A 136,171-nucleotide genomic window follows, 5' to 3' on the forward strand; every position below is an offset into this window, starting at 1 on the left:
GAAAGTGGGACAAGGAATGAGGTGCTGGCAAGAACCTGGCAGCAGAACAAAGCCTGATCCTGCTGCCATGGAGCTCAGCCACACTGTCTGTCCCCATCAGAGCCAGGTGCCAGGTGCTGTACGGAGTTTGGAGCTCACCAAGGGGAGACTTCCTCACATTCCCTCACCTCAATGTGCCAAACCAGGCAGGTGTAGCCCTTCTGCCTCAATTCAAACTCCCTCTTTGGAAATATCCATCCATATTTTTACAACCCTGAGAGAAATAAGCCAATTTCCCAGGAAATGAGCTCAAAATCCAGGCAGATCTGAAGTTTTAAGGTGCTAAAATTTCACACAGATTCAAAGCTTTAAGGGCTTTTCTTCTCTGAAGGGTGCAGTCTGCTTCCTGCATGGTGCCTTGGCAGTCCCATCTCCTAGGCAGGGTCCTGCTTGGACCCCATGTCCTTGGAGAGAGGATAAAGCCTTTCCTGCTGAATCCCAGCTGGCTCCTGCACAGCTCCTCTCCCTCTGGAGGAGGGAGGCTCTCAGTGTCGGGCTGGGAAATCACATGCTCGATGGCTTCAACATGAGGTAATTGTTTCTGGAAGAGACCTGGGCGCTGGTTGGGTTTGCTGGTTTGTCAGGCACACACGGATGTGGGGCAGTGACATGAGTGACCAGGACCAGCCCAGCCTCCCCCGGGCACTGCTGGGTGCAAATATCCAAATTCTCATTTGCAACATCAATAATTCCTGCAGAAATGGCTGAGAGGGGCTGGTGGGTGCAGTGCCACTGGAGGACCCCCATGGGGGTCAGAGGAACCTTTGAGTTCCCCTGTGCATTTGTGCCCAGACCAGGAGCTACCTACCATGGGGGCAGCAGCAGTGCAGGGGCAGCAGCCACAGGGAGTGGCTTCAGTTCCAGAAGGTTCTGCTGGGGAGTCCTTGCTCTGATGCCAGTTGCTGCCAAGGTGCTTTGCCAGATGATCTTTGATGTACCCCATTAATGGGTCTGATTCAAGCTGCCTCATTAATGAGCATTTTAATGTCAAAGAACATGAACGAGGGCACAGTCCCCGTCCATCTCTGCCCACAGCTCCCAGGGTATTGGATGGATTTGTCCTCACCTGCTTGAGATGTGACACGGGGCAGCATGTCCAGGACAGTCACCTGCCATCCTTCACCTCTCCCTGGCCCAGAGCCAGAGCCATTGCAGTGTCCAGAAATTCAATATCCAGCCACCAAATGAACCTGCAGTAGCTGAATTAGCCCTGCCAGCTCCAGCTGACCTGTGGTTAAGAGCTGGGGTGGACACAATCTCAGAAGCTTGGCAGATTTTCCAGCACCATCCTGCCCAAATCTTCCTTAAGGATCACAGAATCATAGAAACATTTCAGTTGGAAAAGCCCTCTAAGATTGAGTCCAACTATTCCCCCAGCACTGCCAAGCCCACCACCAACCCATGCCCCCATATGCCACATTCACACACCTTTAAGTCACTCCAGGCATGGTGACTCTGCCCCTGCCCTGGGCAGGCTGTACCAGGGCTGGACAACTTTTCCATGATTAAATTTTCCCTAACATCCAACCTGATCCTTCCCTGGCACAACTTGAGGCTGTTTCTTTTCATCCTGTCCCTTTTTCCCTGGGAGCAGAGCCTGACCCTCCTCCACGGCTGTCTCCTCCTGTCAGGAGTTGTGCAGAGCCAGAAGGGCCTCCCTGAGCCTCCTTTTCTCCAGGCTGAGCCCCCCCCAGCTCCTTCCCCAGCTCCATTCCTTTCTCTGGAATTCTTTCCCAGGAAGGTGAACCCTCTACAGTTCTTTGAGGAAAACTCCAGGTATCCTTTGGACAAGTCCTTGTGCCACGTGCAGGTTGGAATGGTCACAGCACAGGTGATTCAAGGGTCAGGCTCCCAGACCAGCTCATGAATCGAACACCTCCTGGTGGGTGATGCTGCAGGAAGGTGGGAAGAGGATCCATCCCAATGGCTGCAGCTGTTTGCAGGTATTTGCTGGACCCCTCACTCTTAACTGGACAAATACAGAGCTGGTAACAGAGATGCTGTTCCCAGTGCCCAGGAGCTGAGGGCTCAGTCCTAAAAATGGTATCACTGGCAAAAGTGATCTTTGAATTTTTGAAAATCCCCTGTGCAGCTTTGATGAAACAGGCAGCGAAATTTTGCATCCTGCTGAAGGAACATGGGACAATGCATGTGGCTCCAGGTGACACAGCCCTATCCAGGCTCCTTTCCCAGCTGTCTGTGAATGCCTCTGGAAGGGGGGGAGGAGAATGAGTGTCCTGTGAGCAGGAGAGGATGAAAGATTCTCCTCAGACTTGTTTGTCTTAAGAAAGACATTGATTTGTTATTTTTTTAGAAGTGATTTTTAAAGTGCGCATTTACATTAAAAAAGAAGAACCTTTTCCTTAACCTCACAAGGTAGGAACTGCTTCTATCTGGTACGAGTGTCTGCTCTTATCTATGACAATTCTTTGATCTGTTAAGACATGTCTGAGCCCAGTGTACAGAGAAGAGAATCAGGTCCCCGTCTAAACTTGGCAAAGCAGCAGCTTTTCCCCGTGATGTTGCAAGAGCATCTTGGGATCCCGTTGATGAATGAGCTCTTTTTGTGTCTGGCGTTACATGAGCCAAAGCGGAGAGTTCGCCTCTGAGTCAAACCAGTGACAGTGTAACACGACACGGGCGGGGAGGGGACACAACCGGGAGCTTATCCTGCGCTTCAATTCCATGTTGTGGCAGGAACCTTTTATTTTAATGCAGAAATTACTGTGGGAGATGGTCAAGCTGAGACAGACACTTAATTTTGTTGGAGTTAAAGTGGATTCAATGAGCCTTTCCTGCTTCTTGTGCCAGCCTGGATTTGCCTCCTTCCTCCTCCTGGCTGTTGGCACTGGTGTTTCTGTTGTTAAAATAAATGTGCTCTAACATCAGAATCTCCTCTGGAGAACACAATCGAGTCACTGCTTAACCTTTTCTTAGTTATGCTCAGTCTAGAATCACAGGATGGTTTGGCTGGAAGGGACCTTAAAGATCATCTTGTTCCCACTCCCCACCATGGGCAGTGACACCTTCCACTCCTGCCTTGAGCAATTCCAGGGATCCAGGGGCAGCCACAGTTGCTCTGGGCACCCTGTGCCAGGGCCTCCCACTAATTTCATCCCAATATCCCATCTACCCTGACAGTGGGAAGCCATTCTCCCTTGTCCTGTCAATCCAGGCCCTTGACCAAAGGCCCTCTCCAGCTCTCCTGGAGGCTCTTTAAGCACTGGAAGGGGCTCTAAGGTCTCCCGGGAGCCTCCTCATCTCCAGGCTGAACACCCCCAGCTTTGCCAGCCTGGATCCACACCTGAAGACTTCACATTTGTAATAGTCTGAGCTGACTCTTTCCTCCATTTATTAAGTTACCAACAATTCAGGCAACCTCCTGATGACAGATGGAAATATTTTTCTGACCAAGAACTCCCTGGGGAGGGGAGGAGTGTCTAACCAGCAGGACATGGGTTTAGGACAGCAGAAGCCCTGTGGGGATGGGCTGGTTTAGCCCTGGAGCCAATGCTGTGTCCTCTGCAGAGTGTGACTTTGCTTGTCTGGAGACCCAGCAGATTCACCACGGGGGTCCTTGCTGTGTTTTTCCAGCCCATTACTGTTTTGTTGCTCTTGCTACTGAGTTCGTCGGGTGAGCAGCACAGCCTGTGAACACAAACACCTCAGCTTTGCAAAGCTGGGAACAGAGGGAAAGGTGAGACTTCACCTGAGAGTGCTGTGGGAAATACACAGCTGTACTCTGGGTAAAGCCGAGCTGGGCTGCACTGGAATTTTGGGCTGGAATAGTGCAGCTTTAAGCCATTAGGGGCATGGAAATGGGTGACTTTTATGGTCCTTTCCAAGCCAAACCATTCTGTGATTCCGTGATTCCCCACAGGCACACGGGGCCCTGAGCTTTCCCTGGAAGCAGGACAGATCATGGAATCACCTCTCTGCTGCACACACTGCTCCCACCACCAGCTCTCATCCCAGGGTGCTCCAAGCCCTGTCCAACCTGGCCTTGGACACTGTCAGGGATGGAGCAGCCACAGCTTGTCTTAGATTGCAAGATGTGGCTGGGGGTGTGTATTCCATTGCCATCTGTTAGAAGTGGGGCAGTTATCTTCTGTTAATTGGGCCACCGGTTAAAACCAGGTGGGGCAGTTTTCTTTATCTCTTCCAGAACCAATCTCTCCAGGAGATCTCCAATGAGTGTCCCTGCATGGCTGAGAAAATTCCATCATCCCATGGGGAGAGGCTGTGCCCAGGGCAGGAGCCAAGCATTCCTACCTGGATACAATCTGACCTTGGGAACACCACAGCAGCCTTTGCCCACTGCATTCCCAGAGGAGCAGCTTTCTGCCCCACTGCATTCCCAGAGGAGCAGCTTTCTTCCCCACTGCATTCCCAGAGGAGCAGCTTTCTTCCCCACTGCATCCCCAGAGGAGCAGCTTTCTGCCCCACTGCATTCCCAGAGGAGCAGCTTTCTTCCCCCCTGCATTCCCAGAGGAAGCCCAGGCCCATCTCCGCCAGCCCTGGAGCTTCAGAGGAAAACTCCACCCTTGTGCAGGATCCCTGCTCCAGCAGAAGCACAGCTGGCACTGCAGGAGGGCTGAGCCACCATGGCATGGGACTGCTGCCACCTCCCTGACCCACAGGCTGCCAGGGCCTGCTCTGACTCTGGCAGTGTTTGTTTTCTTTTTTTGTACTATTGCATTTTTATTTTTAATTTTCCTAGTAAAGAACTGTTATTCCTATTCCCATATCTTTGCCCGAGAGCCCCTTGATTTCAAAAGTGTATTAATTTGGAGGGAGGGGGTTTACATTTTCCATTTCAAGGGAGGCTCCTGCCTTCCTTAGCACACACCTGTCTGTTCAAACCAAGACACAGCTTCTCTGGGCAACCTGTGCCAGTGCTGCAGGAGCCCAGCTGTGGGGCTGCGGGAGCCCGGTGTAGGCAGCCAGTCCAAGAGGAGCAATCACAGGGAGGTGGCTCCGTGTCGCCTTTGCCACTTAGCTGAATGTCCTCTTTATCTCCCTATGGATCCCACCTCCAGGTGGAATCCGCATTTAAAGGCTCTGTTATTTTGACCAGATTATTACATAATTCCCTTTAAAGCATCACAAGCATTTTGTGTTGGATTAATATCAAATGTCTGATGGAATTTTTAGTCCATTTCCATTTTTACATATATTTTACAGTCTAGTTTAATTTCATTAGAAATTCCAGTCTCTGATTTATCTTAATAAACTTCTGTAGCCAAGGCTGAACCAGCTGCTATTGCTGGAGAACTGCTGCTTTAGGGGTCTGTGTAAAACTGGCTTTGTGACGTGCCCCTGCTCCATCCTGGGCTCTGGCTGACCAGGCTTCTGCTGAATTGTTCCTACCAGGATTTACTGTCACAGCAGCTGAAGGTGCCTCACAGGCCCTGCATTTCTCAGCCCAGATAATGCTGCCTGTGAGCTCTCAGGCTCTTTGGTAAAGGGACGTTTTTGGTGTTAGAAAAGCAAAGATAGTCCAGGTGTTAGGTTTTGCAACCTAATATTAAATGTGGTTCTCCTGCCTTCAGCCCTGATGGATCTGTCTGTGGCTATCTCCCCAGTGACCCCACATCTTGCTCTCAAACCTGGTGAAGGAAATTGTTCTCCTTTTTAGGCTCCAGGAGAAGGAATGGCTTCTTGTAGGCTCCTGCAGATGGGATTACTTTGGACATGCTGCCCGTGTTCCATGACCATCTCTGGGCCTCTGGATGTATTTCTATCTCTCTTCACACATGACAGCAGGAATGAGGACCACGCCAAGCTAGGCTCCTTCCACCAAGATCATCCTTCTCCTGGGAAGTTAAAAATTAATCATAAAGAGGGAGTTAAAGCTCTGAGGTTTGTGAGGGATTTCTGTCTATAGGCAGGGGGATCACTGGGAAATAAAGGGAGGGATGGATGGTGGATGGACGGTGAATGGATGATGGATAGACCTACGACTTTAACAGCAGGAGATCAACAGAGCTGAGGGAGAGAGCATCACGGGAGGTGTCACTGAACTAAGGAGCTGTGTAGGAAGTTGGGGACATCAGGAGAGAAACAGGATACCCAGAGTCAACACTGACTAATCACTGGAGCTGGAATGTCTCTATCAGGACTGTAGTTGGGCGGAAGGGAAAAGCCTTTGCTTTTCTGTTTTTCTGTTTCTCATTAGCCCTTCCCACCACAGATGAAAAACAGGAGAAAATTTGTGAGTACTTCCAACATTATCTCATATTTCCAATCAGAGAAAGTTAGTGACTGGCATTAGAACTGTAAACAGTGCCAGTGAGGTCCCAGGTGGTGGCAGAGGTGTTGAGGCAGCCTGGAGTGGGACAGGAACCTGGGAACGGGATGTAGCAGCCAGGTAAAGAAATCTGCTCGGGGGATACCGAGCATGGCAGTTCCACGTCCCTTCGGCAGCTCCGGGAGCGGCTCGGAGGAGGTGGGGACATGGGAACATGGAGCTGTGCCGACCTCCTCGCAAGGCAGGGGATGAGCACCGGGCAGAACCGGCGGAGAAGTGCCTCACACAGGCAGCAGCTGCTGGGGTTCAGCTGAGGCATTCATCTGAATGCCTGTAAGAGCAAAGAGCTGCTCGGCTGCTCGGGATTTCAGACTGCTCAGGCCAGAGGCTGGGATGAAAGGAGATATTCCAGAAGGGAAAACTGCTCAACAGCCGCCGACAGCTGAGCCCCCGCAGGGCTGCCCGTGCCGGCGCTCTCGGGATTTCCTCTGCTCTTGTTCCACTCCGCTGGGTCCGTGCCCGGCGCAGGGAGCGTGTCCTGCTGCCCACCCTGTGTGAGGGCTCGGAGCCTCCCAGCCTAGCAGGAGGTTGAGCAGGGATTCCAGGAAGCTGGGGCAGGTTTTCCCGACACGGTGAGAGGCTATGCACAAGCAGGGGACCCCGCACACCTGGCAGACAGGGAACTCAGGATGTTGCACAAGAAGATCCCACATTCTGGCACTGGACAGCGACTGCAGAGCTGAAATGCCTGGAGCTGTGTGGGCTCCGTCCCACGCTGTTTGTCCATCTGAGATTCGTTCCAAGGCCCACATCTGCAGTGCTGGGAGAGCAGAGGGGTTCCCAAAGCCTTGTCCTGAAGCCAGCCCTGCTGCTTCACCACAGTGTGAGCAGGGGATGAGGGCTGAGCTCAGCCTGACCAGGAAGGGACCAGCAGTGAGAGGGACGGTGGGCTCTGGTCACGGTGCCTAAAGCCCCAGCCCAGGGCAGCCCCTCTGCCCTGCCCACAGACACAGCCGGGTCTGACACCCAGGTCACCCCACACTGCCCAAAGCCGCCTCCCTCAGCCCCTGTGCTGGGGCTTTGCTCCAGGTAACACCAGCCCTGCACACCTATCCCTGGGATCCTGTAAACCACGGAATCCCAGAATGGTTTAGGTGGGAAGGAACCTAAAACACCACCCAGTCCCATGCCCTGCCATGGCAGGGACACCTTCCACTGTCCCAGGTGGCTCTAAGCCCCACCCAACCTGGCCTTGGACACTTCCAGGGGTCCAGGAGCAGCCACAGCTTCTCTGGGCAACCTTGGCCAGGGCCTGCCCACCCTCACAGGGAGCAATTCCATCCCAATATGCCATCTATCCTTGCCCTCTGGCTGTGGGAAGCCATTCCCCCTTGTCCTGTCCCTCTATCCCTTGTCCTAAGTCCCTGTCTAACTCTCCTGGAGCCCCTTTAGGCACTGGAAGGGGCTCTGAGGTCTCTCTGGAGCCCTCTCCTCTTCATGCTGAACACAGCTCTCTCTGTCTGTCCTCACAGGAGAGGTGTTCCAGCCCTTGGCTTCATTGTCCAGCAAGAATCAGTCCCAGTATGATGACAAAGTCTTGTCTAAGATGCAGGAGCACAGATGTGATGTTGTCCACCTTCCTGCCCTCCCTCTGGACTAAGGAAGGAGAGAAATGGACATGAAAATTGTATTTTATTAATACATTGTGTCATTATTGGTCATATGTAATTATATAAATTGTCATATTTGGACATATATATGAATGACCATTTATATATATAAATGACCATTTATTCATATATTATAGCTCTCTGGAAGGTTGGATAGGGCTTGCAGCAACATGGGATAGTGGGAGGTGTCTCTGCCCATGGCAGGGGGGTGGAATGAGATGGTTTTTAAAGTCCCTTCCAACACAAACCATTCCATGGCTCTATGATTTACAAAGTACTGCAATTTGGGGAAGAGGAGACTTTGAAACCCAAGTAAGCCACTCAATTTGTGTCCTCATCCTGTGGCCTTTAAAAATTGCTAACTGGATTAATTCTTGCAATCAAACCTGCCTGTACCCAGCCTGCCAGTGAGTGCCGTGTTCTGCTGTGGAAGGAACAAACCAGATGTAGGGAATAAACCCAGTGCTGTCCAACACGAGAGCCCTGCAAAGCTGGGAGGCTGCAGCCAGGTAAGGATCAGTCTCTTCTCCTAGGTAACAAGTGATGGGACAAGAGGAACGGCCTCAGGTTGTACCAGGGGAGGTTTAGGTTGGATATTAGGGAAAAGCTATTCCCAGAAAGGGTTGTCTAGCCTTGGAAAAGCCTGCCCAGGACATGTGGCTGTGGCACTTCATGCCATGCTTTAGTGGTGACCATGGTGGTGGTGCGGGGTTGATGGTTGGACTTGATGATCCTAAGGCTTCTTCTGACATGAATCATTCTGTGATTTTGTGAAGTGCTGACATAACCCTGCAGTGGAAGCTCAGTCACAAGCTTGCTCAGCTGAAACATAAAGCCAAATTCCTTTTTCCAGGTGTCTTGCTTGTAACAAGCCATGGGTTATTTTGGAATGACCTGCACACACCTCAGCTTGGAATCCCAGCAAGCCAGGGTGGCCTTTGGACCCTGCCTGGCACTTCTCAGCTCAGCTGCGTGTGACATTTAACAGCAAACTTTTTATCTGCTCATAGTGAAACCACAGTGGGATGTGACCAGAGCAGCTATCTAGGGACAAAGTCCTCTTTGTACACAGAGAAAACCTGCAGGGAATGCCAGCACTGGCCCCTCCTGCTGCTGAAATACTCCATGGAGTATGAAAACTCCATAAATACTGTGCACAGGCATCTCCATTGACTTCCCATCCCAGATCTCTACACATCAGCAAAGATGAAGTCCCTTGGGATGCTGGTCAGAAAATCCAGCACACTTTTCCCTCCCAAAAGGACGTATGCATAGATCAAAGTGCTAATGAGTAAAGGCTGTACTTGGAACATGTTTCTGACAAATGGGTACAAAGAGTTAAATTAGAACCAGCTCCCTGGGAAGAAAGTACTGCCCATTTTGGATTAAGAGTCATTAGTTAAAAAAAGAGTATTCAATCAAATAGAAATATCAACTTCTCAGCTTCTCACAATTCATTAACCTGATCTCTACAAACTATATATTAACAATTCCTTTTCAAAAAGCAGTATTTGAATTTTTAATTTACTGCTTAATGATCAGAACTGGGGTTTAAAGAGAAATCCACCACATGCCTATTGTAATATTCTGACAAAGATTTGGGGCTTATTCTCTAATACACTCCTAAGTATCTGACGTGAGTGACATCTGTTTCTGGTGCAATCTCCCAGAAAAGTGATTTTTAGGGAGCTGAGTTTGGAAAGCCATTAAGAAATCATCACAGCCAGACAAATCCTGTAATCTACAAGAAAAAGAACACTCAAATTTCCTTAAACTGAGCACCCACGACCCAATATCAGAGCTACTTTTTTTCAGCTTTGTCTTCCCAGTGCTCATTTCCTCTTTGATAAAGGCAGGGCCAGTAGCTCTGCAGCAGAATCTGATCAAGACTCAGCTCCACGTAAGTCGGTCAGAGGAGCACTGAAATCCCCAGCTGAGGTCACAGCAGAGAGGGAAAATTGATGTTTACTTGATCCTCCTGCCCATAAATGAGCAGCCACGAGGAGCTCTGGCTCTTCTCCCTGTGCCCACTGCTGCTCCCGACAGGACACGCAGCAGGAGAGCCCTGCCTGCCGTGTGTTTCCTGGCGATAGCCCCGCACTGAGACCCGAAAGCAGAACTTGCTCAGAAACACAAGCTGCTGGATCGTGTTTTGGCAAAGACAAGAGGAAGCTGTGCAGCAGCGTATTCCCTGCAGGGCCAATCTCTGATTAATTGGAACTGCTTGGCATTTAGAAGAGCTGATGAAAAACTTCGGGAAGCCATTGAGGCATTTTCACTGGCACAAGCACTTTGGGAGGGGTCACATCTATGTCATGGAACTGAGATTAGAATCGGAATCAAACCCATTCTACAAAGACCTGAATTTGTTTGTTTCCATATCCCCCAACCCAGGGAGATGAAAGCAGCTCATTTCCAATGCTAGGATTCATTTCTCTTATAGAGCCATGAATATCCCAAGACATTCTCTCAGAGAATCATGGAATATCCCGAGTTGGAAGGGACCCCCAAGGATCATCCAGTCCAACCCCTGGCCCTCCACACACACTCCAGCAATTCCACCCTGTGCATCCCTGGGAGCGTTGTCCAAACACTCCTGGAGCTCTGGCAGCCTTGGGGCTGTGCCCGTTTTCTGAGGAGCCTGGGCAGTGCCCAGCACCCTCTGGGGGGAAGAGGTTTCTCCTGATCTCAACCCTTCACATTAACCCTCTCTGCAAAGTCTTTTAAGCAGCAAACACTCACATGCCAACATCACACACTTTTAAAACCTTGGGCTGCATTACCTGCAGAGGAGCAGCAGCAGCACTGGGCTGCTCTGATAATCGTGCTCTTGACTTGCCCTGACACACACCTTGCTTGAGGTGAGGTTATGCAAGGGGATAAGATGACCCACTCATTTTAAAATCTACCCATCTAGGTGACTTCAGCTCTTTCTCAATAGGAAAGATACAAACATTACAAACCTACGCCCATTTAGACATATGTATACAGAGAGAGAGGATATTTATATATTTCTATAGTATATTTATGAAACATCAGCACCCCAGCACTTCAGTCAGTGCACCCGACAGAGACAGAGCCTAATGGCTGAATTTCTAGTTTATGTCTTTATTCTATCTATCAATCCATCTGTCTATCTATCTGTCTATCTATCCATCTGTCTATCTATCTGTCTATCTATCTATCCGTCTGTCTATCTATCTATCTATCTATCTATCTATCTCATATATGACCTTTAAGGTCCCTTCCAAGCCAAACCATTCTCTGATTCTATTATAAGGAAGAAATTGTTCCCTGTGGGAAGGGCCTGGCACAGGATGCCCAGAGAAGCTGTGGCTGCCCCTGGATCCCTGGAAGTGTCCAAGGCAAGGCTGGAGAAGGCCTGGAGCACCCTGGGATAGTGGAAGGTGTCCCTGTCCATGGCAAGGGGTGGGAGTGGATGGGCTTTCCATCTCATTTTGGGTCTCCATGCCAGACTATTCCATGACTGTGATTTATATACACAATAGGTAAAGAACAAGAGAGAGGTATTTACCATTTGTTTTATATGGAAATGAAACCAAGGAACTAAGAAATTTGTCAAGGATCATAAATCAGTTGCAGAATCGGAAATTAAAGCAAACTAACTTAAGTACTTCTTTGGTTTGGACAGGAAGGTGCTCCGAGATCAGTTGATAAGAGTGGAATAAAGAACTAATATTCCTAAAAAAAAATCTTCACTCTGTGGTGTCCAAACAGCTGGAAGAAGTGCGTTTTTCTAGTCTAACTGCAGTAACTCTGTGTGCAATTCCCCTTCTGTTTCCTTTCCAGCAGGCCACAGCAGCTTGCAGGCTGCAGCACAAGTCTGTCCCACAAACCCCTTACCTTGTGTTCACTCAAGGGTTAAGGAGTTTGCAAGTTACAAAGCCTGTTGTGTCTCGTGTGGGAGTAAATGTCATATCCCACTGCACAGGGTATTTATAGCACAGCACTATTTGGGAAGTGAAACTTTTGAATGGTGAAGTTTTCAAGCAGTTGCTTCAGGATGAATTTCTGAAGAACGGAACAGCCGAGAGCCCATTTGTCTCTCTGGCTCAAGGTGGCTCCAAAAGTCACAGTGAGAGTAGCAGGGTCTGAGTGGAACCACCTCGGGTCTGAGAGTTCCAGTGTCCAGTCACACGGAGGGTTTGTGCAGCTGGCACACCAATCCCATGTCCCCACCGGAGGACGGAGCACTGCTCTGTCATCATCAGCACAGTACCTGCTGGAGGAGCTCTTCTCATGGATCAGGTACCCAATGTTCCCTGTGAGGGTCACCCTCCACACAGGTTCTCCAGTGTAGCTGCCATGGCCAGACACCAAACTCCAACACAACCTGAAGGAGGGGAGGCCTTGACCCAGGAACAGAGACTCTGGGAATTCCAGCACATAAGGCATGGTGGGCCCCACCCTCCTGTGCTCCAAGCTCAGCACCACCCATGAGGGCTGGACCTCAGCTTCTGGGAGAGGGATTAAGACAAGACAGCATGGACTGGAGTGGCAGGGGGGCAAAGTGGTCAGAATTCTCCTCGGTTAAAATGGTGACATGTCACTGGGATTGGTGGGATGATGCTGGAGATGGGCCAAGGTGGAATGAGCTGTCCTCATCTCTGGATCCAGACTGAAGCTGCCAAAGCCCTGCCTAGTTTAAGTCCTTGTATTGTAACTTGCTGCTCTTGGCTCACACACGCACAATGAACACCAAACGTGCAGTAACAGATCAGGGGCTCCCAGCTAAGAGCTTTTCCTGACCAGTGGTCCCAGAGTGGATCACCATAATGAATGAACACAGGAACAAAAGGTTTCTGTGAGGCCAAGGGTGCTCTCTGAACTGTAACTGCAATCACAGAAGTAGGTCTTGACACTACTGGGTCACCCAAAATGAGAACACTGCATATTTCGCAGCAATTATTAATGCAGCTATTTGTGCTAACTCTTCAAACCAAGTGCAGATACGCCCTGTGCTGTTTCCATAAACAGGAGCACAGCTGTATTTGCATTCTCTCCATGTGTGCTGGTGCTCAGAGCTACTTGTGGGTTTGATTGCCACAACAGAAACCTGAGCCGGCCGTAGGAGCCCCTGGAACCAGGACGGAGGGGCAGAGCAGAGCCGGGCCAGCGCCGCTGCCGCTCCGGTGGGTGGGACAGGCGGTGTTCTCACCCTGCTCCAAGCACTGCTGGGGCTGCAGAGGTGTCGGGAGCTCCGGGTGATCAGGACGTGCTCCTGCTGCTCCCAGCTGAAGGGCTCTTCCCATCTCTGAGCTGTACCAGTGCCGCGACCGTGGCTCGCTGACTGCAGCGTCATTGTTACACCAGTCAAACTTCATTCGTGCCTTCAAGGCATTCTTTACAGCTCCAAGAGTGACAAACTTCTCTGCCAGTAACACTGAGACCACTGATTCATTTCACACAATTTAACCACAAGAGAAAAGCAGTGTTCTGGATTTCAGTGTTGAACCTGGGCTTGTGACAAGCTTTTCTCAGTCTTGTCCCCCCGCTTCCTTCCCACATCCCCAACAACTACAGAACATAACTCCAATGGAAAGTGTGGCTTGTTCAAACCCACAGCATGGGTATTAAGGTGCTTTATATTTTGTCTAAAGCTTTGTTTGCTCTTCCTTCCACTGTGATAAAAATATCAAGGTCAGAAATACCCCTAAATGCAACACCACAATCACCTCAACTACTCTGGCAAAAATAACCTCAGACTTTTAAAGGCAAATTATGTCAAATGTTGTGACCACCTATTATCACAACTCCTGCCTCACTTCAATGTTTCTTTCAGCTTGAATCAGGAAGAAATGCTCCCCTGGGTGGGAGGTGAGGCCCTGGCACAAGGTGCCCAGAGAAGCTTTGGCTGGCCCTGGATCTTTGGAAGAGTCCAAGGCCAGGTTGGACGAGGCTTGGAGCACCCTGGGATAGTGGAAGGTGTCCCTGCCCATGGCAGAGGAACTTTCAGGTCCCTTCCCACCCAAACCAGTCTGACTCTATAAGGATGATTCTTTACTCAGGGATGTTGGAGGTTGTGTGGCTCCGAGGCTCTGTGACTCTAACACGTTCTGCCCAAACATGAGAGCACACAGAACATGAACCCAAAATTCAACTCTCTCCATACACCCAACCCAGAGCTGCTCCAGGGAGGACTGAAAACCACCTTCATCTACTGGCTCTCTCCCTGGAGGGCTGAGCTGATGAGAGCAACCTCACTCCCCATATCTTCCATGCACACTTTAACCAATTCCACAAGTCCTGGAGTAACCTGCAGAAAATCCTGCAGAAAATTGACTACAACACATGAGGTATGACAGTGACCTACTGTGATGGGTTCTTTTAACTCAGGGCTCATACCCAGAGTTAAATGGGCAACGGGACTGTTCTGCAACACAGCCTAGAACCATACAATCATTCAGGTTGGAAACAACCTCTAAGATCATTGAGTGCAACCAATGCTCAATCATCAACTGACACAGTAGAATCCTCCTATGAAAGAGCTGTTGGAAGTTAAAATTTCTGTCCAAACTGTGCAAAGCGTTTGAGCAAGAGGCCCGTGTGCAGAGCCAGTGTATGCTGCAGGTGAAGGATGTGGGATCTTGCTCCTGCCCATTCCAAGGCTGCTCCAAGCACCATCCCTGTGGTTCTCACACAGACTCTGCCGGAGCCGTGAATCATTCTCTGCTGGTGTGCCACACGAGGAGTCCAAATCCAGAAGGAATAAGCACTGGATTAAATTCCTCCCTGGGAGGGTGGGCAGGCCCTGGCACAGGTGCCCAGAGCAGCTGTGGTGCCCCTGGATCCCTGGCAGTGCCCAAGGCCAGGCTGGACAGGGCTGGGAGCACCTGGGACAGTGGAAGGTGTCCCTGCCATGGCAGGGGTGGCACTGGATGGGCTTTAGCGTCCCTTCCAATCAAATCCAATCCATGTTTCTATGGTTCTCTAAAGTTCATCAGCTCCCCTTCCTGAAAGCTCTGAAACTACCTCTGATCTATTTCCCATGGCTCTCCCACCTCTCTGAGTCAAGAACCAAGTCACCCACACCCACCCCTTCCTTTAGTGTCAAAGCAAAACATAACCGTACTTGGGCAAGTATAACCCGAATAATAAAGTGTCGTTTACAGGGGACATCAGAGTTAAGTTACCATAAACTTAGACCACTTGAAATGCTCCTCACAGCACCTCCTACTCCCCACCGCCGGGAGGAGCGCCGGCATGGGGGGACACACACCTGCAGCCCTTCCCTTGCCATTTCACCAGGAAAGGGCGACGGAGTCTTAGACAAGAAAGAAAAAAAAAATCAGCAGAATGTCTCAGCTTCCGGAGGCAAGAGCAATGTAATGAGCGAGTCTCTGGAGCGGCTGCTGACAGGGAAAACGCGCTACTGCGGCACCGATGTACTTCCGAGGGGGCTCCGAGGTGGCCTCAACACGCCTGTCGGCCCCTGCCCGAAGGAACCGAGGGACGCGGCAGCGCCCGGGACCGGCCAGAGCCACAGCCAACATGGCGGGGCACCGTGAGGGGACCGGCGGCCGCGCCCGGCCCCGCCCCCCGCGGCCCAACGCGCATGCGCGGCGCGGCGCCGCCTGCAGCACTCGTGGGGCGGGGCCTATTTGGCAGAAAGCCCCGCCCACTTCTGGGAAACCCAGCGGGCCGGGGCCGCGCCGGGGGGCGGAGGAGGGGCAAAGACCGCGCGGTGATTGGGCGCGGTGGGAGGAGGGGTGGGGCCATGCGGCGAGACGCGGCGATGATTGGCTGTGCGGAGACAGGGGGCGGGGCCGTGGCTGGGTGCCGCCTGTCAGTGAGCGGGAGCTGGCGAAGAGGCCTGAGGGGCCGCGCCGGGCTGTGCCGGGCGAGCTGGGCAGAATCGGACCGGGCTGGACCGGGCTGAGCCGCGCCGAGCCGAGCCGAGCCGAGCCGGAGCGGTAGGTGCGGTACCGGCCACCGCCGCGGAGACGGGATCTGGGCCCGGGGTGCGGCGTTCGGTCTGGGAGCCGCGGGGTGCATCTGCCCGGTAGGGCCTGGCGGAGCTTCCGCGGCTGCCGGCGGGAGCAGCGTGTGAGGAGCCCCGGCCCAGCCGGGGGATCCGAGCGGTGGTGGGCTCTCCGGGCCCCGCCGCAGCCGCTCCCTTCGCAGCGCCGTGTGTGGGTGTTCGGAGCGTGGATGTCACTGCTGCCCCCGTCTCGAGTCTGCGGCTCCCGGTGCCCGGGGCAGCCCGGCTTTCTGATCTCCTGGTGCCCCCCAGTCCCCTGGGCTCCCGGTGCCCGGGGCAGCCCGGCTTTCTGATCTCCTGGTGCCCCCCAGTCCCCTGGGCTCCCGGTGCCCCGGGCTCCCGGTGCAGGGACTTCGGTGATCCCTGGCCCTGGAGCGGGGAAAGGAGGCAGGGATGAGCTCAGCTCATCACAACACAGCCGAGCCAGACCTTAATTCACCTGATCCATCCTGTCCTTTTCACTCCCAGCGTCTCTTTGACACAACTACATGCCTAAGTCTTTTTTATTTTCTTTTTTTCTTTTTTTTTTTTTCTGGCAAAAGGTTAATATGTTTCTTTGCTGATTAATAAGTTGCTGCTGTGGTTGATCTCAGATGCTTCCTGTCAGCTTTAACTGGTTCCATTAGAAACATGTGTTGAGTGCTCTGCACATGTACGACACAGCAGTCTGAAACCAGCACCTATAAACAAAGACTGAAATTCTTTTTCGACTGGCTTTCTAAACGCTTTTATGAGTAATAATTCACGCTTCTGTGCTGTGACATTAGTGATAAGAATAGTTGAATTGAGTGTGTCTGTAGTGAGCTGCTTTATTGCATTTTACCTCAGTTGAAATCTGTTACTGGCACGGCCACCGGATTCCTTGGGAATGAGTCACTTGCTATTAACTATTAAATTTTAACTGTATTAAGAGACTGAATCTTGTAGAGTGCTGTGAAGGAGCATAACAAACAAACATAACTGAAAACCTGAAGGGTTTGTGGGACCTGATCCAACATCACTGGAGTTAATGAACTTGAAGTTAATGAGTCTGTCCTGAGTCTTCTTTCCGTGTTAAATGGGACAGGGTAGAGCTGAGCTGTTGTAGCAGTGATGAGGTACTGAATTAATATTATAATTGCCAAGAGGATGAAGGCAAAGTGACCATAAATCAGCCTTCCTTCCGTGACTTTTGAACTTTGCTGGCAAATGTCAAATGCGTTGGTGGAGATAGAGGGATCGAGGCCTGGAGGACAGAAAGATTTCCTGGTTCTGAGATGAGCAGCTGGCTGGGAGTAAAAGAGCCCTGAGCTAGGAAGGGGTCTGGAGATGCTGGGAGAGGGAGATGAGGATGCAGCATGGAGGGACAGACACGTGGGAATTGCATCTGTAGGAGAGTGGGCTTTGCTGATCATGGTTTAGTGACATCAGGACCCTGAAGAAGATGGACCATGTCTTGCCTAAAGGCAGTTCTGTTCCACAGTTCGTGTGGGAGTTTGTCTCGTGAGAGTCTGCTCAGGCTGCACAATTAGAAATCATCCCTATCAGTTCATATTTTGATTTTATAGTCACAACTGAATTGACAGGACCAATCATAAATTATGATAATGTAGAACTGCTTCTATCTGTACTAAATTTAACTGAACTTTTGGGTTGGTTTTGCCAGTAAGGCATCCTAGCCTTACTGCTTCCCCATAGATTTACATGGATTTTATAAATATGAATGAAATGTAAAGCTGCAAAGCAGTGTAAAGTAACAACTGGTGACAGCCTGGCTCCACCTGCTTGTGCAGAATTGATTTTCAGGTGTGTCTGTGGTGGCTGGTGGAAGTTGTCCCTTTAGGTGCTTTAGTGTATCATTTTGTTATAGTTTAGGAAATGACTTCAGGAGTGGGTTGTCAAAGCCATGATGTTGTTAAGTGGTCTGAGAGCTGTGTGAGAACAGCTGGGAAGCAAATCCTTATCAGGCTGAAGTTTGTTCTGATTATTTCTGTTCTCCTTGTTTACAAAGGGGTTGGGAAAAACTAGCCATTCTTCGAGTGAATGGGCTTGTGGCAGTGTTGGTAAACTCTAGCAAGTGGTGGTGTTCATATCTTTGTTCAGCAACATGAAAAGAATTGTTCGGGGGTGAGCTGTGCTTGGGCTGTCCTCGAGGAAATGAGGATAAAGGTGTGTTTGGGTGCTTTTAGAAATCTGCTGATAATTAAGCCCAGTCAAATATTTCCCTGCAGATTTTGTAACCAAACTATTGCAATATCTTAATGCCTGGCAACTAAAAAAACCAGCTGAGGCTCATTATCCTGATGTTTACAGTAAGCAACACCAGTGGCTGAAACAGGATTTGGGAGTATTTACTATCAAACCACTTTAAAGAACATGTTTACACACTGGCTATCGTTTGTAATGTGACGTGCTCCTACATAGGGCTGATAGTGCAGTGCTTCAAACAGGGAGTTTGTGGTGCTGTGGGGAGAAGGTTTCTGGCTTTCTCTGGTGCTTCTCAGGTGAATCTGTGGATCCACACAGAGGGACCAGAGGCGATTGTGCAGGAGCCCCTGGAATGGCCAGATGGGTCACAGTGGTTATCGAAGGGGAGGTGAAGGCTGAGAGCTCCCTGGAATAGCAACTGCTGCTCTGACTCACCAGGATTTTAATCAGTCAGGCATTCTATTTATTTTCACTTTGGAGCTCTTAGATACACAAGGGGAGTCTTTTTTTTTTTTTCCTTTTTTTCCCCTTAGACATGTTCACTTAAAGCAGCATTAAGTGTGTTTGAGGTCGGGGGGCTGCTGAGTGCTAAACTGTTTTTTTTAAGTCCCTTCTGACACAAACTGAAACTTGTCCTGCTGACAGCTCTGAGCAGTTTAAATCTCCACCCAGGCCTGGACTACAGTAACAGGCCTTAAACTGCCACAGCCAAAACCGGAACTGTCTGAATTTCAGTTCCATCTGAAATGTGTGCAGGCAGGGGAGCCCATGGGTGGCATCTAGGCAGAGAGGAGCCAGGGATGGAGGGCAGTGGTGCCCGGGCTCTGAAGGGCATGTACAAATAATTATGGAATGGTTTGGGTTGGAAGGGACCTTACAGTTCATCCACTTTCACCCCCTGCCATGGACAGGGACACCTTCCACTATCCCAGGTTGCTCCAAGCCCTGTCCAACCTGGCCTTCAATCCTTTACATATAGTTAGTTAGTTAGTTATTTTTATATATCTAAAGTATGTATCTAAAATTCGTATGTATGCATACATGCCTTTGGCCCCAAACCAGATTTTTAATCTGATCCATTCATGTAACAAGTATAACTTTTTTTTTCCTTTGGAAGAACCTGCTCCTTGACAAGGTTTGGTGGATTTGCACAAGGATTTTGAGGTAATAACGTGTGTTGGTTCTTTTGGCTACAGACTTGGCACTTTCTGCCATACTCACTGACAGCTGTTAGGACTGGAAGGTCCCGAAAAGGTGTGTGGTGTTCTTCTCAGTTGACATTCCCTGCTTGAGTGATGCAGAAATTCCTGGCTCTTCCCAGCTGTTGCTTTGTTGTGGTGGTCAGCAGAGCAACATGGCTAAAAATGCTCCTTGTGTTTGATCAAACCAGCGGCAGCTGCAAAGGTTACCTGAGTTAGTGCTCTGTGCTTAGAGCCCCTCTCCATAAGGAAGTGGGAAACCTCACTGAGACGACATAATTTTTTATCTTCTTCTTTCCTTTCAAACTGAATATCAGTGTGAAACTGCTGCTGAATGGGTACACTCAGATGAGGAGAAATCTCCATTCTGTGAAGCTGACTTAGGAAGTCTTACATATATTTTAAAGCTCTTTCCCAAGTCTTTTTTGACCAAATGTAGGGGCTGATTCACAAAGCATTAACTGAAGTTCTCCCAAAAGCCATTGTCCATGGGGATTGGAACCAGGCACACCAGGCAGGATCCCATATTGTGGTGTGCTGTGGAGTGATGCAGTGCTGGAAAGGTGTTTGCATGGCTCTTGTCCAGCTCTGAGTTTCTCTCACAACTTCATGACACACAGAAATGCTTTTTTAAGGTCCCTGCTCCAAACATCTTCCAGCTGAGATGGAAGAGCTGAAGAGGAACTTGTTTAGAGAAGGAGGGAGGAGGTTTTAAAGGAGCAGTAAGCACGTGGTTATCTCTTACATTAATAATGTTTGAGTTTCTCATTAGTTCTGACTCCCTTTGAGTCTCAGGTGACTTTATCCGGTATTTTAGTTTCTCCCACACGTTAGCTGAGGGAGGAGCTGCCATCAGAGCGGTTCCTTCACAGCACAACTGAGACTGTTTGGCTTTCATTCTGTAAAACATACTTTCTGTTTTACAGCAGTGGGAACTAACATTAGCTAACCCAAGGTGAGTAAACTCTTAGTGAAGATAAGGAGCAAACAGGCTTTAAGCTGCTATCAAAGGCCCGTTGTGGGTTAGGAGTGCAGTATCCTCTCTTATCTCCTGCATCATTACCTGACTTCCCCTTTCTGCCTTGAAAATAACGAGCCCATCACATGTCCTCAGAAGGAAGAAAGTCCAGGGTATGGAAATCAAGAATTACAGCTGTATCTAAGTGAGCTGGCTGAGGGAGAGCAGAAGCAGTCCTGGGTAGGACACAGGCACGCTGCAGCTCAGGAACATGAAGCTCCTGGTGCTGTTTGTCTGTGCCCTGTGTCTGTACAGGAAGCTGTGCTCATCCTGGAGCTCAGAAACAGGCAGGGGAACCGCAGCTCCAGAGTGTCTCACGTGGGTAAATCCTGCTCTTAGTGGGCTTCCTGTGGGTCCTCAGGTACCCATTTGCTGCTGCCCAGGCTCCCTTTTGTCTGGAGCTCCCTGAGAAGGGCTGTGGGGTGGGTCTGGGCAGAGGCTGAGTGCCTGCGTCTGAATTCATGGGACTCAGGAGCTCTTTGCACCTCTCTTAGCCCCCTTCCACGTGCACAGAGATGAGTCAGGCCTGTTCAGTTCTGAATCACAGAATCACTGAGGTTGGAAAAGACCTCCAAGGTCATTCAGTGCAGCCTTCAACCAAATCCCACTGTGCCCACTAAGCCATATCATGAAGTGCCATGTCTCCATGGTTTTTGAACGCCTCCAGGGATGGAGGCTCCACCAATGCCCTGGCAGCCCATTCCAATGCCTGACAACCTTTCAGTGAAGAAATTTTCCCAATATCCAACTTGAACCTCTCCTGACACAACTTGAGGCCATTTCCCCGTGTCCTGTCTCTTGTTTTCTGGGAGCAGAGCCCAACCCTCAATTGGCTTCAACCTCCTGTCAGGGAGCTGTAGAGGGCAATAAAAGTCTCCCCTGAGCCTCCTTTTTCTCCAGGCAGAAGTTACACTTCAAAAACTATTTAAAAGTTCTGCTTGCTTATTTTTAATCACAGCTTCTGCCCAACCATGCTTTGCTGTACGCACCATAAAAATACTTGGCATTTGACTTTTCCAAGGACTGAAAATTGTGCAGCAACAGTTAAACCAGGCTGGGCGTGCAGATTCTGGTCCTGCACAGCCCCACAGACCTGAGTCACACATTAAACTGCCTGAGCTCTGCCCGGGTCGAGGCTGTTGCTCACAATTGCTGCCTCGGTCTCTTTGAGTCTGCAAGTGAGGTAGAGCTTTGTTGACTTTAGTCTCAGTTATGTTTCCTTGTTATTCTTTGCCATTTTAGAGGGCGACAAGGACTTGCAGTTTTGTTTCTCCCCTCTCTCTGTTCTCCTTCGACTCAGTCAAGGAGGTACTTGTAGAATTATGTATTTTTTGGCGATGGGGATTGGTTTGCCCTGAAGGACCTTGAAGGTGAGGGGAGGGCAAGGAGAGACAGAGTTAATGCAAGTCAGGAGAGAGTGAGGATAAAAATAACCCTGAACTTGTCAGTTTGGTCACTGGTGGCTGGGTTAGTCATCTGGCAGCTCTGCTCCTGCTGCTACAAGGGATTATTTTACAGCACTGAGAGCTGACATAATTTCTGTAGAGGAGAGGGAGCTGGATGGCCGTAATGAGTGGGATACTGTCATCAGCACTTCTTTTGCACAGCAGCTGTTCTCTGTTTGGCCGCTGAATGTGGTCATTGTTGACTTTCCTTGTATACCTGCCAGGTTGTTAGGTGACTCACAGCACCAAGGTCCATGCACTTGGCTCCCAAATGCCTCCCCTTTTCCTTGGTGGTCCTTCAAGCATGGAGCACCCACTCATTTTGTCATTTTCCTGAGTCATCTCTGTTGCCAGGAGCCTGTTGGAGTAAATTCCTGTTGCCCCAGGCAGCTGCTCAAGGTGGGGAAAAAAGGTAATCAAAAAGGAAAGGAAAAGGAAAAAAAAATAAAAATAAGAAAGATTTGTGTAGATTGAAGCTGATGAGCCTCAAGGTGTGCTCCTGTAATGGTGCTGATTTCTGTTTTCCTGGCCTCTGTTAAAATGTCCCTCCTTGTCCTAACCTGGGTTTTGCTGCTTAACACCTGTATACATTGCCCAAAGTTTCTGAACTTCCATGGGTTGTTTAAGGGTGGAAATGTTCATTTTAAGGTTTTACACTTGTGCTGTGGGAGGACTGGCACAAGGAAGGGGTCTCTGCACTTAAGCAGCAACAGAGCACATTCTGGTTTGTAAGGAAACAACTGCTTTAACTTCTCCAGAATCCAAGGTGAGGGGATCAGGGGCTACACCAAAGTTGTATTCCCCAGGGGCTCGTGCTGTAGGGAGCTCCTCACTCTCCACATTGCAGATTTTCACCTGTGGGTATCCCCATCCTGCCCCTCAGTGCTATGCTTTCAAGCTGGTTTATGCTTCTACCTTTCCATCCCCAGCTCTCTTCCACCTTCCCCTGTGCTGCCAATTGGCCAAGGTTTGGCCTGTGCTGGGACTTGTTTGGAGCTCCATTTGTGTTCCTGGTCAGCTCACAGTCTGTGCTGATCCCCTCCTCAGGCAAAGGGGTCTGTTCCAGCACCATGACTGTCCTTTATCCCACACCAACTTCCATGGATCCTGCACTCTGTAAGAGCTCCACTTCTGAGGGGCTTGAGCAAGGACTGCAGAGGTTGTTGGTGATGCAGAGGAAGGAGGGGAGTGAGGGAGGATCTGTGGATGGGCAGCTTGGCTGTCTAGCCTGGCTTCATTGAGGGAGAAGGAAGAATGGCTTTGAGGATGACTGAGCACAGGGAAAAAGGGAATTAGCTGGATTTATGGCCATTCATGTGGTGTAAGAGCACAGTGTCATTCCTCCCAGGTGCACTCTGGGAGAACTTTCATGTCTTCCCTTTTTCCCTTTTTTTGGGGATGAATATTCTTCCTGTTTAGTGATATGGGAGTTCCTTCTTCTCCTTGGTTTCACTGTTTATATTTAAGTTAAGGGAATATACCAAGAATTCAATTTCTCCGAAACTTGTGTGGTTGCATTATTTTCAGTCATGAGAATGTTGAATATTCAGATCTTCAGTGGTCCAAGTCAGAAATGGAGGACTGGTACTCCAGGGTTCTCTTCTCCAGCTCAGAACATGGTCAGGACCTTGATTTGAATTATTTATTAATCTGATACCTTCAGGAGCCTCCTGTTTCTCATGAACTTGAAGCTGCTTCTGTCTGTGAAGGATTTGACAAGTGTTTTGTTTTTCTGTTCTTGCTCAGTGTCTCCCTGAAGCTGGGAAATGGCCGTGATGGGAATTGCATGCCAAGGAGCTCCTGATCCAGCCGTCAAGCACAAAAAGGAGCTCACGGCTGCCGAGGGGCTGAAGGAGACAGTGAGTGAAAAGCAGAGCAGTGTTTGCAAAGTAGAAGATTCAAAGAAGGTCATCTTTCACAGTCAGTGGAAAATCCTGAATGATGTAATCACCAGAGGAACAGCAAAAGAAGAAACAGAAGGAGGCTGTGCATCAATTTCTATTATTGCCCAAGCAGAATGTGAGTAGCAGGGCGGGCTGCGCTTCATTGAGAAAATGGAATGTGTAAAGAGGGATGAGATTTCACTCCCTCGGCGCTCCTGGAGAGCTGAGGCCACATCTATTTGTAATCCCAAGTGGGGTGGAGCTGATGACACATCCCAGACTCTATTTAGGAAGCTCATGAAATCTCCTAATAATGTGGCAGCATCCACTGAATAAAGCATAAGTAACAGACCAGCATGAGGCCCGTGCACCTCGACCAGATCTGTGTCCTGTGGGGCACCTGTTCTTAGCTGACTTCTGAAAGGTGTTTAAAAGAGGGGATAAAGAGGAGGAAACCAAAGTAAGGCTGTCATCTGGGAAAGAGCTGGGGGATCAGGAGATAGCTGGGAAGCCTCTTTTTGTGGGGGAGGAAGAATGTAGTGTGGGTGGTGTGACATGACTGTGCAGTGGTTGTCTGGATCACTCATTTAGCACAGTGGTAGAGCTGTTTAAGTCCAGTTGTTACTACCAGAGACTTTGCCTGGTTTAAAACAAGTGATGATCCTTGTTTTTTTCACACAGGTGAAAACAGTCAGGAGTTCAGCCCCACTTTATCAGAGAGATCTTTTATTGCCCACAGTAAACGTTACAGGTGAGAGACCTCTTAATACAAACACCCCTCTTCACTGCTTTTTTCTGACTTGTCCTTGTTCCAAATCACCCTGGCTCTCTGCACTTAAAATATTTTTTCCAAAAGCACTCCTGTTGGAATTAGCTCTTCAGTCTGAGGCCTGGTAAGAATGTGTCTTTCCCAAAACATCTTCCTATCAGGAAAAAATACAAGTTTAGGCACAAACCACTTGACACACTCTTGCATTATTGGCAATGCCTGCGGATTTACTGCCCTTGTAGCCTTCTGGCTGTTTCTGGGTGGTCAAATTTGTTTTGAAACTACTGATTTTTTTTTTAAGGTTCATAGGCTTGAAGTAGAAGGATCCAAGGAGAAATTTTCAGTCTTTTTTAACTGAACTGTGTTGATGTTTTGAAACTGTTACACCATCTGCTGAAAAGCTGTGTGAAACCTGGGCTGCTGCTAGAAGGAGTCCTCAGAAAAGGGAACAGCTTAATTTCTTGGAAGGACAAAGGGGGATGAGAGAACCTTTGCTTAATGACAGCATCAACAACAGAAGCTGTGAACACAGAGAAGCTGGAAGTGGTAAAAGGGACAGTGACACTTGTGATGGACAAGTGGAGGCCTGGGAATTGCTTTTCTGGGGTCACCTAGGAGTGAGCTGCTTGTTCTTCATGAAGAATATCTTCCTGTTGGAGCACATGCTGGAGCTTTCTTACACGCTGGAGCCCTGTCAGGCAGCCCCAGCACCCTGAAATGGGTGATGGGGTACAGAATTAGGTGCTGCCTGTTTCCTGGGGGCTTCAGACACCTTGTGGGATGTGTGCTTTCACACTGCCCAGTGGCTTTATGATGTGGTCCCATGGGCCATCTGAAGAAGTGCAAAGTGACCCATTTCTGAGGGGTTTTATGTGGGATCTGGGGTTTTCTGGGATGCACACCAGCTGTGTATTCAAGCTCAAAGCACTGTGCTGATGCCATCAGCCAGAACTCTACTTATGGCATCTTTTAGCACTAAAACACCAGGAAAAGATGGAGAGAGTGGCTGTGCCCTGCATCACTGATCAGGAAAGGCAGAGAAATGTATCAGAACTGTTCCAAGTCAATGGAACAATTGCTTCATTTGAAGATCAAAAATCTTGTTTTCTCTTAGAGCTTAATTTTAAAAAATCTAACTGCTGTGATTGGTATTGAATCACAGAATGGTTTGAGTTGAAAGGAGACCATCTCTTTCTGACCCTGAGTAACTGAAGGCAAATATCCCTCTTGAGAGTTCATCTCTTTGTGCAAACCCCAGCTGGAGTGTTGTATATATCTGTAGGCATTCTCAGAAATCATCTTGTAGTATTGGGCTTTACAAGCCAACACATTTTGGCTTTTTGAAGCTGTTTTATTTGAGTGCTTAGTCATCCCTCTTCTCTGTGCAAAGCTCTTTTCCTTCAAATTAGAGCAGGCATTGATATTATGAAAACATGTATTAATTTTAATAATTTTTAAAATAGACTGCATTTATCCATCATCTCTGTGTTCACTAGAAATCAACCACAAACTGTCTCAGAGCAGCCTGAAGACATGGAGTGCTTTCCCCTCTTCTTTGCTATGTTCAAAAAAGAGACATAAAAGAAAGCTGGAGAGGGACTTGGACAAAGGAGCTGGAGGGACAGGACAAGAGGAATGGCTTCCCCCTGCCAGAGGACAGGGTTAGGTGGGATACTGGGAAGGAATTGTTCCTTGTGAGGGTGGGCAGGCCCTGGCACAGGGTGCCCAGAGCAGCTGTGGTGCCCCTGGATCCCTGGCAGTGCCCAAGGCCAGGTTGGATGGGGCTTGGAGCAACCTGGGCTAGTGGAAGGTGTCCCTGCCATGGCAGGGGTGGCACTGGATGGGCTTTAAGATCCCTTCCAACCCAAACCATTCTGTGACTGTACATTCCAGTCTTGTTCTTCCAGAATTTGTAAACCCTGGGTCACTTTAATGTTTTGCTTCCCCCACACCCCACCATTTCTTTTATACAATGCCAGAGCCTGGACCTTGAACTTGCCCCTACTAGGAGGCAAGAAGTTGTGCTTTAGTTCTCTGTTGAGTTAGCAGAGTTGCTACTTTTCTTTCTGTGGGTTGGAGGTGCCATGTGAGCTGTGCTTGCACTGTCCCATCTCAGAGCCCTCTGTGTTCTGCTCTCCAGCAGCCGCTCGGACAGTCTCGATCACATCCCCAACAATGTGGCCCATGCCACGGAGGGCAGGATGGCACCCTCCTGGAGAGGGAGGCACCGGGGCAGGGCCAAGAAGAAAAGGCACAAGAAAAGATCCAAGCTGAAAGGACAACCTGTGGCTGCTGGCAGGAGAAGTCCAAGAACTCCAGAACAGGAGAGCTGCACCCCAATTCCTGTTCAGGTGAGAATCTTCAGCCTTCCTTTTGTACTGTCCCTGCAAACTCCTAACAGCTCTTGGGTGAATTTTGGTGTCTATACTGAGGTTCCTGCTCAGCTGTTTGGTTTTGTTTTCTAGGAGGATGAATCCCACCAAAGTACTCTTTACAGAAACAGTTTTTGGGTTCCTGAATTTAACAAGGACTTGGGCTATGATCCACTGTCTTTTGAGAAGCCTGCCCATGCCCCCTTGTCCATGGGCAAACTCCATTCCCCAAGGAGCCAGTACAAAACTGAACTGCACAAGCTGATCAGCCCTATTCAGTGTCTTAATCATGTTTGGAGACAGAGGGACACTGTTCCCCAGCCTGAGACTCTCCATCCATTTCCCTACAACATCCTTCCCCCCCATTTCCCACATGTGGACAATCCTCTCCATGCCATGAAGCAGAATGCTCTGGACACATACTTCCATGGTGACCTCAGCTATCAAGACAGTCACTTATCTGGCCTGAACTTAGAATATAATTTCACCAAATGCATCAAACAGTCTGTGCAAACCAGTTCAGACAAGCTTTCTGTGGAAGAATATTTGGTAGATGCCTTGAAGGGGAGCGTGAGTTTTGGTGAACCACAAAATTTAGCCAGTCTGGCCAAGACATGGAGAGGAGGTGGGCTGGAGCTGAAGGAACAGTTCCATGAAGCGAGTGAAAATGAAGGCGTGCTGCTGAACGAGGTGATCTGAGCCACACGCGGGGGTGTGGGAGGCAGAGTTTCTCCTGGGCTTTGGGGGAGGGATAATCTGCATCCGTGTGCTTGCTTCTAAAACCGTGATTTCTGAATGGTTCTGGATCTGGTTGAAGCTGCCAGATAACAATGCAGAGTTGTTTTCTGCAGGAACTAAAGCCCTGCTGTCTCAGGCTGCTGGCTCCGTGCTGTGCTCAGTCACCTGACATGCATGCCTGTCTCTGAGCAGTGGTTCTGTGCTTAGTCAGTCTTCAACCATGTCCTCTGTTTGCTGGGGGAGAGCCCAATCCGTTCAGCCAGGCTGCAATATTTATTGGCTCTGGATGAGCTGGAGTGTGACAGAAACCAGGGCTGGGTAGAAGGGGAGGTGCAGGAGGCCAGTCTGTGCCTCTGCTGGGACCAGCAGCTCCTGCAGTGTCCCTTGCAGCATCCCACAGGGCCTGGGCACAGAAATGCATTTGAATCCTAGGGACATGATTCACTTCTTTTGAATTCAGTTCTCTCTCAACACCCTAAAGTCCTCCTGGAGGACTTCCCTGGGGTCAGTGTGACCCTGTCAGTATGGTCTGTGGAGTTCAAGGTGTCCCTTACCTGCTTGAATGTGTTCCCACTGACACCTAAGGCACAGTCTCCATCTACTGACTGCAGAAAAGCTTTCACACAGTGTCTGCATTTAATCATGGGAATCTGGGTTATTTGTAGGATTCAGCTCTATATTTATGTCCTGCATGAGAAGGGAGGAACACAGAGCTCCAAAGCCATCCAAATCCTGGTGGCCTTTCTTTACAACAGTGGGGTGCACTCAGATCCAGCAGAGCCCACAGAAATCAAGTAGGTTGATCCTGTATGGTTTCATCCCAAGCCTGTGACAGGAGTAATCTTGTACTGAGATTTCTAGAGAGGTGCTGTGGTATCTGTCCTTGTGCTGCTTCTGAGATTGTTGATCTCTGTGCAGCTCAACATTTAAGTGTCTCTTTCCTTGCTTCATCTCGTTTTCTGTTTGGACTTCCAGAAGCTGAAGCCAGTGGATTATGAGTACCGAGAAGAGGTTCACTGGACCAAGTGCCATGGTTCCTTGGGCATTGGCTCCTTTGGGGAAGTGTACAAGATAGAGGACAAGCAGACAGGATTTCAGTGTGCTGCCAAGAAGGTAATTCTGCATGAGAAAAGGACACAGGGCAGCACATGGAGAGAAAGCTCTTGCCATGTTCTCTTTAGGACTTTGTTGTACAGTCACAGTGAAGTGCTGCTGTTGTGTCCAAGGAAAAACTTCAGGGGGGTGGCAGACAGAGAAGCAGGTGGAGGACCTGTATGTGCACAGGGGCCAAGCTTAGCAGCCAGAAATAAGCTCATTTGGCTTTAAAGTGTGCTGAAAATGATCCTGGGTGCTGAGGCAAGAGTAGAGATTTCTGAGTGATTATGAGTGACTGCAGGGGAGCAACAGCTGCGTGGGTTGCCTGTTATCTGACTATTCTTATCTGAAACCATGTCTGGTGTAAGTGGTTACATGGCAGGTATTTATTCCCCTGTTGAAAAAGGAATGAAGTAGGAAAAACCCAGGGCAGTCAGTAGGCTCTGAAAACAGAGCTTTCATCTCCTCAGTGTCAGCTGCAATGCTGGCACATTGTTCTGAGGTGATGCTGTCCCAGATGCAGCAAAGGATGTGTGTTTTTCCAGAAGCTGGCACTATAATCTATTGTACTCCAGGATATGCCATTGTCACATGATGTAGGAAGGGTGTGGAATCTAACTTGGATCAGGGCATTGATTTGTGGGCTGCTGTGGGGGCCTCAGCGATGCAGACAGAGGGATAATGCAAGGAGATGAGGAAAATGTAAACTATTTTCTATTTTATTTGAACTTACACTTGAGTAGTTTCATCACCCCTGTGAACTGATGTTTCTCACATTACTTCACTAGAAAATTTCGTGTGGGAAGTGTTTGCCTTGAGTACCAAAATATTATGTGCAAAAAGAACTGTATCTTTCATTTTTCAGTTTAAAATGTTCATCTTTTACACTGGGGCCAGCTTGCTGTGCTCCCTGTGGAAAGATGTAAGAGGAAGACAGGCCAGTGTGTGTAGTTATTTAACCATTGAGTTGTTAGCTATAGAAGCAAACATCTCTCAAGCATGTAGAAAATTAATTCCTGTTCTGCATCCTCACAGTTCAGGTGTGAAATCTTGTGGTGACACAACCAGCCTGTTTCCTGTCAGTGTGTAGCTATTTAAATGTATTATCCATTTGGCAAATCCACAGTCTTGGGAGAAATAGCTGTTCCTTGTGGGGTGCATTTTCAGGAAGGAAGATGGTTGTGCTGAAAAGGGAAACATGAAAGTAGGAGAAGCCGAAGTCTTTCAAAATGTCATTTGCCCCCCAGTTACTGAAGGATAAATGATGCTTCTTTATATCAGAAATGCATCTTCTTAGACCACACTCTGAAAGCAGAGAGTACTAACATGCAAATTGGGCACTTCTCTATGCTCTATTTAATTTTCCATGAGTAACTGTCTCCAGTTCCTGCTGCCTCCCTGTGACAGGAGGGCACTACATCACCTTTCACCAGACTTGGTGCTGGAAGCACCTGCTCTCCAAATTCTTGAGATGAAAGAAAACCAGCTATAGCTGGATTGCTGACAGAGAAGAAACATGATGCATCTTTTTCCCACCAGAATCTTCATGACTCATGTTTTCCTTCTGGACTTCAGCAAATTCTTGTTTTATTTAGTTTGGCTGAACTTAGCGAATAAAGTTTAACCATTTGCAGGATGAGCACCACCCAACAAGGTGATCATACAGATCACTGCTTGTGGACATATTTTGTATTCCCTCCTGTTTTGGCAGAGTTGAATTTTTGCCAAGTTTTGCACTATCCCCAGGGCTTTTTCCCCTCTCTTTCATAAAAGCAGAATGTTCAGTTGTCAAAATTATCTTTTTACTGAGACAGAAATTGCCTTGCTCCTGAAGGGTACCTGTCCTCAGCTGTAATCTGGAGTTACTGCAAGCTGGCATTTCTTGTGGTGAATTTTCACTTCCCTTAGACATTGAGGGTTTATCATCCCGAGTGTTCCCACTTCTTGCTGCACTCCCCGAGTTCTATTCGGGAAGGTCACAAAATTAAGTTTGGAAAAGACCTCCAAGACCATCAAGCCCAATTAACCCATCTCTGCTGTCACACAGCCACCAGAGAGGGACAGTTGTGTGAGGATCCATCCCAGGATTTGCTCAGTGCCTCCCTGTTCCCGTAGGTGCAGGTGGAACACTTCCGTGCCGAGGAGCTGACGACGTGCGCGGCCGTGACGAGCCCCAGCGTGGTGCCCCTGTACGGCGCCGTCAAGGAGGGTCCCTGGGTCACCATCTTCATGAAGCTGATGGAGGGTGAGCAGGGGACAGCACCATGGAAGCACCGCTGGCACTGTGCAGTGCACATTGACCTCCTCTTCCTCCTGCCCCAATATGAATCTGTTAGTTCCTCAGTGCATCCAGAATATTCCTGGTGTGAATTCCCGAGTGGGTTGAGATGGGTGTGTGTAATCCCTGCAGTGGGCTTGCTGTGGGAGGAATAATTCCCTGTCCTGCCTCACTCCAGTTCAAGGTGTCTCTTTTTCACAGTACGACACAGCTGGGGCTGGTTTGTGCTTCCTCCTGGCTTGCAGGACACCAGTGGGGCGCATTGCCCTGGCTGTCTAAGCAAACCTTGATGATTCCATTGCCTGGTGCTCCTTTTCTGGCCAGAACCTTGGAAAACAGGCTGTGAACAACGAGCTGGTGGTCATTAACACCTAGAAATGCCTGTTCTGATCACAGAGCTCCAAAGCAGCACTGTTAAACTGACACTAAGCAAAAAACCATATGAACAAGGCCTGTTTTTGTGGGCAGCAAAAACTCTGGGAATAAACAAAAGGAACAGAGCCATGTGTGGAAGATAAGTGCTGTCAGACCTGGAAAATCTCATTTTTTCAATGGAAACAACCAGGAATGCTAATGATGCTGGGGAGAATTTAAAGATAAGATAACATGAACTCCCTGCATTCCCTCCTAGGTGGCTCATTAGGGCAGCTCATTAAACAGAGTGGCTGCCTGCCAGAGGACAGAGCCCTCAGCTACCTGGGCCAGGTGTTAGAGGGTCTGGAGTATCTTCATGCTCAAAACATTCTCCATGGAGATGTCAAAGGTAGGAAAGTGTTTGAAGTACCTTGTTCTTCCCTTTTCTTTGAAGAAGCAAACTGCTTGGAGATTAAAGTATGGGTTTACTTACTAAAGTTATGGGATCTACTTACTAGATTTTCAGATCCATGTTTGAAATTAGAGTTTTCCTTGGTTCTAGAGTGATGGGAATATCATATTTGTCACCTCTTCTTGTCACCCCATGGGTCTGCCAAGCTGCTGGCCCACCACTGGGCTACTAGAATCTCCAGGGCTGGTAATTGGTAGTTTATAAGAGATAATTACAGCTCTGTGCTTGCTTAAGCCAGTGACAGGAGAAATAAATCCTTTGGGCTTAAAAAAACTGTAGTTCTGTGTGCTTTTGACTGTTTTTCCCATCTCCTGATCCAGAGGAGACTAATGGAACCCTTCTCGTTGGCAGCGGAGAACGTGCTGCTGTCGGACGATGGGAGCAGGGCCCTCCTGTGTGACTTTGGCCACTCTGCTCACCTGCACCCAGACGGGCTGGGAAAGTGCTTGGTCACAGGTGAGGCTTTGCTACTGCTCTTCTGAGGAATTGCCCTTCTGACTCATTCTCTCTCATGACCATTTACATGTGGCTGATTTGCAAGCAGCTTCTCAGGGTGTCTCATTTATTGGTATTACTGTGAGGCATCCCACTGACAGCCAAAACGACCTGAAATTTGGGGGGTGATGGTCCTTATCTCCCAGGCTAGAAGGGATTTTGTAAGATTATGTCAGCATGTTGCATTCCGTGTTTTGTCCCTGCAAGAAACCACACTGAAACTTTAAAATCCTACTCAGACTTGTTGTGTAACCTCACTAAATAGTGGGGAAGAGTCCTGACCTCCACTGAAGAAAATTCCTTTTTTTTCACAATTAAACTTAACCATGCTTCTTCATGCAGCTGTTGAAAGAAAAAGGTACGTTTTCTAAAGTCAAGCTCATGTTTTGCCTCCCAGATTTGCTTGAAAGGGAAGTTTAATCCCTATTTTGTGTATAAGGGATGGGTCTGAGAGGGAGCAGCTTCTGAGAGCACACAATGCTGCCTTTTGGGTTAAGGTGAAGACCTTCCACTATGGAGAAAAGCTGAGAGAGCTCAGATTCTTCAGTCTGGAGAAGAGAAGGTTCAGAGGAGACCTCAGAGCTCCTTCCAATGCCTAAAGGGGTTCCAAGAGAGCTGGAGAGGGACTTGGGACAATGGCCTATAAGGGCAGGGCAAGGAGGAATGACTCCCCACTGCCAGAGGGCAGGGTCAGATGGGATATTGGGATAAATTGTTCCTTGTTGAGGGTGGGGAGGCCCTGGCACAGGGTGCCCAGAGCAGCTGTGGCTGCCCCTGAATCCCTGGCAGTGCCCAAGGCCAGGTTGGACGGGGCTTGGAGCAAGCTGGGACAGTGGAAGGTGTCCCTGCCTATGGCAGGGGGTGGGACTGGATAACTTTAAGGTCACTTCCTACCCAAACCACTCCATCCTATGAAGCTGAAATGTCTCTCCCTTCAGCTGAAAAGAGAGGGATTCTGCCTTAGGCCTCCTGCCAGTGGCACTGGAGCAGTTCTCTTGCCTGCACGCAGTGAGTTTTCTCCTGGATGGTTTTAGGGAACTACGTGCCTGGCACAGAGACCCACATGGCCCCGGAGGTGGTGATGGGGAAGCGCTGTGACTCCAAGGTGGACGTGTGGAGCAGCTGCTGTATGATGCTGCACATGCTCAACGGCTGCCACCCCTGGACCCAGTACTACAACCACCCTCTCTGCCTGAAGGTGAGTGACCCATCCTCTCTGCAGGTGAGCTGCCAGAGCTTGTTATTGCTGGCCAGGGAGCATTCACCTCGGGGTGGATGGCTAGGAGCCAGCTGGGCATCTGACAGGATACCAGCCTTGCTTTGGGAGCTGAGCATTCCCTGTGCTTGCTCTGCTTGGGCTGCTCTTCCGTACCCTGCTCATGACTTGGGTGTGACTTTTGAGCCGTTCAGCTGCAATAAAATTACTGTTCAGGTCTCACTTAATGCTTTCATTTCAGTTGGAAATGGTGTTGGGGTGGGAAGAACCTTCCTGAAATCACATTAAGCCTCTGGTCTAATCTCTTTCACTTCCTGTTTGTTACACAGATCGCTAAAGAGCCGCCTCCTCTGAGGGAAATTCCACCTTCCTGCAACCCTCTCACTGCTGAGATTATTAAGCTGGGGCTGGAGAAGGAGCCTCTGCAGAGGGCATCTGCATCAGAACTCAAAACTAAGACCAGTGTGGCACTTGAGGAAGGTAGAAATGTCCTGATGTAACTGGTGTAGCTGAACCTTCGTATTTCCACTGGGAGAGTTGCTGGTGCTGTTCCTTTTGGAAGGGCCAGTCTGTTTTATTGTCCAGAATATCAGTTTCACAGCATTGATGCACACTTTGGGTTGATGGCTTCTGCCTGCAGCCGAGTGTTTGTCACCCAAACAAATGAAAATTTCCTGTGTGCTGTCACATGCTCTTCTTCCTTCTCTGCTGAAGGAGGTGAGCTCTCTGTGGGTTTGTTCAGGTGCTGTGCCTGGGCTCCTGAAGCATCAGCTGCACCTGGAGAGCCTGGTGTGCTGCACAACTGCAGCCAGAGGTTTATTGCATCCTTAGCTGTAACTCATACTTGTGGTTCAGTCTTGCCCCTGACACATCACTGATTTATTTCAACTTAATCCTGCTGAGTGGTTCTGTAATACAGCGAGAATTTGTGGAGGCGATCTGGTTTTATCTTTTGAAGAAGCTGGGCATTTTACACCAAATACACTTTAAAAATTCTTACAGCAGAGGGAAACTTTTACATATTTTATTGCTTTATTTGATAATGTTTGTATCCTTTTTTTTGTTTTGTTTTGTTTTTGTAGTGGGAGGTGTGAGAAGCCCCTGGAAAGGTGAATACAGAGAGCCCAGACATTTATCTTTGAACAAAGAAAACAGTGCACAGAGTGCACAGACATCCCTGTCCCCCACAGTGAGCCCAGTTTCTGAGATTGGTTCTGACCCCAAACTGTCAGTCAAAGCTTCCTGTGCCAGCCCAGTCCTACCACCTCCATCTCTGGAGCAAACAGAGGAGGTTGAGGGACCCCACTGGAACGAGGGCAAGGAGTTACCGGAGACCTGTGATCCCCCACCTCTCTCCTCGACTCCTCTGCCCCTGAAGAGCTGCAGCCACGTGGAAAGAACCACAACCATCTCAGAGCAAGAACTTCAGCAGCTGGAAATTGGTGAGCACTAGGCTTGGGGAGGAATTCAGCCTTTTTTCTTGAGAGCAGGATAAAAGTACAGCTGCTTTCTCTTGGCTTGTTGACAGTTATTTTTGGGTTTTCAGCTTGGATGTCATTTTGCTCATAGTTCCTTTCTCGTTACACAAATTGCTCAACCTTCCTTCAAACTACCCAAACTAATAGTTCTTAACCAATTAAATGTGCCACAAAGGGAGTGAACAGAATTTCCTTCCTCCTGAACAGGGGGGAACCTTCTGAGAGAGGTGCTGGAACCTTTTAGAAAACAGCCTGTCTCAGACTTGTGCTTGTTTGCACTGTGTAAACAGTGTCAGAATTCCAACTTCATCTGCAATTTTAGGTTCAAACTTTTTTTTTTTTTAATTGAGGCAAGCCAGGTTAAAAATAAAGGAATAGCAGATGTCAAACAAAGCAGTGCAGTTAAAATCAGCCTGCAACTGTTTAGCGCTGGGTTTTGGAAAACCTACAGCCATCAGCCAAGGAATTTGGTTGCAACAGCAATCCAGAGTTTGAAAACCAGCAGTGAATTCAGTGTGAAAATCAGTGATTTGTGCAGTTCCATTGCACCAGAATAACTCTACATTTCACTTTTTTTTCTTCCATATTTTCTAGTCTTTTTGAGTGAATTGAAAGAAATTAGGAAGAGAGTGGTTTGAATTGTAAATGTGTCAGAAAACTGAGGAATTTTAGAGGTTGCTGATGGGCAGCTTCTTTCTTAAATGGCTTTGGGTGTCAACAGCATTGTAAGAGCTAGTTGTATAGGGGATATCGGGATATTATCAGGAATATTTGCAGTACTTGTAAGTATTTGTATCCAGATAAGGGAGTACAAACCTCCAGATACTTGTGAGAGCTGAGTACATTAGTTTGACCTTTCCCTGATAATGTGTATGGATCTAAAGTGACATCTCACAGGAGACATAATGGGCAGGAACTGGTAAATTTAGGGTGCTATTTTGCATATTGTTGCACAATCCATCTCCTCTTGGCTCAGTTTCCCTGTGTCACAGTGCTGGCTGTGGCCTCTGCATGGCAGAGTTGTGTGTTGGGCTTTGCTGGCACCAATATGAATGTTCATTAAATATTGCTGAAGAAACTTTGGGTATAAAATGCAGAGCTGTGATTAGAGCAGGGAGGCATGGAGGGAAACACTGGAAATGTCTCCCTGAAACACTGGAAATGTCTCCCTTCTCTTCCTTTTTGCTGCAGAACTGTTTCTGAACAGCCTTTCCCAGCCTTACTCTCTGGAGGAACAAGAGCAAATGCTTTCATGCCTCAGCATTGACAGCCCCTTTGTGTCAGATGCCAGTGAGAAGGTGAGTGGGGATGGGTGGGGGGTGGCTGGCTGGCCCCTCGGCAAAACTGGAAGCTGTGACCAATGAAAATCTGGAATTTCTCACTTGCTGCTGCTTTCTGACACCCAGTTTGCTGGGGAGCACCTTGGGAAGAAAACTTTGCTCATGCCCAGTTGGGCGTTGAGGGTTGTAGCTGTGCTTTGGTTCCCTGTCCAGCATGGATCCTTTCCTCCAGAGGCTCTCCTGTGCTGTATCCTCACCAGAAGATTCAAGTGTGTGGATACAGAAAAATCTCAGGAGCCTCAACCCTGTCCGTGCAGGAGAAGGGAGCTGGGCAAACAGTGATGGAAGTAGGAGCTGCACCAAGCAGCTGTGCAGGGTCTTCTTCCTGGCCATGGCCACCAGTGAGAGGTTTAGGGAAAGACCAGGAGAGTAGGACAGGAAAACAGAGACCCAAATATTGGATATTCACTCCCAACCTATGGATCTATTCTCCATGAACTTATTTTAACCCATTGAAAGTAATGAATACATAGTCCTAGTTACTTACCAATTTCAATTAGATTGGTGTGCTCTCCCTGGTGTTCCTAAGGTAGGGAATACCAGTGAGGAACCCTGAATAGGCCGTGTTGGACCAGGGAAGGACAAAAGCCCTTCAATCACAGTTTTCAAAGACATTGAGTCCCCAGTTGGTGCATCCTGACATCTGCAGGAGTCAGTTCTGATTGGGAGCAGCTTTGTGTCCTATTTTTGTCTCTCTTCTCAGTCTTCCAGTGCTTTTTGAGGAGGACTGCGGGAGTTCTGCACAGCTCAGCTGTTGACACACACAGTGTGCAGTGTAGGATCTGACTCTGCTTGGTTTTTCCCTCTAACACCTACACCATACCTTTAACTTGGCTTTTGACTGGTTCAGACCTCTGTGCTGATGTCAGATTGACTGGGACAATACAGACCCTTCCCAACAGAGCAGCTGCATAGGTTCTGTGGTTGGTTTTATACAGTTAATTGTTTTTCCTGTGTGTTTCTAATGTCAGTAAATGACAAATATTTTAACTCATGCTTAATTCTCCTGCCAGTCAGTACAACCCCTCTTTTCTCACCCAACTTTTCAGCTCATTCTTAATTTAATGATTGAGGATATCTGATAATGTCTGCACACTGTTGCATTGCTATCCATTCCCTTTCCCAGATGGCACATAAATGTTGACTAAGGCCCAGCCTTAAATCCCTGTGGATTTTCACCTTTTTCCTCCTGATCTTATTTTAATGCTCATCTCCTGCCAGCTCATTTTCTTTCAGAACCTTAGACAAATTTGTTCTGCTTATTCCTGCAGTACTCCATGAAGGCTTCTCACAGCTTGAGGGACACCATGAGCTCTGGGATCCATTCCTGGAACAGCCAGGCAGACGGGCAGAGCTGCAGCTGGAACAACCTGCTGAGCCGCAGCCGGCACACGGACACCCCCAGCTACTTCAACGGTGGGTCTGCATTCCCATAGCAGGGAGACGTGGCCAGCAGTCCCTTTCTCACTGTCTGGATGGGCTGGATGTGGAGTTTTTGAACTCCTTTTGTCCTTCAGTTGCTGTGCCAGCACAGACCTCCCCTAAAGGAGAGCCAGTCTGCCCCAGTCGCAGATGGGTCCGTACAGTAAAATCCAGGGAAGATTCTGAACACACAGAGCCTGTGTGCCCTGCTTCATGCAGCTTCTATGTGCAAGGAATGTTTTATAACCACGAACATCTACCCAGAATTTTGAGGGCATATTGTGCAAATTAAGACATCACTTCAGATGCTTTTTGCTAAATGCAGCTCTGCTCTGAGTCATTCCTGTCTGCAGCAAGCTCCTGCTCAGCAAAAGACCTACATAAATTAAATCCTTAATGACAAAAATTAGTCTTTCCCCGTGTGTGTGCCTTGTCAGTCAGTTTTGCTGTGGACTGTGAGGTCCTTGTGGCTCAGCAGAAGTTAAAGAACCTCTTGTGCATTCCAGGAGTGAAAATCCAGATCCAGTTGCTAAGTGGAGAAAATTTGCACATCAGGGATTTCCACAGGACAAAGGTGGGAGACATTGCCACGGGGATAAGCAGCCAGGTGAGACACAGACTGGAGTACAGTGCATCATTTGAGGAATGATTTCTTCCCTGCTACAGCCTCATAACCCCTGAATGCCAGAGAGACCCAGGAGTGGTTCAGGAGTCCTTAGGACACCTTTAGAAGCAGAACCTCAGTGCTGCTGTTGTGAGTGTGGTACCAGAGGATGTCTTCTGAATCAGAGACTCATTAAAGTTGGAAAAGACCTCCAAGATCATCAAGTCCAACCTTTGACCAAATCCCACCAGGCCTACTAAACCATATTTCCAAGTGCCACATCTACTCAATTTCTGAACCTTTTCAGGGATGGTGATTCCACCACTGCCCTGAGCAGCCTGTTCCAATGCTTATCCACTCTTGCGGTGAAAAAATTTTCCCTAATATCCAGTCTAAACTTAGTACAAAACCTGAATTGTAAGCCAGTGCCAATTTTCAGAGTGAGCACAGGGTTGTATATCTTAGAATATAGATATTGTATGCTGTAGCTTAAAAAAATCTTTCTCCTCCATTATAATCTCTTTCCCCTCTCCTTGAAGAATCACTGTATAGCTTTTCCATCATGAGCAGTAGCATCAGCTCAGGGAAATGAATTGTGTTTGGCTGGGGTGCTTCCAGCTTGTTCTCTTGGAGATGTTGACACACTCCTGTGAACCTCACTGTGGGCTGCTTTGGCTGTTCCTGAAAGAAACTCTGCAGTGTCTGTGGGACTGTGACTCATCTGTGTAAAATGGGATCTGAAAGATCTCAGTGTAAAAGAGGATCATCTCTAAAAGATGTTGCACCAGCCCAGAAAATGTTCCAGTGGTGCTAGTTCTCTCTAGACTCTGTTCTTGTGGACATCACAAAACAAAATACCTGGAGAGGAGCTCAGGTGCCCAAACATGGGCAGCTCAGGACCCCCAGCCATGGCCTAGAGCTTGGGGAAGCACTTTGGCAGCAGGGTGGGCACTGCCTAGACCAGTTCTGAGGTGTTTCCTTATGAGAGGAGTTCAGGGTGTTCCTGCCAAGCACAAGCCCCTCCCTGGGAGCTGTTCTTGTCTTGGGAAGCCAGGTGTGATGGAGGGGTGTGATGTTCTGGAGGAGACTGGAAGTGCCACTGAGCTCTGTGTGTTCTGCTCCCCAGATCCCCGTGCCTGCCTTCAGCCTGGTGACCAAGGAGGGGCAGCCTGTGCACTACAACATGGAGGTGCCCGACTCTGGCATCGAGCTGCAGTGCACCCTGGCCCCCGACTGCAGCGTCAGCTGGGCCTGGCGCGTCAAGCACGGCCAGCTGGAGAACAGGCCCTGAGCCCTGCCTGCTTTGGAGGTTTGCACCTTGTGCAAAGAAGGAATTGCAAAAGCTTCTGACCTCCCCTGCCATGGAGCACCAAATGCAGTGCTGGTGTTTGTGCTGCAGCAGGATCACAGCTCACTGCCCTTGGGCCTCACTTCTGTTGGCTGTTCTGATCCACTTCCAAGACATGTCCTGAGCTTAGACGTTCCCCAGGACAGTGGGAATTGTTTTGGGTGTGTTAGAGCTTGAGAATGGTAGGTGGAAGTTCCTCGCTTTTCAGAGGAAGGAGGTCCTGCTTTTCAGGAGAGCAGGGCCATCGGGTGAGAACTCTTGCTCTTGCTCCAAGGTGAGGTCGGTCGCTGCTGGGCTTGCCCAGAGGAGGATGTTGGGTGCCCTCAGCGTGGCTGGGGTTGGTTGTGCTGCGGCGAGCTGGCTGACTTCTTTCCAGCTGGAGGAAAAAACATTTCTGTAGGCTCTGGGGAGCATCATCTCCACCTCAAGCCTTTTGCATGGGGAGAATCCACAGTAGTCACTGGCTGGCTCTTGGTTTCACCTCCCACCCTTCCCCGTAGTTGCTTCCTTCTTGAATCAGAAAAGAAGTTTGTTCCCAGAAAGAGCTTTGCTTGCAGCTCCCACCTGCGGGTCTCAGAGGAGCTGGTGCTCTCTCTGGTGTCCCTGGCAGGCAGGGCAGGAGAACAGTACAGAATTCCACGGTGGGAGAGTGGAGGGGTTGTTTGTCCATCCTGTGCCCACCTCTGATGTGGGACTTCAGGTGCACTGTCCCATCCTTGGAGGAATAAGGGACATCAGCTCTTTCAGCTGTGACAGGGCTGAATTTTATTGCTGAGTTTATAAAAATCTCCCTCCCAGCTCCCAGTCCAGCCCAGTGCCCTAGTTCTGTGAGCTCAGCCTGGCCTCACAAGGCTTCCCACTCCTCCCCTCACTTCAGACTGGGTTCACTGAGTGGGATGGGCAGCTGGGCCTGGAATGCCTTAAGCTTTAAACTGTTTTTTTTTTTTACTGATTTGTGAATGTTAGAAACATACTGAAACCTCAAAGGTCAAGTTCAGGTGGGCGGGTGTCGTTCGCCCCTCTCCATCGCAGAACAGATCCCGAGGAGGTGTGAGCTCCGAGTGTGCTTGCTCCGGGCTGCTCGCAGGCCTGGCACACCTGGAAATCACAGTCCCTCCCTGTGGCTCTCCCAGAGCTCTGAGGCTGCATCTGAGCAGGGGCTCTGCACCCAGCCTGGGCAGAGAAGCAGCTCCCAAAAGCCAAGGTGGGCTCTGCCAGATCCACGCTGGTCTGGGAGACACAGTGGGGCAGCAATGCTGGCAGTCTTCCCAAGGGAAGTTCACTTAGAAAATAGCTGGGAAAAGCTGAACTCTGAGCCTCCCTTTTTGAGGAGCAGCCCTCCTTAAAGAATGAATGCTCTTTGCCTTTGGTCTCCCAGAACATGGGCTGGTTTTGCTCCACCAGACATCCCTGATCAGAAAACTCAAGATGAGATGTAATAAAAAGTGGAACTCATGAAGAAAAATGAAACCTGTCACCACTTTGGGTATAGCTTTTATAGCACTTTTTGTTCTAAAGCACTTAATGCATTGTCCAAAATAGGCACCTAATTATATCTACTATGCCACATTCAGAGTCTTTTTAGTAAATAATTAACACATTATGCACATGTCTTCCAGGAGGGAGTGGGGAAAGGGGGAGGATTGCTCGGTTTCTTTTTTCAGTTGCCATAAACTACTAAGAGTTTAAGCTCTGGAGCAGGAAGGATCAAAGTGCCTCTTCCAGGGCTCGCAGGAGCTCCCAGCACAGGTTCAGTGCATGCCTGGCTCCTTTCCTGAGCTTCCTCTAAGGGGACAGGAGGAAAACTGTTGGTTGTTTCTGTGAGTGTGTGGTGATGTGTCAATCCCAAAGAATCATGGGTTCCATCCCAAAGGCTGCACCTTGTGCCTCTGTTGCCTGGGGGATGCTCCCATGTCCTGGTATCTAGTTCCATGCCTAGGCATTTGGACTGAGCCCTGGAGCAGCAGGACTATCTGCAGGACTCCTGGGCTCTGCATCTGCAGCATTAACCTGAACTCAGGCCACCTGCACAAGGGCAGGGAACTCTCCTGGACCTGGGATGTCCTTGCAGGGCCCATGGAGATGTCCATGTTCCCCAGGCCCATGAAGGTGTCTGTGTTTCCCAGGCCCATGGAGATCCTCAGGCCCATGGAGATGTCTGTGTTCCCCAGGCCCAGGAAGGTGTCTGTGTTCCCAGGCCCATGGAGATGTCTGTGTTCCCCAGGCCCAGGAAGGTGTCTGTGTTTCCCAGGCCCATGGAGATCCCCAGGCCCATGGAGATGTCTGTGTTCCCCAGGCCCAGGAAGGTGTCTGTGTTCTCCAGGCCCATGAAGGTGTCTGTGTTCCCCAGGCCCATGGAGATTCCCAGGCCCATGGAGATGTCCGTGTTCCCCAGGCCCATGGAGATGTCTGTGTTCCCCAGGCCCATGGAGATCCCCAGGCCCATGGAGATGTCCGTGTTCCCCAGGCCCATGGAGATTCCCAGGCCCATGGAGATGTCCATGTTCCCCAGGCCCATGGAGATCCCCGGGCCCATGGAGATGTCTGTGTTCCCCAGTACCCTTATAGCAGCATTAGCCAGGATTCACCCTCTTTGTTTTGTCCAAAGCCTTCAGTCCTGTTTTGCTGCCACCACAAGTGCCCAAGTGAGGCTGCAGGTTCCCAGCCCACAAAGCTTGGCCGTGTCACTGCTCCCAGGGTGGGATGTGCTGTCACAGTCCCTGCCTGGGGACAGACACCTCGGCAGCCCCACAAACCACTGGTGCCTTCCCAGTCCCTGACCTGGGGTTCTCCTCTGGGACGATCTCCAGGCTGTGCTGCCAGCCAGCCTGAGCTCTCCCTGGCTCTCCTGCTGCCAGGACAGTTTCCTCTTCCCTTGGCTTGTCACTTTGCTGTGACAGGCACAAACAACCTGGCTTCCAGATGAAGGCAATACTGACAGCAGAAAGTCGGGAAAGATTTGCATTATCCTTGTTCAAATTTGGCTGGAACTGTCAGGTTTCATAATGAGTGTTTAGGACAGAACCCCAGCTCAGGGTAGGAGTGATAAACACAGATGGCTCTTGTCGTGCAGCTCCTTCCGGAAGTCTGGAAAAATCACTGGTGGTGAGGCGAGGTGGAGCTGAGGATCTCTTTGGGATGGGCAGTGGGGGAAGGTGCTGGAACAAGGAGCTTGTATGGAATGAATGACACTTTAAAAAACTGTGATTTCTTGAAGTTAACGTTTTTGACCTGCATTTTCACAGGGAAAAAAAAAATAAAGCTAAAAAAAATTATTGTGTTTGTTGTCGTTGCTGGTGGTTTGATGTGTTGTCCCAGAGAACAAGATGGTGATGCTGGTTAAGACATTTTCCAGGAAGAGGAGCCTGGTCTGATTAAACTCTGCTATATAGTAATTACCCTTGGGTTTGGGAGATGCAGGAGAGGTCAGGGAGGAGGCTTGGGCACTGCCACTGCCCAGGCTCTCCAGGGAATGGTCCCAGCTCCGGGGCTGCCAGAGCTCCAGGAGTGTTTGGACAGCGCTGCCCGGGATGCACAGGGTGGGATTGTTGGGGTGTCTGGGCAGGGCAGGGGTTGGACTGGATGAGCATTGGTGGTCCCTTCCAGCCTAGGGTGTTCTAGGATTCTGTGATTTCTGGGGCTGAAGAGGCAGCACTGACTTTGATGGATCTAAGCCCAGGCTTTGGTGAATAGTCTCCTTCCCAGCAGACATCCCCTGTCCTCCCTCTGTCCCACTGTAGGGGATTTGCTGCCCTGTGAGCTGCTCAGTCTTGCCTTGGGAGGCGCAGGGGTGAGGCAGGCAGAGCTCTGGGGATCTCCCCACACCTCCCAGTGCTGCAGCCCCTCTGCTGCTGCTGCAGGAGCTGAATCCTTCCAGTAAACGAGCCCAGCGGGCTGGGGGGGGCTGTGGTCAGGCTGCTGAGTGAGAACAGTTGTCCTGAAAGACATTTTTTGTGCTGCCATGCACCCACATGTCTGTGCTGTGAACAGACCTCAGAGCTGTTGTCCTCAAAAAAAAAGGTGGGTGGTTTGTTGCTAGAATTCCAGACCGGATTGTGTCGGAAGGGACCCTAAAGATTATCTCGTTCCATCCTCTCACCTCCCATTATCCCAGGGTGCGCCAAGACCCGTCCAACCCGGCCTTGGACATTTCCAGGGATGGGGCAGCCACAGCCACTCCATTTTTCCATCCCTCCCTTCATCTTCCCCCCTTCCTCCCTCCTTCCCTCTCTTCCTTCCTCCCTGCATCCTTCCCTTCCCTCACTCCATCTTTCCTTCCTTTTCTCCCTCCCTTCATGACAGAATCGCTCCCCCATGCAAACCCTTCTCCCAGACAAGTCCTTTATCCTCTGAGACATTTTATTACCAGTTCTGCTTTAGATTAAACAAGCCTTCAGTATATAAAAATAATGTATACAAATGAGCAGTTAATGGTTTACATTTCTAGCTTAAAGGCATTTATAAGTTACACATTCATTTCCCATCGCTCCCCGGACACGGAGCCGGCGCTGAAGCAGCTTAAATACAGCAGGGAAGCAGCGGCTGCTCTGGCTAAAGCTGGGACCAGCGAGAAAGGACGGAGGAGGGACGGGAGGAGGGAGGAGCGTCCTCGCCTCGGGACGAGCGGGGGCCGTTTGGTGGAGTAAATGCACCGAGAGGTTCAACTGCGGCGCTGCGGGCTCGGGCTTACTCAGCAGCAGCGGGGCAGGGGAGGGAGCGACGGTCGGGTCCAGTCCGGTACCGAGAGGCTCGTACGGCTCCGGGGCCTCTCCTGCCTGGCGGCAGCAGGGACCCCGCAGCCTTTGGGACCGCGGGGCTGCGGGGCTGGGGGCTGCCGGCATCTCCTGCGTGTCCCACCCAAGAAAACGGGGAGCCCCGCAGGGCTGACAGTCCCGCTTTATCCCAGAGGCTCCAGCCCCGACAGAGCAGGTGGATGCCGGGGATGCAGGTGGGCGGAGGTGCCACCACCTCGCAGAAACTTGTCCCTGCTGCTGATTGTCGCAGCTACGGAGCCTCCCCTGCGGCGAAGAACAGCCCAGCGCTGCTCGCCACAGCCTTGGGGACACCCTGTGTGGGGGTGTTCCAATCCCTGCTGCCGCAGCACAGAGAAATTTGAAGGAAGACTTATAAAATCATGTAAAATAGCACCGCTGCCAGCCCCTGGCTCCGGGAGGTGCCCGGGGTGGGAGCTTTGCAGCAGCTCCTTGCTGGCTCTGCAGCGCAGGAGAACGCGGGTCTCGGGGGCTCTGCGGGCCGGGGGAGATGTGCGGGGGAGATGAGCGGGGAGCGCTGTGTCCCTGGCTGACACCTCCTCCCCTCCCGCAGCGGCAGTCAAAGGCACCAGCAAGCTGAGGGTGGGACACACCGGTGCGCAGGGCTGGCCCCGCGGCCGGCGTGAGAGGGAGCAGCGCCGGGGTAGGGACGGGACAGCCCCTCTTTTCCTTCCAGGACAAGCTGGGGCCCTTTCTGTGCTTCCCCATCCCCGACCGTAGCCAGGAGGGCCCCCCAGCCCTGCCAGCCTGGGGAAAGGAGCTCAGGGACATGGCCAAGCAAGCGCCGGGGGTGCCTGTGCCCGGCCCAGGCAGGCGAGGCGGAGCCGGCACATTAAGCGGCTGGAGCAGCTCGGAGCGGGCATTGTCCCTCCACCCCGCCGAGCCCCGGGCTGAGGGACTGCCATCCTGCGGTCCCATCTGCGTCCGGAGGATGGTCCTGCCCCGCTCCTGGAGCTGCAGGGACGGCGCCGCTCACAGCGCGATGTCCGGCGTCGCCTGCAGGCTCTGCCCCGCCGCCCGTTTCTTGGCGCTGCCGCGGGCCTTGTCCCCCCGCCGGTACGGGTTGTTCCGCAGATCTGCACCGGGGGAAGTGCAGGGGCCGGATGAGCTTCACCGCCCACCCGGCATGGCCGGGGTCCCGCACCCATCACGTACACAAGGAATGGTTTGTGTTGGAGGGACCTTAAAGCCCACCCCTGCCACGGCAGGGACACCTCCCACTCCCCCATGGAGCTCCACGCCCCGTCCAGCCTGGCCTTGGACATTCCAGGGATCCAGGGGCAGCCACAGCTGCTCTGGGCACCCTGTGCCAGGGTTCACCCTCACAGGAATGAGTTTTTCTCTGAACCTTCAACCTAAAACACTCCTTCGTTCATTTAAAACCCTTGCCCCTTGTCCTGTCTCTCTGCCCGGGAGTTGCCCCTCTGGGTGTGAGGACACCCAGGACAAGCCAAGGACCGACGGGAGGAGCAGCAGCTACGAACAATCAGCCCGTGCGACCCCGACCGCCGGCTCTGGGAGCCCAGCACCGCATCGGGGGCTGATCCCGGGTACCCCGGGCTTGGGTTCAGCGTGGCACAAATCCGGCCACACACCTGGAGAAATCCCGGCGGGGAGGGGGGAAACCCGGCAGCCCCCGCCCACCTGCGCCGGCCCCGCTGCCCCACGTTACCTACAGAGGACTCTCCTCGTTGAAGCTCACGTCGCAGAAGAGCCGGGACGAGCGTTTGCCCGTCCGGGCCGTGAAAGGAACAGTTTTGAGAGCTGAGCAGAGGGATCCAGAGACAGCGAGGAGGAGCAGGAGGAGGAGAGAGGAGGAAGAAGCAGAAAAGGAGGAAGAGATATGAGACAGGGGAGGGAGCACTCGGTAGCTTTGCCGTGTGGGATGTGAAGGTGCTTGCAGATAGGTTTGGTCCCCGTGGCAGGGCTTGGTGACCGCCCAGCTCCTGTGACAGCCCCTGCAGCCCCAGGACTGGATCTGTGATGTGGGGACACCTGGCTGCTCACCTGAAATCATCTCTCACCTGAAATTATATCCTCAATGGCCCCATCTTTGCCTTCGTAGATGAGAGGCTCCTTCACCATCTGCTTCTTCTTCAGCTCAGCAATCATGTCCATCTGCTGCCTCCTGGCCTTCTGGACAGGCAGCTGGGAGGGGACAGGGCGCTTGAGTGCTGTGATCACACCCCAGAGGAGATGGGGTGCCCTCCCCTTCATCTCCCACCCAGCTCTCCCTCCCCAGGACCTGTTTAGTCCTTCCCCACCACTCAGCCCACCCAGGGCTGGGGCTGGGACCCCACCAGGACACGGATATGGGGGCACCTTCACCTCGGGCTGCTGCTCGCTGCCAGGGGAGCCGGATTCTGCCTCTTTGGCTGCGGCCTCTTGTTTCTTCCACAGCTCGATGTCCTGCTCTGCTTTCTTAGGAGAGGGGCAGGAAGAGTGTGCTGAGCCAGGGGAATCCAGGACTGCAGCCCCCTTCCTTCTTCGCATCACAGCCCCCAGCTCACCCCAACCCAGTTTCAAAATCTCTGACCATCCCAAGGGCATTCCTGAGCCCCAGCCTTGCCTGTGACTTCTGCTGATTGCTCCAAAGTGGAGTCAGGTGCCCCAGATCTCCTCCCAGACCTCAGAAACAGAGGACCCCATGCCCCCTCCTACCTTATAGGCTTTGATGAAGCGCATGAACATGGGGAAGAAGGTGGTGGGGGGACTGGTCTTGGGGTTCTCCCCAAAATACTCCACAGCTGACTCATACGCTTCCTGTGGGCAGAGACACCTGATCCAGGGGCTGGGCAGTGGTGCCCACTGCCCACCACCTCCTTCCAACCTCTCCCACCTCCCCATCCTGCCCCGTTCCCTTCTGCCTGTCCCACTGGAGCCACATCCCAAGCAGGAGCCTCTCCCACGTGGCAGAGGGTACCCCAGGGTGTCCCCACGCAGGGGACTGCCCCCATGACCCCACTCCACCCCAGCACCCACCTTGGCGGTTTTGCTGTCAGCCTGCAGCTTCTCCATCACCTCAGAGTTGACCTTGAGGAAGTCCTTGAGCACGGGGCTGTCGTCCTGTCTCATGAACTCCCTGCGGGTCAGCTCCATGCCCTGCTGCAGGCTTCGCACGTCTTGCAGGACACCATCCAGGGACACTGCAGGAGGCGAGCAGTGCAGGGTCAGGGTAGGCTCGGGGTGCCAGGGGCTGCCTTGACCCTCAGCCCAGGGCCCGTGGGCACTACCTGTGCCTGCCTTGTCAAGGAAGTGCAGCTCGGTGTGGAAGCCAGTGAGCTCCGGGTACTTCTCCATGATCACCCGCACCAGGTAGTGCAGCAGCGTCTGCTTGCGGTCTGTCGACTTCATCTCCAGGAGCTGGGGCAGGGCAGAGTCACCCCGACCTGCAGCCACCACCCCCTCACACCCTGCCTCTGGTGCCCCTTTGTCCATGTGGCTGGGTCTGTATACATCCCTCCGCTCCCACAGCTGGATTTGCATCCCTCTATCCCCCAGCCAGGCCTGCACCCCTCCATTCCCATGGCTAATTCCCATCTTTCTCTATCCCCATGGCTGGGTCTGCATCGCCCTGTCCCTACATGTGTGACCTTCCTCCCTCCATCCCTGCAGCCGGTTCCCATCTTCTTTCATTCCATCTTCCTTCATCAAGGTCCTTGAATCCTTTAACCTCTCCATATCAGGTCTCCATCCTTCCGACCATTCCTGTGTATCTCCATCCCTTTGCCTTCTCCCCTCGCCTCCTCCATCCCAACACGCAGCGTCTTCATCCTTCTGTCCCTACAGCTAAACCTCATGTCCCTCCATCCCTACTGCTGGTCCTTGCACCCCTCTATCCCCACAGCAGGTTCCTGTGTCCTTCCATGGTCCCTCTGTCCCTGTCCCCAGGGCTGGTCCCTGGCAGTGGCAGTGCCCCCATCGCCCCCACACCAGGGAACCCGCACCGACCCTACCGCATCAAGGCTCTGCAGCCGGAAGCCGTAGGCAGCGCCACGCTTGCTGCTGTTCATGTAGTTCCCGAAGGCCAGCACAATCTGCGGGGACACCACGGCTTGGGGACACAGGGCCAGGAGGGCACAGCGCCCGCAGACACTCTGTGTGCACCCATCGGGGCCACCTCCCCACAAAGCCCTCACCTCGAGGATGTGGCGCAGTTTGCTGGAGGACTTGAGGGACATGGAGGCGGCGATGATGGCGTTGAGTTGCTGTGGGAGGGAGGGAAGGGTGTGAGTGTCGCCGCAGGAGCCGCCCCCGCGCAGCCCCCTCTCCGCCCGTCCCCAGCACACACCGGCATCAGCAGCTGGGCCGTGTCGCCGAAGCTGCCCAGGAAGATCATGACGTTCATGCGCTCGGCCAGGCGCGGGATCTTGCTGAAGCGCATCATGAACTGGTCCTCGTCCGACAGCTCCTCCGGCGGCTGCTGGTCCCGCTCAAACTTCCCAATCAGGGTCCGCTCGTACTCGGTGGGCAGGAAGCGCAGCAGCAGCTCCAGGAAGTCGAGGCTCAGGGTTTGCTGGTCGTACCTGCGGGGAGGGGACACCCCTGGCACTGTCAGGCCCTGCCGCAGGTGCCCCTGTCACCCTCGGCTGGTTCCATCACCCCTCCATCCCCCACAGCTGGTTCCTGCACCACTCCATCTTTCTGTATCCGGACCCTGCATCTCTCTGTCTCTCCATATGGATCCCTCCATCTCTGTCTTTGGTCCCCTCATCCCTTCTTTTCATATCTGGTTCCTGCATCTCTCCATCCCCACAGATGGTGCCTGCATCCTTATACCTCTCCACACCTGATCCCTCCACCTCTGATCCTTCCATCCCTCCATCTCTCCCCATACCAATCCCTGCATCCCATCACATCCTCCACCATCCCAACCCCTTGGTCCTGCTGGGCTGTGCCTGACCTTCTCCCACCCTTGCCCAGCCCAGGGGGAGCACTCACGTCTCGATGGCCGTGCAGATGTCCTGGATGCTGCGGCCGCCCTTGCGCAGGGTGATGGCCAAGTTCTTGGCCCGGTTGGACTCCATGAGGGTCACCTTGCTGGGCGCCTTCTGCGTGGCCTTGGCCTTGAGGGCACTGATGTCCAGGGCGGGGCCCTGCGCCTTGGTCTTGAACTGCTCCTCAAAGTCACTCATGTCCAGCTCCTGCGGGGACACAGGGCTGTGGACACGGCAGGGAGGTGGCACTGGACATCTGGGGTGAGGACGGGGCCAGAGGACCAGGATAAGGGTGAGGAGCAAAGATCAAGATGAAGCAAGGGGATGGGGATGGAACAAGGGGACAAGTACAGGGACAGGCAAGGGGACAGGGAGGGGTAAGGAGGGGGTGAGGGGACCAGAGGATGGAGGTGAGGAAGAAGAAATGGACAGGATGCGAAGGTGCACATGGAGCAAAGGGACAAGGAGAGGAGAAGCACGCCTGATCCCGTGTCCCTCTCCATGGTGCTAAGGACTTTTCCTGACCTCCAGCTCCTCCTGCAGCCCTGGACACCACGGGTGGGTGCAGGGTGGGCACGAGGCAACCTCAGCATGGCCCGGGGCACTGAGCCCCCCTGTGCCCGGCCCCCTGCCCCTGTGCTCACCTGCAGCACCTTCTCATCGTTGAGCTCGGTGAAGACGGTGCCGTCGATCTGGCTCGGCTTCAGGGCCACCCAGTTGAAGACGGGCATGCGGAACTTGGTCTGGATTGGCTTCTTCACCTTCACTGCAGGGTCACAGGGAGGGGGGGCACGTCTCAGGGTGGGGGGGTCCCAAACCCGCCCCAGGGTGCCCCCAAACCCCTCCTGGGGAACATCCCCACTGTCCCTGGGCCACACTCACCTGAGCCGTTGGCAGTGGGGGGGGCACCCGGCCCGGCTGGGGGCTCCCCAGCGAGGGGTGGGAGTGGTGGAGGGGGAGGCACGGGGCCCTCTGGCCCCCCCGGGAGCGGCGGGGGGGGTGGTGGCATTGGGGCACCCGGGAGTGGGGGAGCAGGGGGGGGGGCGGTGCCTGCAGGCAGAGGGGGTGCGGGGGGTGGGGGAGGGATGGGCTCAGCCCCCGGCAGAGGTGGGGGGGGTGGAGGGGGTGGGGGCGGGGGGGCAGCAGGTGCTGGTGGGGGAGGTGGGGCTGGAGCCAGAGCCGGAGCATCTGCAAGGGAAAGAAGATGTGGGTGAGATGGTGACACAGCAGGGCACGGTGCCACCGCCACCCTCCCTCTGCCACCGCATTACCCTGAGTGCCCGGGCACATCCCCACACCCCCGCCTCAGTTTCTGTGCCCGGAGACTCGCTGCCACCCCTCCTTGGTGCCAGGTGCCCCCGCCGGGAAGGGGACATCCCCTCGCACCCACGGTACCTGTGCAGGTGGCGGTGGTGTCGGTGGTGTCGGTGGTGGCAGTGGCCTCCCCAGAAACCACGGGGGTTGCGGGGGTTTCTATGACAACGGGGACAATTTCGATGGCGACGTCTCCGTCGGGCCCACGCAGTATCTGCACCAGCCCCTTCTCCTCGAGCTCCGCCAGCCGCCGCTCCAGCGCCAGCCGGTAGCACTCCTGGGGCTGCGGGGACGGCGGGCTGGGCGGCCGCGGGGGGCTCAGCTGCTCCTGGAGAGGTGACAACCCCCGGCAGGTCACTGGCGTCCCTCTGCGCCCCTAGGAGCCCGGTCCCTGAGCCCCAGCCTTCCCTCAGCACCCCGGCACCCCCGGCTCACCCGCAGCGCCTCCAGCTCCCGCCGCGCCTGGCTCAGCTGCTTCTCCAGCTCCGCTATCTTGGCCATGGAGTCGTTCTCCGCATCCTGCAGCTTCTCTGTCAACTGTGGGGGACGAGGCGCCGCCGCTCAGCCCCGTCCTCATCCCTCCCTCGGGGCTTGCGTCAGCGGCTCTGCCCACGCGCCCACGGCCCACCTGGCTGACGTGCTCCTGCAGCTCCTCCATGTGCTCCAGCACCGCCGTCTTGGTCTCCGAGTCCTCCAGCATGGCCCCCACGTCGAAGACATTGTCCAGGTAGGCTTGGATCTGCACCTGCAGCTTGTCGCTCTCAGTGAGGCGCAGAGTCTGCTGAGGGACAGCCGGTGTCACCGTCGGTGCCAACAGCACCCCTGGCACCCCCACCTTGGGATCACCCACTCCCACCCTTGGGATCACTCACCTCCAGGTACTGGTCCAGCCCCAGGTGGGTGAACTCGTACTGCAGGAACACGCGGAAGTTCATGTTCTCCACTGAGTGCACCACGATGTTGATGAACTGCATGCAGGCCACCTGTGCAGACACGGCTCAGCACAGGGCCAGGGTGGCTCGTGGGGATGTTGCCCCAGGGGCTGCATGGGGGGTTGGTGGCCCTCGGGGACATAGTGGCCCTGGGAAGTGCATGGGGGCTTACACAGTCCTGGGGACATGGTAGCCTGGGGACAGCACAGTGGCTTGGGGACGTGATGGCCTGGGGACAGTTTGGTGGCTCAGCATGCTCTGGGATGTGATAGCCTGGGGACAGTTTGGTGGCTTAGAAGTCCATGGGGACATGATGCCATGAGCACAGTAGAGTGGCTTAGAAGCCTTTGGGGACAGCAGAAGAGCCCTTGGCACATGGCAGTCCTTGGGACATGCCAGCCCCAGGACAGCACGGTGGCTCAGCAGCCCCTGAGGACATGGTGGCCTGGGGAACAGTTTTGTAGTTCAGCATCCCTTGGGACATGATACCATAGGGACAGTGTAGTGGCTTAGGAGCTCTTGGGGCATAATGGCCTGGGGACAGTGCAGCAGCCTTGGTGACATGACGCCCTGGGGACAGCAGAGCATGGGCCCCAGCAGCCACTCACCATGAAGTCAATGTTGGTGTCCTCGTTTCGGAAATACTCCATCAGCTTCTCGAAGCGGTTCTTCTCCCCGCAGACCTGGGGGGGAGCAGGGGGCTGAAGGCCAGGGAGGACATGGCCAAGGGACACCCAGGAGGGTGACAGGACAGGAGGTATCTATCGGTGACACTATCCCAACTCTGACTGGTGCTGCCAGGCACCCAGCCCAGCTGGGACATGGCCCTGGGAACACGTGGTGGCATGGGGACATCAAGCCCAGTGACCGGAACATCCCCAAATAAGCCAGAGATTTGAGGGTGGTGCAGGGCTCTGCCACACCCAGGGAAACCGAGGCACAAACCCAGCTGGAGCACAGATGTTCATGTGCGGACTGTGTGTCCCTGCTGGGGACTCACCTCCTTGAAGTTGTCAAAGGCAGCCAGGATGATGTCGTGGCCACCTCGGACCAGGCAGACAGCGGCCAGCAGCTCCAGCACCAGAGCCTTGGTCCTGCAGAGACACGCGGAGTGAGGGGGCTGGGGCCGTGGGGTGGGCGAGGGGACGGGGGTGACAAGGGACAACAGGGGGCAGGGCAGCTCCTACCTGGCGTTCTTGTTGTTGAGGCTCAGGGTGATCTCGTTGACACAGGCTGGGTGGTTCATCACCAGGCTGAAGCCAGACTGGGGAGGGGAAAGGAGCATTCATGGGGTCGTGTGTCCCCCTGGAGACACTCAAGGACCGTGGGACACCCCCATGTCACGTCCCCTCCAGGCAGGAGGTTGAGTGAGGACATCTCAGAGCCAGGGGATGCAGACCCAGTTCCACCCCGGAGCTGCCACCGCGGACGCGGGGGATCCCGGGGAGCCCCAGGCGGATCCCCGCGGCTGCCGCCCACTCCCACCTGGTAGTTCATGATGGCGCGGAGGCACATGATGCACACATGGACATCGTCCTTCTGGCTGACGAGCCGCGAGTTGCGCAGCGTCTTCCTGCTGTGCGAGGAGTTCAGCCTGGGCGGGGAGAGCGCGGCTGAGCGGGGCCCGGGGAAGCCGCGGGCGCAGCGTAAAGCGGGGACGGGACAGCGCAAGGGGGTGGCAGCGGGGGCGGGGGGACACCGGGGCACCGGGCGGCTGCACCCCACGGGACAAACCCTCGTGTCCGTGCCCATCTAGAAGCCCTGGGACTGGGGGGGGGATGTGGGGTGGGATGGGTTTTGGGGCCCCCTCGTGCACACGGGTGGTCTCGGAGGCTCACCGGGGCGGGCAGGAGCTGCCGGGTGACCTGGGGGCACTGTCCCCATCGCTGCCCGGGGCACCGCAGGGGACGCTGGGGTGGACGTGGCGGAGGAGGGTGTGGATGTGCTGGTTCGAGAGGCAGCAGCTGGAGGCGCGTTAGAGCCTGCAGGACAGGAGGGAGAAACAGGGCTCCCGCGACGCCTCGGGGACACCCGGGGACAAGGGATGGGACCCCCTGCGGGTGCCACGTCCCTCCTGACCTGTCCCTGGGGCTGGGAGGGACACCCCGGCTCCTCCAGAGCTTCTGGCAGGCGGCGAGGGACCCCCGCGGTCCCCGGGGTGCCACGTTACAGCTCGTGGGGTGACCGCGGTGGGGTGTCCCTGGGACCCCCCCGCCCACCGGGGATGCCGCGCAGGCCCTGTCCCCAATACCGGTGACCAGCAGCGGGGTCCCGTGGGGTGTCCCCGTCCCGCCAGTGCCCCGTCACCTACCGTCAGCGCGTCCCCGGCAGCGTGCAAGAGAAGAGCGGGGTTAGACGGGGCTGCGGGCGAGCGGCGCCAAGCGAGAGCCACCAGCCACCAGGACCGGCTTGGGGGGACACAGGCCCGTCCCTCCGCCCGGGTTTAAACCAGGGGGCTGCGGTTTGCTCCCCCAAAATCTCCAACACCCCCAATTTTTGTCTGTTCCTGGGGTTTAACCAGAGCACCCGAGCACGGTCGCAGTGCCGGGATGGGGACACGGCTGCAGCCCAGTCCCAGGCAGGGCTCAGCCCCTGGGGGCACACGGGGGGATGTGGCTTTGTCCCCACCCTCCAACCACCAATGGGCGCCCATTTTTAGGAGCGGGCCTGCGTCTCCCTGCCAAGCCCCTCTCCAAGCGCGGTGCGGCCGGGGGTGCAGCGAGGCGAGAGCGGGGGACACGGCACAGGGACACGGGGACAGCTGGGGACGGGACCACACGTTACCTTACAGTGAGGGGCCGCGGTTTGGAGGAGCCCTGCGGGGGGGACGAGGAGGTGCTTCTGTTCAGGTCCTCCAGCGACCGCTCCTTGCCCTTGTCAGAGCCGGGGCTGTTCTCTGCGCTCTCCATGTCATACCTGGTGGCCCGTGGGGACATGGGGACGGGTGAGATGTGGCACCCCAATGCGGGCAGATGCCCCTCAGGGATGTTGGGGATGTTCTGCTCAGCCCCAGCCATGGAGCACCGCCCTGATGACAAGGGAGGGCACCCCCAGGGACCGCCTCAGCCCTGCCGAGCCCCAGGGGCGGCTGATCCCAGCCTTGGGGACAGGGGACCCGGTGGGGACGTACGCGACAGAGCACTGGGCAAAGGCGAGGTACTCCAGCAGCACGTCCAGCCCCTTGTTCTCCTCGTTGAGGAACTCCTGGACCCAGCTGGAGGGTGCAGAGTGTTAGTGGGCTCTGCCAACCCCCACATCCTCTCTCCCCCTGTGCCCAGACACTCAGCAGAGCCACCCCCAGGTCAGAGGTCCCCAGCAAGGGTGGAACACGCTGGGGACATGAGGTGACACCATGAGCTGGCATTTCTCTGAGGCCAGGTGAGTGCCACAGTGAAACTGATATATGGGGGACACAGCCCAAGGGCTCTCCTGTCACCACTGCCACCGCTACCACGACAGGACAGCCTGGCCCTGGGGACCGTAGGCACCCACCACCCCACAAGGGGTCAGGACAGCCAGTGTGGGGCAGGGTCCCTCCTGGCACCCTGGGGTACCAGAGAGTCATAATGGGGTTCAGAACCCCCAGCACCCCCAGCTGCCTCAGCACCCTCAGCCTCCCACCAGAGCCCTCCTAAGGGGGCAGGATGAGGCCACAGCCTCCACATCCTGCTGTCACCCTCCAGCCAGAGCCAGCAGCACGTCCACCCCCATCCCAGAGACAGTGGCAGTGGCTGGGTGACAATGCCACCCCCACCCTTACCCGATGTAGTTGGTCCTCAGGGAGATCTCCAGCTCCCGGAGCACCTGCGTCGACTCCTGCACTCGCCTCTTGAACTGTGGGACGGGGACAGCCATTGGCACCGTCCCTGTGCCCAGCCTGGGATGGGGACCAGGGGACTGGGGTGCAACAGGGACGCCTCACCTTCCTGCTGACACCACCCGTGTCCAAGTAGCTCCTCAGCTTCTGGATGTAGGCGGACGGAGGGTTCTTCACCTGGAAACGCTCCTAGGAGCCCCAGAGAGAGGCTGAAACTGGGCCAGCTGCTGTGGCACGGGGACCTGCCACTGTCCCCACAGCAGCCACAGTGTCCCTGTTCCCACCCCAACTGCATCAATGCTTAATGAGGTTAATGAGGTGCTGTGTCAGTAACGAGATGGATGTCAGTGCTTGGTACAGCCAGACTGATGCCCAAACCATGCCACAAGTGGCACCTGGGGACAGGGACAGCACTGGGGACGCTGTGAGCTTGGACCTCACCTGGTCACAGATCAGCTCCCACTTCTTCTCGTTGTCGTACTGGTTAAGCAGCTTCATCTTGTCCGGGGGCAGGTTCATGGAATTCTGTGGGTGAAGGGTGTCAGCGCTGGGGGTCACCCCAAAAACACCCCTGGGATGCAGCACCCCCTACTCAGTGAGCACTGGGAGTCCTTGCTCAGCAGTGGGGGATGGGGACACTGGTGGGAGAATGGGGACAGTGATGGAAAAATGGGCACAGGGGTGGGAGGATGGGATCATGGTGGAAAAGTGAAAGAAGCAGCATTCTCAGGATGGGGACACTGGTGGGATGATGGGGACAGCCCTGGGAGGTTGGGAACACCACTATTCCCAGGATGTGAGCATCCCATGGACCCATCAGTAATGTCCCCACCTGAAGGGACGGGTGGGCAGCGAGTGCTGGTGGGGGACAGGAGGAAGAACTGGACACATCCACCCATGTCATGAGTGCACCACGTGCCCAGCCTCAGCCAGCCCCATCCCAGCAGGGCCACACGGGGTGAGGGACGGGGACACGACTGGTGACAACTGAGGGACCCGGGAGCCTGAGCTGTGCTTGAGGGGTCACCCCTGAGTCCCCACCACCGCAGGTGTGTGACGAGCCCATCTGGAGAAGTCAGTGTTTATTAAGAGACAATGCTGCCAGGGCCTGGCACATCCCTCCGTGCCACCATTGCACAGCCCCAGCCCCCACGGCCACCGCAGGACGTGACGTGGTTTCCGCTCTCGGCACCGGGCGCTGCCGAAACCACCCCCGCCATGAGCGAGACGCAGCTCCTGTCCCTGGGCTGCTCTGCTGAGGGACACCACGGGGTGGCCTTCATGGGACACCCACCATGGCCTGGGCCAGGTGCAGCTCAGCTCGGCTCACAGGTGATTTTTTTGCTGAAAGACCCAATTTTTGGTGCTCCAGCTCCACTGGAGAGCACCTGCAGGCTGGCACGATGGCATGTGGTGCAATGCACAGCCCCAGGCCACCCCTAAATCACAGTCTTGGGGTTCCCTGAGGAGGAGGATGGGGACGCGGGGCGCATGCCATGCTGGAACAACCACATCCTTGGAGGAAGGCATCTCCCAGGGCTTTGGTTGCCCACAGAAGAGCAGGCCCAAGGGGAAAGGTCCCACTGTGGTGGGCAGGAACCAAAACCTCTCCACCTCCTCCAGGGAGGACCTGTCAAGCTGCTTTCACAAGAATCCAAAACCAGGAGCAGTGGGTGGGGAGGAGCTGGGTTGGGCTGGGGCTGGCTGGCACGAAGAGCTGGGCAGGGGGACAGTCAGGCTGCAGGGTCAGAGATGGCCTCGCTGTGAGGCCACTGGAGCTGCTGGCTGGGTTCTGGAACGGGCAAGGTGACAGCAGCACCTGTCTGTCACCATTGCTGGTCCCGAGCTGCCATCCTTGGGATGGATGAGGATCAGACCAAGGGACAGCGCTGTGCCAAGAGGAACCACACACCCAGACACCCCGCCCAGGGCTCAGTCACACCCGTGGCACCCTCTGTGGGACACTGTTGGGTGCCCTTGGCAGAGAGGGGATGGTGGCACTGCCACACGGACCAGCTTTAAGCCATCACACGTGGGACCTGGACCAAGCAGGACCCTGCACTGGTGGTGGGACAGGACCCAGCACGAGGGTGGGGCAGGGCTGTCCCCACGGAGGTGGCTCTGCCCCGAGCCCCGCGGTCCCTCCCTTGCGGGCAGGATGTGGCACAGGTCGGGTACAAACTGGGTGGTGGCTGCTTGCCGGGTGGGCTTGTGGTGCCGGGGAGGAAGCGGCTCCGCTGAGGAGCCTCAGCCGGCAGCACAAAGAAACCGGTTCTCATTTCCTGCCCGGGAGGGGGGACCGCTGCTGTGGGAGGTGGGGCAGGGCGGCAGGTGTGGGGCAGAGTGGGTGATGTGGGACTGGGCGGATAATGTGGTGCAGGGCAGCAGCCAAGGACCCCACAGGTGTCAGGGGAAGACTTGGTCCTCCTCCTTTGGGGACAAGGATGGAGGAGCCACAGCAACTTGTCCACAGCAGCCACATCCCACCTGCCGTGATCCAGCACCCAGCTCCCTCCTCCCGCCCCTGCCCGGGGCTTCCCAGCCGCCTCACAGCCCACCACGCCACTGAGTGGGTGCCACCAAATGTCCCCCAACAACCCTGCTGTGACACAAAGTGCCACAGAGCTTGCAGGGCCAGCCCAGCCATGCCCAGCACCAGGATGAGCCTGGCTGGGACCCAGCACCAGCTGTGGGTTGAGCCAGGTTTTGCCCTACACTCAAACCAAGGCCAGGGGAGGTGAAGAAGCACCAACATCATTTTCTGGTACAAAACAACCTTTTGCTGTCATGGCTGGCAGGGACAGAGCTATTTTGGGTGTCAGGCACCTCTTTGTGTTCCACACGTGAGCGGGCAGCGCCGAGCGGAGCCGGGCTGAGCCGAGCTCTGCACCAAAGCTGGCACAGAATGTTCCGGCATCCTCCGGGGAAGTGTTTGTGCTGCAAACCCCGGCAGGCTGAGCGTGAACCGGGCTGAACCCTGGCAGCGCCGTTTCTGGGGCACGGGGGATGTGCAGGCACAGAGAGGGGATGGAAAGTCTTGGCAGCACATGGGACGGGACGAGATCCCAGCCCAGCGCCAGGCACAAAATCCTGCCACAGGGGAGGGCACAGGGCAGGGAACTGCCCCAGATGGCGGCTCAGGGGCTCTCCCCAGCTGCAGGAAGGGCCAACATCGCCAGGTGCCCAGGTGCCCAACAGACTGTGCCACTCCTGGGATGCTCCATCCTTCATGGCCTCAGAGCACCCCTGAGATGGTTTGGGACATGCCCAGTCCTGAACTGGAGTGTCCCCTCCAGTGCCCCCGACTGCCACTGGGCTTGTTCTCCTGCCTCTTCCCAGGGCTCAGTGCAAGGCACAGAGCAGGACCAGGCCCACCCAGGGCTCCCTGACCTCCCTCATGCAGCAAAGTGGGCTGGGGGACACTGCCAGAACCAGTTCACCCCATCAGGGATCCAGCCAGACCCAAACCCTCCCAGTGTCAGGCAGGGACGGCCGGTGCAGGAGGAGATGTGTCCCCAGGGTGGCCGGAGGGGTGGCGGCAGCGGGCTGGGCTGGGCTGGGCTGAGCTGGGCTGAGCTGGGCTGGGCTGAGCTGAGCTGAGCTGGGCTGAGCTGAGCTGGGCTGGGCTGGGCTGGGCTGGGCTGAGCTGGGCTGAGCTGAGCTGGGCTGGGCTGGGCTGGGCTGGGCTGAGCTGGGCTGGGCTGGGCTGGGCTGGGCTGGGCTGGGCTGAGCTGAGCTGGGCTGGGCTGGGCTGAGCTGGGCTGGGCTGAGCTGGGCTGGGCTGGGCTGGGCTGGGTGGCCGCTACCGCCTGCGGCTCCAGCTCTATTTTAAGAACAAGCAGAAGCTGCTGTAGCAGCAGCCGAAGAGAGGAGCCTGATCCCGCCAGCGTGTCTTCATCCCTGCTGGGTGCCTGCCTGCCCACCCTGCACTGGGATGTCCTCCTGGTTCTCCCAGGGCTGGATCCAGCAGCACAGGGGGGCTCCTGCACCAGGACATTCTCCAGGCCCTGATCCAGCAGCTGGTGGCTCACAGGCAACTCCCACCCAGGACACAGGTCCCCCCTGGGGACACCCTGGTGCAGCCCCACATCCCCCAGGCAGCCTTGGCCACCGTGCTGGAGCCAGGCTGGAGCTGGATCCAGCAGGAAGCTGAGGACCAGCTTTGTTTCCTGGTTGAGCCGAGGCTGACACTGTGACCAGGGCTTGCTGGTGACCCATCCTGCTGCTGGGGCCAACAGCACATCTGCAAACATCTGCAAACATCTGCAAACATCTGCAACGGTGACGTTGGCCTTGCATTCCCCAGCTCCTGCGAGAAGAGGCAGCAAAGCCCCACCAGGCAAAGCTCCCAGCTGGAGCAGCCCCCATCCCAGCCAGCCACTGCTTGATTTTGACTGCACCACACCTCAACTCACAATTCCATTTATATGTTCCCGATTAATGCCTCTTGACAAGCAAAGGGGAGAAAATCCTGATTGCTTCGAGCAGGAATATCTGGGCACCCCTATCCCAGCAGCCAAGATTCTCTTCCTCTGCTCCATCCCAAAAATCCACCTCATCATGTCCCAAACTACTTGGCACGGGACAACCCTTCCATTGCTCTGCCAAAGCGGCATCTGCCACAGTGCCCCAGCTGGGAAGAAGCCAATTTTTGAGAATGAAGTTTTGGGAAACTAAATTCCTATTTCTTGGCACAGAATGGGTGTATCCCCTTCCTGGCAGCAATTTGGATCCCCATGGCTCTTCCCTGGGTTTCTCTGCCAAGGCTTTGCACCACCAGCTCTCCCAGTTTGGGATGTCCAGCCCAAGACTGATTTGTACTGAGCTCTGATGGCATCACTGCAACCATGGCAACATGTGAGGTCTGGATCGTGTCCCACCAGGAGATTCCCAGCTCATCACCACCTGCTCCATCACTGAGCTCAGGAGGTAGAAAAGTTGAAGCCGGAGTCAGGGAATGTGTTTGTGGTGGGTGAGGGCAGAGGGACCCCTTGTCCCCATCCCCCCCCGGGGTTCTGCTGCCCCCACAGCCACGAGAATGGGGAAGGGACAGTGAAAGGAGGAAGCAGAATTGGGACGGCCGCTTTCACAAGACACCCGCTTCCCGTCAGGGCATGTCCAGCCCCCTGGGTGCCCCTTGTCCTGGAAAAGGGCTTTCCCTCGGGATGAAGGCAGAGAAGATGGTGTTGAGGGCCTGGAGCAGCGCTTTCCCCTTTTCTGATCATTTTTTTGGTTTAGGATTTCCAAACTGCTGGGCTCAGCCCAGCTGAAAGCGCCGCTTCCTGGGGCCTCACAGCGGAAACACCCCAAGTCTCTTCCTGCCACCGCTGCTGCGACAGACGGAGCCATCAGAGGCACCGCCACCCCCCCAGCCACCTGCCACCCCGGGTGTCCCACGGCAATCCCCTCCCTGGGAGTCCCGCGGGGGTCCCGCCAAGCAGCGCCCCTCACCATCATCCCCCTGCAGCTGCGGCTGCGATGCTCATCCCCAAATAATCCCATAAACTCCACGAGATAAAAAAGCTCCCAAGGAATTTGTGCTCGGGGCTGGGATGAGGCACCCTGCCGAGCAGATCCCGGCAGGTCCAACCGAGCGGATCCCGGTGTGCCGGCATCGTGGAAGCTGCGCCCGGCACGGGATCGGCAAAACGGCTCCATCTCCTGCCAGGGGCTCGGGGGATTAAAGCAGCAATTCTTTTTTTCTCGGAGCGTTTTTGGGGAGGGCACGGGTAGGGGCTGGAGCGGGTGGCGCGGTGGCGGGACCCGGCCCTCCTGGCGCGAAGGTCACGGCCGGCCCGCCCCGCTCAAGGACGGAGGGAGCGAGCGGGAGCCGCTCTCCCGCAGCTCCGAGCGGCTCCCGGAGCTGCCATCCATCCCACGGGAACGCGGCTCCGGCATCGCCCGCTGCCCAGCGGCGGGAGGCCGGCAGCGGTGCCGGGGGCTTCCCCTGCTCCGGGGAGGAGGAAGAGGAGGAAGAGGAGGTGAGCGAAGCATCGCCATCCGCAGCACCGGCTGCTTGCGGCGCGCTCCGGCCCTGCCGCCGATCCCGCCATGGCGGAGCCTGCCCGGGGTCCGGGACTCGGGGTCACCCCAAGAATTTGGGGATCGAATCCCCACCAAGGTGAGAGCGATGAGGGGAGGGGAGCGGCTGGGGGTCATCCCGGGGCAGGGCTGAGCGTCCCCGGGGAAACGCGGTGAGAGCAGGGCAGTCACCATTATTAATAAGAATATCAATTAAATAATAAATCAAAGAATTAATAGAACGACGGAATAGTAACAATACTATCATTATAATGACGATAATGGTGGTAACGCTGCTAACGATGCTGATGCCGGTAGGGATGCTGAGAGACCCCCCCAGCGGTTCCCCCTGTCCCCCCCGTTATGTGCGGACCCCCCTGTCCGGCCCGGCCCCGCTCACCAGGACGCGGCCGAAGCGCTCCTCCAGCTCGGCGGCGCCGGGCATGGGCTGCCGGGGGGGCGGCGGGCCGGCGGCGGCAGGGGGGGGCCCGGGCTGCGGGCGGTGGTCGCGGGGCTCCCGCGGGGCCGCGCCCCCCTCCAGCCCCCCGGCCGCGTTGCCCATGGCGGGCGCTGCGGGGCGGCCCCGGCTCCGAGCCGAGCTTCGTCCTCGCCCGTCCCCGCCGCCGCTCGCCGGCGTTTGCAACTTCTGCGGGGCGTTATCGCGCTATAAGCGCTCAGCCCGCCCCCGGCCCCCGCCCCGGCCGCAGCCAGAGCCGGCCCCGGCACCTGCTCGGCTGCGGCGAGGGAGCGGAGCGGAGCGGCGCTGCCCCGCCGGGGCTTACTGCAGCCCATTGGCTTTATTTTATCTTTCATTCCATTCCATTCCATTCCATTCCATTCCATTCCATTCCATTCCATTCCATTTCATTTCATTCCATTCCATTCCATTCCATTCCATTCCATTCCATTCCATTCCATTCCATTCCATTTCATTTCATTTCATTCCATTCCATTCTATTATTTTATTTCATTTTATTTCATTTTTTATTTCATTTCATTTCATTTTATTTTATTTCATTTCATTTCATTTCATGTTATTCTTTGTTTTTACTTTATTTTAGACTTACTTGTTATATTATATTAAATAAAATTTAATAGTAACTGTAATCAATAGTAATTTATATGATATTAACGTTTTAATTTTATTTTTATTTTATTTTATTTATTTTTTAAAATATTATTCTTAAGTTCTTTATTTTGTTATTTTACTTTATTTTACTTTATTTTTATTCTTGCTTTCCCTTTATTTTATCCTGCCTTATTTATTTAATTTAATTTTATTCTTATTTTTCAACTTACTTTCATTTTATTTATTTATTCATTCAATTATTGCTTTAATTTTTATGTTCTATGCATGTATTATTTCATTAGCTTTTATTTAGCTATTTTATTTCAGTCTTATTTAATTCTTTTATTTATTTTATTTGAAAATGTCCATTTATATTTTTATTTAGGCTTTTTGTTTGACTTCCCTTTTATCTTACAGTAATTCATTACTGGTCTATATAATTTATTTTTATTTAATTTTAGAATTTCATTATATTTAATTTCTTTCTTGTTTTATTTACGCTTTGATTTTTGGGCCAAAGCCCAACAGTTTGGGATGCTCCTGCCCCGACACAGGCCGGGGCTCATGGGGACAGGGACAGAGCTGGGCTGGCACCCACGGTGACCCCCAGCTGTCCCAGAGGGGTCACAGTGCCCCCGCCCCGGCAGAGCACCCTGGGCACAGGGATGGGGTGTGGCAGCGGATTCACCCCAGGGACACGCGGCACATCCCGGGATCCTGCTCTGAGCCCTGCCAGGGCAGCAGGGCATGGCACGGAGCAGGTCTGCGGAGATCCGGTGCGGTTCAGTGACAGACGCTGAGATTCGGGGAGCTCCACCAACATTTGGTGAGATTCGGTGAGATTCACCTAGATTTGATGACATCTGGTGTGATTCACCAAGATTTGGTGAAATTTGGTGAGCTTCACCAAGATTTGGTGAGATTTGGTGAGATTCACCAAGATTTAGTGAAATTTGGTTATATTTACCAAAATTTGATGGGATTTGGTGAGCTTCACCAAAATTTGGTGAGATTCGGTGAGCTTCACCTAGATTTGATGACATTTGGTGTGATTCACCAAGATTTGGGGAAATTTGGTGAGCTTCACCAAAATTTGGTGAGATTTGGTGAGATTCACCAAGATTTAGTGAAATTTGGTTATATTTACCAAAATTTGATGGGATTTGGTGAGCTTCACCAAAATTTGGTGAGATTTGGTGAGCTTCACCAAAATTTGGTGAGATTTTATGAGCTTCACCAAAAATTGGTGAGATTTGGTGAGATTCACCAAAATTTGGTGAGATTTGTTGAGCTTCACCAAAATTTGTTGAGATTCATCAACATTTGATGAGATTTGGTGAGATTCGCCAAAATTTGGTGAGATTTGGTTAGATTCACCAAAATTTGGTGACATTTTATGAGCTTCACCAAAAATTGGTGAGATTTGGTGAGATTCACCATGATTTGGTGAGATTTGGTGAGGTTTAGTGCTATTCAGTGAGATTCACCAAGGCTGGGTGAGACTCGGTGGGATTCACCGAGTTCGGGTGAAATTTGCTGAACCCTAGGATTCGAGGAGAGGGATGGGGACGGATCCAGAGGGGATCCCGGCAGCCCCGGGAGGCGCCGTGGTCCCAACCTCGTGCCCAGCCCCAGGCCACATCCGCACCTCCGGCCCGGCAGGTCCTGCCAGGTGTCGCCAGCTGTCGCCTGGTGTCACCCGCGGCACCGCAGGGACCGGGCGAACGCGCCGGGCCTGTTCTGCCAACCTCCCCCACCCTCTGCAAACCCCAAATTCCGGGCAGGGGACGCGCCAGGACAGCAGGCACCCATTCCCTTGTTTCCATCCCATCGTCCCTGGGGATTTGGGAGCTGGGAGAGGACTCATGGACAGCTCAGCAGCACCAAAATTGGGGTCACCCATATTTGGGGTCGTTCTGATATTCCAAGGCTGAATTCTGCAGCCAAAATCTCCGCCGTTAAATAGTTCAGCTTCTCATCCAATGTTTTACATTTCGTTTCCGGATGCAGGATTTTAAGGGAAGGCATTGCAGTCCTCTGTGGGCACAGGGACATCCTGATGCGGTCCCAGAGGTGTGTCCGGGGAGAATATTGTCCCCTGGACCGTGTGTGCTCCTCCAGGGCTTCTGTCCCACACTGGGAACAGCCTCTGCTGTGGGACAGGGCACTGTGGGGACTCCAGGGTCTGGGACCTCCATGAGCACCTTGCTGCATGCCGGGATCATGGAATCATGGAATGGTTTGGTTTGGAATGGGCCTTAACCAGCACCCAGTGCCACCCCTGCCACGGGCAGGGACATCTTGCACCAGCCCAGGCTGCTCCAAGCCCTGTCCTTGGACACTTCCAGGCTTTGGGAGCATCCAGGCAACACCTTCCTGACCTCGGCTGGGAAAGGCTGCGGGGACCTGGGGCCGCTGAGGCTCTGGAGCCCCAGCAGGAGCTGGGCCAGGCCAACAGTACCATCTCCTGGCCGCGGGGAGAGGGCTGGGAACGCCGCGTGTGACACGGCCGGCTGACGGAGCTCCAGCGTCCTTGGCAGGGGCAGGTGTTCTGAGAGGGGTTTGGATCCTGCTGATTCCCACCGGCATGGAACCGAGCTGGAAACAGGGAGCCAGGCTGGGTTTTGGGCTGCTGGAGGTGTTTGGTGAAGCTGGGACAGGGCAGTTCTTGCACAAGTGGCAGCAGGAGGATGAGCTGGGGGAGCACCCTGCCCACTCCTCATCCCAGACCTGGGCACTGGGATGTCTCTGGAGGTGGGAAACCACCCAGACTGCCCGTGGGTGGTGGGGGGACTTCACTGCTGTTCTCCAGGGTGATGGTTCTTGAGCTCCTGTGACCTCAAAGAGCCTCCTGACCCCTCAGAACCTGGCTGGGTCCTTTGGGAAGCAAGGACCCTCCCCTGGGTGTCCTCTTCACCCGAGGAGCTTTGCTGGGAGGCGAGTGCATCCCAGCTCAGGTGCTCCTGATGTTCCTTCAGCACACTCAGCTTTTCCTCCATCGAGCCACCCTCACCTCTGCCTGTCCATGTGGACAAGGATGTGGTCCCTTGCACCACATCCTTGTCACCACCCTCGTTCTCCCGTGTCTTCCCTCCTTTCACTGCTTTCCTGGGGTTTGAGGGTGCTTACCTGACAACTCCAATTAGCCCAGGGATGGTCACTTCCTGTGGTAAAAGTCCATAAAAAAACATTCTAGAAATGACACATTCAAAAATCATCTTCAGTATGTGCCCAGGGTTACATTTATTACATTAAAGGTGATTCCAGACACTTACGTTTGTTTTCTTAATTAATTTCACTTCCCTGGAAAACACAGGCAGGGATGGATTTTTTTTCCCCCTGAATTTGCATGTCCACAAAAAAAAAAAAAAAAAAACCAAAACTATTTCTTCATGTTATAGCTACCCAGGCAATATTCCCTCATCCAAACAAGCGTTCCCAGGTTTAGACTGCGCAGCCCGAGGATATCTGATCCCCTGGCACTGAAGGAGAAAGCTCCAGAAACTTGAGGGTGTTTGGACAGCTGACCCCGCCTCATGTTCATCAAAGAGCTAGACCTGGGGGTACCTGAAATACCTGAGATAAGACACCTGAGATAAGGTGGGAACCACTTCTCAAGATTCCTCAGATGACATCGCTCATCCTTTCTACCCCCATGGAGTATCCCTGCGGATCTGAGGACATTCTCTGGGGTTGTGTGGCTGAAGTGAAGGTCAGCCCAAGAGTCTGTCTTGATGGAAGGACAAGATCTTAATTCCTTTGCCTCTGAGATCCTGAGATTAGAATTCTATTTTCAGCACTGCTGAATTTCTTGGTGGCTGTAATGAGTTCCAGGTATAATTCACTCTCCATTCCTTCCTGAATTACAGACTTTAATGTGTTAAGCCATGGCAAGCAGCAGAAGGAACATGTGTCTTCTGTCAGTAAACAAGCTTCTTCTGTAGGTAAATCAGATTTTTACAGTACAAATATAGGTTAAGAGAGAAAAAGTTCATGCCTAGAGTCCTGGGACTTGGTTTTTCAGGGCTACGAGGAGTTTGGAAAACAGAGGAAGATAAACATTGTTCCCAACTAGAAATATTTTGGTAATGTCACATGGTAAATAGCTCATCAAGGGGATTGATTATACGCAACTTGGTGTTTGCTTATCATCTGCAGCTTGAGCACATTCAGTGCATTCCCCAGGGATGGGTTTGGAATCTGTGTAACGAGGAAAACACGGAATAGATAGCGGGTAAACACCGGGATGTGATGTGTGGAAAAGGGGCTCCTCAGCCTCCCTCTGCTACTCTGGCATGGGAAATGCTGTGGGCAGAATGTGGAATATTTTTATTTGTTTCTAAGGAGTTTCTTCTCCCACTAGGAGCAGGGAATCCACAGCTCCTGCTGAAAACAGGGGAGGAAGAGGAAGCAGGTGAGTTCTGTCAGGATGTCTCTCACAGCTGCTGGACCCTGCGAGGGGTCATGGAGTCATTCAGGTTGGAAAAGCCCTCTGAGATGAAGCCCAGCCATTCCCCAGCACTGCCAAGGCCACCACTGACCCATGTCCCCAAGTGCCACATCCACACAGCTTTTAAATGCCTCCACTGCCCTGGGCAGCTCTGTTGGGGCTGGAGAACCCTTTGGGGGAAGAAATTTTCCCTAATATCCAATCTAAACCTCCCCAGGCCCAGCCTGAGGCCGTTCCCTCTCCTCCTGTCCCCGCTCCCTGGCAGCAGAGCCTGACCCCCCCGGCTGTCCCCTCCTGTCAGGAGCTGTGCAGAGCCACCAGGGCCCCCTGAGCCTCCTTTTCTCCAGGGAACATTGGGCATTTCCACAAGGCCCCCCCTTTGCCAGCAGCAGGTCCATAGACAAGTTTCCAAATAAAGTTCCTTCTTAAATTTCATCCTCCATTTGAAACAAGAGATAAGAGCACCAAGCCCCGGGCAGGTGACAATCTGCCAGCCCCCAGTGCCCTCCAGCTTCCCGTGGTCAGATGGAGCCATCAGCCGTGGCATTATTAACAGGAACAGGCTTTTGCCACAGAAATTCAAGTCAGGCCTGGGTGCTGATAAAGCCCTGGCAGCTGGAGAGTCTGTCCCACAGCAAGGGGACAGGGAGATGACACATCCCTCCCCAGGAGCCCAAGAGAAGAGCAGAGAACAGCCACAGTGCCCCCAGCCAAGGGCTTCAGGCACTCGAGCTGCTCTACCGTCTCTGGAGGCTGCAGGATGCCAAATCCTGCCTGGATCCTCCTGCTGTGATGGCCACCAGCTTCCAGAAGGTTCAGCAAACTGTCCCAGGCAGATTTGTCACCACTGCTCCAGCAGCAGCTCCCAGGCTTGCTGTCCCTTTCAGCTGTGGCCAAGTGGCTCCCAGGCAGAGCTCTCGGTGTCCCCCCATGTGGGGGGATTGGGCTCTGTTTGATAAAAAGAGCAGCTTCCTCCTGGCCCTGCTCCAGGCAGAGGAGGAAGGGTTGAAGCCGGGCACTGTTTGGCACAGCTGGACCCTGGCACTGGGCACGGCACAGCTGCTCCACCCAGGGCAGCTCCAGGAGGCCTCTGGCGTGAGCAGGTGCTGGAGCAGAGCGGTGCCCAGCCCCGATTAGCAGGAGGAGGGTTTGCATGGAATCACGCCGTGGTTAGTGCTGGAAGGAGCCTCTGGAGGGCACCTGGTCCCCATCTCTGCTCCAGCAGGGGCCCCAGGACCGTGCCTAGAGAGATTTTTAATATCTGCAAGGATGAAGAGCACACAACCTCCCTGAGCAACCTATGCCAGCACTCCATCAGCAGTAAAAAAAGTGTTTTCCTGAGGTTCAGATGGTGTTTCAGGTGGTGCCCATGGGCTTTGGGCGCTGCTGAGAAGAGCCTGGTTTCATCCTCCCTCCGGGTAGTGATGTCAGCTGATGAGATACCTCTGAGCCTTCTCACCCCTAAAAAATCCCATCACTCCCAGCCATTCCTCGTGGGTGAGGAACTCCAGTGTTTCCCTCATCCTTTATCAAACTGTCCCCTGTGTGTCCATGCCACCGGGGTAGTGGGGCCCCCAGGGCTCGGCACGGTCCTGCAGGGGTGGCCTCACTGACTTTGGGCATGATCCCTCCCTCCTCCTGCAGCCCAGGGTCCCAGTCACCACCTTTTACCAAGGGCACACTGATGGTCAATGGTCACCCCAGTGCCCAGCAGGACGCCCAGCCCAATCTCTGTCCCAGCTGGGTGTCCCTCACCACGTGCCGGGGCTTGTTCCTCCCCAGGGCTCCCAAACACCAAGTTCCACCTCCTTGGGCCAAGGCTGGAGGTCCCACGGCAGTTTCCAGCCCCACCAGTACCAGAGTTGGCCCAGAAATGGACAGAGCAGAGGCCTCGAGGCTGGTCCTGGCCCATGTGAGCTCAGGACATGATGACAAGGAAGGAATAATTCCTTCCTCTGTTAAGGAAGAAATTCCATTCTGAGCAAGGAATACTCCTGGCTGCTGTGCCCATCACTCAAGGCTGGTGGCCCAGGTGGGCAAGAGCCTGATGCCAGCTCCCAAAGGGTGGGCACAGCTTGAGCAGCTCTTTCCTACCTGGCCCAGTGAGTCTGGGGGAAGCAGGACCAGCACAGGGAGTGCAGAGATGGTCAGTGCTTTATTGGTGGCAGGTGCCTGGCAGGGACAGCAGCACAGGGACACCAGGGACCCCAGAGCTCACCCACAGCGGGGTCTGGTTCTGCCCCAGGTTGGCCAGGTCACGGTGGGAGCTGCTGGAGGGGGCACCATCCCCATCTCTAGGTGGTCCAGGATGGGGGTGCCAGGGTCACGCTGTCACTGCCCTGAGGCTGCAAAGCTCCCACCATCCTCCTCCTCCTCCCCGTGTGTCAGCAGCTCCGAGGGGTTGGCACCTCGTTGGGGCAGAGCTCTGGAGGGCTGTTCCTTCTCCAGGCTGCAGCCCAGGCCTGCAGGAGATGGGCAGAGGGAATGGTGAGGAGCTGGCTGGATCCAGCCTCTCCCCTGTGCTGGAGGCACCCGTGGGGATCAGCTCTGGGTCACACAGGGCAGGTGAGACTGTCCAGGGCTGCATCAGAGACCACCCCACAGGGATGAGGATGGAGAGAACCTTGGGCCCTGGAGCAGAAGAGGCACTGTGGGGCCATGCCTGCGTGTTTAGGGACACCCAGGGTGGAGCAAAAAGAGGAGGAGGCTGCCCAGGAGCACAGGGTGGAGATGGCAAAGCAGAGAGAATGGGCTGGGGGGTCATGGGGAACAGTGCCTCGGGGGCCATCACCTTCCTCATGCTGAGCCTCTGATGCCTTCGCCTCCAAGCTCTGGGACAGAAGGGTCAGCCTCTTGAGGGCCAGCAGGGCTTTCCCTGTTTTCTGGAGGGAAGAGAACGGGCACTGAGCCCTTCAGCCAGAGGCATCCCCCTGTCCCCATCATCCCACCAGGTACCTGCCACTTCCGCCGCGCCAGGAACTGCCTGATCCTCTCCTTGGACAGCACCTTGGGGCTGCTGGGCTGGGGGTGCTGCAGCCAGGGGTGCAGCAGAGCCCCCGCGCTGGGGAGCCGCCGGCTGCAGCACGCAGAGGGGGTCATGGGGGGCTCCTCCACCCTCACACCCTCATCTGGAGTGTCCCCTCCACCAAAGGCAGAGCTTTCCCCCTCCCACCCCCTCAGCACTCCAAAACCCAGCCCAGCTCCAGCTGAGCAGCCCACAGCTGCCCCCAGGCCCTACCAGGGCTGCTTCTGCAGCAGTTGGCTGATGAAGTCCTTGGCTTGCTGGGAGATCTCCAAGAAGGTCTCCTCCTCAAAGTCCCACTGGGCAGCTGTGACGTTGCTCAGGGTCTCCATGTCGGTGTCCCCCTGGAAGGGCGACTCCCCACTCAGCCTGAAGAGGTGACCCCGGGGCATCAGTGAGAGCTCAGCCCCCTCCAGCCCAGCCTGCCCAGCCCAGGAGGGCACTCACAGGATGTAGCAGATGACACCAACACTCCACATGTCTGTGGAGAAGCTCACGGGCTCAAAGGCGACCACTTCTGGAGCCATGAATTCGGGGGTGCCGTGCAACACTTTCACGGGGGTGTCTGGAGCTGCAGAGAGGATGCAGGAGGCCAGTTGGGATCTCCCTGGGGCAGGTGGCCAGCTGGGGTGGCCCTGGGGCAGAGGACACACCAACACAGCCCAGCTGGAGGAGCCCCTGCGCCCAGGTGGAGCTGCCACCCTCCAAGGCTGATTGCAGGTCTTGGTGCTCTCCTAGAGCCCCTCTGTGTGCCAAACACCCACGGGCACAGGGGTCCCGGGGGTCTTCACCTCAGCAGCAGGACTGGGGACACACAGCTTTGCCCAGAGTATCGGGTGGCTGTCGGGAAGGGCCCAGGCAGGAGGACACCAAGCTGCTGTGCCAGGCCAGATCCTGTCCCTGTGACAGTGCCAGTCCCTGCCCTGGACCCCCAGGAGCCCCTGCGTGCTCACCCAGCTTCCGTGCCAAGCCGAAGTCAATGATCTTGATCCAGTGGCTGCCGGGGCTGACGCAGACGATGTTCTCGGGCTTGAGGTCGAGGTGGACGATGGCCTGGCCGTGCATGAACTGCAGCCCCTCCAGGATCTGCCGCACGTACTGGGCACTGCTGGGCTCCGTGTGCTCGAAGTCATCGTCCACAATGCGCTCAAAGAGCTCCCCACCTGCCATGCTGGGGACAACGAGCTGCTGGGGACGCTTTGGGGCCTCACCAGCCCCGAGGAGGGGAAGCCCCAGCAGAGAACTCAGACTCAGCTCTCTGGGAGCACCTCTTCACCCTTATCTCCAGGAGCTGTGGGTACCCCGTCCATCCCACACCAGCACCCCATGGCACAGGGACCCCTCCCCACCTGCCACTGTGGGGACAACAAGGTGCTGGGGACCCTCCACACTGGTGACAACAAGCTGCTGGGACCTCTTTGGGATCTACCAGCCCTGAGGAGGGGAAGCCCCAGCAGAGAACACAGACTCAGCACTCCAGGAGGATCTCACCACTCGTAACTCCAGAGTCCCCAGGTTCCCCATCCATCCATCCATCCCACAGCACAGGGACCCCTCCCACCTTCAGTGCTCCCCCTGGCAGAGCCCAGCACTGCCCCACACCTCCAAGCCTGACTGCCCCCCACTCACTACTCCATCACCATCACCAGCTCGGCGGGGCCCTGGAAGGCGTCGAGGCACTGCACGAGGCGTGGGTGATGCAGGAGGTTCATCAGCTCCACCTCGGCCCGCGCCGCCTGCTTCTCCTTCGCTGTGCGTGTCCGGAAGTATTTCCCAGCCCGGATTTTGCCCGTGGCCTTTTCCTGCAGCCTGTACACAGTCCCGAATTTCCCCCTGGGACAGAGGAGGATGAGGGATGGAGGAGCCACCACCACCCACCCGCAATCCCACCAGGGCTGCGCATGGACAGCCAGGGGCCATCCCCAGGGGTGGGGACACAGGGCCCTCACTCACTCCCCCAGCTTCTCCAGCTGTGTGTACACATTCGAAACCTTGTCCTGGCTGTTGATGACCACGTCACGGTGTTCAAAGGCCTCCTCAGCTCCTGGGGGATGGATTAAGGTGGGCCATGCAGAGATCCCCCCTGCTCTGGGGACCAGGGGCCTGTCTTCCCCTCCAGTGCTAATTTCTGTGTCCCCCCTGCTCCGTCAGGGCCCAACCACCCTCCCCACACAGTGTGGATGGCACCTGGGGTGAGCATGGGGACAGGAGCTCCTGGGGCAGCCCAGCACCCTGGAAGTCAGGTTTGGGCTGAAAGGTGCTTTTAGGATCAAAAATCCAAGAGAAACGGGGCCAGGATGGGATGGAGATTGGTGCTGATAGGGGGGATGGACTGGGGTCACACCACTGCGGGGGACCCCTGTGCCTCCCTGGGGACAGACACAGGGCTCTGCTGTACCTCCTGCCTGGGACATGGTGGTGCCACCGGCTCCTCACAGGGTGCTGGCACAGTCAGGACAGGCGCTGGCTGTGTCCCCCAGGCTGGGACAGGGCTGCTGGGGCAGGCCGTGTCTCTGCTCCAGCTGCCCCCTGGGGCTCTGCACCTTCTCCCTGCCACAGGAGACCACTGGCTTCACTCCACCAGCACCCACACTCCCCATCCCCCCGACAGACCCAGAAGGACCAAGCCAGATTTTAAAGCGAGGCCCCTTGTTGGACGGGGACAATCCCTTCCCAGGAGCACCTTAGGCTCCAAGCCGATGTTTTTCCCATGCACTGTCTTACATCAACCAGGAAATCCCCAGGAAAACCGCACTTGTAGGGCAAAGGAGCTGTTTCCTTACACATCTCCTCCTCACTCTCTCCCCAGAAGGGTTGGGAGGAGAGACAATGACACTCACGGGTGTCAGGCAACAGCACCCAAACCCCAACCCGGGAGCCACAGCACTGACCTGTCACCGTCCAGTCCCTCCTGCTCCAGGCCACCTGCGGGTCGCTGACCGCTCCCAGTCACTGCAGAGCCACTGGGCAACTGGGGAGGGAGGGAAGGGGTGATGCTGGAGGTTGAGGACAACTGGAACCACACACATGGGGATGTCTCGGGGTACAGCTGGGAGCATCCCTCCCACTCCGGCGCTGGGAAGAGCCCGGGCTGTCCCCTCCCTTTCCTTCCCAGCAGAGCGCTTCCGGACTTGGGGGATAAACAACCCCCACCACCCACGGGCTGTCCCCAGACCATGCCCCAACGCCCCCTCTGGCACCGCGCAGGGCCACGGGTCTGCAACACGGGGCTCAGGCAGAGGAACCCCAGGGTAGGGGGCTGCAGAGACCCGACACACCTCATTACACGGCAGAGACTACACAGCCCTGCTGTGCCCTCCCTGCCCCGATGCAGAACTGGGGCCTCTCACAGGTTAAATCCGCAGCTGACCCAGCCCCGGCCAACCCCCGCCTCCGTCCCACCCATGGGTGGGTTCGTGCAGAGGGGTTGAGCACCCACAGCTGCCCCCCCGTCCCTGCTCCACCTGCGGCCAATATCCCAGCGGAGCCATCGCTCTCCCCAGTACAAGCCCAGGGCTTCGGCTTCCCGGGAGAGCTCAGCCCCGGCTTCAGGGAAGCGGGGGTGAAGGTGAATGGGGAGCTGCAAATCTACTCCGGGCCCCCAAAGCAGGTGGTTTGGAGGAAAAATGTGTATCCCAGCTTTTATCCCCCAAAAGCCGGAGCGTGCAGCAGCTCTGGCGCCCAGTGCTGCCGTTTGCCCTGATTTAAAGTTGCAAAAAAACCCCGTGATTTCCTCCCGGAGCTGACTCCAGACCCGGGGATCAGGCAGCGGCACCGCACAGGGACAGGAAATCCCTGGGGAGCCGGGTGGCACAGCAGCTGGGGCAGAGGGGGTGTCACCCGGGGTTACCTGCTGTCCGCAGCCCGGTCTCGGGGAGCTTTGGGGCGATGCCAGCGCCTCCAGACGCGTCCCAGTGCCGCTCCCAGGCTCGGCTCAAAGTCCACGGTCTCCGGCAGGGAGCAGGGGACAAATGTCCCCGGGGCAATGGCGGGGTCACCACGGCCTCGCTGTGCCTTTGTCACCGCGACCTTGCCAGCGGCGGGGCAGAGCTGTGCCCGGGGGTCCCCCCCGCTCCCGGGGCCGAGGGATGTGCGGATGCTCCGGGCTCGGCGGTGCCGCCAGCGCTCGGCTCGACCCCGCTGGGATATCGACTGCGGGGACACGACAGGACACGGGGGTGGCCGGGCTGGGGACAGGCAGCTGGAGCGCGGCTGGGTGCATCCCGGCGATGGACTCGCTGCAGCTGCGGGCCGTGAGCCGCCCGGCCGCTCTCGGGGCAGGGTGAGGCCGGGCGGGCGGCGCTGGGCAGCTCCCGGCGCACCGGGACCGGGGACAGCCCCGGAACGCCAGGGATCCCGGCAGCCGCTTGATGTCAGTGTTGGCCTGACGCTGGTCCCGACGGCAGCGGAGAAAGGAGCAGAAGAAAGATTTGGGGTCTGGGGGATCTGTGGAGGGCTGGCAGCAGCCGCGTCCCTGCGGATGGAGCACCTGGAGGTGAATCCCTCGGTAGCCGCATTCCCTGTGGATGGAGCATCGCTTCCATGAGGGATCAGCAGCAGGGAAAGCTGGCTCTGGGGCAGGGATCGACAGCAGATCAATCCATCCTTTGGGGCTGTCTCGGTACCGACAGCACTCCATTTACCGGCCACTGGCCCGGCCCTGTCCCACACTTTGCCTTCGGATTTGGGAAGGTGACCCATCCGAAATGTCCAGCGACGCCTTACTCACCACCTCTCCTCGTGCCTTAAAAAAATAATTAATCTAATTAATTAATCATTAGTAGTCACACCCAGGCAGTCATTCCAGCTTTGGGAAGCAAGGTGTCCCCATCTGCCCAGCGAATCCTCTGGCACGGCCGGGATGGGATTCCCAGGTGACTCCCCCAACCCCAAACCCACGGGGTGCCCACCTGACCCCCCCAGTTCACCCTGACCGCCCGTGGAGCCCCCCTTCCCCTTTGGGCTGAGTCAGGACCCTCTGTGCAGATTCGGCTGCCTCTGCTTTTCTGTGGGTCCTACAATAAACGGTGTCACCGCAGGGCTCAGCTGAGGACCTTGGTGCCGAGTGACAGCACGGGGGACAGGGTCACATCACTGGCTGCTGGGTCTGTCTGTCTTTGATCCCCTTGTGCTGAGAGAAGGGCTCGAAGACCTCAGGGGACACGGCCCCTGCTCCCTGTTATCCCAGGGGCACGGCCCCTGTTCCCATCACCCAGGGGGGACACGGTCCCTGCTCCCCATTTCCCCGGGACGGAAGGCTCAGCATATGTGCCAGACGTGTGTGGGGACCTGGGTGACATGGGGACACGGAGGGCACTGTGGCCTTGGGGGGCACAGGGAACACAGGGGCACACGGAGAACATGAGCACAGGGGACACCATGGGCATGGGGACACAGGAGGGTACTCCGGGGACCTGGGGGGACCAGGGGAACGGGAAGGGGACACTGGGAAGGCAGGGGAACGGGAAGGGGACATGGAAGCCACAAGGGCCCACAGGGCCCAGAGAGGCCATGGAACAGATGGAAGGATGCGGGGGACATGCGGGGGACAAGGGGACATCGCAGGAACACGAGGACACAGAGGACATGGGGGCACACGGGGGCACTCCGGAGACAGAGGGACACCAGCAGGGACACCAGGACAGAGGGACATGGAAGCACAGGGGCCTGGGAAGGTCTGGGGCCACCTGGGGGACACGGAGGCACAGAGAGGGACACGGGAGGGGTGAGGGGGACATGGGGGGGACATGGGGGACATGGGGGGACATGGGGGACATGGGGGACATGGAGGGGGACATGGAGGGACATGGGGGGGACATGGGGGACATGGGGGGGACATGGAGGGACATGGGGGACATGAGGGGGACATGGGGGGGACATGGGGGGACATGGGGGACATGGGGGGACATGGGGGACAGGGGGGGGGACATGGGGGGGACATGGGGGGACATGGGGGGGACATGGAGGGACATGAGGGGGGACATGGAGGGACATGGGGGGGACATAGGGGGGGACATGGGGGGGACATGGGGGGGGACATGAGGGGACATGGGGGACATTGGGGGGGACATGGAGGGACATGGGGGGGACATGGGGGACATGGGGGACATGGAGGGGACATGGGGGGACATGGGGGGTCATGGGGGGGACATGGGGGACATGGAGGGGACATGGAGGGGACATGGGGGACATGGGGGACATGAGGGGGACATGAGGGGGACATGGGGGGACATGAGGGGGACATGGGGGGGACATGGAGGGGACATGGGGGACATGGGGGGACATGGGGGGGACATGGGGGGACATGGAGGGACATGGAGGGACATGGGGGGGACATGGGGGGGACATGGGGGGACATGGAGGGGACATGGAGGGGACATGGGGGGGACATGGGGGACATGGGGGGACATGGGGGGGACATGGGGGGACATAGGGGACATGGGGGGGACATGGGGGACATGGGGGACATGGGGGGGGACATGGGGGGACATGGAGGGGACATGGAGGGGACATGGGGGGGACATGGGGGACATGGGGGACATGGGGGGGACATGGGGGGACATAGGGGACATGGGGGGGGACATGGGGGACATGGGGGACATGAGGGGGACATGAGGGGACATGGGGGGGACATGAGGGGGACATGGGGGGGACATGGAGGGGACATGGGGGACATGGGGGGGACATGGGGGGGACATGGGGGGACATGGAGGGACATGGAGGGACATGGGGGGGGACATGGAGGGGACATGGGGGGGACATGGGGGACATGGGGGACATGGGGGGGACATGGGGGGACATAGGGGACATGGGGGGGACATGGGGGACATGGGGGACATGGGGGGGACATGGGGGGACATAGGGGACATGGGGGGACATGGGGGGACATGGGGGACATGGGGGGACATGAGGGGACATGAGGGGACATGGGGGGACATGAGGGGACATGGGGGGACATGGGGGGGACATGGGGGGGGACATGGGGGGACATGGGGGGGACATGAGGGGGACATGGGGGGGGACATGGGGGACATGGGGGGGACATGGGGGGGACATGGAGGGGACATGGGGACATGGAGGGGACATGAGGGGACATGAGGGGGACATGGGGGGACATGGGGGACATGGGGGGGACATGGGGTGACATGGGGGACATGGGGGGACATGGGGGACATGGGGACATGGAGGGACATGAGGGACAGGGGACATGGGGGGGACATGAGGGGGACATGGAGGGGACATGGAGGGGACATGGGGGACATGGGGGGGACATGGGGACATGGGCACACCCGGGGGGCGGGGCCAAACCGGGGCACGCCGCTGATGGGCGGGGCCGGCCGCGCACGCGCTGGGGGCGGGGACGTTCGGAGCGGCACTTCCGGGTTGGGCGAGGCCGGCGCGCTGCGTAACGCGATGGGCGTGGTCATGCCCTTATTGGGAGTGGTGGGCGGGGCCAGGCCGGACACACGTGTGCGGCTTTGGCGCCCCGCAGCGCCCGCGGGCGGGGGGAGCGGCCGGGGACTGGGAGCACCGGGAGCACCGGGAGCACCGGGAGATGGGAGTGCTGGGAGCACCGGGAGCGCTGGGAGATGGGAGTGCTGGGAGCACTGGGAGCACCGGGAGCGCTGGGAGATGGGAGCACTGGGAGATGGGAGCACTGGGAGCGCTGGGAGATGGGAGCACTGGGAGCACTGGGAGATGGATACTCCCAGCTGGGAGCACTGGGAGCACTGGGAGCACCGGGAGCGCTGGGAGATGGGAGCACTGGGAGCACTGGGAGCACCGGGAGCGCTGGGAGATGGAGCACTGGGAGCGCTGGGAGATGGGAGCACTGGGAGCACTGGGAGCTGGATACCGGGAGCACTGGGAGCTGGATACCGGGAGCGCTGGGCGATGGGAGCACTGGGAGATGGATACCGGGAGTGCTGGGCGATGGGAGCACTGGGAGATGGATACCGGGAGTGCTGGGGCGATGGGAGCACTGGGAGATGGGAGCACTGGGAGCACTGGGAGATGGATACTGGGAGCACTGGGAGATTGGAGCACTGGGAGCACTGGGAGCTGGATACCGGGAGTGCTGGGAGATGGGAGCACTGGGAGCACTGGGATCTGGATACCGGGAGTGCTGGGAGATGGGAGCACTGGGAGCACTGGGAGATGGATACCAGGAGTGCTGGGAGATGGGAGCACTGGGAGCACTGGGATCTGGATACCGGGAGTGCTGGGCAATGGGAGCACTGGGAGCTGGATACTGGGAGTGTTGGGAGATGGGAGCACTGGGAGCTGGGTGCTGCGAGCGCTGGATGATGGGTGCTGGAAGCACTGGGAGATGGGTGTGGAGAGCCGGGTGCACTGGGAACTTGGTGCTGGGAGCACTGGAAACACTGGGAGATAGGCCCTGGGAAATGCTGGAATTCCTGGGAAGTGGGTACGAGGTCTGGCAGTGATGGCTGATGCCTGCTGGGAGCACTGGAAGCACTGGAGCTGGGTGCAGGCTGCTGGTGGAAATGGGAGCACTGGGAGATGAGTGTGGGAAGTTGGGTAATGGAAGTCATGGCTGATGCATGACGAGACTGCTGGGAGCACTGGGAGCTGGGTGGAGAGCCGGGAGCTGTGGCTGATGCATGCTGGGAGCGCTGGGAACCCCGGGATCCAGGAGCTGGGGGTGCCGGGATGCTGGGGATCTGGGATGCGGGTGCTGGCAGCTCAGTGCTGGGTGTAGGGCACTGGCAGGTGGGATGGTGGCTGCTGGCAGCTGGGTCCTGGTTGCTGAGTGCTGGGTCAAACCCCCATTCTGCAGGATCAGTGTTGTGCAAACATCCATAGCCCAGAAAATATTCCTGACAGTGTGGAAAGGGGTGTGGTACCCTGGCTTTGGGATGCCACAAAGGGTGGGAGGACCAGGGGTGGCAGTCGGGGTTGGTCATGCTCAGCCAGACGCTCCAAGGTGTGGAGGAGCTAAGATATGGCTGGAAAATACCCAAATACATGGAAAATAAATCAATCCGGATCTATAAACCACAGTATCTCTGGCACCAGCTCCGGAATCAGCCTGTCCCTGTGTGGGCTTGGCTGATCCAGCTCCTCCAGGCAGCCTCGGGACCTTGGACCTGCTCCTCCAGCCCTGGGGAGGTGCAGCGAGTCAGGGACGGGACTGGCAGTGCTCCCACGGCCAGGGAGCGCCCTGGGGAGGGAGATTGCCTCTGCACCCTGACAACAACCCCACGGGGTGACAAAGAATGGCCCATGGGACCTCAGAGAGCCTCACGGTGGCTAAAGGCACCGCGGGGGAGTGACGGAGGGGCCGGAGCTGGGCTCGGAGATAAGCCCAGCGCCCGGAGGTGCGGGGGTTATCGGCACCCCAGGCTGCTCCTGGCTCCTCCAAAGCCCTGCGTGCTCCCCTGGTGCTCTGCTTAGGGCAGCAGCAGGCAGAGGATCCCGTGGCTGAGGCTGTCATCAGGCTCTGTCCCTCTGAGAGCACAAAATCCCAGGAGATGGGACACGCCGGGAGTCAAACCCCACCTGCACTAGCTGGGGACTGATGTCACAGCTCCTGATACAGAAATCCCCCCAGAACGGCTATTTCCTGGCTTGTAGGGATGGGTCAGCACAGGGAGAACATCTGGGAGCTCAGGGGCTGCCAGGAGCAGCCCCCCTGTCCCAGGAGCCCCGCAGAGCTGCTGGCTCTGCCTCCCTGCTGTCCCAGGGAGATCCCAACACACCGGGGTGAGGACAGGGACAAACCCTGGGGAGGGGCTGTGCCAGGCCCACTGCCCCCATCCTGGGCCTGTGGGGACAGGGAGATCCCAACACACCGGGGTGAGGACAGGGACAAACCCTGGGGAGGGGCTGTGCCAGGCCCACTGCCCCCATCCTGGGCCTGTGGGGACAGGGAGATCCCAACACACCGGGGTGAGGACAGGGACAAACGCTGGGGAGGGGCTGTGCCAGGCCCACTGCCCCCATCCTGGGCCTGTGGGGACAGGAACAGCCCCAGGGCTGGGGGCACCCGGTCCCATGCCTCAAGCCCCTTCCTGGGACGTGGCACCAGTGTCACCCCAAGCTCTGCAAGAAGGGTTCTGTCCCCCTTACTGGTCATACTGGTTCAGTCCAGGGGGAAGTGGATTTATCCCCTTCCTCCCCACACAATTCCCAAGATTTGGCCCATTTTACACCTCCCCATCCCCTTTCCCACGTAGGAACAGCCAGGCCATATCCAGCACCAACCCTCTGGTCAGAAAACGTTTGGCACAATTAACCCCCACTCATTAAAATCACATAATGGGGAGGAGAATTTATGATTGAGGATTTACCAACCCAGGAAAAGAAAAAAAAAAAGAAAGCAAACCTCTTAAACCTCTTTGTCTTTTCATAACATCAGAACTTAATTCCAAATGCTTCAAGTGGCTGGTCAGTCTCATTCCCTGAACTGTTCTTCCCAAAAATCACACAGGGACAAGGCCTGGGCCCAGCCTGCTCCAGAAAATGGGAGTTCAAGATGACCAACTTTAAAGGGAGAGACTTTTTAGGTTTGTAGTGAGGGGCTTTTTTGTGTTTTTTTTTTTTTCCTTTTATTTGCAAAATTTATTGCTTATTTTTGCCTTTTACATGCTCTGAACTCCCAAGGACACATTCCCTTAAAATTCCTGCTGACTGAACCCCCTGTGCACACCCCACAGGGCTCAGCCAGCAAAGGGCACAACCAGTGGGGGAAAATCCCCTTGCAAGCCTTGGGAAAGCTCATGGACTTTGCCCTTTGGGTCACTTCTGTCCTTGGGATCGGAGATGGAGGCCAGATAGCCCTGGGAGGAGCCCTCTGCAGAGCTGGAATTGGGCAGACAGGTGATTTGGGGGGAGAACTGTCCCCAGACAGGTGATTTGGGGGGAGAACTGTCCCCAGACCAGTGATTTTGGGGAGAACTGTCCCCAGACAGGTGATTTGGGGGGAGAACTGTCCCCAGACCGGTGATTTTGGGGTGAACTGTCCCCAAACAGGTGATGTGGGGGTGAACTGTCCCCAGACAGGTGATTTGGGGGTGAACTGTCCCCAGACAGGTGATGTGGGGGTGAACTGTCCCCAGACAGGTGATTTTGGGGAGAACTGTCACCAGACAGGTGATTTGGGGGAGAACTGTCCACAGACAGGTGATTTTGGGGTGAACTGTCCCCAGACAGGTGATGTGGGGGTGAACTGTCACCAGACAGGTGATTTGGGGGAGAACTGTCACCAGACAGGTGATGTGGGGGTGAACTGTCACCAAACAGGTGATTTGGGGTGAACTGTCCCCAAACAGGTGATGTGGGGGAGAACTGTCCCCAGACAGGTGATTTGGGGGTCGCCATCCCGGCAAAACCCTCCTCCCGGAGCCCCACGGGCTGAGGGGACACGTGTCCGCTAATTGTGGTCTGTGTGTGCTAATTGTGATCTCTCTAATTGCGATCTCGTGATCCTGATCTGTGCCTGCTGCTGCCCGGGAACGCTTCTGGAGAAGGACAGAGGTGTTAGCGAGTTAAACTTCAGGCGGCTGAAGAGAAAGCCAGGCCCCCTCATTTGGGGCTGCAGACCCCACTTTGGAGCCGAACCCCCCCTGAGGCGCGGGGGTCACCCCCTCGATCCAGGCCCAAGGCCTCGGGCCCCTGGGCCGCCCCGGCCGAGCAGCCCTCAGGGCCGGCTTTCGGTGTCGCCAGCCCTGCCCGCCCCGCCGAGGGGCTCCGGATCCTGCAAGCCCCCCCCGCCACATCGGGGCCCGCGGGAGGCCTCGGTGCTCGCCGTCCCGCGCCGGGGCCCGGCCCGCTTCCTCCGCCGACCGCCGTGTCACGGCGGCCGCGGGGCGTCCTGGGGCGGCGAGTCCGCAACCGCCCCGGCCCTGCGCCGCAGCGCGGGGCTGGACTACAGCCCCCACAATGCCCCGCGGTGGGTGACGCCCCGCCTCTTCCTCTGCTATTCGCGTTTCCATTGGCTCCGCCGGGCCGTCACGCAGCGGCACGGCGGGTTCTGATTGGCAGGAGGGCGGCGGAGCCGGGACGGCGGCTATGGCGGCCGGGCGGGCGGAGCGGGAGCGGGAGCGGTGCCGCCGCCGCCATTTTGTGTGTGAGGGGCCGGGCCGGGCCCACTCCCGTCGAGGACCGGGGTCCCGTCCGCGGCCCCGAGCCGGCAGCGCGGGGCGGCCCAGCCGGGGCTCGGTCCCGCGAGCGGAGCGTGGCCCCAATGGGGGGCGGTGCCGCGGCGCCACCGGCCGTTTCCCCGTCGGCGCTCCGGGACCGGAGCTCAGCGCGGCCCGGCGCCTCATGGAGCTGCGCGTCCTCCCCGGGGTCTGAGCCGCTGGGGTGGAGGAGCCCGGCCCGGCCCGGCCCGGCCCGGAGGGCTCCGGCTGCACCTGCGTTACTGGGCGGGGGCTGGGGCTGTTTTCCGATCAAAATTAGCGTTAAACGGTATTTTAACGTTTCTCGACAGCCGCAGCCCGATCCCGTGCGGGGCTGGCCCTGCCTGACCGCCGTGAAGAACAGGGAGGGAGGAGCAGCGCAGCTTCAATGGAAGTTGGGGCCGGGAAGCACGTCAGGAAGGCTGGACGTGCCGCGGTGCCGTCCCTCAAACACCGCGTTTTGGGTGGGGGGGATAATCCCTGGCGTTTAATCCTTTGTTTCACACGTTCCAGCCAAAGCCCGCGGGGTTCCCGCAGGGATCCCGGCCGGATCCAGTGGATCTCAGCTAACATGGCCTCCCCGCCGGGGAGCTCCGGGACTCAACAACAAAAGCGCTTGGCTGCGGCCAGGGCCCGGGGGAACTTCTCGGGCGGTAACAAACGCGAGCGACCCCGGGCTCGGAGGGAGCGATGCCCCTCCGGGGCTGGGGAAGCACCTGCTGCGTTGTTTTCCCCACGCAAAGTCAAACCCCAGCTCTTTAAAACTAAAAATGGCTTTTTTTTGGGGAGTGCTCAGCGCTGGGGAAGGAGTGAGCTGGCGCAGCCTCCCCACGGCTCCTCAGTGGAACTCCAGTTGCCAGCCCCGTTCTTGCCTCGGCAAAGGCCGATAACACCAGCTCATCCCCTGGTATTTGTGGGGCTGGGTTTAGGTTTAAAACAGGGAGATTTGGGAGGCTTCTGCTCTAAGTGCGGATTGTGCTGTCAGTCGTGGGTCAGCCAGTTAAAACCAGATTATTTTACATTTAGGCACTTGGTGGGTGGGGTGTTTTTGTTTTTTTTTTAATTATGTTTGTTGTTGTGACTCTGCAGATGTTGCTTTAGCAGGTCCTGAATTCCAAAGCATCATAGGGAAAGGTGATGGCTGCCCCAGCCCTGGAAGTGTCCAAGGCCAGGTTGGACAGGGCTTGGAGCAACCTGGGACAGTGGAAGGTGTCCCTGTCCATGGCAGTGGGGTGGAACTGGTCTTTAAGGTTCCTCCAATCCAACCCAGTCTGTGATTCCATGATATTTTATATCCCAGCTGCATTTGCAGGGCTGGGAGGCTTATTGTGTGTGTCTTCAAATGCTTGTGATAGCTGAAAATGCAATTTCAAGGTGATTTTGTCAAACTCATGAGGGTCACACTTGGTTTGAGCTGTGAGCTTTGCCCCTGCCCAGGTGTGCCAGGGTTTGTGGGGAGCAGAAGGGGAGCAATCCCGAGGGGCTGGAGCTGCCAGCCAGGGCTTGCTCTGTGGCAGATGCACCAGGAGCTGCAGGTTTTTTTGTGATGGCCGCACCAGCTGCAGAGTCTCCTCTTGTTTCACCAAAATGCCACTTGTGTGACCCAGAGTCCCCAGTCACCAACGTATCCTGAGAAGGTGGAGCCAGTGAAGGGGAGTGCAGTTAGTGTGGTGAAATGGTGGCAGGGCACAGGGGGGCTGCCAGAGCCGTGTCCCTGGGTGTAACCCTGCCATGGGATCAGGAGCCACTGGATTGACCGGGCTCAGGCCTGGAGTGCCATGGAAGGAGCACCAGGAACGACTCCAAGGGGCTGCTGTGTCCCAGGGCAGGATCTGGGACTCGCCTCACCCCAAGGCTGTGGCACTCACAGACACTTCCTTCTTGGATTTGCAGTGTTTCCAGGGATCTGCTGTGTCCCTGCACTGCTTTTGTCCAAGGTGAAAGCCCATTCCCACACATGGGATGGAGCAGTCTCCATTTTTTGTGTTGGTGCTGTAATTTCTGGCTCTCCCCAGGACAGAATTTCAGCCCTTTCTTTTGAAAACCAAACCCTTGAGAGGGGAGGAGCTGGGAAAGCCCTTTGCCAGAGGGTCCCCCCATGCTGTGTGTTTCCAGGTGCCCCAAATCCAGTGTTGGTGTTGCCCTCCCACAGCCATGGAGCCCTGGGGAAGGGATTCCTGCCTGACCTAGTGGCATCCCTGTCCAGAGAATCACGGAATGGTTTGGGTGGGAAGAGACCCTAAAGTCCACCTCATTCCACCCCCTGCCATGGCAGCAACATCAGGTGCTCCAGGGAGCTCCAAACGCTGTCCAGCCTGGCCTTGGACACTTCCAGGGATCCAGGGGCAGCCACAGCTGCTCTGGGCACCTCTGCCAGAGCCTCCCCACCATGGCAGAGGTTGGCACTGGATGGTCTTTAAGGTCATGTCCAACCCAAACCATTCCATGACCGCAGCCTCTGGGTCTCCAGCCGAGCTGTGCCGGGTTGGTCCCCGCTGCTGTGGCTCCGTGCTCACACAGGTGAGCTCCAGTCAGCTCCTTGGCTCCAGAGCTTGTTGGAAGCCTTGGGATGGGGAGCTCTGGAGGAGCATGGACGAGCTCTCTGTCCATTACTGATCCACTCCGAGGTTTCAAAGGTCCCCAAATGTCCCTGGTCCGCATCTGCAGGAGCTTTGGGCACAGGAGCTGCACTGAACCCTTGGGATCAGGATAACCTGGTTCCGAGGGAGAGTCGCTACAACAGCGCAGAACAAAGCAGGAAAAGGTGGTGGGGGCAGAGGAGGTTGGAGAGTTGATCGTTATGGTCCTTTCAGTTGGTTTGTTTGGTTTGGGTTTTTCTAAGTTATATTTTTTTAAAGCATTTGCAGAGAAAACGTTATTCCAGGGACTTGAACCTGACAGATGTGGGGTATGTGGATGAGGGCAAAACCTGACTGAGAATATTCCCTCGGATCAAGGTTTTCACACGAAGCAGGTGCCGGGAGCTGCATTTCACAGCGCTAGGACCGTGAGGGACCCGCGTCGGTGCCATCGGACACGCGTCCTGCCCCGGGAGCAAACGCCTGTTGTGGGGATCGCGGAGAGGGAATCGCTCTGCAGGAAAATAAACGTTGGGGAAGCATCGCCCGGGCCGGAGGAGGACGGGGGCTCGGCCCCATCCCAGCCCGCAGGATCCCGCAGGATCATCGCCCCCCTCCCGGGCGCTGCGGTGATGTCATGGCACAGGGAAGGAGCCGCTGGCTCCCGGGCTCTTGAGCAAGTGGCCCTGGCTCGTTTCCTTCCCCCCGCCGGTGCCCCAGAGCTGGGGGCGGCGGGGGGGAAGATAAAATCGGTGTGATTGCCCTTCCAGCGGCTCCCTCGGCCGCTTTAAGCCCCGATTTTACACCGCCCCACCTGCACTGGAGACGTCCGTGTCCTCTCCCCCCGCTCCCCTGAACTCTCTGTTCCCTGCTAAAGGCTGGTTTTCCCCCGTGGAGCGGCAGGGGTTTGGCCAGGCTGGGGCTAAGCCTGGTGGGACCTTTCCAGCCCCTCGGCGCTGCCGCCTTAGCCCCGCTCCGCTCCCACCGCACCTGCCCTGGCAGCGCTGGGACAGCCCCGTCCCCGTCCCCTCGGGTTTTGTGTAAATGCCCGATTCCCCCATTCCTGCGGGCAGCTGCCCAGGCCCATCCCGGCTCCTGCCTCGCCAGCTACAGCTTTCATCACCTCCCATTCCGATCCCCACTTCTGGCTGCACCTCGGCCGCAGCCCCTCCCCTGCTTCACCCCCCCACAGCCCTCTCTGCCCCCCAAAAAAGCTCCAGCGCTCGGAGCTGCTCCCTCCTCCTCCCTCTCTCAGGTGCAGCAGGAGGGAGGTTGAGCCATCGCCTTTCCCAGCTCCCTCGTCAGCCATTTCAGAGGCCAAGTGCTGACTACCAAAACTTTTTCTTGAGCTGTTCCAAAAGTTTAAGGGTTTCCCTCTCACTTGTAGCTTGAAGTAGATTTTTTTGGGGGCAGTTTTTGCCCAGATTTCAGTTATTGACCTGGATTCCTGCAGAGCTGCGGGGAAACAGAGTCAAGTTTAAGTGAGCCTTAGGCAAACAGACAGACTTGAGGCTACTCCTACCTCAGTGAGGTGCCCTCTGTGTCCATCACACACCATTTTACCCCCCTTCCAGGTAATTTTAACTATTTCAGCTCATGAAGCTGAAATAAAATTGAAAACAAATGGGGGAAAATAATAACAAAAAGGGTTAAGCAGGGAATTACAACTAAGTTTAATCAAACAACAGTTATAACATGACGAAAATAATCCAGGATGTATTCCCTGGTGGAATGCCATTCTGATTATTTTCGAGAAATCACACCAAAACTATTACAGTTACAAGTAATTAAATTTATTAGACCTCTGTATTTTTTTTATAGTCAGTTTTGGCCAATTTACAGCTTTTCTGGGTATTTTTCTTTTTTTTTTTTTTTTTTTGGTTTAGACACAAAAAAAAAATAAAACCATAAACCAGATATCACCAATACATCAACCCCCCCCTCGCCCCGTTACAGCCACCTAAAAAAGGGGGAGCCCTCGGCCCACCCAGCTGCAGTTTAGCCCATAAAAAGGGTCCGCGGCGACTCTGTACAAGGACCGAATGTGCCACCCAGCACTGTAAAAACCCCCCGCGCCCCCTGCCCAGTGTCACTCCCCCGGCTTGCAGGGGCCCTTTTCCTGCCGGGGCAGCTCCTGCTCCCGCAGCAGCCGCAGGTTCTCGGCTCGCAGCCTGTCCACCTCCCGCTCCAGCGCCTGCACCCGCGCCGGGTCCGCCGCCTCCCCCGCGGCTTTTTTGCTCTCCATCCTCAGCCGGTTGTTCTCCTCCTCCATGCGCGACAGGCACTTCTCCAGCTCCAGGTACTCCTTCACCAGCTCCTGCTTGCTCATGTTCTGCAGGCTCTCCACATGGTACCGCTCGTACGTCTCCGAGAAGTCCCTCTGCAGAAACTCGCTGCCGTCCCCCCCCATCCCGTCGCTGCCCCCGTCCTCGTCCGCCGCGTCGTCCAGGAAATCCTCCTCGCTCGTGTCGTCCGACTTGGCGGCCGCTCGCCGCGGGTACAGCCCGGTTTTCAGGTCGGGCTCCTCCTGGTCATGGTCCTCCATGAGGAACTGCGTGGTGTTGTAGGGAGCCACCGGCTGCCCCTTGGCGAACATCTCCGCTCGCAGCCGGGAGGCGCGGAGGCTCTGCCGCTCGTCGAACTGCTGCTTCTCCTCCCAGCTCAGCTTCGAGTACGGCTTCCAGCGCCGCTTCTTCTTCGACGGCCGCCGACGGTGCTTCTTCTTCACCGGCCACTCCTCGGTGCGTCCCACGGCCCGGTACCGAGGGCCCAGGCCGGGACGCCCCGCTCCACCCGCCGGCGGCCGCCCCTCGGCGCCGCCCGCCGCCGCCTCCGCCCCGGGGGGCGGCAGCCGCCCGGCATCGCCGTCCTCCGTCGGCGCCTCTCCGCGCTCGGGCTGCGGCTCGGGCTCGGACTGCGGCTCCGGCCGCGCCTCGGGCTCGGAGCGAAGCTCCGGTTCGCACTGGGGCTCCGGCCCCGGTTCAGCGGGCGCCGCGTCGGCCATAGCTCCGCGCTCGGCTACGCTCGCTGACGGGCGCTACCGGCGCCGCATGGGGCTGGCCGCGCTCAGGCCGCCCGGGACATGGCCCGTGGGAGGTTTAACGCCGCCGGGCCCGCCTCCCCGCGCGCCCTGCACGCGCCGCCGCTCCCGCCGCAATCCCACCCCACGGCCCAGCCCGCGCCCGCCGCCGCCCGCTCCCGACTGCCTCTCCTCGGCCGCGGCCGCCCGCTTTATAGCCGCGCGCGCCCCGCCCCGCCCCGCGCAGGCGCCCTGTGCGCCCCGCCCCGCCGCGCGTCGGGACCCGCCCCCGCCGCGCGCCCCGCGCCGCCGCCACGGCCCCGAGCGCGCGGGCGGTGCCGCCTCGCGGCCAATCGGCGGGCGCGGGGGGCGGGGCGGCCCGCCGGGGCACGCCCCTGGCCGTTGCAGGGACTGGCCGCCATTGGCCGGGATGGACGTCACTCGTGCGGGGCTCCACCAATCGCGAGGGGACGAGGGCGGGACCGGGCCGTACCACGCGGCGGGGGAGTCCCCGTGCGCGGAGCCGCGCGCGCCCCGCGACCTTCAGGCCCGCGCCGAGGGCAGCGCGCGCGCCCCCCCCACGGCGGGGCCGTGGCACGGCCCGAAAAGAGTCCCCGCGCGGCGGAGGCTCCGCCGGCGGTGCCGCGGCCCCGGGACCGGGAGGGTTGTACAGGGCCGGGCCGGGCCGGGCTGTGGGAGGGCCGGGAGCGGCTCCGGGGGTGCGCGGGCCCGGGGGGAAGGGAGCGAGCGGAAGGATCCCGGCGCTGTGTGGAGTGCGGCGGTGCTGCAGTTGGCGGAGGGAGATGTAAACAAACCGAAGCCGAAAGAAGTCCTTTCTTAAAGGCGCCGCGTCCCTTTTTGCCGGGGCGGTGCGGAGCGGCGCTCCCGACGCCTGGGGGGCGCGGGGGGAGGGGCAAGGGGAAGGAGGGGGATGGGGAGGGCCCGGGCCCTGTGCTGGTCCCGGTCCCTGTGCTGGTCCCGGTCCCGTTCCTGGTCCTGCCACCCGCAGCCACGGTGGCGATGTCCCCTCGGGCCCCACGTTCGGGGGCGGGGGCCCCGCGGCCCTGGGGCGGCTGGAGGGGTTTGGGGGCCCCGCTGAGGGACACACGGCTGGGGGAGCCATGGACGGCCCTGGGGCGCTGCTGGGGCTCCGTGGCCGAGGGGGAGCAGCACAGGAGGGCCCCTGGGGGAGCCGCGGGAGCCTCACGGCCGGGCGGGGCACGGCCCGCGGCTCCGTGTCACCGCTGTGTCACCAGCGGGGCGAACCCGCCCTGCCAGCCCCACACCGGGCACCCCCGGCATGGCGCCGCTGGGCCCCGGCCCAGGGAGGTCCCGGGGGTCCCCAGCCGCCCCTGCCCCCCGCGGGCTGCCTGGGGCTTCCCCCCGCCGCCTCCGGAACAGGGTGGCGGTGCCGCTGGCACAGGCCCGGCGGTGGCACGGCGGCCACCCTCAGGCTGGGCACGGGACCCGGCCGGGGGAACGCGCTGGGGCCCGGAGCCAGGCCGCCCGCGCGGGGGACACGGCGGCCACGGCCCCGTCTGGCGCCGGGAGGTGACCCGGCGGGGACAGGGGTGACCGCCGGGCACAGGGGCCGGGCCGGAGCAGGTGGCAGGGCCGGAGCGTTTGGCCGCGGTCCCCTCCCCTGGCAGGGCACAGGCAGCGGGGCTGGACCGAAAAGGCAACTTTAATTGCGGCAGGCTCGGTGATGTGCCAGCCCCGGGGCCCGGGCCCGTGGCTGTCCGTGCCACCCGCGGGGCCGCGGCTGCTCCTGCTCCTGCTCCGTCGGTGCGTGGCAGCGGCGGGGCGGCCCCCGCCGTCCGGTGCTGGCCCTGAGTGTCGGTGCCGGTGCCCGGGGTGCCCCGGCCCGCAGAGCCCGTGGCTGCTGAGGCGATTCCCGCGTGGCTCCGTGGCGCTTCCCTGGCTCGTGCGAAGCGGGATGGGCAAGAGGGGTGGCGGTGGCGGCGGGGACGTGGTGGTCACCTCTTCCTGCCCTGCCAGTGGCGCAGCAGCCACTGGGTGACGAAGGGCCAGGTGGCCAGGAAGAGCAGCGTGCGTGGGGACACGGTCAGGCGCCACGGGGACATCGCCTGGCGAGGGGACAGAGAGAGGCGGTGGGGGGAAGGGGACAAAGGTGGCACCGATGTCAACAAACACCCCCTGAGCCCTCTGCTGAAAGGAACCACCGCCGCTGCTCGGTGTCCTGGTCACATCCCTCCTCCTCTGGAGATCGTGCATCACACCGCCGTCCCTGGGGCCGTGTCCCCATGGATGTCACCTGCTCCCCTGCTGGGGGTCCCTTCCCTGACCTCCCCCAGCTGTGTCCCCACGTCCCCGTGGGCTGTCGGGTGGGCAGGGGGACAGCAGCACTTCCTTCACCCCCGACTCACCTGTGGAGCAAGTGCCGGGCCGGGGTCTGTCCCAGCTGCCTCCCCCTGCAAGACAGGAGAGGGTTTGGGGTGCAGGCGGGGCTGGCACCCCCCTTCCAGCCCCTGTGCCCCTGTGAGAGGCAGGGAATGCCCTGGAGAGTCCGTGCAGGGCTCCTGGGAGGGATCAGATGGTGCAGCTGGGCCAGGACCCCAGGGGCAGCGGGAATGAGGGGGGGCAATGGGAATGGGGGAGCAGCGGGAACGAGGGGGGCAGCGGGAGTGAGGGGAAAACAGGGATGAGGGGAAAATGGGAATGAGGGAGGCAACGGCAGCGAGGGGCAGCAGCTCCCAGCTCCACCGTGGGCCGGACCAGGGCACCACAGCCGCGGCCCCGCCAGGATGTGTCCCCACCAACCACCGCGGGGTCCCCACACGTGGGCCAGCCGTGTCGCAGGGCTCGCAGCTGAGCCCTGCTGTGCCGGCCGGGCCGCTGCGGTGCCCCAGCGCTGTCCCCGGCCCGTACCTGGGCAGCGCCGAGCGTCTCCAGCCGGCTCAGCCGCTCCCGCACCCGCCGCAGCTCCTCCTGCAGCGCCCGCACCGTGCTGGCCACGTGCGCCTCCAGCTCCGCCGCCAGCTCGGGGGTGCTCCCGGGGTGCCCCCCGGCCAGCCGGACATCTGCGGGCACAGCGACGGGCACGCGGGTGGCAGGGCGGGCTGAGCACCGCCCGACGAGCCCCGGGGCTGGCACTGCCCACCCCGTGCTGGCACTCACCGGTCTGCACCTGCCGTGGGCTGCCCACCCCACAGCCGATGCCGGCCCGGCCCGGCAGCCCCAGCAGCACCCAGCTTGTCCCCAGGGCCATGCACCACTGTGACACTCCAGTGCCGTGGTGGTGGCAGTGGGTGGCCAGCCCACCAACAGGGTGGGTGCTGTGATGTGTACGGGTCACCTTGCGACACCTGGTGAAGGTGCCACCGCCGGACAGGACACCCAGGGCCAGGGCAGCTCCTCCCTGGCCGCCCCCAATCCCAGCAAAGGCCCCAAACCAGCCTGGCAGACACCTGGATAATCGAGGCAGTGAGCAGGACACACTGCCAGCCCTGGGGACAGCCCGGCTCGGCCTGGGGACAAGTTCACTGCCAAGGTCAAGCAGCCCGGAAGGGAACAGTAACAGGGGAAAGGGTGAGACACGTGGGCTGAGCCCAGGTGAGGCAATGGCACCAGTCCCACGGGTGAGGGTGGCAATGCCACCCCAGGGCAGCCCAGCATGTCTGGGGAGAGCACAGAGGGTGGCAGGGGGCTCCTTCCTGCAGTGGCACAGCTCAAGGCCTGGTGGTCCCCAGACACCAGCAGCAGTGCCGGGTGACATCGGGTGAGTGGCACTGCTGTCCCCAAGGCCTCCAGGGCTCAGCTTCACCCCCTGCCCCGCTGGGCAGAGCTCACCCTTGGCACCACCCACATCCGAAGGCACGGCTGATGTAGTTGGACCAGGGGCAGGAGCTGGGCAGGGGAGCCAGGGACCTGCACTGCCTGCCTGGCTGCTGAAGGGCCAGCAGAGCATCCTCCAAATTCAGGCACTTTGGTACCACTGCAGCAAACGGGCAAAGGAAGGGCTGTGTGCTGGAGGACTAAAGCTGCTGAACTGCTTGGGGACCAAGGGATGCAGAGACAGGACACTTGTGGCTTCCTTCAGCTACTGCTGGCCCAACCACAGGTGCTGGAGCCAAACTCAGTCCCCTGGGGGGAGAGGCAGCCCCCACCCCACCCCCCAGCCCAGCCCATGGGAGGTGGGCAGCAGCAGGAAGGGGCGCAGGGACAAGCTCTGCACCCACCTCTCTCGGAGCCCAGGGCTGGGAGGTCTGTGCTGCTGCTCCCCTCGGCTCTTCTGCCTTCGCCCCGCTCGCCCTGCCCAGCACTGTGGGGCTCTGGGGGCTCAGCCCCAGCCTGGACCCCCTCTGGGGTGAGCCCCTGCACCTGCCCAGCCTATGAGATGGGAGAGAAGGGCCCTGAGACCCCCACTCCCCTCCCCAGGGCAGGGAGGGGCATGCCAGGGCAGCAGTGGGGTCCTTCTCTTGTGGTGGCATTTTTGGCGGTGGAGGGTGCGTGGGACTGCGTGAAGGTGAATCCCAGTGGTGACACCAGCCAGCATCTGGCTTGGGAGGTGACACCTGAGGGGAGTGAGGTGCCCAGACTTGAGGCGGCAAAAGACAGAGGGCTTCCTTCAGACCCACCAGGCCTCACCATGGCACCTCAAGTGCCAAATGTGGCCCGCGGCAGCAGGGAGAAGTGGCAGGGGAACAATCCAGGTGGTGGCACCCACGTGGAGCTGCTGGTCTTGCCCAGCCCCACCAGCCCCCAGTGCCCCAGCAGAGCCTCAGCACAGGAATGGGGGGGCTGGGGAGGCTCCTCAGCACCCCCTCAGTGACAGGGACCAGGCTCCAGGAGTGGCACAAAGCACAGGCAGGTGCAGCAGGGTGTCCCTGGAGGTTTTATGAGGCTCCCAGGCTGGTGGTGCTGTGCAGCACAGGCAGGGCAGGGGTGGCAAAGCCTCCAGCGCTTCCTCCGTTACCTTCTCAGGCTCCATCTGCTCCAGGGTGTCACAGAACGTGTCCCCCTCCGAGTCACTCGTCACCTGGCTCCCCTCGAGCGCCTCGGGGGCAGGAGCCAGCCCAGCCCCTGGAAGGGAAGCACAAGGGCTGGGGCAGGGGTGCCCGGCTGTGTCTGGGGGCACAGGTGGAACAAGAGATGTGCCTGCCCAGGGTGGGGTGGGAGAGAGAAACTGAGGCACTGTGGGGGCAGAAGCAGCTCTGTTAACGCGGCCATGAGTCCAAAGACTGAATTCCCCCTTCTGCTGCCCAGGGTGTCCCACTGGCACAACACCCACGGCTCCTGGGGCAGCAGTGGCACAGGCAGGGACACTGCCCAGCTCCCTGGGCACGCGAGGCTGGCACGGCTGGCACACTGGCACTCGCTCCGTGACCATATTTGCTCCTGGGGGAAGGCTGGAGCAGCAGCGGGAGGAGGAACGTCCCTGCAGCACCCTGCCCACCCCGGGGCACAGCCAGGGGCCCCTCGAGGGAGCACAGGGAGGGAGGGGGTGACTGCACGAGGGGCTGGGAGAGAAAAGCCAGGGCTGAGGCGTCACCAGGGCTTGGCACTGTGAATCCCAGTGCCAAGGAAGCAGCAAACGTGGCTTGAGGCACGGGAGAACATCCCCTCATGGATCACGGACCTTCCAGGGTGGTATTTTCCCAGTCCTTGGGGCAACAGCCTCCCCTTGTCCCCACAGCTTAGCAGAGTCTGGCTCCTTTGCACAGGCAGGAGCGAGGCAGAGCCAACCCCACATGTCCAGGGTTACCCCAGTGAGAGCTGGACCCTGGGCAGTGCCCGCAGCACCAGCAGGGCTGGGGCAGAGGTGCCTGAAGCCAACAGTTCCCTGGGTGGATGGAGCCCCAGCCCCAGTGCCTGCTCCACGGGGTCTCTGCCAGGTGCTGGCCACACCAGGGACACCAACCTGGCACGTGCTGCCCGTGCTGCTGCTCGCCAGGCACGGTGTCTCTGGGGCTCTCCGGGGCCGGGCTGCTCGCTGGGACGTCCTGGCTGGGGCCATCCCGCTGCCCGCGGCTCTCTGCAGGGAGGGAAAGGCAGAGCAGGGTCATTCTGTGGGCTCAGTCCTGCTGTCCTCGCTGTGCTGGCTCCCTGCGGCTGGGCTGGCCTGCCAGCACAGCTGGGGGACATCAAATGTCAGGGAGCAGCCAGGGAGCAGCAGCCTCTGCAGGTGCCAGCAGCTGGCAGGGAAGGAGAGGAGCCAGGTTTGTTTGCTGACAGCCCAGGAACCGCTGTGAACTCCCCTGGCTTCACCCTGTGCAGACCACCTTGCTCACCCAGGGGTGGCTGCGGTGTCCCTGTCCCTGCCCCTGGGGCAGCAGGCAGAGGGATCAGCGCTGGTGAGTGACAGTGACAGCGCTGTCCCCTGGCACTGCCCACGGCCCACGGCCCACCCACGGGAACAGAGCCCAGCGCCAGAGGCATTGGCTGGAAGAGCCTTGTGTGGGCAGCAGCACCCTGAGCCCCTGGGCCAGCAGCACCCCGAGGAGCTGGGCCAGCAGCACCCCGAGCAGTTTGGCCAGCAGCACCCTGAGCCCCTGGGCCAGCAGCACCCTGAGCACCTGGGCCAGCAGCACCCTGAGCCCCTGGGCCAGCAGCACCCCGAGGAGCTGGGCCAGCAGCACCCTGAGCCCCTGGGCCAGCAGTACCCTGAGCACCTGGGCCAGCAGCACCCTGAGCACCTGGGCCAGCAGCACCCCGAGGAGCTGGGCCAGCAGCACCCTGAGCCCCTGGGCCAGCAGCACCCCGAGGAGCTGGGCCAGCAGCACCCTGAGCCCCTGGGCCAGCAGCACCCTGAGCCCCTGGGCCAGCAGCACCCCGAGCACCTGGGCCAGCAGCACCCCGAGCACCTGGACCAGCAGCACCCTGAGGAGCTGGGCCAGCAGCACCCCGAGCAGTTTGGCCAGCAGCACCCTGAGCACCTGGGCCAGCAGCACCCTGAGCACCTGGACCAGCAGCACCCTGAGGAGCTGGGCCAGCAGCACCCTGAGCACCTGGGCCAGCAGCACCCCAAGAGGGCCTGACAAGGCCCAGCCCTCCCCAGCGCCCCGTGGAGCCCACGGGGTTAATCCCAGGCAGATTTCCAGCAGCCCCCAGGACTTTGCTCCCTGCTCCTGGGCAGGCAGGTGTGTGGCAACGCTGCCCTGCTGCTCCTTCCCTCACCTCTCTGCTGTCCCCAGCCTGTCCCCATCACAGGGCACCCACTGAGGGGGGCAAGGCAGCTGCACCCCACACAGGGGTAGTGCCGGGGCTGCCCTGCTCTGGGATCCTCCCAAATCCTCCTCAAATTCCCCAAATCCTGCTCCCCATTCCCAAATCCTCCTCAGGGTGTGCTGTGACCCACAGAGTGTGGCTGCTGTCACCTCACACAGCACCTGGACAGACCTGGCTCCAGCCACCACATTCACAAGACTCTGGTGAAAGCCCCACTCACTGGAGACCTGTGGGGACCTGGATCCACCCATGATTTGGGTTCCAAGTGCCACTTTATAATGTGTTGTCTTTGTAAATAAACAAAACCAAAGCTGCCCAGACCCCCCAGCTCTGTGCCCAAAAGCTGCGGGAGGCACCTGCCAGGCTCCACACTCTGAAATCCCCTTTCTGCTCCAGTTAGGAGCAACCAAAGCTGTGATTGCAGTGTCTGAAGGCGGGTTTGGGAGCCTCTAACACAAATGACTCAACACCTTGAGGAGCTCAGTGCTTTGCACCTCCATTCCAGCCACCTCGGGCTCCTTGTTCCACCAGGTTTAGATTTAAGTGACAATGTCACCTGTATGTGACGCTCCCAAATGGATAATGACCAGCTTAGACACAGCTTTTAAATTTCACAGAAAAACTAAGTCTGGGATTCAGCATCAAAAATCTGGGATTTTAAAGGGATTCAGCATCAAAATGGAGAACAAAGCACCAGGGTATCACGGGAAGGAGCGGCTGCCCTCGGGCCAAGCCAACTGGTTTTGGCATCCCAAAAAATCCCGTTTGGTTTTGGTTGGAAGCAGGGGGTGACAGGCACAGGACAGATGTCGGGGAGTGAGTCTGTGTGCCAGGGCTCTCCCAAACCACGGCCAGGTCGCACACCCGGCTGTGAATGCGCCCTGGAAGCCCCTGTGCTGCGGAGCCCGGCCGGGACCGTCCCCAGCAGTCAGACACAGCCCGGCCAGCCCTGCAGCACGGGCACGGAAAGGGCTCGGAAGGCTTCTCCTCCAGCACAAACCGGTTCACATAATCCCATTTCTCAAGCCCAGTTTGTCCACGTCCCTGCCATGCAGGAGCTGGCCGGCCGGTCCAGATGTGCACGGCAGCTGGACCGGAGCCCTGCCCGGAGTGGGCCAGCGCCAAGGGCCAGCACAGGAGCTGATCCCTGCCCCACTGCACACGGCCAAGGGCCACCTGGAGACCAGAGCTCAAATGCTCGCTCCAAGTTTAGTGGAGAGAAAGCCCAGAATGTGTCACACGCAGGGACACCACTGTCACACGCAGGGACACCACTGTCACACACCGGTGTCACACGCAGGGACACCACTGTCACACACAGGGACACCACTGTCACACGCAGGGACACCACTGTCACACGCAGGGACACCGGTGTCACACGCAGGGACACCACTGTCACACACAGGGACACTGGTGTCACACGCAGGGACACCACTGTCACACACAGGGACACCACTGTCACACGCAGGGACACCGGTGTCACACACAGGGACACCGGTGTCACACGCAGGGACACCACTGTCACACACCGGTGTCACACGCAGGGACAGCACTGTCACACGCAGGGACACCGGTGTCACACACAGGGACACCGGTGTCACACACAGGGACATCACTGTCACACGCAGGGACACCACTGTCACACACAGGGACACCGGTGTCACACGCAGGGACACCACTGTCACACACAGGGACACCACTGTCACACACAGGGACACCGGTGTCACACACAGGGACACCACTGTCACACACAGGGACACCGGTGTCACACGCAGGGACACCACTGTCACACACAGGGACACCACTGTCACTCGCAGGGACACTGGTGTCACACGCAGGGACACCACTGTCACACACAGGGACACCGGTGTCACACGCAGGGACACCACTGTCACACACAGGGACACCACTGTCACACGCAGGGACACCACTGTCACACACAGGGACACCACTGTCACTCGCAGGGACACTGGTGTCACACACAGGGACACCGGTGTCACCCGCAGGGACACCACTGTCACATGCAGGGACACCGGTGTCACACGCAGGGACACCACTGTCACACACAGGGACACCGGTGTCACACGCAGGGACACCACTGTCACCCGCAGGGACACCACTGTCACCCGCAGGGACACCGGTGTCACACACAGGGACACTGGTGTCACACACAGGGACACCGGTGTCACACACAGGGACATCACTGTCACACACAGGGACACCGGTGTCACACACAGGGACACTGGTGTCACACACAGGGACACCGGTGTCACACACAGGGACACCACTGTCACACACAGGGACACCGGTGTCACACGCAGGGACACCACTGTCACACACAGAGACACCGGTGTCACACGCAGGGACACCACTGTCACCCGCAGGGACACCACTGTCACCCGCAGGGACACCGGTGTCACACACAGGGACACCACTGTCACATGCAGGGACACCGGTGTCACACGCAGGCACACCGGTGTCACACACAGGGACACCGGTGTCACACGCAGGGACACCGGTGTCACACGCAGGGACACCGGTGTCACACGCAGGCACACTGGTGTCACACACAGGGACACCGGTGTCTCACGCAGGGACACCACTGTCACACGCAGGGACACTGGTGTCACACGCAGGGACACCACTGTCACACACCGGTGTCACACACAGGGACACCTCTGTCACACACAGGGACACCACTGTCACACACCAGTGTCACCCGCAGGGACACCACTGTCACACACCGGTGTCACACACAGGGACTCCAGTGTCACACGCAGGGACACCACTGTCACACACCGCTGTCACACGCAGGGACAGCACTGTCACACGCAGGGACAGCACTGTCACACACCGGTGTCACCCGCAGGGACACGGGTCTGCTCTGAGAGCCCCGGCGGCAGCAGTGCCCCGGCAGGGTCGCTGGGATGTGCTGCGGCCTCCCCGTGCCCCCTCGGCGGACGAAGCGGAGCCGGTGCCGGTGCCGGTGCCGGGCACGGCGGGAGCGCCGTGCCAGGGGCGCAGCAGCGAGGGCAGGGGAGCGCCGGGCACAGCGGCCCCACTCACCCCCTTTGCTCCTGAAGAAGGACTCGGGGGGCCGGGGCATGTCGTGGATCACCTCGTAGAGCGGCTCGAAGTAGCGGAACATCTCCTCCGTGCTCTCGTCCATGGGCACGGTGTCAATGACCTGCGGAGGGCCGCGGCTGCACACGGGCACCGCGCCGCGCCCGGCCCGGCCCCGCCGCCCGCCCCGTTACCTTCTGGGCCACCTTCTTCATCTCCGCCACGTACGCGGCCATCGCCTCCTCCTTGGACATCGTGCCCAGGCTGTGCCAGGCGTCCCTGCGGGGCCGGCGGCCGTCAGCGCGGCCGGGCGAACCGGACCCGAGCGCGAACCGGAGCGGGACCGGGACCCCCCGCTCTTACCACTTGTAGCGGCCGATGGGGTCCCAGAAGCCGGGCCGCGGGCCCTGGCAGCACCCCGCCGTCGCCTGCTTGTAGTAGCTGTAGAAGCGCAGCATCTCCTCGTAGGAGGGCCGGTACGCACCTGCGGAACACGGTCAGCGGGGCCGCCGACGCCGCGGCTGCCCGGCCCCGGTCCCGGGCCCTACTCACCGCTCCGCGGCAGCCCCTGGATCACCTGCACGGCGGCGCGGAACTGCGCCCCGCAGCCCGGCTCCTCCATGGCGGGACCGGCCCCGCACCGGCCCCGGCCCGGGTCCCTCTCCGTGCGGGGACCGCGCGGGGCCAATCAGCGCCCGCCTTTCATCGGCCCCTCCGCGCCGCGCCCAATCAGCGCCCGTCTTCCATCGGCCCCTCCGCGCCGCGCCCAATCAGCGCGCGGCCCCCGGAACGGGTCCCTCCCGCCCCTGCGCTCCCGGCGCCGAGCGCGGCGCGCGCGCCCCCTGCTGGCCCGACTGTGCAGCGCTCGGCGCGCGGGCCGGAACGCCGCCTGGCGGAGACGGGAGGGACTGCAGCGCTGGGGACACGGCGGGACAGAGACAGGGACACAGGGACAGAGGGACAGGGACAGAGGGACAGAGGGACAGAGGGACAGGGACAGAGGGACAGAGGGACAGAGGGACAGAGGGGACAGAGGGACAGAGGGACAGAGGGACAGAGGGACAGGGGGACAGAGGGACAGAAGGACAGGGGGACAGAGGGACAGAAGGGACAGAGGGACAGAGGGACAGAGGGACAGGGACAGGGACACAGGGACAGAGGGACAGAGGGACAAGGACAGAGGGACAGGCACAGGGACAGTGAGATTGTGGCTAAGGAAAGTGCCCCAGCACCGCGGAGCTGCGGGGCTGCACCCCAGGCTAGAGCCCAGAGCACTGGGACGCAGCCCTGGGACAGCTCTGGGACAGTGCAGGGACAGTGCAGGGACAGTGCTGGGACAGTGCTGGGACAGTGCAGGGACAGCGCTGGGACAGTGCAGGGACAGTGCAGGGACAGCTCTGGGACAGTGCAGGGACAGCGCTGGGACAGTGCAGGGACAGTGCTGGGACAGTGCAGGGACAGCGCTGGGACAGTGCAGGGACAGTGCTGGGACAGTGCAGGGACAGTGCTGGGACAGTGCTGGGACAGTGCTAGGACAGCTCTGGGACACTTCTCTGGGACGCAGCCCTGGGACGCAGCCCTGGGACAGTTCTCTGATGCTCCAGGGCCTGCAGTGCCACTGCGGTCCCAGGACCGGGACCCTGTGCTGTCCCAGTGCCGTGGGGCAGTGGCAGAGCTCTGTGACGCTGCACCGGGCACAGGGACAGTGCTTAGGGTGCCACCTGGGCTGTGCAGCAGGACAAGGCAGGCAGGAAGGGCCGGAGCACAGGGAAGCTCTGGGACACTGGCACAGGTGCCCAGAGCAGCTGGGGTGCCCCTGGATCCCTGGCAGTGCCCAAGGCCAGGCTGGCCAGGGCTGGGAGCAGCCTGGGACAGTGGGAGGTGTCCCTGCCATGGCAGGGGTGGCACTGGGTGGATTTAAGGTCCTTTCCAACCCAATCCATTCTGGGATTCTGTAATAATCATCCGGGATTCTGGGGCCATGCATGGGGACACTGGGGCCGTGCACTGTGACACCAGTGACACCAGGACAATGCAATGGGGACAGGGACAATGGAGCCACGTACCAAAGGTGCCGGGGGAAGGGACCAGGAGACTGGGACACTGCACTGGGAGGGCTGGATACTGCACTGGGCATCTGGGACACAGCACTGGGACAGTGCCACCGGGCCACCGGGCAGGAGCAGGGTCCCATTGCATGGGAGGGGACAGTTGGGTCAGGCAGAGCAATTGTCAATTATTATCCAATTTTATCCACTGTTCTTTTATTCACTGTATACTTTTAACCGCTGTTAATTATTGTCCAACAATTAATTAAGGTAGTAAGGAAAGGGCAGAATTTGGGGTCTCCGAGACCCCGAGGTGAAGCCCCTCTGCTCCAGGGGCTTCCTTTGAAGGCAGGGAGCTGCGGGGACATGGGGACATGTGTGACCTGGCAGAACAAGGTGCCCTGGGGAGGTGGGAGGTTCTGGGGTGCCGTGGGAGGTTCTGGGGTGCCGTGGGAGGTTCTGGGGTTCTGTGGGAGGTTCTGGGGTGCCGTGGGAGGTTCTGGGGTGCCGTGGGAGGTTCTGGGGTGCCGTGGGGACCATCTGGATCCAGGCTGGCCCAGGGCTGGATGCTGGGATTGGGATGCAGAGCAGCTCTCAGCATCCCTGTGCTGGCTTCATCCTTGCCTCACACTCTGTTTTTCCTACCTTAACCCCACCTCCAAATCCCAAATCCAAGTGGGTCAACACCCCCCCAGCCCTTCTAAATCACATCCACATCGCTTGGGGAAGCATTCCCTTTGCCAGTTGAAGACAAATAAATAAAACTAAATCAATAATAATAATAAAAAAAAATTAAATAAAAGCAGGAAAACCTTTTAAACCTTTTAAACCTCCGGCCATTTCCGAGCTCTGACTCAGGATTCCTGCTCGGAGCAGCGACAGGGCCTCGCTGGCTCCTCGCTGGCAGCGCCGGCCGCGAATCCCGGGCGCTGATTCACGGCACACGTGCTGTGCTATAAGCAGCCGGGAATGCGAGCTGCAGCTTTCCACGGGATCCCTTCCAACCCGCTGCCGGGCGGGAGAAAATAGAAACGCCGCGGGACGGGAGGAACCGCGCAGGGATTTGTTGTGCTGCGGGTTTTGCAGCCAGAGGTGCTTATCCTGCTCATCCCAGCGGGTCGAGGCATCTGCTGCTGGATTCCTGGGAACGCAGCTTCAGTGGGAGGAAGAGAACCTGGAGCAGAGCCCGGTTATGTCAGTTGCAAGCGCATTTTTGGGGTGACTCTGGTGTCCCCCTGTCCCCAGAGTATTCAGGGAGAGCTTTATCCCCCCAAACACAGCCCAGGGACTGCACAGATGTCTCTCCAGCTGTCCAGATGTTGCAGGAGTTGCCCAAGTCTTGAGCCACAGCACTAAAATGCTGTCCCAGGCTGCTCAGGTGCTGCCCAGATGTCTCCCTGCATGTACAGGTGTTGCTCTGGGACACTGGGACATTGAGATTGTCCCAGGAGTCCCCATTGCTTGCTCTGGGTGCCCAGATGTTGCTCAGGACACACAGACATCACCCACGATGCCCAGATGTCACTCACCATGGGTTCCCCAATGTTCCCTCAGTATATTCCAACATCCCCAGGGTGCCCAGATGTCGCCATGGGTGCCCCAATGTTCCCTCAGTATATTCCAACATCCCCAGGGTGCCCAGATGTCGCCATGGGTGCTCCAATGTTCCCTCAGTATATTCCAACATCCCCAGGGTGCCCAGATGTCGCCATGGGTGCCCCAATGTTCCCTCAGTATATTCCAGCATCCCCAGGGTGCCCAGATGTCGCCATGGGTGCCCCAATGTTCCCTCAGTATATTCCAACATCCCCAGGGTGCCCAGATGCTGCCCTAAGTGCCCAGATGTCACCCCAGGATACTCAGGTATCACTCATGGTGCCCAGATGTTGCCCCAGTCTGCCCTGCTCTCACCCCTGGATGCCCAAGTGTCCCACCCAGGGGCTGGCAGCTCCCCTGTGGCCCTGGCACTGGGGAAAGTCATCTCCTCTTCCTGTCTGTAGCTCCTGGTCCCCACAGCCCAGCCAGGCCTGGGATGGGCTCCCTGCTCCCCTGGACACTCTGGATTTTTGGAAGAAGCCTGCAGTTACCCACCCTTCCTGCCCCAGCACCCTCAGTGGTGGCGGGGGGAAAACGGCAGCCAGGGACAGAGCAAGAGGGATCGGCCTCAGGCTGGGCCAGGGCAGGCTCAGGGCGGACACCAGGAGGAATTTCCCCATGGAAAGGGGCGTCAGGCCTTGGAAGAACCTGCCCAGGGATGAGGTGGAGGCCCCGTCCCTGGAGGTGCCCAAGAACAGCTGGATGTGGCACTCAGGGCTCTGGGCACAGCCTGGTGGTCCTGGGGGTCTTTTCCACCCTAAACCCTCCGGGGTCTGTGTGTGCGTGGCTGCACACTCACACTCACACTCACACTCACCCTCACACTCAGTCACACACACACACACACACACTCACACACAATCACACTCACATTCTCATTCTCACTCTCACACACTCACACTCTCACTCTCACACACACACACTCACACACGCTCACACTCACACACTCACACACTCACACTCTCACACACAATCACACTCACACACACTCACACACTCACACTCAGACTCAGTCACACACACTCACACACACACTCTCATTCTCACACTCACACACACACACTCACACTCACACGCACAATCACACTCACACAGTCGCACTCACATTCACACGCTCATGCTCACACTCACACACACACGCTCACACAATCACACTCACACTCACACACTCACACACACAATCACACACACTCACACGCTCACACTCACACACTCATATGCTCATGCTCACACTCACACTCACACACTCACACTCTCACTCTCACACACTCACACACACACTCACACACACTCACATGCTCACACTCACACACACTCACACACACTCACATACACACACTCACACACTCACACGCTCACACTCACATAATCACATTCTCACTCTCACACACTCACACACACACTCACACACACTCACATGCTCACACTCACACACACTCACACACACTCACACACACACTCACACACTCACACGCTCACACACTCACATAATCACATTCTCACTCTCACACACACACACACACTCACACACACGCTCACACTCACACTCACACACTCACACACACTCACACACACTCACACACACTCACACACTCACACGCTCACACTCACACACGCTCACACTCACACTCACACGCTCACACTCACACACTCACACACACTCACACACTCTCACACTCACCCACTCACACTCACACTCACACACTCTCACACTCACACACACTCACACACTCACACACTCTCACACTCTCACACTCTCACACTCACACACACTCACACACTCACACACACTCTCACACACACACACACTCACACACGCTCACACTCACACTCACACGCTCACACTCACACACACTCACACACTCACACACTCTCACACTCACCCACTCACACTCACACCGTGGGGCTCTGGGACTGGCACTTCCCAGCTGCTGCTGCCGCTGCCCTCCCCGGGTGTCGCACCGGTGGGGACAGTCACCCGCAGGGCCCGGCACCCTGAGCCCCTGAGCCCGGTGCCGCCCAGCCCGTGCGCTGGGGACAGGGCTGGCACGGCAGGACGGGTGCCCAGGTGCGATGGCAAAGGGGGTGCCCTGGGTCCCCGCTGGCGCTGCCAGGGCGGCGCCGGTCCCCGGCAGAGCGGGGCTCCCTGGCGATGCCCGGTGCGGTCCTGGGGCCGGTGCCCGCTGCAGGCGGACCCGCGGGGGGCACTGGGGACCCCCGGTCTGTCCCGGGTCGGGCCGGCCCTTCGGACACAGCGGGACGCTCTGCACAGAACGAGCAGCCGGGCGCACGTCGGGACCCCGCCCGTCCCCGGTGCCGAGGTAGCCGCGGTGCAGAACGAGCCCCGTGTAGCTCGGTCCCATCCCGAGCAGCCCCGGTCAGCGCCGGCAGCCCCGCTCGCCCCGGGCCGGCACAAACGGTTAACAGCTCCCGGGCTGCGATGTGGCTCCTCCCGGTCCCTCCCCGCGGCCGGCCCCGGTCACGGCTCGGCCGCCCAGCCCCAGTCCAGCCCCAGCCCCGACCTCCGCCACCGCCCAGCCCGGTTCCACCGGCCGGGGGCACCGGGCGTACCGGGAGCAACAGAACCACCCGGAGCACCGGGGGCACCTGCAGCACCAAGATCACCGCAGTCCCGGGAGCACCGGCGGTACCGGCGGTCCCGGCGGTCCCGGGGGTCCCGCGCCATGATCTGCGGCAGGAAGGCGCGCCCCGCCGCCGAGCAGCTCCGCGCCCCGTCAGACGCTGCCGGTGGCTCCCGCCGGCCCGGGAGGGCCCTGAAGAAAATGGGTGAGTTCGGGGGGAACCGGGCAGAAACTCCGTCAGGGCTGGGCCAGAGGGGTCCGGGAGGGATCTCCGTGCCCGGCAGGGTCCCCGAAGAGGGTGGGGACCCTTGTGACGGGAATAGGTCCCCGGGGCAGGGTGAGGGACCCCATGGCTGAGATGGGTCCCCAGGGACGGAAGGGTCCCCCTGGTAGGGAGGGTCCCCGAGGTGGATGGGCTCCCCCACAGCAGGCAGGGCTCCCCCGGGATGGGAGGGGTCCCCAAGGCCACCCCAAAACAGCTGTGCATCGCCCCAGCCGTTGGGGAACAGCGGGGTCGGGGTTTGGCCACATCACAGGTGACAGGAGCTACCTTGCTCAGGGCATTTATTGTCCCCGAGGCTCAGGTCCCATTACCTGGGACCCTTCCCAGCTGAGGCAGGGTGCCTCAGTTTCCCTGCACAGGGGTGCTGCCCATGGCACGGTGGGCACACGGGGCTCACCAGGCCAGGCAGGGGCAGTGGGTGCCCGGCAAGGTCAGGGAGTGTCCCTGGGAGCGGCTGGTCCGGAGTGGGAGCAGCAGGAAGGGCACAGCCGGCCTTGTGCCCCCAGCTTTGGACACGGGGCCGTGTGCCTGGAGCTGCTGCAGCTCTGCGTGTCCATGTCCGTGTGTCCCTGTGGCTGTGTGTCCTTGCACCCATCTGCCCCCGTTCCTCTGTATCCACACATCCATGTGTCCATCTGTCCCTGTTCCTCTGTATCCACACATCCATGTGTCCATCTGTCCCCGTACCTCTGTATCCACACATCCATGTGTCCATCTGTCCCTGTACCTCTGTATCCACACATCCCCGTGTCCATCTGTCCCTGTTCCTCTGTATCCACACATCCATGTGTCCATCTGTCCCTGTACCTCTGTATACACACATCCATGTGTCCATCTGTCCCTGTACCTCTGTATCCACACATCCATGTGTCCATCTGTCCCTGTACCTCTGTATCCACACATCCATGTGTCCATCTGTCCCTGTACCTCTGTATCCACACATCCCCGTGTCCATCTGTCCCTGTACCTCTGTATCCACACATCCATGTGTCCATCTGTCCCTGTACCTCTGTATCCACACATCCCCGTGTCCATCTGTCCCTGTACCTCTGTATCCACACATCCATGTGTCCATCTGTCCCTGTACCTCTGTATCCACACATCCCCGTGTCCATCTGTCCCTGTACCTCTGTATCCACACATCCCCGTGTCCATCTGTCCCTGTACCTCTGTATCCACACATCCATGTGTCCATCTGTCCCTGTACCTCTGTATCCACACATCCCCGTGTCCATCTGTCCCTGTACCTCTGTATCCACACATCCCCGTGTCCATCTGTCCCTACCTCCCAGCACCTGTATGTCCATGCATCCCCTTGGCTGTGTCCGGGAGCACTCACCCCCATGTCCAAGTGTGTCCGTGTGTCTGACTGTCCATGCACCCCAATGCTTGTGCACCCATGTGCCCACGTGTCCGTGTGTCCTGGCAGCAGTGCATCCATGCACCTGTGGATCCATGCATCCCTGCATCCATGTCTCTGTCAGTGCATCCCTGTGTCCACGTGCCCCCGTGACTCTGTGTGACCAAGCAGCTGTATCCATGCACCCATATGTGCCTGCATCCATGCATCCATGCATCCGTTCATCCTTGCATCCATGCACCTGTGCATGCACCTACCTGAATATCCGTGTGTTCCTCTGTCCTTGCATCAGCAGATCCATGTATCCATACATCCCTGCATCTCTACATCCATGCATCCATGTCCTTGTGTCTGTGCATCCACATGCACACTGCACCCCGGAGTCTGTGCACCCACACACCTGTGCCCATGGACCTGACATTCCATGTGCCCATCCCTGTGCCCATGGACCTGACATTCCATGTGTCCATACATCCCTGTGCCCATGGACCTGACATTCCATGTGCCCATCCCTGTGCCCATGGACCTGACATTCCATGTGCCCATCCCTGTGCCCATGGACCTGACATTCCATGTGCCCATCCCTGTGCCCATGGACCTGTATCCATGTGTCCATACATCCCTGTGCCCACGGATCTGACACTCCACATATCCATTCCTGTGCCCATGGACCTGACATTCCATGTGCCCATTCCTGTGCCCATGGACCTGTATCCATGTGTCCATACATCCCTGTGCCCATGGACCTGACATTCCATGTGCCCATCCCTGTGCCCATGGACCTGACATTCCATGTGCCCATCCCTGTGCCCATGGACCTGACATTCCATGTGCCCATCCCTGTGCCCATGGACCTGTATCCATGTGTCCATACATCCCTGTGCCCACGGATCTGACACTCCACATATCCATTCCTGTGCCCATGGACCTGACATTCCATGTGCCCATCCCTGTGCCCATGGACCTGTATCCACGTGTTCCTACATCCCTGCAGCCCCATGCTCGTGCAGCCATGTCCCCATACCTGCCCTCTGTCCTGCACCCTGGGCAGGATGTGACCATGCAGGAGGTGCTGGCAGCTGGTGGCTGCACCCCTGAGGCCATGGTGGCTCAGGATGTCCCCAGAGCCCCCAAACCACCCTTTCCCAGCCCAGGAGTGGAATCTCCATGCAGAGCAGGATGTGGCCACTGGAGATCTTAGGAATGGCTGCCAAAACCATAAAGGGAGGAAATGTCCACTCTGTGAACAGATGGAAAAATCCTGGCTGAGGCGTGGGCCCGCGAGTCCCCAGAGTCCACCCTGTCATTGTTCCAGCCTGAGCTCTGCTGCTGGCACCGTCCTGGCACTCTGCATGCAGGATCTGGGCAGCTTTGCTGGGATTTAGCAGCTGGGCTGTGTCACTGCTGTGCCCTGTCCCCCCTGAATAGCTGCCAAAGAGGCCCAGCACAGTGGCTTGTCCTGTCTGTCCTCTCCTGCCTGTCCTGTCCCATTCCAACCCATTCCTGTCCCATTCCAACCCATTCTTGTCCCATCCCATCCCATCCCGTCCCGTCTGTCCTGTCCCATTTGTCCCATCCCACCCCATCGGATACAGATGTGCGCCCAGATGTGCACTGATCCTCCCCAGCCCGTGCCCCCAGTACACCCTTAGAGCCCCCAGACCCCCCGGTAGCCCAGGGCCGTCCCCGCAGGCCTGACGGAGGATGAGGATGTCCAGCGGATGCTCCAGGGGTCCCTGCTCTGGAAGGTGAAGGCCAAGGGGGGCTCCAGGGCGCGGCTGTTCCGCCTGCAGGAGGACGGGGTCACCGTCTGCTTCGAGGGACGCTTCCGGCATGCCCGCTCCCCCCAGAGCTGTGAGTGCTGGGACTGTCCCATGGGGCTCGGGGACACCGAGACACATCCCGCACTGCCATGAGCTGCAGGGAGGGCCAGGAGCTGGGCAGTGCCCCAGAACCACCCCTAGACCCCCACCAAGGACCCAGACCCCCACCTGGAGCCCCAGTCCCAATTCAGGACCTAGTCCACAACCTTGAGTCTGGATTCCCACACACAATCCAGACATGGACATGTCCATGTGCGACCCAGACCCCAACCCAGGACCCCCACCTGGAATCCAGACCCTATCCCAGGACCTGGACCCCCACCCAGGACCCAGATCCATTCCCAGCATCCAGAAGCCCACCTGGATCCTGACCTCCCAGTTCCCAGACCCCCACCCAAGACTTGGATCCCCACTCAGACCTCAGACCCCACCTGAGTTCCAGACCCCAACCCAAGACCCAGATCCCAGCCCAGGACCCAAATCCCCCAGTGAGAACCAGACCCAATCCTGGGACATGAAACTCCGCAATCCCAACCCCACCCAGACCCCCACTTGTGACCCAGATGCCCCCTGGGACCCAGATCCCTGCTGGATCCCCACCTTGACCTGGACCCTGATCCCCAGCCAGGACCCCAATCCTGCCCCCCTCACTCAGACCCCGGTCCAGGACCCAGACTCCCACCCAGCACCCAGACCCCAATCCTGCACCCCAAGCCTGGGGTCCAGCCCCTCACCTGAGCTATGAATCCAATCCAGAACATGGACCCCCTCCACAAGACCTGAACTCCAAACCCCTTCGCGCAGGAGCTCCCAGAGCCTTCCAACCCTTCCCAGTGCCTCCCAGTACACTCCGTGCGGAGCTGTAAGAGCCCCCACCCTTCCCCATCCCCCCGCGGTCAGCACAAGGTCCCGTCTCCATCCCGGCCGGACTCTGTCCCCCTCCCCGGCGTCACCCGGCTCTTTACACCCTCATGTGGGATGGGTGCCTGGAGCTGGCACCGCTGCACGGCGGCTCCATGCCCTGCCAGCGTCCCCGTCGCCATCCCCGCAGGGACAGCGGCCACGGCTCCTGTCTCGCCTGGGATTAGCGGGCTAAGCCCGGCTGCGGCACCGACCGGAGCCGAGCCCCGGCCCTGGGGCGCCGCGGGGACGCGCGGGGTGTCCATCAGCAGCCAGGGTGTCTTGCAGGATGCTCGCGGGTGGGTGACCCGCCGAGGGAGCACGTCCATCGTCGCTCCCCATCCCCACCCCGCGCGTGTCCCCGCAGTCTCGGTGGCGCACATCGAGGGGGTGCGCGAGGGTCGCCAGTCGGAGGGGCTGCGCAAGCACGGGGCCGCCTTCCCCGAGCGCCACTGCTTCACCCTCGCCTTCAAGGGCCGCCGCAAGAACCTCGACCTGGCCGCCCGCGGCGAGGAGGACGCCCGGCACTGGGTGCAGGGGCTCACCAAGCTGATGGGGCGGCTGCAGGCCATGAGCCAGACGGAGAAGCTCGACCAGTATCCTTTGAGGGAGCTCTGGGGGCTTGGGGACAGGGTGGGGACGGCTGCGGGTGACACCGGGAGGTTTCCTTACCCCGCTGCAGTTGGATCCATGGGGTCCTGCAGCGAGCAGACAGGAACAAGGACAACAAGATGTCCTTCCGGGAGGTGAAGAGCATGCTGAGGATGCTCAACATCGACATGGACGATGTCTACGCCTCCAAGCTCTTCAAGGTACCCATCCTGCTCTGCACGGCCCGCTGTGCCCGCTGCTGGCTCCGGGAGGGAATTGCCGGCTCCTTCTCTGCCTTCCCCAGCACAGAGGGCTGGCAAACTCCTCACACCAAAGCCACCCATGGTTGGGTCCCACCAGGAGCGCATGGTGGAGAGGGGTGAGCTGTCCCAGCCACTGTTCCGTGTGCCCTCAAGGGGGGACATTTCTCCCGCGTGGAGAGCTGTTCCTCTGGGCATCTCCCAAGGTCCCTTTCCACCTAGGGAAACTGAGGCACAGAGCTCTGCTCTGTTCCATCCGAGAGCAGGGCGTCAGAGGGCTCTGGCTTAGGGAACAGAGGGGACAGTAGCTGAGCCCCCCCAACTCATCCCATGCACACTGCCAACTCCAGGGGACAGGCAGGGGGTGGCCGTACCCCGTCCACACAGGGAGGGGACAGTCCCTGAGGCTGGGCTGTCCCACCAGGAGTGTGACCACTCGGGCAACGAGCGGCTGGAGGGCCGGGAGCTGGAGGAGTTCTGCCGGCGGCTGCTGCGGCGGCCGGAGCTGGAGGAGCTCTTCGGGCATTACTCGGGCGAGGACCGGGTCCTGTCAGCCGAGGAGCTGCAGGATTTCCTGAGGGATCAGGGCGAGGACTCCAGCCTGAGCCAGGCCCGCTCCATCATCCGCACCTATGAGCTCAACGAGAAGGGTAGGGTGAGGTGTGGCATGATGGGGGGGGGGCACAGGAGCTCATGGATGTAGGGATGGGGCTCTGATTGGTGGCATCACCCCCACCAAACCAGTATGGGGTCCTCCAAGGCTTCTCTTACTGTCCTGGTGTCCATTCCCAGTGTCATGCCATCCAACACATGGCCTGGCTGGCACCTGGTGGATGTGACACTGTGGGGACAGGGGATGTGAAGGTGGGGATGGGCAGCAGGTGGACTTCCACGCCTCATGGGTGGTGGGATGCCAGCACTGGTATGAATGTGACACTGCTGAGGGACTTCTGTCTTCCTCAGGTCCCACCATGGCAGGTCCAGGGTGAGCACAGCACTAGGAAGACAGGGGACATCATGGTGGGGATGAAGGACCTCCATGTCACAATAGTACCCTTAAGGTAGATGTGGCACTAGGAGGATGGAGGACATCAGATGAGAGATGGGAGACAAAGGGGACCTCCTCTGAGCGCCACAGTACCAGGTCTGGGGTGACATGGCGCTGGGAGCTCAGAGGGTATCAGGGTGGGGACAGGGAACCTCCGCACTTCATGGGTGTCACCATGCCACATCCAGAGTGAATGTGGCACCAGCAGGGTGAGTGACATCAGGATGGAGATGGGACACTCAAAGGAATCTATATGTCCCCTGGTGCCACAGTGCCAGGTCAGGGGTGAGCATGGCACTGCTGGGACCTCCAAGTGGGGAAAGTTCTCAGGGTGCCACCCTGCTAGCACTGTGCCACCCTCTGTGACACCTGCCACCGTGTCCCGCAGCCAAGCGGCAGGACCTGATGATGCTGGACGGCTTCATGATGTACCTGCTCTCGGCCGCCGGCGACATCCTCAACCAGGAGCACACCAAGGTGCACCAGGACATGAGCCAGCCCCTGAGCCACTACTTCATCTCCTCCTCCCACAACACCTACCTGACCCGCAACCAGATTGGCGGCACCAGCAGCACCGAGGCCTATGTCAGGTGCGTGTCCCCGGTCCCGTGGAGCCCCAGAAGGTCCCGTGGCTCCAGGGTGACAGGCACTGAGCTGGTGCCGCTGTGGTGGCAGGGCGCTGAGGGCAGGGTGCCGCTGTGTGGAGCTGGACTGCTGGGAGGGCTCGGACGGGGAGCCCGTCGTCTACCATGGCCACACACTCACCTCCAAAATCCTCTTCCGCGACGTCATCGAAAGCATCCGTGACTCCGCCTTCGAGGTGAGACCGGGTGGCAGCCCTGGGGGGTGCCCGGTGCCGGGTGCCAGGTGCTGAGGGCTGCCCGTCCCCATGGCCAGAAATCCCCCTACCCCGTCATCCTGTCCCTGGAGAACCACTGCGGGCTGGAGCAGCAGGCCACCATGGCCCGGCACATGAAGGCCATCCTGGGGGACAGGCTGCTGACACAGCCCCTGCAGGGGCAGGACCCCCACGATCTCCCCTCACCAGAGGTAAGGCCACCTGTGTGCCCACCGCAGTGTCCCCATGTCCTCTCCAAACCCTGAGCTCGAACCTGCCTTCTGTAGCAGCTGAAGGAAAAGATCCTGGTGAAGGGCAAGAAGCTGCCAGAGCTGTGGCAGGAGCCACAGGGTGTCGCCTCCCTTCTGGACCCCGACGAGGAGGAAGAGGAAGAGGAGGAAGAAGAGGAGGAGAAGGTGCAGGAGAGAAGCCCCCGACGGGTAAGAGACTTCCCCAGGGATGTGGTTCTGGGGGACCACGGCATGCTGGCTGTCCTGATGGATCAGAGCATCCTGGTGGTGCCAGGGGACCATGGCATCCTGGCACTGTCCCAGCTGAGCACTGCCAGCTCTGCCATGGCCTCTGCAGCCCTGCTCTCTCCTCTTTCAGTCGCTGCAGTCGCTGCAGGAGATCAAACCTCTGCAGGTGGGTGATGGGCTGGAGCTGGGGGGCTGACAGGGCGGGTGCTGCGGGAGCAGTGAGTGGCTGTCACTGCCTGGAAGAGGGGACAGAGCTTGGCGACCCCTCAGCTGTGCCTCCCTCTTCTTGTTGGGCTGGGTGGCCTGTGTCTGGGGTTTCCAACACTTTGATTTCTCTGTCACCTCGAGTTCTCCATCGTGTTGGGCTTTCATCACATCCAGAGTGACCTGTTGGGGTCGGCATCACTTTGGGGTCTCTGTCACCTCAAGTATCCCATCATCTCGGGGTGCCCATCACCTCAGGTTCTCCAGCACTTTGGGGTCTCCCTCATCTTGGGGTCTGTAACATCTCAGGCTGTCCATCCCCTGGGTTCTCCATGACTTCAGGTTCTCAACCTGCTTGGATTCCCCATCAGGCCATGGTCCATCATTCCACTGCCTCAGGTTCTGCACCACCTTGGGGTCTCCACTGCATCAGGGTCTCCATGGCCTTGGGGGTCTCAGCACTCAGCACTAGTTGGGGGGGTCTGCAGACACTCGGACTGGCAGGTGGCCACCAGGGCCAGGTTGTCCCTGATGCCACGGTGGCTCCTGCAGGCCAAGGACGCGTCACAGGTGTCCCCAGAGCTGTCGGCACTGGTGGTGTACTGCCAGGCTGTCCCCTTCCCCGGGCTGGCCCAGGCCCTGCGCCACCCCCAGCCCTGCCAGATGTCCTCCTTCAGCGAGAGGAAGGCACGGAAGCTCATCAAGGAGGCAGGTGAGGGCCACCAGATGGGGACAGGGTGGGTCCATACTCCTGAATCACTGGGATGCAGGAAGGGCTCAGAGTGATGGGCTCTGTCTCTAGGGTGGCTCCAGGAGTGGTCAGGGTCATGCTGGCCTCACCCAGGCTGCCCTGGATGGGTGGGACTGGGGTCTGCTGGCAGGGCCTGCCTGGGGCCAGAGGCCAGGGTTGGGGTCACACGACCAGGATCAAGGTCTGGGATCAGGATTTAGGATGTGGCATCTGGGTCCAGGGCCTGGGGCTGGGAATAAGGTCTGGGTCAGAGTCCAGGCACTGAGGTCTGGGCTCAGGGGCTGGGGGTCAGGGTCAGAATCTGAGGTCAGGGCCTGATTAAGATCTGAGTCAAGTGTTCAGGGTCTGGGGTCCAGGCTCAGTGTGCGGGGCCAGAGTCAGTGTCTGGAGTCAAGGATTAGGATCTAGGTCACGGCATAGGCTTGGGGGGGTCTTGGTTTGGAGTCTGAGGTCCAGGGATCAGGGTCAAGATCTGGGGTCAGGGTCTGGGTTCCGTGGTCAAGCTCCGGGGTCAGGGGTCTAAAGTCAAAGTGTGGGGTCAAGATCAGGATTGAGGGTCAGAGGTTGGGGTCAGGGGTCCAAGGTCAGGGTCCAGGTTTGGGGTCTGAACCCCAGGGTCTGGGTTCAAGGTCACACGTCACCCTCTGCTGGGGGCCCCCAGCAGCACTCGAGGGTGCAGCAGCCCCGCTGAGCCGTGTCCCCCCACAGGCCCGGCGCTGGTCCGGTACAACGCCCGCCAGCTCAGCCGCGTGTACCCGCTGGGGCTCAAGATGAACTCTGCCAACTACAACCCCCAGGAGATGTGGAACGCTGGCTGCCAGCTGGGTGAGACCCCCAGGCCCCCCCGACCTGGCACCAGCCCCGGGAGCCGTCACCTCCCCTGACACCCCGTCCCACTGTCCCCACAGTGGCCCTCAACTTCCAGACGCCGGGATACGAGATGGACCTGAACGCCGGGCGCTTCCTGCCCAACGGGCGCTGTGGTTACGTCCTGAAGCCCCTCTGCCTGCGCAGCCCCCCCGGGGAGGGGTCCCGGCGCCTGGCGCTGCACATCAGGGTGAGGACACCCCCCGAGCCTGTCCCCAGGCCTGGCTGGGTGCCACCCACGTCCCTGCTGGGTCACACCCAATACATTCCAATGCCTGGCCAGGTGCCACCTGCATCTTTTTCCAGGTGATGCCAATCCTGTCCCCAAATCCAGCTGGTATCAGCCATGTCCCTGCTCTGAGATGGCATCAGCCACCTCCATCCTCCCCATTCCATCCCCAGTCCCAGCCAAGTGCCACCCACATCCCTTCTCCTGAACATCCCATCTCCAGCCACATGTCCCTCATGTTCCTTCTCCTGTGTGGTACCAACCACCTCCGTCCTCTTCACCCCATCCCCACTCCTGGCTGGGTGCCATCTGCTCCCTTCTGGGGACACCACCTTGTCCCCAGCCCTGTGCCACCTATGTCCCTTCTGGATGGCACCAGCCACCTCCCTCCTCCTCATCCCATCCACACTCCTGACTCTGCCACGCATGACACTTCTCCTGGGTGACACCAACCCTGTCCCCAAATTCAGCTGGTGTCAGCCACTGGGTGGCATCAGCCATCTCCCTCCTTTCACCGTGTCCCCAGCCCCAGCCAAGTGCCACCCACGTCCCTTCTCCTGGAGACACCAGTCCTTTCCCCACACCCACATCTCCCGGGCCCCTCGTGGTCCCTGTGCCCTGGTCCCCTGTGCCACAGGTGATCACAGCACAGCAGCTGCCCAAGCTGAACAGGGACAAGGGCAGCTCCATCGTGGATCCCTTCGTGCGTGTGGAGATCCACGGGATCCCGGCCGACTGCGCCAAGCAACAAACCCACCACAAGCTCAACAACGGTGAGTGCTGGCACCTGGGCACCCCCGGGGACACCCCTGGGCACCATGGGGACACTTCAGGGCACCCCGACCCCCAGGGACATCCAATTACCTATTACCTCTCACAGCCCTATTACTGCCCAAATCCCAGGAATGCCCAAGGACAGCTGGGCCCCCTGGGTACCTTGGAGCACCCTGATCCCTGCAGACACCCCAGGGAACCCGATCTCCAGGGGTGCTCCAGGACACCCAGGGTCCCTCAGGACACTTGGGAACACCCCAGGGCACCCTGATCCAGGGACACCTTGATGCCAGGGGCACCCTAATCCCCGTGAGGGACAGTGCCTTGGGTACCCACAGCCCAGCACTCACTGCCAGTTGAACCAGTGCCCAGGACATCCCAGTGCCCTCCACACACCACAATGTCCCCTCCCCAGCACAGCCAGACCCCCACCAGTGGCAGGGGCCATCGTGTTCCAGTTCTCCCAGTGCTGCTCCCTTACGGTCTCCAGTATACGCAGCCCAAGCCCCAGTGTTACCCCTGCTCTCCCAGTATGGTCCAGCCCAGCTCCAATATAACCTCCATTCCCCCAGTACATCCCATCAGAGTCCCAGTATGATCCCATCCCTCCAGTATACTCCACCGCAGTCACTGTACAACCCCCCTTCTCCCAGTATAGCCCAGTCCAGTACCAGTATGGCCCCCTTTTCCCCAGTACACCCCACTGTGGCCCCAGCATCACCCCCAGTCCCCACATCCCCCAGTGCAGGACTGCCGCTCAGCCGGGGCAGGGGCAGTGCCCAGGGGTCCTGCTGGTCCCTGCGCGGCACTGGGTGGCCCCGGTAGCCCCGGTGGCCACACGCACCCCCACGCCGGTGCCGCAGGTTTCAACCCGCGCTGGGAGGAGACGCTGCGGTTCCAGGTGCGGGTGCCCGAGCTGGCCCTGGTGCGCTTCGTGGTGGAGGACTACGACAGCACCTCCTGCAACGACTTCGTGGGGCAGTTCACGCTGCCCCTGCCCAGCATGCGCCAAGGTGGGTGCAGGCGCCACCCCGCTGCCCTCCGGGGACGGGGACAGCCCCTGCCACCCGCTGAGCCCCCGTGTGTCCCCAGGGTACCGCCACATCCACCTGCTCTCCAAGGACGGGGCGTCCCTGTCCCCCGCCACGCTCTTCGTGCATGTTCGATCCAAGAGCCTGTGAGGGGCCACAGGAGGGACAACCTGGGGTCCCCGAGGTGCCCATGGGGGGACGTTGCATCTCCATGTGGGGGACAACAGGCTCCTCCACGGGTGGGCACCCTGCGTGGGGACAGCCTGAGGACACCGCTCGTCTGTCTGTGGTGACAGCAGGGCTGGGAGCACCCAAAGGGGCAGGGGCTCCCCTCCCTGTTACCCAGTGCCACCCAGTCTGCTGGTGCCCCACTCCTCCTCTCCTTGAGGGGACAGAGATGCTGTGACAACCAGGATGGGTTGATTGGGTCAACGACAGCCCAGCACAGCCCCACAGGGGTGACATGGGTGACAGCAACCACCAAATCTCATCAGTCTCGGCCACGCTGATCCCAGCCCCTCTCTTGGGATGCAAAGATGGTGCCATCATCACGCTGGAGTCCCTGAGGGGACCCTGCCACCACACACTCCATTGTGCTCAGGTGGGGACACATTGCCAAACTCTGCTCTGGCACCAGTGACAGTCACAGATTTACACCCTGGGATCAAGCCAGTCAAATAAAGGTTTTATTTTAACAGAGCCTATCCCACTGTCCCTGTCACCCTCCGGGGCCCGTCGTGGGTGGATCAGGGCTGAGCCCACCCCCAAATCAGCAGTGCCCTGGGGAGCTGCCAGGCACCCATGGAAGCTGGGGGGATTCATTGGAGCAGCCCTCAAACCTGCCATGGGGACAGAAGGAGGGTCCCATGGGGTGTCCCCCACCCACACCCAGCCTCCCCTAGCTCAGGACAACAGGGACACAGGAGGGGACACAGAGGTACTTGCATAGGTGACACAGGACCCCGAGCAGGGGGATGTGATGGCACTGCCAGGGGGGATGTGATGGGCTCCTGGTCCCCACTGAGGCCCCACAGGTCCAGGCTGGGGCGGGCACAGGCTCTCAGCGTCCGTGGTGCCACGGGGTGTGACAAGGACACGCGAGGACAGGGAGGCGTGAGGGTGCATAGACGGGGTCTTGGCCTTGGTGTGCAGCTTTGGAAACCTTTGGCTGGGCGGGCAGGAGCATCTCGGAGCTCTGGGTTCATGACATGGCAGGAGGCTGTCCGGGCACTCCTCGGTGGGATGAAGGTTTTCCATGGAAACATTTCCTTTCTCTCGGCGGATCCCACAGCACAAGGCGACACTGGGGGCTGGTGGTGGAGGCACGGGGAGGCTGAAGCCCCGGGGTGATGCCGATGGAGTATCCCTATTTCCATGCTTCCAGAGAAAAGCAGCTGAGCAGAGAGGCTGGAGGTGTGGCAGTGGCAGTGGAGCATCCCCAGGTGCCCGCAGCCCCGAGCAGAGCGGGGTGTGCTGGACACGCTCTGGAGCTGACCCCCCCGGATCTTCGGGCACTGCTGCCCCTCGGTTCAGCGTCCAGCAGGAAGGGTTGGAGTCTCCGTGGCTGGGCAGGAGGTGGGACAAGGCATCACTTGCACAAATAGCCCTTGAAAAGGAATCTCGACGTGCTCTGAGCCTGCGGGGAGGGACCCTGTTTAACAGAGTCAGGAGCAAACCGGGGGCAAAGAGCCAAGCAGGGGAGAGCCTGAAGCAGCCTCGGGGCAGGCAGGAGGGTTTGGCCAGCAGCCACCATGTTGCCACAGCATCAACCTCAGATGTCCCCACAGAGAAAAGTCCCAGTCCAGCAGCCCAGTGGCGACCTTCAGCAGCCGAATGTAACTCATGGCAGTCGGGAACAGGAAAGATTTAAAATATATATAATATATACTTTTATTATTCACCCGTTAAATCCATTATATGCCAATCATGATCTAGTTTCAGCAGTTACATTCCCTTGATCATGTCTTTAGGAGGATGCAGTTAAACCAAACAAAGAGGCGGCTGACAGCAGCGGGGGCGGCGGCTCCGGTGCCCTCTCCCGGCGTGGGTCCGGCTTTGGCAGAAAGGATGAGGGCAGCACCTCCACAGACCCGGCTCCTCCACGCTCTCCTGGCAAGGGCTCCCTTACTGCAGCACCAACCCAACCTGGGAGCAATGGAAATTGGGGTCAGGAGGTCTCCTCTGCCCCACTGCCAGCCATGCGTGCACGCAGCTGGGAGGGCTCGGCGCTGTGTCGGTTTCCCCACTGGTTTTGGGGTATTTGGGAGCAGCAAGCTCTGGGTTTGTGGCTGAATGGGCACACGGGCCCTGGCCACCTCTGATCTGGGGAGGTGACCAATGTTTGGGGTGTGACAAGCCCCACCAAGTTATGAGAGAGCCTTGATTCATGAGTCAAGGGTGTTTCTCAGCTCATGATGAGTAGAGAGGGATGGAACACCTCTGCTACAAGTTGAGGTTGTTTAGCCTGGAAAAGGCTGCAGGGAGGCCTCAGAGCCCCTTCCAGTGCCAAAAGGGCCACCAAGAGGGACTTTGGACAAGGGCCTGGAGTGACAGGACAAGGGGGAGTGGCTTCCTCTGCCAGAGGGCAGGGACAGATGGGATATTGGGAAGGAATTCCTCCTGGTGAGGATGGGGCCCTGGCACAGGTGCCCAGAGCAGCTCTGGCTGCCCCTGGATCCCTGGCAGTGTCCAAGGCCAGGTCGGACATGGCTTGGAGCAGCCTGGGACAGTGGAAGGTGTCCCTGCCTGTGACAGGGGTGGAACAAGGTGCTCTTAAGGTCCCTTCCAACCCAAACCATTTCATGATTCTGTGATTGGGAGAAGCTGCTTTCCAAGAGCCTGGTCCCTGGACGTGTCCCTCCACAGGCAGCTGGCACTGCTGGGGACCCTCCAGGATGTGCTGGTGGCCTGTCATGCACTCTGAGCCAGTGGGCCCAGAGGCAGTCCCTCCACAAGAAACATTCCCAGCATCAGGCTGTCCCCTCCCCCAGCTCTCCTAGCAAAAAAAGGAATTGCTGACACCTCCTGGGAACCTCCTGGGGCTTCCTAGGAGGCTCAGCAGGCAAGTGAGGCTGGTTTAGGGAACAGGGCTTGTGCCCAGAGACAGACCTGCCTTCACACCAGGGAACCAAAGCCCCGTGACTGCCATCAAGGCATTAATTAGCTGTTAAGGCATTAATTAGCTGTGATGTTGCTGGGCAGATTCTGGTTCTCAAGCACCACCCTCTGCAAGGTGGCTGTGGACTGGACAGGTGCTGAATCACACCTCTGGTGTGGAGGGACAGCAGTGACCAGGTGCTGCCTCAGAATGGCCCAGGGCAGGCAGATGGGGCTGCAGCTGAGCTCTGGGAGCGGGCCAGTGGGGGACAGGCTGCTGGCCCTGGGGACAAATGACATCCTGGGATCCCACGGCTCAGCCCTCTGCGTGTGGTGGCAGAGCTCCTTTGTCACAGGTCCTGCTCCAGCCTGTCTGCTCTCTCCAGAGGGGTGGCTGCTCCTCCTACTCCACCAGGACACACCGACACCCAGGGCTGTGCAGTGACACCCGGGTCCCATGCGGGATCACAGGTGACTGTCACAACCCCCGGTGTCACATCTGTCACCCTGCAGCCCTCTGCTGTCTCCTCTGTGCTTGGCCTCCTTCCTTAGAATAAAATTAGCTTTGGAGGACGAGTGTGGAGGGGTTTTCCCCAGGGACAGGCTCTGCAGGCACGGGAGATGGCAGAGGGATTCACCCATCACCGTGTGTGACACTGCAGGGACACCAGCTGGGCTGGAATGCTGACGTGTGGGTGACAGCAAACCCCTGTCCCCAGGGCTGTGGGGACAAGGCCCCTCCTCACAGCACTGACCTTCTCTGGTGCCATGCTGGGACACTTCCAATTGTACAGGTAATACTGCAGGTTCCCATCCCCGATCCCAAACTTCAGCTTCTCCAGGAAGGTTTTGTTTTCCATGAGATCCAGTGCATTGAAGACGTCAAATCCTTTCTGCACAGGGAGACATGAAGCCATCAGTTCCTGCTTTTGTGCTGGGGAGTTCCTCCCACCTGTGAGCAGCCTGGCCCCCTTTCCTGCCTGGCTTTGAATCCCAGAAAAAGGCAAGAGTTCAGCCTTGGTGTCCTCATCCTCAATCCAACTACTACAGGACTGTTTGCTGTAGGACATGAGTAACCACCACAAGCTGGAAGGTTCAAAGTACCCCAGCATCCCTCTCCTGGGTGGCAGATCCTTTTAGATTTGGATTTCTATAGTTCCTGGGAACAAGTGCCTTCCCACAAACCCAAGGGTTGCCAACCTGCAGTGAGCTGCCCAGTGAGTTTCCTGGCGAGTTCCTGTGAGCTGCCCAGTGTCCCACAGTGCCAGCCCATCCCTGCATCCCTCACCTGTGCGAAATGGATTTATAGACAATTCTCAAAGCCTGACAGAAGGCTCACACAGTAGAACCCACGAGGGGTAATTTCAGATGATTGGCTTTAGGGCATTTACAGCATGGGGTGGCAAAAGCTGATAGGCCAAGGAACACTTACAGTGTACTGTAATTAGGAAATGGTTGGCTTCTGATTGTGATGGAGTGAATTATAACATCTCACCCTTCACATGAGACTGAAAATGGAATAAAAGCTTTTAAAACACCTCTCAGTTGCCCCATCTCTGGGTCAGAAAAGGGCTTTGTCCAGCACTCACCGACTTGGCGAGGATGAGCGCGTCACTCATGAGGTCGATGAGAGGCGTCTTGGTGTGAACGTTGTAGAAGGAATAAGCAGCTTTCAGGCTCTTGTGAGTCGGGTGGTTCATGATGGTGGAGGGCAGGGTGTAAAAGCTCAGGAAGTCTGTCACCTCTCCCGGGGCACTCTGGAAGGCAGAAGTGACATCAGGACATGTCAGCCTGGCCAGAGCCTTAGAGGGGCTCTCCCAGTTGGAGTGATGGCTGCAGGGAGACTCAGGGCCCAGGATGGAGGCACCCTCCTCCAGCACATTCCCATCCTGGAGGGGCATGGAGCTTCTCCCTGATCACTCCCACAGCTCCAGGAGAGGCAAAAGCCCAGGACAACACCCCTCCCATCCTGCTCCTGCCCCTCACCTCCACCACGAAGGTGTCGATGATGTTCTCCTGAGGTACGAACCAGTGCTCCACCTCCTCTCTGCTCATCACGGGTGTCAGGTGGAACTGCTTCAGGTACTCAGTCAAGAGCTTGTGCACAGCAGGGATGTCCTTGTGCTCCATGGGCCGCAAGCCGGGAGTCTTGGGAGTCTGCAGAAAGTGGGACAAGTTGTTTCGTTGCTTGCACAGTGGTTTTCATCACCCAAGGGCTCTCCAATGAGCAGCAGAGAAACACTCTCTGCTTAGATCAGCCCATTTTCAGCCCCCAGCCCTGCATGCCCAGCAAAGGATGGATGTGATCGGCCGTGACACCGATGGCAAAGATCACACAGAGCACAGCATGTCCCAAATCCCCAAGTGCCAGGTCAGGTCCCACTGGAAGTGCTCCTACCCACTAACAACACAAACTCTGCTTCCCTCCAGGCTCCTGCTCCCACTCACAGCAGGCACAGGCTGGGAGACATGTCCCAGGCTCCACAAGATGTTATTCCCAGTTGGCCTCAATTACTAATTTAGGGTTGGGATGGCTCAGCAAGCCCAGATCTGCTCTGGGGCTGAGTTTCTGTGCAAAAACCAGTAGCTCCAGCCCAGCAACTGCTGTCTGTGTGGCTGTGGGAGGCAGGAGCTGGGAGCTGCCCAGCATGAAAGCAGCACTTTCCACCCCAAAAGGGCAGCTCTGGCTGAAAGGAGCCAACAAGGCTGGGGAAGGTGATGGCAATTTGAATGCAGTTTACTTCTTTCTCTTCCATCTCCAGCTGGGGAACTTCCCCAGCAGGACAACTGCAGTGCCAGAACTGATCAGTGTGACTGAAGAATGAGGGACTAACTCGATCCAAGGTCACACCGAGGCTGTGTTTGGACAGATGAAGCCTGTCACATCTGCCTGCTCGTTTTACCAGGACGACAGGCTATGACTCACCAGCAAACAAAAGCTCACAGGGTCCTCTAACTGCAAGAATTTGCCCTTAAAATGCAGGTAACCAGGCAAAAATACATAAAGATTAAATAAAGCACAATTGCTTGACAGAGTCATTTACTACACGGATCAAACCCTGGGTCTCCAGGCAGAGGACTTGACCTCGACCTCGTTTGTGTCTCTCCCCTTGCCCAGCAAGGAGCAACCCCTGAGCTCTGCTCCCGGCTGGCACCCACCTCGGGCAGCCGGTAAAGCTTCGTGGTACGTTGCATAGTCATGTTCCTGCTCAGGTGGGAAAATTTGACCTCGATGAGTTTCCGAGGATTCAGGGAGCGGTGCCAATACCTGTGGAGACACACTGGCAGTGGGAGACTCGTTCTGGGGCAGCGGGGTGGCTGCAGGGGCAAGTGAGAACATCAGGCCAGCAGCTCCCCACAGAGAGAAACACGGTTCTGAAGTGCTTGTGCTGCCAAAGCCTCCTCTCCTGTGTTACATGAGCAGCTCTAGCAAAGCCACTGCACTTAATCCTGGAAGGACAGCGTGGGAGGAGAAACCTGGACTGGGATCACTCTCCCCTGTCCCACGGAATCCCACACTGGCCACGCTACTGGCCACAGAGGGGACCACGGGAAGGGAAGGTCTGCAGACAGAAATCTTGGGAGAGCCACAGACACTCACCTGCAAGTCCCCACAGGCTTTGGCAGCACCACTCCCGCAGTGTAAACAGCCTGGAAGATTCCCTCTAGATGCACCCTCCGCGTGATCTCACGGATCAGAACCGGAGCCACCCGTTTGGAGCGCAGCTTTTTGTGGACACACAGGAAGTTTATCTCCACCATCTTCTTCTCTCTTGGGGAAGAAACAATGCAGAGCATGAGGCTTGACTGTCCTGACCTGGGAGGATCAGACCAACGCCCTGGGCAATCTACCTCCAAGCCCCTTCAAGGGAATGAGGAGTCAACGCCTCAGGGAAGGGGCAGGGGCTGGTTTTGGAGAACCCTCCCTTAAGCTGTTACCCAGGGATTCCCAAGGAAAATGGTCCGAATCTGTGTCAGGGGAGGGTCAGGTTGCATATTAGGGAAAGGTTCTTGCCCCAGAGGGTGGCTGGGTACTGCCCAGGGAATGGTCCCAGCCCTAATGCTGCCAGAGCTCCAGGAGAGTTTGGACAATGCTCTCAGGCACATGGCTGCTCTGTGCAGGGCTAGGATCTGGACTGGATGATCCTTGGAGAGAGATCCCCTCTAGCTCAGGATATTCTATGATTCTACATCTCCATCTAGCCCTGGATGATTTCTGTAAGCCCGTAACTTTTTAAGTTAACCCACTTTGTTGAGGAAAACAGCCTTCAAAGTGATCACTACAAGATGTCCCTGCCCAGAACCTCCCTGCCAACCCTTAAATATCCCCCACCCTCCCCGCCAAGCAGCAAAACATCTCCAAAGCTGAAAGGTGCAGGTCTGGCTGAGTGCTGGGGAAGACAATGGAGCCAGACTCCCTGAGCACTCTCAAAGCCCCAGGTGTCACCAAGGGGCAGGATGAGAAATGCAGCAGCACTCACGTGTCATAGATGTGGATGGTGGCTGGAATTGCACTGATAAATCCCACCAGCTTCTTGCTGGAGACCACTCGGACCCCACAGTGCCACTGGGGCAGCCAGCCTGGAGGACGCAGTGCCCTGGGGAGGGGACACACCTCAGCAGTCACCTCCCACCCAAGGTCCCTGGTGTACCTGCTCCTGCCTCCCACCCTGTCCTGGGACACCCTGAGTCCTGCTGGCCAGCAAGAGGATGAGAGTGACAGTGATGTGACAGGGACTGTTGGGATCCAGGGCAATTCCTGCACCCCACGGCCAGTCCTGACTAGGAGGAAATCTCTGTTCCTCAATTCAGGAACACCCTGAGGAAACAGCAGCTCTGCTGCAACAGGACTCCAAGAGTCATTGCTGGCAGCTGCCTTCATCCCACAGCTCCAGGGCACTGAGGAGTCCCTCAGCTACTGAGATTTTCACAAACACTTGACGGATCAAACCAAAGAGGAGAAAAGTCCACTTTTAAGCTCCCCTATCTCAAAGGAGCCAGAGGCAGGCAGGGCTGGGTGACAGCCCTTCTCACCGTGTCCCTGGGACACCGTACACAGTGACAGATGGGGAAGGGACAATCCAGGAAGAAGAGAGATGGGATAAGCAAAAGCAGCTGCAGCCCTGTCACCGGGATCAGGCTTGTCAGCCTCCCACACCCCCTGCTCTGCACTCCTGGTGCCACTCACCACAGCAGGAACTCGGGCGAGTAATCGAACCGGAACATGTTGTCATCGTCCTCCACGTAGTTCTCGTTGAGCAGCGTGTAGAGCTCCTTCAGCTGCAGCAGCACAGAGCATGTAGGTTAAGGAGGTTACTCAGCCATCCACTGCCCCCAGTCAGGACCCTGAGCACTCAATGTGTGGCCACAGCACTGGGGCACCATGTGCAGCCACCCCCCTGCTCCTGGCACATGCCCCTGCTCCGGGGTCCTGACCAGTGCCACACAGAGCAGGGGGAGCAGCAGGACACAGGGAAGCCCTGTGCCATCTCCCAGGGAGGTGGGTCATGCTCTAAAGGAGGTTCCCACAGGAGAACTCCAGGCTTCAGGCATCCTAACATGCCCTTGAAAAAAACCAGGCCAAGCTGCCCGATGTGGGATGGATCAAAGGAACAGCAGTGGGGGGAGTCAGGCCCATCCAAGGCCAAGGTGTGACAGAGCCACAGTCACCTGCTGTGGTGAGGGACACGTTTTCATCCCCAAAAGCACCTCCAACAGCCCAAGCATTGAACTGCCAACAAGACACTCCAACACGAGTGTGCTGAGCTGCCTGTACTCACCACACCTCTATCCCCCAGGTCCAGGGCGTCCCAGGTGAAGCCCTGGGGCAGGGTGTAGGGCTCCTGGCGGATATTGTCCTTGTCCGGCTCCACCGGACCGTGGGTGTTCACCACTTCTCCTGTAAGACAGAGCAGGGAGCATGAAGAAGTTCTCTGCTGTGTGAGGCCAAGCCTCCACACCACCTCAATCTGGTGTCCAACGTGCCTCACGTCTCCCACTCCTGCAGTGGCAGACAGGGATTGTCACTTCACCCACTCAGTTTGGGATGTGACAATGGGCAAGGAATCAAAACTTCCAGGGCAAGGGTGGAGCCCATCGGGTGACCAAACTCAGCCACAGCTGCATCCTCCAGCTCCACACGTGATGCCTGATCCTTCCCCATCCCCAAAATCCCAGCCTGGGCCAGCACTTTCCCGTGAGCCCCTCCATGGGACAGTGATCTCCTGCCAGCTCTGGCCACTGCCACTTGGCAAGAGTCAGGGTTTCCTGCCCACTGTGCCTAAAGAAGAGCTGCAGTGAACAACACAACTTTTGTTGCAAAACCACTGACTCCTAAAGGCCCTGATTCAGCCAGGGGGTGTCGGCTCCAGCTCTGGCTGTCTCGGGGATGTCAGTCCAGCAGCATCACTTCAGTGCTGCCAAGAAAAGCGAGTTGTGCTAATTAGGAATTCCCTTAAAAAGGCATTGAAAAGGTTTCCAAGCAATGGGGAGGTGATGAAAGCCTGGAGCAAGAACTTCTCCCATCACACCCACCCCAGGCAGCTTCCAGAAATGCTCACCCCTGGCTGCCCTCTCTGTTTTGAGCAGGTGCTGAACTGTTTTGAGATCTGGCCCCAAAAATCCCACAGCACTTCTGTTATCCAGCCCGAAATAGCCCCATGCCCACAATGCCATGTGCCAGAGCACGCCAGGACCACGAGGAGCACTGGGACATGGTGAGTGCCCAGCAGCCAGGCACAGCCAGGGCACAGCCACCAGGGAGGAACGAGCTGCTTTGTGCCTCCCACTCCCCAGGAGACACCTTCCACCCTTTCCCCAGGGTTTTCCCAAGCAGAAATGATGTTTCCCATGTCCAGTATCCTTGGAAAAAAGGGTAAATGTAAGACTCTGCTGTCTCACATAACCATGTGCCATCTCACTGTGATTTTCCCAACTTAAAGCTGAGATTGGTGCTCCCAGGAAAGCTTTTGAGACCCAAAAAGGCCTCATAGTGGTGTGGACAACATGGAATGGGAATCAAAGACTGCATCTGCAGCAAAAGGGACACAAACCCATGAAGGGAAATACTGAAGAGCAGCAAATCTGAAGCCATGACAAGTTTTGGACAGATCTAGAGAACTGTGGGACTGGACTCACTCTCGAGTTCCCCTGAGCTCTAGGGGATGCAGATGAGGAGAGACTAAAATAAAGTTATCCCAGGCACCCCGATCAGCCTGGGAATGAGTGCCTTCCAGACAGACAGCTCTCCTGGCACATCTGCTCTGAGAGCTGCTGCCATGGTGTCAGTGGCAGATCGCTGCCACAGGCTGTCAGGAGCAAGAGGAAGGGCTGGAGCAAGGCCCAGAGCTGGGAAGCACCACTGGGATGTTCACAGGGGGAAGAAGGGACCAAAAGATGGGGGTCCCCATCCTTAGATGCTCATGGCAGCTTGGGGTGGAGCTTTGATGCTTGTGCTCCCCCTCTCCTGCCTGTGCCAGAGAGGAATGTGAGCCCAGCAGAACAAGGATGTGGCAGCTCAGCACTGGACCTCCTTCCCAGAGCTGCGCCCAGCACCCAACTCACCCTGAGTTACCTTCCCCACCCAGGATCCCTGTCTGGGGAGCTCCAGCCTCCAGGAAGGGGAGAGCTGGACAGCTCAGAGTCCAGCTCAGGATGTGGCAACACCACACACGAAACTTGGGTACAGAGGGCTGGGGAGAGCCAACTCCAGGGCTAAGGACGGGGACTGAGGGATGCACAAATGCAGGAGGCATCGGGTCAGATGTCTCAAGGGGTTCCTTGTCCCTCTGTACCCCTTGAAGTGCTTGCACAGCTCTTCAGACCCTCCCCATCCACCTAGCCCACGTTGCTGAATGGTGGAGAGTGGATTTAGTGCCTTTGAAGCCCAGGCCAGGCAGGGACTCACTTGGGGGCCACAGATCAGCATCTCCAGGTTTCTCTGAGGGCTTCCTGGAGCAGCCTGGGGACCATAAGGCCTCCCCCCAGTGCCCAGAGGTCATCAAGGGGCTACACGTACCTAGCTTGGGCACTGGCTGCGTGTCCCAGAACTGGTAGCTCCTCTTGCTGGCTTCCTCCATGGTTTTGGCAGGGCCTTGACCTACAGAGAAGAGCTCAATGGCTTTCTGAATCTCCTGGATCCTCTCAGCGGGTAAAGAGTTCACCTGAGGGCACAGAAGGAGGGTGGAAAGACAAAATGAGTAAGCTGAGCCACCAGGCCTGTATGTGGGCTCCTCACCAGGGGAATCTGGAGCTGATCCTGTCATGGGGTGCTGCGAGGAAAGGGAGAGCAGGCAGGAACCTCCCTTCCCATCCTCAATCCTTGACAGGATGCGTGAACCCTTTCACCAGCCTCACCTAGATCTGGTTTCTAGGCACTCCTAGGACAAAGGGGATGGAAGAATTTTCTGAAAATGTTCTAAGCTTCAGTTAAGTGAATGCTGTGAGCCCCAGGAGCAAACCTCCCCACTTGACATCTTGCAGAGACAGATGGATCAACCCACACCCAGCACTCAAGATTCTTTCAGTGGCTTTTCTCTCACTATTCAGCCTCCTCCCTCTAAGCTGGATCTGTATCCACAAATTGCAGCTTCCAGAGGAGTCCCTGGACACCAGGGAGTGGGACAAGGCAGAGAAGTTGAGTCAAGATGAAAGACACTTTCATCCTCCTCTTCCTCAGGGTGGATGGCTCTGCACTGAATTCCCAACCCCAGCTCCTCTCTGATCCCCGAGGAATTTAGTTTGAAAAACACAAAGCCCCAATTTAAAGCTCTGCAGCATCAGATGGACAAAATACTCAAAATATTTGGACAGAAGCTGGGCATCAGACAGAAAACAGCCTCTGCTGAAGTGTGTCCTCTGCCACAGCACCAGAGGGGACAAGAGGGCCAGGAGGGTCAAACCCTGTGTGTCCCATGCTGCTTCCTGAATCACTGGCTGCTGGACAGGATCAGGCAAAGCCCAGAGGGATAAGATAGACCCTGCTCTCCCCAGCTGCTGCTCTTGTGATCATCGAGCAAAAAATCAACACCACCAGATGTCACCCCCGTGCTGCTGCAGGCAGGACTCGGAGCTGGCAGGTGGCAGCTCCTGCCTGTGACAGGCAGCTGGTGTCTGGGAAGAGGAACCTGGAGGTGCTAGTCTGACCCTGGAACGGGCTGGGATATCCAGCCAAGGACTGCATTATCCATGGCCTGCTCTGCAAACACCTTCTGCACCAACAGGAACTCCCACACACGGAGCCAGGCTGGGAACTCACTCTAAAGCTGGAGGTTTTTGAGCAACCAAGTGCCTAAAACCAGAGCTGGGAACTCTTTCTTTGGCCTAAGTAACAGTGGAGGGGTTTGGGATGGGGCTGGCTGTTGTGGGGGGGGCAGGATTCCGGGAAGGAGTTGGTCACCTTCACTGGCTGGTCCTGAGCCTGCTCAGGCTGGTCTCCTCCTCCTTTCTCTTTCTTCCGTTTGGGTTTCTTTTTCTTCTTTTTGGCTCCGCTGTCATTTGCTGGACTCAAGCCCCTGGGGAACAAAAGAAACATCACTGGAGCCTTGGGGTTTTCTTTTTGGAGAACATTTGTTTGGTTTCTGGGGCACTCTAAGGAAAATGCAGGCTCCTGCTGAGTCCAAGTCTCCAGGAAGGGGAATACTCTGTGCACAGAGGGTGCAGCCAAGCGCCCACCCCAGGGCACAGAACTCCCTGGGAGCTCCCAAAAAGTGACCAGCACTAACACCTCCCACCCCACAGGTGTGCTGGGCAGTGGGGACTGTGCCCTGTGCTGCAGGTGACCACATCCCTGCTCTGCCACCCGTGCCCAAATCCATCCTGTGGAGTGGTGGGATGCTCAGCTTCGGCGTTTTCCTCCTCCAAGCCCAAGGACAGATGTGGAAGAAGAAAAAGGGTCCAGCCCCAGGGATAAGGCCCCACAGCAGGTTCAGGCACCACAGAGAGGTCACTGGCCAAGGACACTGTGCCAAGTGTCACCTCACCTGCAGAGGTGATGCTCTAGGGAGATAAGGCTGCTTACTAAAAAATTACTATATTGTTCTGCTGGAGCTGGAAAATTGAGAGTGAGGAGCAAATCTCTGGGAGCGCAGGGTGGGAAGTGCCTACACCAGGGCACAGCTCCTCCTTCCACAGCTGCAGGGCAGCCCTGGACATCCAGATCACGATCATCCCCAAAGAGCTGCTGGTGTGAAACCCCTCACTGAGCCTGGCTTTGCTCCAGCAGCATCCTGACGCCAAAACACACGAGAGGGGCCTGCTCCCAGCATGGCAGAGGCAGCTCATGATGATGATCTCGTGATCCTGCATGGGATGACCTGACTCAGGACAGTCAAGGTTATGGGGCAGCTGGGAGCTGGCGACAGCCTCTGAGACAGGCAGGGTTCAGGGGGAAACCCAGTCCTCAGAGGCTGGAGCAGGGCTGAGCAGAGGGATGAGAGGGAAAAGGGAGGGACACAGGGCCAGGAGAGCTCTGCCAGCTGCCAGCACATGGCTCAGCTCTGTCCTGTCCCAGTGCATTTGTACTCTACAGCATAGGTGTCCCCCTCCTTGCACCCCAAAACAACTCTCACAGCAGGGACAACCCCACAGATCTGACCTGCCCAGGGACATCAGCCTGGAATCCCCCCACAAAAGCAATGCTCCCTTCTGGAGCAGTTTAATGTCTTTACCAAACACAAGATAGTGGTGAAGAGGGTGGAGCAGGAAAAAAAGAAGAAATGTGTTGGAAAATATGTTGGAGCAGCATCCAACTATTTATTTCAGCAAGGCCAGAACAAGGAGCTGGGAGGAAAACAGAGCTTGAAAGGTGGAAGGTGTCCCTGCCCAAGGCAGGGGGGTGGAGCTGGATGATCTTCAAGGTTCCTTCCTACTCAACCACTCTATGAAATTCCTGGGCTGAGCAGCAAGGAGGTTATGAAACTAGGGAAAAGTGGATGGAGGGATGAAGCTGGGAGATGCCTGTGGATGTAGAACAGAAAGCCAACGTGATGGGCTGCATTGCCCTGGGGAGCAGAGGATGCTTTGCAGCACATGGAGCTGCTGGGCTGGAGAAGCTTTTCCTCTGGACAAAACCTGAACAGCAGCAGAGACTCTGCAGGCAGCACATGCTGGGGAAAAGGATCCCCACCTACCAGCAGAGCCTGTGTGCAACACCAGGAAATGGGAAGCATTCCTGGCAGGGGAACCAGCAGTGGCTCAGGGCAAGGCGCTCCACAAAAGGGGGTGAAGAGAAGCCCCTCTCTTCTCCAGAAGAACATGGAGAGGAGGAGGAGCAAAGCCACAGCTCTGCAAGGACCAGCAGCTCCAAGGACCAGCATCCCCTGGTGGTGCTGCACCATCCCTGGGGGGAGTCTCACCTTCCCTCCCACAGCCAGGAAAGGGCTCTGCCTCCACCTGGGAGATGCTGCTTGGACATGACAGCAGCAGCAATGCCAGCACAGCGCTGCTGACACCACTATTGATTTTAGTGACAAATGTGTGATGGCTGTTTTAACTCTCTGGGGAGAAGCACAGGCAAATCCTGGCCACACTGGAGTCCTGGGATGAGCAAAGCCACCTTGGAGCTGCAATAAACACATCCAAACCGTTTCCTATCAATTTTAACAGCACAAACTGACAGCACCTGGAGAATTCTTGAGCACACCCCAAGGGCTGACACTGGAAGTTGGCCCTTCCAAAGGGGAGGGACACGTGTTCCCAGCTCACCTGCACATTGGGATGCTGCAGGTGTCAGGTGTGACAGACAAAATGCTCCCCTCATACTCTGTCAGCATTGCTTTGCTTCATAAATCAGAGCTGCCAACTCCCAGCTTGGTGCTAATGAGCTCAGCCCAACCACGCCGGGCTCGCAGGTGAAAGCACTGAGAAAATTCCTCCCTGATTTATGAACAAAGCTGTCGTGACCTGGAAGAAATCAGAGTGGCAGAAGGTGGGATGAGGTTTTGCATTCCAGGTGGCATGGCCTGGGGAAGGGCCCTGCTCCAGGCAGGAGATGAAAACCAACCTGGCAGAGGAGTCACCAGCATGTAGGAAAATGCTGGAAAACTGGAAGGTCCCACTCACTACACACAGAGAAGCAACAATTACAGGTATTTTCTATTTTAAATCTATTTAGGAAAGCAAATATCTTCTTTCCCCAGGGTAACTGTACCCCCAGATACTCCCCAAATTAATGCCAATGCCCCACCAGCATCCTGGGACAAGCCACCACCATCCAAAATCTCAGCTACTGCTGCTGGCCTGACCCACGAAGCCAAGAGGGCTGGAGCAGTTTCATCCCCAGGAAGGGTGAGCTGCCAGCCCAGCTCACACCCAACAGCCCACAGCCTTCCCAGCTGCACTTAAGGCTTTTTCCCTCCCATATCCCTTTGCACTCTGAGGTGCACTGAGAGATGAAGTAGCTGGACTGTGCAAACATCTCCCAGTTCCCTGTGAGATCACCATGGTCTCTTTTCTGGCTAAGGAAAACACTTTTCCCTTCTCCTGAGAAAGGCATCCCCACCACCATGCCGTCACTCAGCACTCCAATCCCTCCTTCCCCATTTCCAGGTGCCTCTTTGGAGGAGTTGAAGGCAAAGGCTCCAGCCCCAACCACTGCCCAAAACACAGCCCCTGTAACCTGAGTGATCTTGAAAATGAATTTTTGGAAGCACTTAAAGACAGCAACCAGACTTGTTCAGGGTGAGACCTGCTCAGACTGGCTCTGCTCCACCAGCTCAGCCCCTGTAGAGGCTGGAAAACACCATCCTCATGCAGAGACAAACTGATGCTCAGCACCCACTTATCTATCCCTGGATCCATGGGTGTTCCCAAACCTGAGGGAGGAAGCACAAGGGGAACAACTCCAGCTGTGGGCAGCTCCCTCAGCCTGGAGGGAGCTGAAAGTGTCAGATGAGAAGGAGTAGATCCCTGCTCCGTATTTAGGTGCTGGAAAATCCTTCTGCCATCCCAGGGGCTAATCAGGCATGGTGCTTAGGCTGTAATCTCTGTAATCTCGTTAGGGGCTGTGGCAGGGAGGAAGGGAGGATCTCCAGATGGCAGAGCTCAGCGTGCCACCAGTGTGCTCCCTACACCTACAACTGCATCCCACGGGCTGGAGCTCAGTGCCTGTCCCAGGAACCCCTTCTCATGGCAGGCATTGCCAAACCCACAGCTGCCCCTCTGGAAAAGCCCCTCTGCCCCCTCACAGCCCATCCAGCAACGACCCAGCTGTGCCACAGGGCACTCCCAAACTCTTCCTGCCTGGAGCAGCTTCCCCAGGTGGTTCTGACAACAACAGAACTGTTTCAGGGGACTGGGGCACTCCCATCCTTGCTGTCACCACTGCTCTCGCTGCCTGTGAGGTGACAAACCCCACCAGGCCGAGCCCATGCAATGTTCCTGCCTTTCCAGAGCCAGGGAATAAAAATCCTGCACAGCCACCAGGGACTCAGCAGAAGCTCCCTCCACACAAAAGGAAATATGAAAAATAACAAAGTGGGATTATTTTTTTTTGGAAAATCAGCTTGGATAGCCAGAGCAGAGAGCAGTGCAGTCACTTCCCCGTGCTGACACAGGACTGAGGCTGAGGAAACTCAATTCCTCTTTCCTGTCCTTAAAAGGAAAGGAAGTATTGCTTTCACTAAGGAATACTTTTATGTTTTAAACCTCAGCGCCAAGATCCAGTGACTCCCAGCACCAAGTGGCACAGGCAGGGCTCTGAGTGTGGCTCTACAAACCCTGGCAGCTCAATGCCCTTCCCTTGCCCTGTTTTTGGGGACAGTGTCACTGGCGTGACCGGAAACACTCCCACACCCCACAGTAATGGGATGGATGGTATGGAATCAACAGAATTAATGGCTGTGCATCCAGTGAGAAACCCATCCTCCTTCCCACCACTTGGTCTCTCCCTGGTGGTTTTTGGGGGTTTGCCAGAGAGCTCCAAAGCCTCCCTGCCTCATGCTCCTTATGGCTGTGCCCACCAGCCACCCTTCTGCTGTTATTTCCCATGCTATCCAAACTATTTCCTACTGGATATTCCCCAGGCTGCTTGCGCTATTCCAGCTCCTCGAGGTGGCCAGAGTGATGCCCAGGACCCCAGGAGGCCTCCAGAACACACCTTTTCCTGGCAAAGGGTGGGAGGAACCGCTGGGCTGGGGAGCAGCGGTGATTGAGCACCGCGTCTCCTCTGCTCGGCTCTGCCTTCCACAAACCTAATCATGTCAGAGGGAAAGAAAATAAAAATCTCCCCAAGCTCGGCTAAACCGATTAAACTGAGACACGGTGCCACACCCGGGAGGCAAATGAAATATAAATGGGCAGCTGTGCTGTCATAAAAAAAGCCTCTGTGATATTTCTTGTGTGACCTTTTATTCGCTTTGGTTCCTGGGCAGGCGGGATTGCCAGTGGAAAGCTGCTGGTGGAGGGAGAAGGGCTCTCCAAGCCCGTGGTCTCTGCTCTGCAGGGCTGGGGAAGCAGCACCAGGAGAGGAGGAGCCCAGGGAGGCTCAGGTGCAGGAAAAACAAAGCGCAAAACCGGCGGAAAGCTCTGGAGAGCCACACGCCCATGCTCCCGCTGCCAGCAGGAACGAGGACCGAGCCTCTCCCGCAAATCCCAGGCACGGTGCGGCAGCTCTGCACCGTATTAATTAAGGCAGTGAGTAATGAGGGTGCTACGTTAAGCATTCCAGCTCTTCCCCGCTGAGATAAGGACCTGCCTCGCTGCCTGCCTTGTTGTTGTTATTCCACCATTCCATACCCCTGGAGGCTGCGCTCCTCCAACCACGAGACAATGAAGGCAGAGCTTCGCAAAACCCTGGGCTGCGCTTAGGATAACGACGGGATGAGTGGGCAGAAAGCCGGGATTACTCCAGGGCACGGGGATGCCACATGCTCCGGAAAGCAGGACCACGCATGCAACCGTGCCACCACCCTGGGTGTCACCGCGGGGACGGAGATGCCACGAGTGGGCTGAGGCGTCTGCGGGAGGGCAGAGGGAACGTGGGGAGACACACCCTAACGCAAGGCCGGGAAGAGCTGCCAAGTGGGCTTATTTCTGCCCGAAAAAGGCACTCGCGGCCCCATCCCGGCCGCCCCGCAGGCACCGCGGCCGTCACCCATCCACGCCGCGGCCGCGCCCGACCCTGCTGAGCTTCGGACACGCGCCCGCAGCGGGCGTGAATGGGCCCAGCGGCACCGCCCCCCCCGCCTGACTGACCGGCGCCTCGACCAATCGCTGCCCGGGATGCTGCCCAGCGGCCAATCAGCGCACCCAGGGGGCGGGGCGCCTCTCACTTCCCGGCCGTTCCTCGCCTCAATGGGCCCGGCCGCCGCCGTGGCACGCGGTCCCGCCTGCCGCTCACCCCCGGTTAGAGCCATGCTCTGCCTCGTTCTCGCAGTCGCTGCAATGCTCGTGGTCGTTCTCCTCCGCCGCCGGCCGCGAAGGCCTCGCCGGTGGCCGCCTCACTGCTGTCTCACTGTCGTCCGCCATCTTGAACGGGGCCTCCGCGCGTGCCGCACCCCCGCAACAAAGCGCGCCGCGATTGGCCGGCGGGCCGCGAGGCATGCCGGGAGTAGTGGTCTGCGTGGGCTTGCGCAGGCCGGGCTGCGCCGGGGCTGGGACTACAATTCCCGTCGGTCTCTGGGGGTTGTCCAGGGGCGGGGCACCGGTTGCGGGAGGGCTCCCTCACACCGGGCAGCGGAGGGCCCGTCCCTGGGATGGGACGGAGGGCCGCGGCCCGTCCTCCCGCTCGCCCGTTCCCCGCCGAAGCCGCTGTGCTCGTGTCTCCGCCCGTTTCCTGCTTGAGGGATGGGTCGAGTCTAATGAGGGCGGCGCCGATTGGCTGGGAGAGACGCCCCCTCTTCCCGCCAGCCAATAGGCGCGCGGGACACTGCGGCGCGGGTGACGCCGGGCGGAGGGTGAGTGGTGAGGGCGGCGGCCATGGCGGCCCCGCCGCCCCGCGGGGTCGGTCACGGTGTTCGTGGCGGCGGCTCTTTCCCCGCCAATTAGCGATGTGTTGGTGTTTCTTCCCTTTGGCTGCAGCCTCCTCGAGCCAAACACCAGCGCTCTCAGCCCCAGCAGAGAACGAGGAGGCCGGGTGAGGATGGTGCTGGAGGGCACGGTCCAGCTTCATCCCCAGTCCCTGTGCTTGCCGGATGGATGGATTGAGGCTGGCAGCTTCTGCTGTGCTCAAAACCCCCGGGAATTGGGACACGGGAGTTTTTGGGCACTTAATCCTTTGAAAAAAACATTTCCTCAGTGCCTTGGGTGCGTGTCCCCATTCCTCACTGCAGGCACAGCTCACCGAGTTTTCCCCTGACCAGCCTCTGTGGCTCATGTCCTGGTTTTTTTCCCCATGTCGGGTTTAGTTGGAACAGGCCAAATATATCCCCCAAAAATGATGGCTCCTGCCAGTTTTCCCCAGAACTGGTTTTGGCTCCTGCCAGTAACATCTGCAGGAGTGGGCTGCCCTCCCCTCGCGTGCAGTTCAGAGCAGAGCTGGTTAAACATTGATGCCTGAGATCTGTGCAGGCCCTTGGACAGCACAAGTGTTCAGATCCCTGGCTGGCCCTGGTTTCCAGGATAACGCTTCCCAGGGCCGCTTTCCCCCTGCAGTAATTCCTGTGGTGCAGGCATGTGAAGGAGGGACAGAAATAGGATTGTGGGAGCAAGTCCCAGCTGAGGCTGGAGGCCAGAACGCTGGGCTTACTGCAGTTAAAGCCCTGTGTTTGCAAGGGCAGGACAGTTTTCAGTGTGTTTTTACAATGTGCATTTATTTCAGTGTATTTTTACAAAGCAGGAGCCTCCACTGCCATGGCCCAGCCCCTCCTGGTGCAGCGTTGCCCCTCACGGGCTGCAGCACTGGGAGTACAAAGTCCTGGTGGGAGGGCAGGATTTTAACCTGCTGGGCTAAATAAACAGCTCCTGTGTCACTCCAAGCCCCCCGTAACGCCGGAGAGGCTCCCCGTGGGGGCCAGGTCCTGCTGGGATGTACATCAGCCTCCCCAGTCACTGCTGTTTGCTGTTAATATTTTGGCCCTCTCTGGTTCCTGTTGGATCCCCCCTTGCTGCTGGAGCTATCCCCATCTGTTGTCCTGCTGTCTGGAAAAGGGAAGGAGCACGTGCTGCTGCTGCCTGAGCTGCTGCTGCTGCTCCAGCTCTGCCCCTTCCCTGTGCTGAGCCGCTCCAGCTGCCACAGGAATTGCCCACCCCCTCCTCCCCCCCTAACTGTGGCTTTGGGTCCTGTCTGCAGGACTCAGTTGTGACTGAAGTGTCTTTTTTTTGTTGTTTTCTAGCCGAAGGGTCGCAGTGCTGTGTTTGCAGCCATCCTCAGCCCCCCTGCAGCCCCGTGTGCCCACCTGCTCTCCTGGGGACACTGGGCAGTAGGTACCTGGTTCCTTTATGTGCAGAGTTTTTGGGGGGCTGGTGATGTCTGG

General features: G+C 57.4%; 8 protein-coding genes and 1 long non-coding RNA gene across 24 annotated transcripts in view; 3 read left to right on the forward strand and 6 right to left on the reverse strand.

Annotated features, from left to right (window-relative positions):
* Positions 1–5,551: 5,551 nt before the first annotated feature.
* On the reverse strand, positions 5,552–15,514 carry LOC137486721 (uncharacterized). The gene is made up of 2 exons (XR_011005785.1): positions 15,370–15,514; positions 5,552–5,855 (listed from the first exon to the last, which is right to left on the reverse strand). It is a non-coding gene; the product is annotated as an uncharacterized lncRNA (long non-coding RNA).
* Positions 15,515–15,742: 228 nt separating this feature from the next.
* On the forward strand, positions 15,743–42,938 carry MAP3K14 (mitogen-activated protein kinase kinase kinase 14). Of its 6 annotated transcripts, none has more exons than XM_068212162.1 (17): positions 15,743–15,893; positions 23,557–23,829; positions 24,375–24,444; positions 26,603–26,813; positions 26,928–27,524; positions 28,548–28,685; positions 30,783–30,912; positions 31,577–31,708; positions 32,123–32,227; positions 33,301–33,464; positions 33,812–33,962; positions 34,565–34,924; positions 36,152–36,258; positions 37,572–37,716; positions 38,229–38,329; positions 39,453–41,783; positions 42,215–42,938. In XM_068212162.1, exons 2-16 carry the CDS (start codon positions 23,577–23,579, stop codon positions 39,615–39,617), a joined length of 2,829 nt encoding a protein of 942 aa, XP_068068263.1. In that variant the 5' UTR covers positions 15,743–15,893; positions 23,557–23,576; the 3' UTR covers positions 39,618–41,783; positions 42,215–42,938. The 6 variants fall into 6 exon arrangements, with proteins under 6 accessions (XP_068068263.1, XP_068068262.1, XP_068068267.1 ...); XM_068212161.1 differs by having other exon boundaries at positions 39,453–41,764; positions 42,197–42,938; XM_068212166.1 differs by having other exon boundaries at positions 26,606–26,813; positions 39,453–41,764; positions 42,197–42,938.
* A 1,077-nt stretch (positions 42,939–44,015) lies between these two features.
* Positions 44,016–62,054, reverse strand: FMNL1 (formin like 1). 7 transcript variants are annotated; one of them, XM_068212140.1, is made up of 28 exons: positions 61,868–62,054; positions 55,888–55,971; positions 55,552–55,635; positions 55,390–55,463; positions 54,760–54,843; positions 54,414–54,545; positions 53,468–53,593; positions 53,115–53,223; positions 52,817–52,893; positions 52,630–52,723; positions 52,238–52,312; positions 51,570–51,680; positions 51,326–51,475; positions 51,133–51,234; positions 50,779–51,025; positions 50,266–50,571; positions 50,028–50,149; positions 49,388–49,590; positions 48,738–48,972; positions 48,586–48,654; positions 48,403–48,483; positions 47,680–47,809; positions 47,429–47,592; positions 47,108–47,209; positions 46,775–46,867; positions 46,471–46,594; positions 46,123–46,210; positions 44,016–45,522 (listed from the first exon to the last, which is right to left on the reverse strand). In XM_068212140.1, exons 1-28 carry the CDS (start codon positions 62,027–62,029, stop codon positions 45,279–45,281), a joined length of 3,672 nt encoding a protein of 1,223 aa, XP_068068241.1. In that variant the 5' UTR covers positions 62,030–62,054; the 3' UTR covers positions 44,016–45,278. The 7 variants fall into 7 exon arrangements, with proteins under 7 accessions (XP_068068241.1, XP_068068242.1, XP_068068245.1 ...); XM_068212143.1 differs by having other exon boundaries at positions 45,386–45,522; positions 46,119–46,210; XM_068212141.1 differs by lacking the exon at positions 53,468–53,593.
* Positions 62,055–63,016: 962 nt separating this feature from the next.
* Positions 63,017–73,098, reverse strand: LOC137486716 (myosin light chain kinase, smooth muscle-like). 2 transcript variants are annotated; one of them, XM_068212178.1, is made up of 10 exons: positions 72,900–73,098; positions 72,407–72,558; positions 71,962–72,052; positions 71,638–71,841; positions 70,962–71,179; positions 70,456–70,579; positions 70,225–70,377; positions 69,942–70,062; positions 69,778–69,868; positions 63,017–66,474 (listed from the first exon to the last, which is right to left on the reverse strand). In XM_068212178.1, the coding sequence occupies exons 2-10, from the start codon at positions 72,420–72,422 to the stop codon at positions 66,287–66,289; spliced, it is 1,206 nt and encodes a 401-aa protein (XP_068068279.1). In that variant the 5' UTR covers positions 72,423–72,558; positions 72,900–73,098; the 3' UTR covers positions 63,017–66,286. The 2 variants fall into 2 exon arrangements, with proteins under 2 accessions (XP_068068279.1, XP_068068280.1); XM_068212179.1 differs by lacking the exon at positions 63,017–66,474 and adding an exon at positions 69,123–69,448 and having other exon boundaries at positions 72,900–73,087.
* A 13,403-nt stretch (positions 73,099–86,501) lies between these two features.
* Positions 86,502–87,734, reverse strand: HEXIM1 (HEXIM P-TEFb complex subunit 1). The gene has a single exon (XM_068212180.1). The coding sequence runs from the start codon at positions 87,732–87,734 to the stop codon at positions 86,820–86,822; it is 915 nt and encodes a 304-aa protein (XP_068068281.1). The 3' UTR covers positions 86,502–86,819.
* A 1,630-nt stretch (positions 87,735–89,364) lies between these two features.
* ACBD4 (acyl-CoA binding domain containing 4) lies at positions 89,365–98,672 on the reverse strand. Its single transcript, XM_068212184.1, has 10 exons — positions 98,553–98,672; positions 98,364–98,484; positions 98,195–98,279; positions 98,004–98,124; positions 93,631–93,744; positions 92,686–92,792; positions 91,949–92,099; positions 90,639–90,790; positions 90,137–90,181; positions 89,365–89,836 (listed from the first exon to the last, which is right to left on the reverse strand). Exons 1-10 carry the CDS (start codon positions 98,620–98,622, stop codon positions 89,726–89,728), a joined length of 1,077 nt encoding a protein of 358 aa, XP_068068285.1. The 5' UTR covers positions 98,623–98,672; the 3' UTR covers positions 89,365–89,725.
* A 5,648-nt stretch (positions 98,673–104,320) lies between these two features.
* Positions 104,321–116,363, forward strand: PLCD3 (phospholipase C delta 3). 3 transcript variants are annotated; one of them, XM_068212368.1, is made up of 16 exons: positions 104,321–104,431; positions 107,562–107,723; positions 108,960–109,188; positions 109,275–109,404; positions 109,868–110,093; positions 110,880–111,081; positions 111,167–111,311; positions 111,389–111,541; positions 111,617–111,769; positions 111,939–111,974; positions 112,565–112,724; positions 113,472–113,588; positions 113,672–113,820; positions 114,497–114,632; positions 115,535–115,646; positions 115,726–116,363. In XM_068212368.1, exons 1-16 carry the CDS (start codon positions 104,329–104,331, stop codon positions 115,955–115,957), a joined length of 2,445 nt encoding a protein of 814 aa, XP_068068469.1. In that variant the 5' UTR covers positions 104,321–104,328; the 3' UTR covers positions 115,958–116,363. The 3 variants fall into 3 exon arrangements, with proteins under 3 accessions (XP_068068469.1, XP_068068470.1, XP_068068471.1); XM_068212369.1 differs by having other exon boundaries at positions 111,620–111,769; XM_068212370.1 differs by having other exon boundaries at positions 115,497–115,646; positions 115,726–115,964.
* Positions 116,364–117,529: 1,166 nt separating this feature from the next.
* NMT1 (N-myristoyltransferase 1) lies at positions 117,530–134,387 on the reverse strand. Its single transcript, XM_068212371.1, has 12 exons — positions 134,098–134,387; positions 128,158–128,272; positions 126,778–126,922; positions 124,541–124,659; positions 123,949–124,040; positions 123,242–123,358; positions 122,362–122,532; positions 121,920–122,028; positions 120,747–120,917; positions 120,350–120,517; positions 119,516–119,653; positions 117,530–117,809 (listed from the first exon to the last, which is right to left on the reverse strand). Exons 1-12 carry the CDS (start codon positions 134,298–134,300, stop codon positions 117,789–117,791), a joined length of 1,569 nt encoding a protein of 522 aa, XP_068068472.1. The 5' UTR covers positions 134,301–134,387; the 3' UTR covers positions 117,530–117,788.
* Positions 134,388–134,452: 65 nt separating this feature from the next.
* Positions 134,453–136,171, forward strand: part of DCAKD (dephospho-CoA kinase domain containing) — an 8,837-nt gene continuing 7,118 nt past the window's right edge. Inside the window, exon 1 of one of the 2 annotated variants that reach the window (XM_068212372.1) lies at positions 134,453–134,653. In XM_068212372.1, the coding sequence (XP_068068473.1) occupies positions 134,453–134,653 (201 nt within the window). The remainder of the gene's footprint in view (positions 134,654–136,171) is intronic. The other variant, XM_068212373.1, reaches the window with a different exon arrangement.

Source organism: Anomalospiza imberbis, chromosome 22, assembly GCF_031753505.1.
Source record: "Anomalospiza imberbis isolate Cuckoo-Finch-1a 21T00152 chromosome 22, ASM3175350v1, whole genome shotgun sequence".
NCBI classification, from domain to species: domain Eukaryota; kingdom Metazoa; phylum Chordata; class Aves; order Passeriformes; family Viduidae; genus Anomalospiza; species Anomalospiza imberbis.

What these genes read in the sequence shown, in the direction of transcription:
- ACBD4 (XM_068212184.1), bottom strand. Translation starts at nt 98,622, where the DNA reads ATGGAGGAGCCGGGCTGCGGGGCGCAGTTCCGCGCCGCCGTGCAGGTG. An exon ending in AGCCCTGGGCTCCGAGAGAG is followed by an intron (nt 90,791 to 91,948) that starts GTGGGTGCAGAG and finishes CTGTGCCCGCAG; the next exon opens with ATGTCCGGCTGGCCGGGGGG. An exon ending in AGACGCTCGGCGCTGCCCAG is followed by an intron (nt 90,182 to 90,638) that starts GTACGGGCCGGG and finishes CCTGTCTTGCAG; the next exon opens with GGGGAGGCAGCTGGGACAGA.
- FMNL1 (XM_068212140.1), bottom strand. Translation starts at nt 62,029, where the DNA reads ATGGGCAACGCGGCCGGGGGGCTGGAGGGGGGCGCGGCCCCGCGGGAG. An exon ending in ACGATGAGAAGGTGCTGCAG is followed by an intron (nt 49,591 to 50,027) that starts GTGAGCACAGGG and finishes GTGTCCCCGCAG; the next exon opens with GAGCTGGACATGAGTGACTT. An exon ending in GCAGCGAGCAGCAGCCCGAG is followed by an intron (nt 46,595 to 46,774) that starts GTGAAGGTGCCC and finishes GTCCCCTCCCAG; the next exon opens with CTGCCTGTCCAGAAGGCCAG.
- NMT1 (XM_068212371.1), bottom strand. Translation starts at nt 134,300, where the DNA reads ATGCCTCGCGGCCCGCCGGCCAATCGCGGCGCGCTTTGTTGCGGGGGT. An exon ending in GCAGCCAGTGCCCAAGCTAG is followed by an intron (nt 124,660 to 126,777) that starts GTACGTGTAGCC and finishes TCTGTCTTACAG; the next exon opens with GAGAAGTGGTGAACACCCAC. An exon ending in ACCTGGGGGATAGAGGTGTG is followed by an intron (nt 124,041 to 124,540) that starts GTGAGTACAGGC and finishes GTGCTGCTGCAG; the next exon opens with CTGAAGGAGCTCTACACGCT.
- PLCD3 (XM_068212368.1), top strand. Translation starts at nt 104,329, where the DNA reads ATGATCTGCGGCAGGAAGGCGCGCCCCGCCGCCGAGCAGCTCCGCGCC. An exon ending in TCCGTGACTCCGCCTTCGAG is followed by an intron (nt 111,312 to 111,388) that starts GTGAGACCGGGT and finishes CCCCATGGCCAG; the next exon opens with AAATCCCCCTACCCCGTCAT. An exon ending in CCACCACAAGCTCAACAACG is followed by an intron (nt 114,633 to 115,534) that starts GTGAGTGCTGGC and finishes CTGCGGTTCCAG; the next exon opens with GTGCGGGTGCCCGAGCTGGC.
- LOC137486716 (XM_068212178.1), bottom strand. An exon ending in CTGCTGCAGAAGCAGCCCTG is followed by an intron (nt 70,063 to 70,224) that starts GTAGGGCCTGGG and finishes TGCGTGCTGCAG; the next exon opens with CCGGCGGCTCCCCAGCGCGG. An exon ending in TGGCGCGGCGGAAGTGGCAG is followed by an intron (nt 69,869 to 69,941) that starts GTACCTGGTGGG and finishes TCTTCCCTCCAG; the next exon opens with AAAACAGGGAAAGCCCTGCT.
- MAP3K14 (XM_068212162.1), top strand. Translation starts at nt 23,577, where the DNA reads ATGGCCGTGATGGGAATTGCATGCCAAGGAGCTCCTGATCCAGCCGTC. An exon ending in AAGGCGTGCTGCTGAACGAG is followed by an intron (nt 27,525 to 28,547) that starts GTGATCTGAGCC and finishes TTGGACTTCCAG; the next exon opens with AAGCTGAAGCCAGTGGATTA. An exon ending in CACCCCCAGCTACTTCAACG is followed by an intron (nt 37,717 to 38,228) that starts GTGGGTCTGCAT and finishes TGTGCATTCCAG; the next exon opens with GAGTGAAAATCCAGATCCAG.
- HEXIM1 (XM_068212180.1), bottom strand. Translation starts at nt 87,734, where the DNA reads ATGGCCGACGCGGCGCCCGCTGAACCGGGGCCGGAGCCCCAGTGCGAA.